At 49.9% G+C, this 112,849-nt stretch overlaps 1 protein-coding gene across 1 annotated transcript; it reads left to right on the top strand.

Moving 5' to 3' along the window:
* Positions 1–13,217: 13,217 nt before the first annotated feature.
* Positions 13,218–93,378, top strand: GALNT16 (polypeptide N-acetylgalactosaminyltransferase 16). Its single transcript, XM_045823839.1, has 15 exons — positions 13,218–13,505; positions 63,041–63,198; positions 66,732–66,830; positions 67,634–67,701; positions 68,274–68,339; positions 70,623–70,744; positions 72,879–72,966; positions 74,677–74,761; positions 75,059–75,162; positions 80,532–80,658; positions 81,572–81,664; positions 83,077–83,160; positions 86,724–86,865; positions 87,546–87,668; positions 91,134–93,378. The coding sequence occupies exons 1-15, from the start codon at positions 13,329–13,331 to the stop codon at positions 91,269–91,271; spliced, it is 1,674 nt and encodes a 557-aa protein (XP_045679795.1). The 5' UTR covers positions 13,218–13,328; the 3' UTR covers positions 91,272–93,378.
* Positions 93,379–112,849: the final 19,471 nt, after the last annotated feature.

Here is a 112,849-nt window from a genome sequence, read left to right on the forward strand (position 1 = left end):
CCTATACGCTGTGCATATGTGTGGCTTTAGGGGACTCACGTTTCTACTCAGATCACTATTCAACAGCACAGAAAGAAGAGAAACCTTTCTTCTGGAAACCTGTGGCGGTTTCCAAAGAGCAAATTTTTGCAAAAAGTCCATCTTTATCCTCAGCCACGTTGCTAGTGCTGTAAGGCTTAATAAGAGATAAGCCCAGAATGGAAATGAGGCGGTTTTGCCAAGTATTGTAGATGGGAGGATATTGAGGGAATAAAGAGTGACTCCTTCTCATTTTAAGGGTAGGAGAAATGAAGACTACTAAATGGAGAGAACTGAAAAGAATTGGATACTTTAAAAGGAAAACATTAAACCAGTAAGTTAAAAATACTCTTCTTTTACATTGTCACGATTGCCTAAGAAAATGCGAGGGGCCCACATGTTAGCACAGTGTTACCCATCTGTGAATCCTGAGACGTGAGGGACTCGCAGGGAGACTGGAAACTGGAAGCTCGGGGGCCTGCGTTTCGTATAACCCTGACTTACCTTGGACTTTGTCCTGCTTCGTTTTGCCAGGCTAGACAAACATGTGCAAAATGTGAAGTGTGTATTTTATAAGCAGCTGAAAGACACTTCTTTCTGTATCCATTCCCGTGACCTGGCAGAAAATACAATTCCCCGTCCATCCCTGTGCTTATTTTCAGTCCCAGAGAGAGAGCAGTGCGCTGGCTTTTTCTCGTGTGGCACAGATTCACAGCACGTCTGCTAAACTGGAAGCTCTGATTACAATAACCACCTAAACATGGACGTGCGTCCCCATTTTCTACCAAGTTGGTGGTTATTCCTGAGAAAGTGACCGGGTAGCCCAAAGGGAAGCTAAATACAGCTCTCTGCTCCTCCCCCCACAAATGGACCCTAACTTTATGTAAAATTCTGCAGCTTTCGTTATACCCCACAAGGCCACCTGGAGCTCCAGTCACCTAGCTTCGTTTCTTTTCAATCAAGACACGCATATTGGGCCCTGGAGGCTTGCTAGGGCTGAGCTGTAGTGCATATGGCTTCCTCTGAGTTCTTGGATACGATGAGTAGGACTCAAGTTGGCTCCGAAAAGGAACAGAAGATGACTCGGGGTTACTTTTTCTGTTTTAAAAGTTATACAAGTGCAGAGCAGTTGGCTGCCATCCCCTCCCAAACCATCAGCAGAGCTTGACCTTGGCCAAGATTTTGCCTCATCCTCTCGGCATTTCAGCAGAGAGTTGCGTTTCAGCCGTGGAATGCTTAACCAAAAGCACATGCTGTAGCGGCGGTTTCCAAAGAGCAAATTTTTGCAAAAAGTCCACATTATGTTGTTTTCCCAAAACAACAGCTTTCTGTGAATCATCAACCCAATAACCCCCCAAATTCTTTGGCTTATTTGTACACAATGGCTGAAATTTTTCTTGTTGTTGTTGTTGTTAATAACACTTTATTGAATTGCACTATAATGAACACACAGTAACATGTACAAATCCTAAGGGTACAGCTCGGTGAAATTTTGACAAATGTCCACACCCCTGTAACCATTAAGGACTATTGGGCTGGGGATTTTTTTTTTTTTTAACATGAAATCTCTCTCCTGATAATGTACAGCTTGGAGTTAGAAGGTCGCACACTCACCCAGCTGAGACAATTACTGTAAGAAAGCACATCCAGGTCAAAGTGCGCTGAAGGCTTGGTGGGCCCCATCCGGGCAGTTCGCCCCTTTGTCACTGGTAAACTCAGTTACTGCAAAGCTTCATGATGTTTGTTTTTAGCAAGTTGCCTTTAAAAGTAGGCAATATGTACACCTAGTACAAAACTTTTAAAAACTTATAGCATGAAAAGGGAATCACTTTGCTAGTCCTTTCCTTCCTCGAAGATAACCCTGTTACTATCACTTGTCCACGGTATCACCTTTAGAGAGCGAAAGACAGAGGGAGGGAGGGAGGGAGGGAGGGAGGTTTTCTTCATTAAGTCCCAGGTTTTTTCTCTGACTATTAACCAGGAATAGGTTTCTCGGCCCTACTCTTCATCCTTTAGGCTCTAGTCCAGGGCACATATGTAGAAACTTGCATTCTGCAGCCTCAGTAGGACTCATCCTATTTGTTCCTGTACAGAAAAGTTTATTCTCTCTGTCATCTGGTTTAAAATCCATGTTTCTCACACAATTTGCCACAAGTTGATAATTGTTGAAGCTGTTTTTTTTAATAAAGATTTTATTTATTTATTTTTAGAGAAGGGAAGGGAGGGAGAAAGAGAAGGAGAGAAACATTAATGTGTGGTTGCCTCTCATGTGCACCCCACTGGGAACCTGGCTCACAGCCCAGGTATGTGCCGTGACTGGGAATCGAACTGGCAACCCTTTGGTTCGAAGGCTAGCACTCAATCTACTGAGCTGCACCAGCCAGGGCATGAAGCTCAGTTTTTTTGGTAATATTAGGTTTGCTACTTTTTAAAGATGGATTTGAAATTTTCCACAGTAACATGTTTTTTATTCCTACTTCTTTAGCAGTAACTCCTGCACACACAAATCTGTCAGGTGTTTTGTTTGTTTTAAAGTAATGCTTGATTATACCCTAAAAGCAGACTACAGGTGGATCGATGAACAGTTGGCCCTCCCCCAACATCCACCCAAATCAGACATTCACAATTCCAAAGCTACGACATGGACTGGGATGATTATTCACCTCCATGAGCCATCCTTCTTTTTAAACATAGGATTGATCTCACATTTATTTTGAAAAGCCCACTTCACTGGCAGGCAAAATTTGATTTGATCACACGCCAATAAATCACTCACGAATCTCATGCAGAGCAGTATTTTACACGACTTACGGGTTCCACAGCCAGGGAAGAAAGAACCTCTCATTCCCAACCCTCTCAGTCAGAGAGAAAAACAAAGCTTGCACAGACAGCTCTCCTTGGCTGCGTGTCCCAGCTCCCATCCTTAGTTTCTGCTCCTCTACGGCAGGTGGGTCGGCAGTCATGTCTTCTCCAGAGTAGAGCTTCCCAAAGACACACACCCCAGGGGAAGGAGTGAGGCCCTCGGTGTTTTCCAATTCCAGGTCCATCTGGCTTCCCTAGGGCCATTTCATTCTTGATGTCCTTTCACGCTCTCTTCTTTGTCTTGCTGTAATCGGATCACGTGAGGCCTCTCCAGTCGCCATCAGGAGTGTTCCCAACTGGTCAGGGAGCTCCCTTTCAGCATCTCTTCAGAGCAGATGTCACGTCTGAGCAGCATCTGCTTTCTGACAAGCTTGAAGACAGAATGAAGATGTTCTTCGAGTCTTCCCCAGTGGAAGTGGGTGACACAAGTGACCTGTAGGACTGTGACCAACATGCTGTGAGTTTAGTGGCCAGGCAGCTTATGGTGGGGGTGGAGAGGAAGGCAATTCTCAGATGGGGCAGGGGTCTTCATGGGCTCAGCCCAGTGGTCCCTGCAGGGTCCTGACGCTGGCATAGTTCCCTAAGCCTTTGGCTCCAGCCCTGTCTGGCCAGGGAAACAGAATGAGGCAAAATGCCTGGTATGTTTTAAATAGATTCTGCTTACTGCAGCCAATAAGCCCAACAGCTTGGGGAGGTGAGTGACTCTTCCTGAGACATTTCTGTTGCGCCATTCCTGCAGCTCCCAGGCCCTCGCGTGCTGACCACCCCCGCCCCCCCCCTTCCCTTTGCTGACCTCACTCCACTGAGCTAGTTGTCCTCTCACCGCTCTCTCGATGGTTCTCCTCCGGCCTTTCTGCTCTTAGTACTGATCACACTTTTATTGGTTTTCACTCTGTGCTTTATCTTTCCCTGCAGCTGTTTTTCCTCATGTGCTGCATCTTTACATCCCTGGGAGTCTGTCTGTGTCCACTCCGCCACGTGCACGTCCTCCATCCGCCCCTCCTTGTCTGCCTCTCTCGTCACTTCTCAATTGTCCCATTGCCCCCACCTTTCCTATGGCCTGTTGGGGAGCAACCTGTCCCCACCTGAGAAGAAGTGGGGTGCAAGGAATGCAAGTGGAGGGTGGCGGAACCTACCTGCCTCAACCAACCCCAGTGGTGGGCGGGGGACAGCTCCTGTCTGGGAGATGGACCTTAAAGATGGCAGCTGTTTGAGGGCAGAGTGGCAGTGCAATAGGTAAGCCACTTAGGGAAGCCAGGGGCGGAGGAATCACAGCAATCAGAGGAGGGGTGGAGGGCAGTGGGGGACTCTGATGTGATGGGCCTGCACCCATCCAATGCGATTGTCAGAAAAGGAGGCAAGAGAGGAAGGCCAGGTGGAAGCTGGATGTGCTGAGGAAAAACTGTGGAGGGTCTGGCTCTGGGGATGGAAACCAGGGGAGCTGGGCCCTGCAGGCGCGCAGCCCAGCCCTGCCAAGTGGAGGTGTGTGGCATGGGGGTGGGGCCAGGAGGAAAGGGAGCCTCCAAGCCCTGTCTTCCTACTCATCTTTGGTCCTCTTGCTCATTTTTCTTTCCTGTTCCTGTCTTCGTGTCATGTTAGCAGAAAACAAAAACAAAACAAAACAAAAGGCAGTCTATCTTTGAAAGGGAATGGCAACATCTGGAGAATTTAAGGCCGCACGCACCTCTGGTTTTGCTGAACTCTGGCTGCTGGGGCCAGGAGAGCCAGCCCCTGATTGGAGTCCTTGAATGGAGTCCCTATACTGGCTTGACAGCCCAGCTGAGTGTCAGCACCAAGAGCAGCCAGGTGTGATGCGCACCCACAGAGCCCTCCAGCTGTGGCGCAGCTGGGGGCGGGGCTTCTAGCCAACCCAGCTGGAGCTGGTCTTAGGCAGGGTCTGGGCTGGGGGGCTTCCAGTGTGTGATGCCGGCCCATCTTGGGCTCCTCTCCCCCAGGAACTGAGCTGCAGAAAGGCCTGTGGTAGAAGAAAGAAAAAGAAAAACTCCTCTTGCTTCAAAAAAAAAGTTAATGGAAGAGGTAATAAATGCATGTGGCAAAAAATTAAAAAGGTACAAAATATACGAGCCTCCCACTCCTGTTCTCAAGTTCCCCTCCTCCGCAGCATCCCTCCCTGGACGGGCCAAGTTCTCGTACATTGTTCTCATTTCTCCTTTTTAGGTATGCTGCACTCCAGAAGTTTTCAGATTGATCCAGTGGAATATTTTAAATTTTGGGGATGTATATGCATGTATGTAATACATTCAGGGGAACCAAATGATAATAAAGAAAATTATGTCTCAGTTCATTGCCAGTAATTCTTGCTAGGGCAGAGAATGGTTGAAAACATTGAAATAAGTCATTAGAATCCTGAAACGCTAGCTTTAGAAAGGACTTTCCATGTCCTTTTATGCCGATGATTTTATCTTAAACATTCGAAAGAGGTCCAGGTGACTTTCCAGGGTCACCACGCTAGCTCATGGCACACCTGGGACTCATACCCAGGTTTCCCACCTCCTGATCATCCCCTGTGCCCAAGAACACACTAAATGCTCCACCTTTAGCTAGCGGCCTTTATAAAATATGTGATTTGGAAATGGAAGGAAAGACAAATGATTGGACATAGACTCAGAAGTTTTTATCATTGGACACAAATACAGGGAAAAAATCAGTAATTTCAGAAAAGAACGTGAAGTCAAATTCCAATTTGAAAATAGTGTGCACATGTGCACTGGCATTGACAGAAGATAAGGTGAAAATTGGTAACACCCACCGTCCGTCTGGACGCCACCCTCAGCTGAGGAACTTGCACCCTTCGCACCCGCTGTCCAGGGCTGGAGGCAGAAACAGGCGTCTGGGTTGCTGGGCTGGGGGGAGAGACACCAGCCTAGACTGGAGGGAGAGGACAAGCTGCGCATGGACACAGGGCCGGGACGCTGGGCGACAGGGGCCAGTGTGCGGGCCCTGCCACCGCAGAGCTCTGCCATTACTGGCCCCACAGCCCTGACAGCCCCAACTGCTTATGCCACTCCCTAGGAGGAGACACCCCAAGATTTACACGCTGACAAAATGGCAGGATGTTTTTTTGAAAAGTTCTCTCTGCTCTGATATCAGCTCCAGACACTGTGAACAGTTTCAGTATCCACGTCAGATTGATGGGCCTTTTGATGGCTTCCGAGGGTGGCTCGGTGAGAGGGGGCACATATGACTGTAAGCACTGGCTGTAAAAACCCTCGACTGCCTGGCAATGGTAAATTGCCAGTGTAGGTCTGATGTTACACGCCTTCTGCATTAACAGCTTTTTCTTCCTGTTCAATTATTTTGGCTGTTAACAGAGTGGAAATTGCACTTCGAAATATATCGACGGGTATGTTCAGCCTTGCTGAGAACTTCAAAATGTACACCATTCCTGGGAACATTCTCTTAATTTCTGCTTCCCAGTTCCTCAAGAAAAATACAAGTATGCTCTGACTGGTGTGGATCAGTGGGTTGGGTGTTGTCCTGAAAACTGAAAGGCTGCTGGTTCGATTCCATGTGCCCTGGTTCAGGGCACATGCCTGGGTCTCAGGCTAGGTCCCAGTTGGATGCATGTGAGAGAGATGACTGATTGATGTTTCTTTCCCTTTTTTTCTCCCTTCTCCTCCCTCTAAAAGTAAATAAAACCTTTAAAAAACAAAAATAAAAATGCAAGTATCAATTATAGGTATCATAGGCTGAAGGAAATAATAGGCCCAAGACCACGGGTCTTAATTCAGAGTCTCTCTGGTCTTATCGTCTGACCTCTCTGTGAGCCAAATTTTGTTCCGGTTCTAGGTATGGGGTCCATCCTAATAAGTACCAGGTGATGAATTCCTTGATAAAAAAATGAGTATCCGCCCTGGCTGGCATAGCTCAGTGGATTGAGTGCGGGCTGCGAACCAAAGTGTCGCAGGTTCCATTCCCAGCCAGGGCACATGCCAGGGTTGCAGGCCACGGCCCCCAGCAACCACACATTGATGTTTCTCTCTCTCTCTCTATCTCCCTCCCTTCCCTCTCTAAAAATAAATAAATAAAAATCTTTAAAAAAAATGAGTATCCTTCAGAGCCTGGAATCAGGGCATCTGATGGAGGCAGAAAAACAAAGTCTGCTTCTCTGCCTCTTCACAGGAGGGATCCAGAAGCCTTCATCTCTGATGTACATGGCACCTTCCCCATGCCTGGGTGCTGGGTACCTGGGCAGCCACCCCACAACGTCTTGCCCCGGTTGTATTCCGGTTTTCCTGTCTCTACCTGACTGGCCTCTTCCACTCCTCTTCCTGAGCACCAGACCTGGGTTTGCAGCTGCCTTGCTGGAAGGACCACAGGAACCTCAAGTTCAGTGGAATGTGCCTCTGGAACCTGCACCTCCCCCTGTATTCCCCATTTCAGTTACTGGTTACCTTACACCAAAGCACTTGTCTCCTAGGCAGGAAATTTTCATGTCATTCTCACATCCTTTTTCTCACCTCCACTGATCACATTTATTGAGTCCACCTTTCTCTCCTCCAATGTTTCTGCACTAATCCAGGCCCACAGAATTGCTTGCTTGGACGACTGCAATGTCATCATGATCCCCTGCCACTAGTCTTCAGCCTCCTCACTAAAATTTACAACTGACCATGTCACTCTCTGCCTCAGACTCTTGGACGGTTCTCCCATGGCTTACCAGAATAAGTCCAGACTTCTTACAAAAGCGTAGAAGACGTTGGTTAACTGGTGCACACCTGCCTCTCTGACCTCGTTACCATCACCACCGAACACCGTACACACCAAGCCACGCATCCTTCCTGAGCTCCCATACACTTCCTCGACTCAGTTCCTTCGTTTGCCTCTCTGTCTTCCAAGAATTCCCTTCCACGTCTTGCCTACCCATTTATCCTTTAAGACTCAGCTCTCAGACAAAATCCTTCCTTGCCAAAAAGCCCTCTTTGGGCTTCTATGAACTCGTATATTCTGGACCATTTACGTAGATTCCATCATTGTCGGAAGCTGGGATCAAGTTTTGTTCATTTTTATATCCCAGGCACCTAGAAGTGTCTGGCATGGTAGGCATTAAAAGAAGGAAAGAAAAGAAAGGGGCTGGAAATACCACCCCAACAGGCAAACAGGCATGGGCTTTACCACCTGAGTGGGCCGTGCGGCATTTTCCTGGGACAGGAGGGGGAAAGCAGCAGCCTGCTGCCTTACGTACTTACTCATCCCTTTGCTCACTGCACAAATATTTAGTGAGCGTTGCCATGATGCCTTATACTGTGCTAGAAACTGGCGCTACACAGGCCCCACTCAGAGGAACTCCCATTCAAGGGAGTTCAGGCATGTGACAGGCACAGGGCTAGCATTTTGGGCCATCTGGGCTGCTCGGAGGACCTCTGCCACTCAGCTCCGCCGAGGCTGTGGAGGAGGGGACCAAGAAGAATGCGGTGGAGATGGGGAGGTCAGGAAGGACGTGGACAGTGTTCTGCCTCTGGGATCAATTCTGCTGGCCAGCTGGCTTTATTTATGCACTTCTCCTTTGTAGGAATTCCTTGCTGTTAACAAAAAAGCATTTGACACATTTCTAATTAGCCCTCAGACTCTGCAATCCTATTATTCCCAAATGCAACAGCTGGGTTATTTCATGATCAGTAAGAACATTTGTAGTTCCCGCAGTTATCCATCAAATCGGGGGCACTGCTTCCCTGACTTCTGATGGGGCTGCAGAGGACTTCTCGCCCCTCATCCTGGGGCAGCAGGGCTTGGCTTCTGGCCCATGGTTGGGGGAGGGAGCCAGCTGCTTCCGAGGAAGCGCTGTTAGGGCACCTGGGTTACTCACTACGCACGCCCACGCTGACCTTAGATGCAGCCCTCCTTCTCCCTGGGTCCTGTTCCTGCACCTGACTCAGAAGTCCTTGACCTAAGAGAAGTGCATGTTTCACAGAGCTACCCTACCTTTTTCCATTTCTGTCTTTCCTCTTTCCCTCCCTTCCTTCCATCAAGGAATACTTAAAAACATATTTATTCAATTAGAGGGAGAGAGATTTGTTGTACCACTTATTGATGCATTCACGGGTTGATTCTTGTATGTGCCCTGACTGGGGGTGTATTGAGACGATGGTCTAACCAATTGAGCTACCCAGCCAGGGCCATCAGCAAATACTTAATGAGCATGTACTATGTGCTGCTGTACTCCAAATGCTGTTCTAAGCACAAGGGAAACAGTGGTGCATAAAGCATATCAGAACCCCTGGCCTTACAGGGCTGACGTTCCTGTGGCAGAAGCTGGTATGCAAAGCCATGGTTATCAGACAAATAGGATGATGACTAAGAAGACTCTTCGAGTTCCTTTCAAAGAGCCAGGTCTTCTCAATCTATCACGGTTTATGTAAACTGAACTTATAAATAACTTTCCCTTAGATGCACTGGTGTATTAAGTGCGGTCACCTGGCAGTGGGTAGCAGACGCGCCACTCCGTGGCTGCCTGACCTCTGCAGGCATCAGTCTCTTGTCTGTGGCATGGAGTGGTCACACCTTCCTCGCAGGGTCATGGGGAGTATTCTGAGATCCTGTATAACCGTAGCGCCTGTTGCATAGTAACATATATTCTATTCACCACCCATGTCTCCTTTCCTGCTTAGAGCAGCCATGGGGGTCAAGCTGTTTCCCTCACCCACCTTCTGGGCCCCCACTGCAGCTGCAGACAGGACAAGAGGCTTCTGAGCTGGCACAGGGTCTCAAGGGCAATGGGTGTGCCGTCAAGAATAGACAGCAGCAGAGGCTGGCGCCTTGCTCTCCGACCCCTCAGCCTTCCTGCTCTGCCTCCCGTCTACTCAGCAGAAACTTGGGAAGAGGCAGCCACCCACCTGTAGGGAAGGCGGTTGTCGTTGTTGGGCCTTGGGTGTGGCTGAGGAGGCCTGCTTGGGGTCTGTACCCTTTCAGCACTGGTCAGCAACGCTGTGTGGGTGCCCTGGGCAGGCCCTTCAGAAGCTCCCCCTCATCCAGCCGCCAGCAGCAGTACCTCCAGGGCACTGAGCCGGTTACTGGGCACTGGATTCTACATGCTTTATTTCATCCTACCTTTCCCAGCTAAGTTAAGGGCTGTTATGCCCCAATTTACATTTGAGGAAATTGATGCTAAGAGGTTAAGAACTTGCCCAGGTCACTCTCTTATATGTGACAGAACCCGCAATTTGAATTCAGGTTGTCAAACTCCAGAGCTAGGATCTTACGCTGAGGTATGCCCTTTTTCTCCCCTGTTATCCACCCACTTCCCAAATCCATCCAGTGCAGGGGCAGGGAGTTCCCTGGGGCCTCTGAAAACGCCAGGAGCTCACAGCCCTTTGCCCAGCTTATCTGAGTGCTGGCTTAAGCAGCGTTGAAAGAGAAGGGGACCATGCCCAAAAGCAATGCCACAAGGGAGAACATGCCCAAGGAACTGGAAGTCCAAAGTAATGCAGTTGGAGGGACCTTGGAGGTCATTTCTCTGGATCCCTCCTTTCACAGAGAAGAAAATGGAGGCCCAGAAGGGCGAGCGAGTTCCCTGTGTACAGAACTTCTGACCACCCTGCAGACTTCCCCGCGGTGTCAGAAACCCTGCACTGGAGCCCAGACACTGCCATGGAAGAAGGACTGAAAACCCAGCCCCACCGCTTACCTGCTGTAGGACTCTCGGCAACTGAGGGCCTCGCTGAGCCTCCAAGACCTCATCCGTGGGTTGTGGGTGTGTTAGAGATAATGTGTGTGAGATGCCGGCACAGCAGCTGGCACCTGCTGTGTACTCAGTGAACTGTAGCTATTATTACCACTCTCGTTGTTTTAGAAGTTCGACAAATGTTAGGCAACACTGGCTCTTAGGTGTCACTCGATTCTGTGGTTCTGCTGGAATCCATTCCCAGGACCAGCGAGGAGACAATGCTCCCTGTCGCCTCTGAACACGGAAATCCATCTCAGAGACGCTGAGGCTCAGCTCTGGGTCTATTTGGCCTTAGACTCTGGAAGAAAGGCTGTGAGCTGCAGTCGAGGTAGCAGCTGTTAGTTCTCATCCCTTCCAGCAGGCCTGTGGCTTCAGGCCCATCACTCACCCCCTGTGTCAAATTTCTGTGGTGAATGAGCATGGCAGTTACCCGCCCCCTTACCCCCACCCCCAGGGAAGTTTATCGCATCCCTCTAAGGAAGCGTTGGCTGTGAAGTCTACCACCATCCAGATAGGCCACTGCTCCTGTGGAGTTTTCTGGTGAGGATTGGGGGAGGATGAGGAAGGCCCCTCTTTGGGACAGAGCTACCAGGGAGTGACAATTTGGTGCAGCTGTGTGGCATCCTCACCGCCGAGCCCTGGGGAATAAGGAGTGAGACTTGCAGAAACTGCTAAATTCCAGCTGTTCCTCCCCTCCCACTCCTCACAGAGCCCTCCTGGTGCCCTCAGAAACTGTGCCAGCCTGGTTTCCGTTTGGTGTGGTCCTAGGACTGAGTCTGGAGTTTTTACTAGGAGTTAATGTAATGAGTTTGGGTCCCACGTGTTCTCACCCGATTCTCTCAAAACCAAAGCCAACTAGATACTCGTGGGCCAGGCTGGAATGAGGGGAACAGCCTATGGCCACCTGGCTGACCTGAGAGCCTGTGTGGAAGTGGGGGCACCAGGAGGGCAGTTCTCTTACGCTTTCTTGTTGTCTGGAGATTCCTGTGGGGCCTGATTCCTAAGGAGCAAGGTCGCCCTGGCCTCCCACAGAGGACATGACCGCTGGGTCTGCCCCATGATTCCTGCATCTGCTATTTGTGTGGTTCAGTCCTGGGTGCTGGAGAAATGGGGGACTGAGTGGTGGTGACAGGAGAGTGGCTGGAGTACGGAGGCACAATCTGTGACACCTCTGTTTGCCTGATTCCTGAGGGGGCTTCATTTAGAGGTCAGGACCCTCTCTGTGGGCCTTCAGATCAGCCACTGTCCAGCCGCACCTGCAGGAAGCAAACTCCCTGACATCCAAGGGCCTCCTGAGCCCAGACTGGCCCAGCCTGGCCAACCTCAACTTCCACCAAGACCTCCGCAGCATCCTGGACCCCAGCAACGCCAGGCAGCTCTTTTCCTTGAAAACACCAACTACTTCCCTCCTTAGAGCCTTTCCTCCTGCTACTTATTCATGCAGCCATGCCCTGCCCTGCCTCCTCCTTCCCTGCCTCTTAGGATTTATTCAAAGATTTATCCACCTTCTGCAAGAAGCCTTACCTAACTTTGCACTGCATTATTTCTTCCTCCGTGCCCCCTACTTGGTTGGTTTATTTAACATCTATTCATTTAGCATCTGCTCTGTGCCCATCAGCCTGTGCTGGCCTTCCAGAATCAATTTAGCCCACCTTGTCCCCTGCCTGAGCAAGCGCAGTTCACATGGGATTCTCAATGCCGCCAGGGACTCGGGCAGAATCTCAATGACTTCTGTGTCTGTGTCCCTCACCACTGTGTTTTGTACTTTGTCCAAAGTGTCAGATGGAGAGGTGGCTTCTGGACTGGGCTCTGCCCACTAATTAGTCGCCTGGCCCTGAGCGAATCTTCCCGCCTCTCTGGGCTCTCTTCTTCCTGATGAAATGGTGATGATGGTACCTCAGTGTTGTCCGGGAACAGTGAGGCAGGATAGAATGAACCCGCACGACAGCTGGGAGCCCCAGGCCAATGGAACGTGTGAGGTGGTTGTACCCCTATTCTCTTTTCACTGTTGTGAAGCGGAGCTCTCTTCGAATGTCAAGTGCACTAGCTTCCAATCTCTCCTCAAGGCGGGCCCTCGGTCGGCTTGGCATCCTAGGCTGGGGAGAATTCCGGTGCAAACTCGACACTTTCCTGTAGCCCAGCCGCCCCTTCCCTTGGGCTCGCCGACCATAACTTAACGCTCCAGAGCGCAGTTCAGGCGCAGCCTAGATCCGCAGCTCCGCGGCGCGGGCCCAGGCCCGGGCCGGGGTCGCGCATCTCCAGACGGTGACTCAGGGCCGCTCGGCCCGGGGGTGGGTGAAGGTAGGCGGGACAGACCAAGGCCGCGCGGGGGCAGCCGCCGGGCGCTCTGTCTCCGAGCGTTGGGAGTCAAGATTGGCTCTAGCCCGTCGCCATTCCGCCGCGGGCGTGTGCCTCTTCTGGCCTTCCTCTCGCACCACTTCGCACCCTGGTGCTTCTCTCCCGGAGCGCAGCAGCCGGGACAGCCGGCGCGGGCTGGAGCTCTGGGCGGGCTCTGCGCGTGAATGAATGGGCCCTCGGGGGACGCGCGCGCGGGGCTGAAGGGCATTAGGACCGTGAGGATCGCTCCGCGCGCCTGTCTCTCCCTATCACCCCCCCGCCCCCTCCACCTCTCTCCTTTTTCTGCTCTGCAGGACTGAGCAGCCGGGCGCGAGCGAAAACAAACAGCTGGGGCTGTGAGTGCCCCCACCCCAGCCCCTAGAGCTTGCCGGCCCCGGCCCTCACTCGGGGCGCCCGCCCGCCCACCATGAGGAAGATCCGTGCCAATGCCATCGCCATCCTGACCGTAGCCTGGATCCTGGGCACTTTCTACTACTTATGGCAGGACAACCGAGCCCACGCAGCATCCTCAAGCGGCCGGGGCGCGCAGAGGGCCGGTGGGAGGCCGGAGCAGCTTCGCGAAGACCGCACCATCCCGCTTATTGTGAGTCCTCCCTGTGCGCCCAAGCAGCCAGCCGGGGAACCGCGGCGCGCGTCCTAGACCCGCGCGGCTGCAGAGGGCGCGGGGCCGGGCCGGGGGCTGCGTGCCCGCCGCGCCCTTTCGGCTTTGTATATGTTGGAGCATTCCTGCACGTTGTTATGGCAACCTCCGTAGGGCCAGCGAGGCCAGGGCGCACGGATGGAGGAAGGGTGACAGCGAGTGGGGGTTGGGAGAAAGTGCTGCAAGTTTGGTGGGCCCCGCGTGCGCGAGCTACTGGGAACGTGGCGGCTCTCTCGGCACTGCGCCGCCGGGCTGGGGCGGGGGGTTGCCGGCGCCTCGCCCGCTCGGGAAGGCGGCTGTACCTTGCGCGCAGCGAACCGACAGTGGGAACCGCGCGCTGCTAAGCGCGTAGGTGGCCATGCGCACCCCCTCTCCAACCTCCTGGGGGCCAAGGACATGGGGTGGGGATGTTAAGTGAGGCAGGGTCGCTGTGGGCTGCGCCCGGCTTTGCGTCACCTTCTTAGCCCGGGCCAACTAGAACCTGCTTCTTTGACACGGAGTACTTCCCACTAACACCTCTGGCGTTCTTTGGGTCGTGGAAAGGTCTCGTTCTGTACGAACCCATTGCCCCATCACGAACAGGTGAGCGTGCAGTGTCTGCGGCCGGGCTCGGAGATTTCCTTTCAAGGGGTCAGCCTCAAGAGGTCAAGGCGAGCGGGGAAACAAAGGCGGCAGAGCACAGCTAGGGCCTCGGCGGAGCTGCCGGCGCCCTAGGCGCTCCAGGGACTTGGGTTGGGGCGTTCGGAGACGCGTTGTCCTGCAGAGGGCGTGCCTGCCACCGCCTCCGCCCGGGCGCAGGGTGACGGCTCTGTGGCAGGGGCACCTGTTGAGGCCGGCGGCTCCAGGACCCGCGGAGAGGCCGCGTTCCGGCGGGTTGCGTTCTTCCGACCCGGCCGGGTGTCGAGCGACATCCATGGGCAGCCGTCGGGACCAACTGCTGGGCGGATGCAGCCTGGCTAGACGTGGACCAGGGGGTGGGAAAGCAAAGTGTGGGGCCGAGGGTGGGGAGTCGACGGGGCGGCCATTCTGACCTGAAGAGACAGGGGCGGGGGGAGGGAGGGGCTGAGGAGCTCCCGGGGAGATACAGGTCAGGAGGGCGAGGGCTTGTGTGGAGAATTTGAGATGTTTTTGCAGAGGCAGCTGAGCCCCAAGAATGTGGCTGTGGCAGTGGTGGGTGTCGGTGTGGAACTCATATTCCCATCCTACTCCAGATTCTGTGTTTTGTTACCCACCCGGGAAGAAGTAGAAATCCCTGCAAAGGAACTGTATTTCCTGGCTTTGCCTGAGATACTTGCCTTGGAGTGTGCTGGTTTTCCTAGCACCCACCCCCCACCCCCACCCCATTCCCAAACCTCTGTCTGGTTGAACTCTATGGGGGTGAGCCTACCTAGCAGGAATTTCCCTTTCTGGTCGAGGGTCCCTGGCACTGACTGGGACACTGGTTCCAAAGCACTTGTGGATGTTTGGATACAACGACTGATGAGGAAAAGCCTCCAGAGTGTTGGGATGGGGTGGACTGACAGGTTGGAGTGGAACTGGCCAAACCAGTAGTGGCCCCAGGTACCCTAGGAGCTGAGCTTCCACACCCAGGACTCCTCCAAGCTGCCCCCTTCTTACATCCAGTCTTGGTCTCAGGGTAGGTGGGCCCAGAGCCACAGGGGACTGGCAGTCTGGCCAGATGTTCTGTCCTCTGCGGAAGGGTGGGGGCAGGGTCTGAGCTAGAAGAGGAGAGGGAGGGGAGAGAGGAGGGAAAATGCGGGGGAAGAGAGCACAGGGAGACTGCTGCTCAGAACCTCAGGCTGGGTCTCATCACGCGTGCCTCTGCTTCAGAATCCTGACCTTGCACGTGGACCTCTCCCCTTCTCCTCCCAGGGCCTGTGGAGATCAGCTGGGAAGGCTAGTCTCCTGGGCCTGAGAGCCCCAGGATGGTGTGTGGGGAGGGGCACTGCTGGAGGCATGCAGCACTCCTTCTGAGGGGTGGAAATTGGAAGTCGTGGAGGGGGTTCCAGAGAACCTCCTCTCGCCCTGTCCTGGTCCCTTGGGGTTTTTGACTTGCTGCAGATTAGAAAGGGCTGTGACCTGGAAGCCAACTTTAAAGTGTGAAGCAGCCAGGGAGTGGAAGTGCCAGAAGAGAGGGAGAGAGGAAGTTCCTGGGGAGTGAGTGGTAGAACCTTCTTTGGCCACATAGGGTAATAGTCAGCCCCCTCCCTGACTCCTTAAGCTTTAGTTCTGGGTGTCTGTTCCATAGTCATCGGTCTCCAGATGCATACCGCCTTGTGTTGTATCCCTGTCTTCCGAGGTAGTCACTTCAGTCATCTGCCCTGTCTCCTCACTGAATGTAAGCTACCACACAGGGACTATGCAGGAAGCTTCTCGTGTCCCCACGTGGATGCACACAGCCAGACGGAAGTAGTAGTTAGGCGAGTGAAGTAAGATTTCTGCCCATCTCCGGGAGCAGTCAACGGTCCTAGCTTCATAGCTCTCTCATACTTCATTCATTCCCAGCCCCAACCTGACCACCTAACTTAGGAGATAGGGGAAAGCCTATCCCACTTCTTTAGGAGTTGAACCCTTTGTTCAACTAACTTAAAAGGTGCAGGAGTAGCTGAGGATTGGCTTTCTCCCTGAAATCTGGTTGACATCTCACTACTCTTCTTGCCATTCCCAAACACGTCTTGCTTTAGTTGGGCCCAGACACTGTGTGGGGATTTTTAGCTTCTTCGAGAATGATGTGGCCAGCTCTGCTGACAGAGGATGTGAAAATTCAGACAGGTGTTGTCATCATCACTCCCCTGGGGAATCAGAGAGCTGGGTCTCGAGAGGGAGGGCCTGCATAGCAGCCAGGCCAGGAGGCAGCTCTGCCTTCACAATGTGGGGGCTATCCGAATCCAGCCAGATTGCTTCTGGACCTCAGAGGCACTTCTTTGACATTGTGGAGTGTCGGCATGGCAACCATAAGGTCCCGATTTCTTGGGGAGGTCCCGATTTTTAATATTCTGTCCTGCTGTCAGCCCATGTGTCACAAATTTCGATGTGAAAAATTGGTCACAGACTCTGTAAAACTGAAGGGAGGCATTGGCTGCATCCCTCGATGGCTGTGTACAATGCTGCACGCAGGGTTTGTGATTTCTCCATGCTGTACTTTATGGGGAAGACGGTGGGTTTGGGGACATCCATTTCAATCTACATTGAGGCACGAGGACACTGGACACGGTGAAAGCAGGAGGCAAAACAGGCATCTCTGGCCTTCCAGCTTCGGACCCCACAGTTGGGAAGGACATTGACGTCGGGTTTGGGACCCAGGTTTTCCGCATGTGAATTCTCTAACAGGTGTGGATGGGGTGCTCAGGCCTTACATGGAAGTGTCACTTTACAGAGCTATTTTAAAAAGACTATCTATCATGGGTATTTGAAAGATAGGTAGACTCTTTTGCAACATCTCCTATTTGGAACCAAGGAAGTTTTAGGCAAGAGTTTTTCTAAACTGGAGTTTCTTATCCAACCATTGGGATACTGCTGAGTGACCATGGATAAAATACTTAACATCTCTGGACCTTGGTTATTCTGTGTGTTAAATTTGGGTTACATGATTTCTGTTGATCCTTAGGTAAGCTTATTCATTTCTTGATGTGACTAAATGGCTCTAAGGGACTTCTCCTGAAGGGCACTGTGAGGTGCATGGCTTGTCACCCCTGAGGCTTCGCAGGGACGCCCCTTCCCCAGCAGGAAGGAACACAGGTGGTGGCTTCCCGGCGCTGTTCCCAGAGAGCAGAGGCTTCAGTTAGATCTGTCTGGGTTTATATTTTATTTATAATGTGTGCGTTTTGGAACCGTGGGAATATGATTTGTTTAAATGGCAAAATGATTTTTTAATTAATTTATCTAGGTGCTGCACACAGAAAAGAGGGCGGGGAGGGAGAAGCACAAACACCCACAATCCCTCCTGCCAAATGTTGAGATTGAAAGGGCCTGGTTTTCCGTCACTGGGGTCCCATCCTGGATCGCATCGGGATCTGCTCCTGGGAATTAGGAACAGACCAGAGGCACCGAGGCTGGTAAGGGCCCTGATGGCTTGAGTCACCTCCCTGGGAGGCCCACAGCGCAGCGGTACGGGATTAGTTGTAGGGTGCTGCTCCTTCCAGTCCCTTATTTCTGTGCTGTGGCTGCTCCAGGGCTTGGGCCTGGCTTTCTTCTCTGGTGGCTGATCGTTGGCTCTGTGAGTGGGGCTCTGAAAGCGCCATCTAAGCCCACGTGGAGGGGCACAGATTGGCAAGGCTGGGCCGAATTCCCTGGGGGACTGTCTTGCCGGAATGGAGGAAACCGCCCTGGGGTTAGAGGTGAGCCTGGAGCTGAACAGTTCATTACAGCCAGAAGATTGAAGATTTATTCCCGTCTGCTTCTCGAGACCTGAAACACCTTCCTGGTGAACAGCTGGGCAAAGACATGGGAGGCTAAACAACCAGTCAACCCAAGGCTTCTAGAAAGGAGCAGGGAGCAGAGCTTTCAGACGTGAGTCAGTGATGGTTACCCTTGGGCAGTAATTCGGTTCACTGAATTGGACACTGTGCTTGGTGTGGTTACAGACAGTGTGCAGCCTGCTCTGGAAACAGTTTCAAGCAGCTTTGCCTCTCTCTGAGCACCTGTAGTCTTTGCTCTGCGACCACCCAGCCTCCATAATTGCTGTCACCTCTGTATTACACTTATGGTGGCTGACTTGCTGGACACTTTGACACAGTGTTAGGTATTTTACAAGCTTTGAATTCCCTCAACAACCTGTGAGGAAGGTGGCGTTATCAGGTCCAGTTAACACCGGTGTAAAGTGAGGCTTAGAGAGGTTCAGTGGCTCACCCGTGACCCAGCAGCTAGTGAGTGCTTCTGAAACTCAGTGTTTCTGCCTTTGAAGGCAATGTAAGTGTCTCATTTCCCTTGTAGCATCGTCAGGGCAAGAGCCAAATCCAATACTTCAGCATGTCTTTCCCGGAGCACCTAGAGCAGCACCCTGCTTTGTATTCATTCCATAAACATTTATAGGAGGAGAAGCTGTGAAACCATTTAGAACAAAATGTTAGCATAGTAAAGTAGGATTATGGGTAATTCCCCTTTCATATTTTGGCTCTTTCCAACAGTGACTATAATAAGCACCTATTAATGTTATAACGATAAAGCCAATGAAGATAATTATTTTAAAAACTATTTGAAGGCTGAATAAAGTAATTCTTGATTCCTGAGCTAACGTGTACACCCCTTAACCATGTCTCCCACTTCTGAATCCCCCGTCAGTGCTTAGCACTGAGCCAGCAGAAAAAGCAGGAGGCTTATTTGAATTGTTCTGTAGAAACAGAACTGAGGCCACTGGGTAAAAGTTGCAGAAAAAGAGATTTCTTTTCACCAGGAGGAAAACTTTCTCACTGAACCTGTCCGTCACCGAACCGTGCAGAGGCCAACCAGGGTTTCCCTTCACGCTCCCTGTCAGCAGGTCAGTGCTTTCTTCCAACAGCAGTGGGGAGGAGGAGGAAAAAGGCTCCTTGTCCTGGCTGTCTCCTGAGATGTCAGGCAGCTCGCTAACCGAGTCTGAAATAGTCCAATTATTGCACTGCAAGAGACTTGGCACCTGGGATGCAGGGCTGGCCCAGCACACAGAGCTCAGGGTGGAGGGCGATGAAAAAAAGCCCATAACTGCTGCTCTGCTGTCCCCTCCCTGTTTGTTTGGAGCTGCCAAGCAGGGAAGGGGAGAGGGCCAAGGCTGGTCAGAGGTGAAGTTGCAGAGTAGGGAGCGCTGGTGCTGGTCGTTAGCATTTTTCCTGCTCCTGGGCACAGAGGCCTGCAAAGGCTTTTCTGCCCCACTGAGGCCCTTGAGTCTGACATTCCCATATTCCACTTGTTTTTTTATGTCCCTCGTCCGACCTGGGGGGAGTTTACGGGTAGCCTGTCCTACCTTCCAGGGCCCTGCCCACTGTTTGTCAGGGCAATCTTGAGTAGCAGCGTACCTGAGCGGTGTGTTTGTGGAGCAAAGTGAAATAAAGCAGGGAAGATGAGAGAAAGGTGGCCAAGAAAGGCCTCTCTGACAAGACGGTGTATGAGCTGAGGTTCAATGGAAAGAGTGAGCCATACAGGGCCCTAGGGAGAGAGCGTTCCAGCCAAAGCCCAGGGCCATCTCTGTGTGGGGCATGCTTGGTGTGCTTGGCTGGGACAGTGTACGCAAAGGGCAGAAGTGGCCCAAGTGGCAGGCCAGATCACTAGGCCTCACAGGCTGTGGTGAAGGCAGGCTCAGGAACGTTCCTGAGTCATCAGGAAGTGATAAATTACATTCAGAGTGTGGGCTTGGGACATCAGGGAACTGTGTCATTCAGTTCAGAACATTTTCCAGCAGTGTGGTCAAATATATTAGTAAGTGTTGGTTCTTTAACAGGTAAACCTAAGTTCTTTGAAAAATGTTCTATGGCTAGAACACTTCATTTCTTTATAATGTGAAAGCAATGAGGTATGTGTGTGTGTGCACACACTCGTGTGTGTGCGTGTGTGTGAAGCTAGTGAGGGGCCATGGAGGGTGCTGGTGGCTGAAGAGGTTTACAAGACAAAAGTTAATGGTACTCGGCCCTGGCTGGGTACTCAGTTGGTTAGAGCATCATCCCAATATGCCAAGGTTGAGGGTTCGATCTCCAGTCAGGGGACACTTGTACAAGAATCAGCCAGTGAATGCGTGAATAAGTGGCCCGTACAGTTGCCACCATCCACATGTGGCTATTGAGCACTTCGAATGTAGTTAGAGCAACAGGAGGAAGTGAATTTTTAATTTTGTTTAATTTAGTTGATTTAATTTAAACCCAGCCGCTCATTTCAGTTATTGGAAAACTTTTAGAAGCATTTATAAGAATGTCAATATATCGAATCTATATCTTCAACTGTAAACTTTATGACAGGTCAATACAGATCCAGTATTTCTGGTGAAAATTTAGTATCTAAGTAGAAATGAGCCATAAGCATAAAATACATACTGGAATTTAAAGACTTAGTACAAAAGAAAAATAATTAAATTACCCCTGATTTTTAAAAAAATATTGTTAATGTGTTGAAATGATAATATCTGAACATATTGGACAAAATAAAATATATTATTAAAATTAATATTACCTCTTTTCTTTTTACTTGTTAAATATGCTTGCAGAAAATTTTTAATTATAGATGAGGCTTGCATTATATTACCTTTGGACAGCTCTCATCCTTATGTGTGTTCATGACCCTTCTCTGAAGTGCTCAGAGGTTGTCAGTGGAAGGTTATGTATAAAGAACGTGGCTACGTTCCCGGTTTACCTTGTCTCCAGGATCATTCTTCCCGGTCCATCTGTTGCTGAGCTCCTAAGTCACCCTCATCTAGGGGCATGGGACCCTTCTCAGCAGGGGCCCTGTCCTCATCCCATCATAAAACCAATGTCAAAGTGTTTTTGCAGTGTCTTCTCTTTTTAAAATCCCTTTGAAGCCCTGGCTGTGGTGACCATGGGTTTTTGAGGAGGGGTAAGAGCAGTGGAGGCAGGGAGCTTTTCACTCCCTTGGGAAGGAGGGAGATTAGTTCTAGTCTGTTGCTTTTCGTGTTCATCTTTGTCCTGTTAGAGCCAGAATGACAAATAGGCTTCAGCTCTGCTTGGCGACTCAGAACCTGTGGAAGTGGCAGTCGGGAGGCTGGTGTGAGTCGGATTCTGAAGCTGCCTCCAGACTGAGTGGGAAAGAAGCGATTGATTAGCCATGTCTGCAAAGGGCAAGGGAGGGGACTGCAGAACATGTGTTTTGTATTTGCTGATCCTGCACTGATGACGTTGACTTCCTGGAGTGATTTTGCTCCACCTTAAAGCTCCGATATTTTTAAAATAATATTTTATTGATTATGTGATTACAATTGTCCCATTTTTTTCTCCTTTTATTCTCCTCACCCTGCAACCCTGCTTGCTCCAGTACTCCCCCTCCCCTTAGTTCATGTCCATGGGTCATACATATAAGTTCTTTGGTTTCTCCATTTTCTATACTGTTCTTAACCTCCCCGTGTCTACTTTACCTGCCCTTTATGCTTCTTATTCTCTGTACCTTTCCCCTCATTTTCCTCCCTTCCCCTCCCTGCTGATAACCCTCCATGTGATCTCCATTTCTGTGATTCTATTCCTGTTCTAGTTGTTTGCTTAGTTTGTTTTTGTTTTTTAGGATTGATTGTTGATCATTGCGAGTCATTTTATTGTTCATAGTTTTGATCTTATTTTTCTTAGATAGGTCCCTTTAACATTTCATATAATAAGGGCTTGGTGATGATGAACCCCTTTTACTTGACCTTATCTGGGAAGCACTTTATGTGCTCTCCCATTCTAAATGATAGCTTTGCTGGATAGAGTAATCTTGGATGTAGGTCCTTGCCTTTCATGACTTGGAATACTTCTTTCCAGCACCTTCTTGCCTGTAAGGTTTCTTTTGAGAAATCAGCTGTAGTCTTATGGAAACTCATTTGTAGGTAACTGTCTCCTTTTGCTGCTTTTAAGATTCTTTCCTTATCTTTAATCTTGGGTGACTTAATTAAGATGTGTCTTGGTGTGTTTCTCCTTGGGTTTCTCCATGCTGGAGAATAAAGACCTGGTATGTTGTAAGATGCTGGCCCATTTGAAGAAGCAGGGATGAGGCTTGTGTTGAATCAGCAGATGTGCAGAGGGGACACTGGTCATCTCCATGGATCAGAACCCTAACTAAGGAGACATGCTAAGAGTTTTAAAACATTGTGCAAACCCTTTAAAAACTCAGTGGAGGTGAGTTGGCTGTGGGGGACCAGCCTACTGGTGGCATGGGAGATGGTTAGAGCTGAAACCCAAGGAGAAGGATAGGAACCTGGAGGATCTGGGGGGAAGAAAATATGTTGGCTTTTTTTTGTTTCTTTCCTTCTCCCCTCCCTTAAAATTGTTCTTGGTGAATTTGAGAACATTTCTTGCTTTTTGGTGTCACCACTCTGGTTATGGTTTTGTTCAAGAATGCAGCATGAGATAGTGGTTATGGGGACAGTGGCTGGAGCCAGAGTGTCACAGTTCATGTTTCAGCTCTGCCACTCACTAGCAAATTATTTAAGCATTCTGTGCCTCAGTTATCTTGCCTATAAAATGGGGATACTAGTAGTTCCCATTTTAGATGGCTGCTATGAAGATTAAATGAATTAATTTTCACAAAGTATTTAGAATAGTGCCTATCCCTGGCCAGATGGCTCAGTTGGTTGGAGTGTCGTCCCATACACCAAAAGGTTATGGGTTCGATTCCTGGTCAGGGCACATACCTAGGTTGCAAGTTTGATCCCCAGTTGTCACATGTTGGGGAGGCAACTGATTGATGTTTCTCTCTCTCTCTCTCTGTCTCTCCCTTTCGCTCTCTCTAAAATCAATGAAAACATATCCTCAGGTGAGGATTAAAAAAAATAATAGAGTAGTGCCTAGCACATATTAAGTGCTATACTAGCACTAGTATACAAAATTGTTTTTTGTAGTATACTAATTTGTTTTTACAAATTAGTGATAACAATACAACTTGTCATTATTTGTTAACTTGTACATTACTTATTTAATGCTGCATAACAAATCACCTTAAAGTTTAATGAAAAACCAGACTTCTGGCCAGTAGGGAGGCATAGGTAGACACACTGTGCCTCCTCGTACAAACAAAAGAAGGACAACAACAAATTCAGAAACAAAAAACAACCAGAACTGACAGAAAATAGAACTCTATTGAGGTCTGACAACCAAGGAGTTAAAGAAGAAACATTCATCCAGACCGGTAGGGGGGCAGAGATGGACAGCTAGGCAGAGAGGACTCGAGGCAAGGTGGTGGCTGGAGGGCTGGGGGTCCCACATTTGTGTGCAGATAAACCAGGAGGAACAACTGGAGAGACAGACTGCACAAGCCAGGGCTCCAGCTCAGGGAAATAAAGCCTCAAAGCCTCTGACTAAAAACACCTGTGGGGGTTGAGGTGCCAAGAGACACTCCCAGCCTCACAGGAGAGTTCACTGGAGAGACCCACAGGGTCCCCCACATGGAAATGAGCACCAGAAGGGCCCAATTTGCTTGTGGGTAGTGGGGGAAGTGACTGAAAACCAGCAGAGACCTGAGCATACTGCCTTGTTCCCACAGTAACATGGGTTGCCCCGCCCCAGTGTGCACCTAAGGCTCCACCCATTACTTCATAACAGGCACAGGGAGACCAAAAAAAAAAAAAAAAGGCCGAAATGAAAGAACAGATCAAAGCTCCAGAAAAAATACAACTAAGTGATGAAGAGATAACCAACCTATCAGATGCACAGTTCAAAACACTGGTTATCAGGATGCTCACAGAATTGGTTGAATATGGTTGCAAAATAGAGGAAAAGGTCAAGGCTATGAAAAGTGAAATAAAGGAAAATGTACAGGGAACCAACAGTGAAGGGATGGAAACTGGGACTCAAATCATTGGTTTGGAGCAGAAGGAAGAAATAAACAGTCAACCAGAACAGAATGAAGAAACAAGAACTCAAAAAAAAAATGAGAAGAGGCTTAGGAACCTCCAGGACAACTTTAAACTTTCCAACATCTGAATCCTAGGGGTGCCAGAAGGAGAAGAGGAAGAGCAAGAAATTGAAAACTTAGTTGAAAAAATAATGAAGGAGAACTTCCCCAATCTGGCAATGGGAATAGACTTCCAGTAAGTCCAGGAAGCTCAGAGAGTCCCAAAGAAGCTGGACTCAAGGAGGCATATACCTAGGCACATCATAATTACATTACCTAAGGTTAAAGATAAGGAGAGAATCTTAAAAGCAGCAAGAGAAAAGGAGACAATTACTCACAAAGGAGTGCCCATATGAATTTCAGTTGATTTCTCAAAAGAAACCTTACAGGCAAGAAGGTGCTGGAAAGAAGTATTCCAAGTCATGAAAGGCAAGGACCTACATCCAAGATTACTCTATCCAGCAAAGCTATCATTTAGAATGGAAGGGCAGATAAAGTGCTTCCCAGATAAGGTCAAATTAAAGGCATTCATCATCACCAAGTCCTTATTATATGAAATGTTAAAGGGACCTATCTAAGAAAAAGAAGATAAAAAATATGAACAGTAAAATGACAACAAACTCACAACTATTAACAACCGAACCATAAGAATACAAACTAAGCAAACAACTAGAACAGGAATAGAATCACAGAAATGGAGATCACATGGAGGGTTATCAGTGGGGGAGTGGGAGGGGGCGAGAGGGGGAAAAGGTGCAGGGAATAAGAAGCATAAATGGTAGGTACAAAGTAGACATGGGGAAGTTAAGAATAGTGTAAGGAATAGAGAAGCCAAAGAACTTATATGTATGACCCATGGACATGAAGAGGTGGGAATGTGGGTGGGAGGGTGTGTGCAGGGTGGAGGGGAATAAAGGGGGAGAAATGGGACAACTGTAATAGCATAATCAATAAAATATATATATTTAAAAAAACAATAATCACTCATTCTCTCTTGTGTCTGTGGGTCACATATTTGGGAGTGGCTTGGCTGGGTGGTCCCGGCTCAGGGCTTCTCAATGTGGTTGCGGTCAGATGTCAGCTGGGGCTGTAGTCATGGACAGTGTGGAAGGTGTCCGTCTCATGTGGCTGGTAAGCTGGTGTTGGCTGTTGTCAGGAGGCCTCAGTTCTTCACACGTGGACTTCTTCGCAGGCCTGGTTGAGTGTCTTCATGCTGTGGTGGCTGGCCTCCTCCAGAGCAAGCACTCCAAGGGAGTGCTAATTCACAGACCAAGGGAGATACTGCAAAGCCTGCTTGACCTAATCTGGGAAGTCACATTAGCAAAGCAGTGATGTGGTCTAATTACATTCTGAGAGACCGCTGTGACTGCAGGTTTGAGACAGAAGGGTAACGACAGCCCTTTTTGACCACCTGATATGTGCCAGGAGATTGCCAGTTGTGTTTTACCTAGTTTTCCTTGAGACTGTCACAGCTGGCTTGTGACCTGAACGTTACTACCCCCATTTCACAGATAAGGGGTCTGACCGAGGGAGGGCAGCTTATCTGCCACAAGAGCCAGAGCTCAGCCAGGTTTTCCTGGCACCAAAGTCTGCAGAGATGCCAACTTCAGGATGCCCACCACCTAATAGGCATGGCTTATGAGGGGAAAACAGACTTTGCGAAGGAGCTGAATTTCCTTATTTCTTGAATTCAGGGTGGAAAACATAAAAAGGCGAAGAAGTATTAGACAGGTTAGATAAAGGCGTGGGGTGGGGATTGGAGCTGGAGGGAAGATCCAGGGGTCAGGGTGGGGATTGGAAGGTTTTATGGACCAGAAGGCTGTGGCGTGTGCAGAGTCCCTGCAGTTGGTGTAGGCTCTCCAAATCAGCAGAACCTCTGAGGTCAGGGGAAGTCTTGGTGTTACCTGAGAGAATCCCACACAAAGGAGTCTGGCCCCCCTACCTGGGCTGAATTGCCTTGCAGAAGTAAAATAAATGAACTAGATCAATATGTATCAGCATGAATGGAGTTTAAAAACGATGTTAGTGGGGGAGAAAAACCCAATTGCAGATCATTTAGTATAATAAATACATTTATGCAAATTAGAATAATACAAAACAGTTGTGTCTATTGTCCCTGGATGCGTGTGTGTCTGCGTGCATATATACATTTCAAAGTATAGCAATGGACCAGAGAGGATGCCCAGCACATGGTGGGCAGTGAACGCTTCTGGAGAGAGATGGGGGAGTGGACCAACAGGGAGTCTGGCTTTATTTGTAACATTTTATTTCAGTTGTTTAAAGGGTAGAGGCGTGAAGCCAATCTGACAAAATGTTAACAAACTGTGAATTCTGATGGCAGTACAGGTGAGTGTTAGTCTTTGTACTTTTTGGAATTAAAAAAATCCTTACATCTAAAAACACTTTAAAAGGAAAGAGAGAGCTGCTGCCCCGAGGTTGCTGGGTCTGCACTGCATGAAGATGGAGCATGAGGGTCGTGGAGGACCGCAGGCAAGGTCCTGCTCCCCCAGCCTTCCGCAGAGCCCGCCTCCCACCTGGCACCGTTTCATTTCCCTGGAGGACAGTAAAGCAATTCTCGGTGCTTGGCGCTCGTGTGTGGAGAGCGGAAATCCATTTTAGCCCCATACCTCATAAGGTTTGTGACTCAAAGCCCCCAGTTGAATCCCTGGAGCAGGAGGGAGGGATAGGATGAGAGGAGAAGCAGGGCAGTTCCAAAGCCCAGGGACCCCAGTGCTCTGTGCATCTGCCCTCCCCACCCTCAGGTGCTCTGTGAGCTCAGCGGTGGGAGTCTGTCTTCCTTGTTCCAGTGGGGCTATGTGGTCGTGACAGCTGACCAGCCTGGCCCTCCATCCTCCTGGGCTCCACGCGTCCGGGTGACCCAGGGAGACATGACTTGCTCAAACACATCGACATCACTCTCCCTTCTCCCAGGACGCAGGCCTGTGGCATTTCCAAGTCCTGATAATTCACAGGTCTGGGCAGCCCTGTGCAGTCCCCTATCACCGCAGACACAGTTCTCTGTCGGAGCAGAGGCATGCTGGGTAGGAGCTGAGCCTGTCCCCAGGGCCTGTCTAAACCCCAAGACATCATGAAGAGCCTTAGAGAAATGATATTCATTCTGAAATTACTTCCTGCTGGTGAGTACCAGCATGCCCAGAGCACTTCAAAAACCAAGTGTTAGGACTATTAATTCCCGTAAGTTACCTGATGGGGTTTGCCCCCAAGGACCTCTGAGAGGTCCTCTCAGAATTGACAAAGATTATATCAGCACCAGCTGATTTTTTTTTTCTTTATATGCAGACAGCTCAAGCGGCATGGTAAGGTTCCATACCCTTCAGAGGGGCTTGGATCCTGGGGCCTCTTACCGTCTAAAGGCAATTCCTTGTGCTGTTGCCTTGCTCACTGCTGCCCAGACACAGGGTTGTGTGTTACAGCACACAGGCCTGGAGGCAGCCGGGCCTGGGTTTGAATCCCCACTCCCGCACCAGATCCTGGGCTCAGGCAGGGGAGGAGCTTGGTTTAACATGCCAGGAAGCTTTTCCAGGAAGCTTTATGGTAGGAAAGGTAGGATGGTGGTTATCACAGGAGGTAAGACCGTGGACTCAGGAGTCTAAATGCTGGGTTCAAATGCAGCTCCACTACTTACAAACTGTGTGACTTTGGGCAAGTTACTTAACCTTTCTGTGCCTCAGTACCTACATCACAAGGTAGTTACAAGGGTTTGATTATTTACTAAAAGTGGTGCTGGTGGCATGGGGCCTGGCACTTAGGAAGTGCTAATTACATTAAATTACATTATCATTATCCCTGTGAATTCTCAGCTTCCCCATGTTGTGTCCCCATTCATTTAAGTTGCTGTATATTTATTAAGTACCTACTGTGCATCAGGAACTCTGCAGGGTGCCATGGAATCGAAGGTGAACAAGACATCCTGGCCTTGTCCTCACAGTGCTTACACTCTGCTGGGGGAATAGATGATGACACAGGCGTGGACTAATACCTGGGAGGATGTACCTACCTAAGAAGGAAGATTCAGCTCTGCCATGCCCCTCCTGCTTTGGAAAAATGGACTCCTTCCTTGGGATGCTCATGCCTGCCCTGCTATACCATCTCTTTGACCCTCTCCTGAGACTAGAATCATCCTAACTTCTCAGAGGTTGCAGGGGCAATGGAGACCCTGAGCTCTTCCTTATTGCTCCTCGAGCTGCGGTTCCTCATGGGAGGGTGGTTGCTCTGCAGCCCAGGGAACAGGGAGCAGAGATGCCGTCTGGGTGCCAGCGCTGGGGCTGTCCTGCCACCGTCCCGCCTCCAGGGGCTCTGGCCATCGCTGTCAGCAAGGACAGGTGAAGGAGCGCACAGGCGTGTCGGGAGCAGGGTTGGAGCAACACGGTTGTTCTGGCAGACGCCTCGGCACCCAGGAGGGTAGAAGAGAGGAGCCCCCAGCCCTGGGTCAGCGAATGTGCCCTGCCTGGCGTATTTTGAGGACCATGATAGTAGGAGCCAGAGTAAGGAGATTCTTTATACGTGGGCTGCTCACGCGTGACAAGTGCTCCAGGGCAGAAAACTTACCACCACATACTGCCTGTGACACTGGGTCCACCCCCGACTCAGCACCTGCTCAGGCATGTCAGCCCCTCATCCAGCAAAACTCTGGGACTTAGTCCCTTAGCACGGTGAGATCTGGTGCCACAGCTTATTGCAAACCTGGGCGATTTCCATCTCTGTTCTGTGTCTGTTTCCTCAACTGCAAAATGGGGACAATGAAAGGAGAGTGTCCGAAGATTGCTGTGGGGCCCAGGTGGGATGAGGCATTAAAGTAGGCTGTATTGGGCTTGGCTTTATGAGGCTGATGTCATTTATTATTGTGTTATTTTCCAGGGACAGTTAGGTCATGCCTAGAGCCCATCCTACATGGAAGCTGGATGGCTCTCATCAAAGAAAGATTCTTTCATTGTCATCTCAACTCTCCTGTGTCCTATCACCTGCATTTCCATTTTAGTGGGGCTGTTGTAGCTGCGCAGAGGAGGGGCCCATCCACGTTACCTCAGACATTCGAGGCCTGGATCTGCTGCTGCTGCAAACGAAGGAAACTGAGGCCCCCTCGCCCATCCCTCCTTCACGGGCCATGCCCCTCTCACAGAGGCTGTGTGTCCCCATTAAACACCCCACGTTCCTCACTAGTTCTGGCTTCCCTGTGCTTTTGTATGTGGCCCTTGATTGTGGTTACCCAGGCCCCAGTCTGTTTCGTGGCCTTCATCTCGACCCTTGCCCAGCTAGGGCAGTCTCTCCATTTCCCACCTCCTGAGAGACTCTGGTTGGCCCAGCTCATCCTGCTGAGCCCAGCCACAGAGGTGAAAGGTCACTAGTGAACAGCTGGATGGACCACTTTTGGATTAGATGCCCATCCGGTTGAACAGTTGTAACAAAATGATCAGAATCACGGGGCACAGAACACAGAGATTAGAACAGCAGGGGCTATGTGGAGGGGGCAGGGGCAGAGTCCCTTAAAAAGGGGTGGACGAGGGAACTCTCTGGAGTAATGTTAATGTTCTATTTCCTGGTAGAGATTTAGATTACACAGATGCATGAATGTGTCAAAATTTATCTAAAGGTACTCTTAAGCTTTGTACATTTTACATCTCCCCACACACAAAACCTTAAGCAAAATTTGAACTTCAGTTAATGATATGCATGTTGAAGTGTTTAGGGGTGAAGTATGCTGAAGTCTACAGCTTCCTTTGAAATACACCAGAAAATTAAGGTGGACTCATTGACAGATGAAAGAGTGGATAGAGGGGTGGGTGTATGATAAATCAAATATAGCAAGACACTAATGGTTAAGTCTAGGTGGCAGATATGTGAGTGTTCATTGTATAATTCTTTCAGCACATTTAAAGATGTTTAAAATAAGGCCTGGCTGGGGTGCCTCAGTGGATTGAGTGCCAGCCTGTGAACCGAAAGGTCACCAGTTCGATTCCCAGTCAGGGCACGTGCCTGAGTTGCAGGCCAGGTCCCCAGTTGGGGGTGTGCGAGAGACAACCAATCGATGTTTCTCTCTCTTTCCCCCTCCTTTCCTTTCTCTCTAAAAGTAAATTCTTTTTTAAAAAATAAAAATGTTTATAATAAAATGTAAAGTTTTAATTAAAAAAGAAAGGCAGGCATTGACTGCCATCTCAACATGGTTTGCTCTTTCTCCAGTCAAAAACCACAGGACGCTAGTGCCCCAGGCTGGCTACAGAATGCTCAGCATCTCTTGACCAGTCCTGAGATGAGTTGATTAATACTTGAGAGAGTCTCCAGGATATGTGAGTCACTCGCCACTCCCAGTTTTCCAGATCAAGTCCCCACATCAAGCCAGGTCCCCGGAAAGTGGCACACCCAGCAGTGATTTGTGGTTTTGCTCTCTGTTGGAAAGTCTTTGTAGAATCACATCTCTGCTGCCAGGCCCTCGCTTGTAGAGAGCCCCTTTCAGCCTCTTGGCACAATCACCATTGGCATTGTTGTCATATTTCCATTGTGTGAGAATCCCCAAGAGAAAATCACCGTCCCCGCGGGGACCTCGGGGCTGGTTGCCGTTGCAGGCCCAGCACAGTGGGCCTCTCCTAGGTGCTCAGCGAGGGTTCACAGTCCTAACACAAGGACGAGCAGGTTGCAGAATCCACTGCGGAAAAGGAGGATCTCTGTCCTGACTGGTGGGTAAGCTTTCGTTTAGCAAACAGTGAGAACTAAGCAGCACACAGTGCTTCCTTTTTGGTGCAGCTAGAAATTCAACAGAGCAATTACACCTGCTCCAGTAGCCCGGGGCCCCTCACTGGCAGTTGGCGGGTATCCAGTCCCTCCCTTCCAACACTCTGAATTTCTTGTCTTCTTGTGTTTAATGATACAGGGACTATACCATAAATAAATGAATAGGAGTCAAGTCCCACTCTTTCATTTTGCCATTGAGGAAAATGACTCAGAGAGGTTGAGTGAATTGCCTGAAGGTGCACAGCAATCTGCCCAGCAGCAGAGTCAATGCAGCTCCTCCCTTTCCTGCTTCCTGGGCCACAGAGCCTCTTGTGTTCATATCTGAGATGATGCAACTGCCTGAGAGTGAGATCCACTAACTGAAAATCTTAACTGCAGGGCCCCAATCCAGTAGAAACTTCTCCATTTGATCTCACCTGGGCATCGAGTGACTAATGCCGAGGACTCAGAGAGAGCTCTCCACAGCAACAGGAACTCTGAATTGTCCCTGAAGACTCCTACATCCTGCAAGACTTTGGTGCTAAGAAACCAAAATGTTTCTTGGAACCAGTGATGCTGCAAGTCCAAAGCAAACTAGTGAAGGTGTCTGCCACTGCCTCTCTCAAGTCCCCACAACCTGCTTCCCAGCAGGCACTGGAAGAAGGGCCCGTAGACTCTGAGGAAATGTAGACACTTGGGAGCCTGACTTACAGGGGAGAAAAGGACAGAGAGAAGGGTCGCTCGTTTAAAGTCACACAGTTTATTTCTTGTTCGGCAGGCGAGGGCTGGGATCCAGGCCTCCTGGCCATAATTCTTCCCACTATACCCTGCTGCCCCTTTGGAAAGCCACAGGACATTTGTTCTTCATTAGGGCAAACCATTACGCCATCAGAATAAGTTGAGAGCCAGCTGCGAAGAAGCCTCAGTGGTGAATGAAGTAAGTGGACAGGCTACCAAATCCAGCCCACACCAACATGTCGGGCCCACGAGACCACAACACTCCTTCCTGCTGGTAACTGCAGGATCTGTGTGCCCCTGAGGCCCAGCGGGGCCAGCACCGCCTGCGTTCCCGCTGCACTGAGTGAGCGTCCAGCCCGGCCGGTGAGTGCTGGCCCCAGACCCGCTAGTTTACCACCTGGAATCACTCGGAGATAAAGAGATGCAGGGGACCTTCATGGGGTACCTCCTCAAGGACCAGGAGGTTCCAGTAGATTTCCATCAACCCAGAAGTCTATGGATTGGAAATCAGTCGGTCCCTATAGCATCGGAAACTGGAAAAAGCCAGCCCAGGGTCTGAAAAGTCAGCCCCCAGAAAATGAGAGCGTGCACCTGTGACCCGTGCTCACATTTGGGTCTGATGTTCCTGCGCACAAAGCCCTGGGCAGCAGTGGATAGAGATCTTCTCACTGTTTTCCCTTTGGGGCCAGCGAGGGTTGCTGTGGTCTAGAGGCTCTGGAAAGGCTGAGAACAGCTGAGCCGGTGTGGAAGTCAGTGCTTTGACGGGGCCACCATTTGGGAGTCTCTGGTTAACATGACCAACTTACGTCTCAGGGGACCGCACTGCTAGGATATCTGGGATGCTAGAAACCAGCTGCTTCAGGTGGTCAAAACCTCTGAAATCTTTACTTTGCTAGAAGGCTTGGGCTCTATAGTTCTCCGTTGCTGTTCTCAAGCCTAAGGCCTGGGAGGGCCTTCTTGGCCCAGCTTAAGTCCTGTGTTTGCCCTTTGGTGGGAAGAAGTGGGATTTCTTCACAGGGGCCTCCAAGGACCCTCTGCTTCTGTGCGATGTTGATGGTGGTGGGGGGAGTCCTTTGATTTACCCTGCAAATGAGGTTGCCCTCAGAGACAAGAGACAATTCCCTAACAGGAAACTAGGGTGCTCTTGGAAGGGAAAATAAATGCTGGGCTTCCCCAGACAGAAGCTGTTGCTTATGCCCTATGTAGAAATTGTTCTGGGACATTTTTACTAATTAATTTAACAAACATATGCTCTGTTGGTCAAAGTCAATGCTCTAATGTGTGAGATTTTTATTTAAAAAATATTTTATTTATTTTTAGATAGAGAGGCAGGGAGAGAAAAAGAGGGAGAGAAACATTAATGTGTGGTTGCCTCTGGTGCTCCCCCTACTGGGGATCTGGCCCACAACCCAGGTATGTGCCTTGGCTGGGAATCGAACCAGCAACCCTTTGGTTTGCAGGCAGGCACTCAATCCACTGAGCCATACCAGCCAGGGCTCTAATGGGTAAGGTTCTTAAAAGTGAGAGACAGTGCCATGGTGCTAGTTACTGTTGCATACCCAGATGTGCATATTTGTCATCAGAACTCAACATTTATAGATGCTCTCAAGTTTGCACTTTGTCCGACCCCAGCTTGCCCAATCTTTGCAAGGTTCCCAGGAGGCAGTCCCACAGAATTCAATGCTCCCTTTGCCTCAAGAAGCCAACATCTTGGATTGCCTTGTAGGCAAATAGGAACGAGGTGGGGATAGACAACTGTCCCCAAACATGGGAATTAAACCCAGGCCGCCGGTACCAGACCAGCTCTGCAGGCGGACTCCACCATCACCCCTCTTTGGGGCCTCCCCGGAGAGGTGAGACAACAAGACCTGCATGTGGGTTCATGCCCTTTGGTTTCACTGTCGATCATTTTAACCTAACAGAAGCGAATGAAAAGGCTGTCAAAAATACGAATGCTCTCATTGACCCCAAGATGCTGTGGTGGAGAGTGATTGGAAGATTCAGATTAAGAATGTGACTCCTGAGAGCACCTTCCGGCCCTCAGACCCATACACTTCACCTCTGGGCTGGAACAAAGTCTCAGCCCAGAGGGTCATGGTCTCAGGAAATGACCAGCTCTTGAAAATGAGGGTGTAGAACAAAAATGCTATTTCAGCCCTATCTGGAAAGAATTAAATGCCGAAACCCCCCATCCCAGTTCTGTTATTTGTGAGAGTTAAGTTGTGTTAGAGCAAGCGGACCGCACCTGCTCTAGACCTCTGGAGCTCCCTCACCACTGTGATCTCAGAGGGGGTGCTGCCCACGGGCCGGAGAGAGGGGCTTGAGGCTTCCAGAGGCGAATTTCCACTGAGGCTCAGCGACCGTCCTTTCCTGTTTAAATTTTCCATTTCGATGCTCTTTACTGTAAAGTTAAAGGATAAGGGAGATTCTTTTTAAATTTTTAAAAAATGTTTATTGATTTGAGAGAGGGAGGAAGAGAAAAAGAGGGAAGCATCGATATGAGAGAAACACCGATCGGTTGTCTCTCATACACACCCCGACCAGGGATTGAACCTGCAATCCAGGTATGCGGCCTGACTGGGAATCGATCTCCCAACATTTTGATGTACAGGTCGATGCTCCAACTCATGGAGCCACACTGGCCAGGGTGGGCGATTCTTTTTGGAGGGCCTTGTCTTTATGATTTTGGTAAGACTTAATATTTTAAATTTTCACATAGAAGTGTTTCAGGTTTGTCCCCACTCCAGGGGGTACTCAACTCTGACTTCCCCACGTCTCTACACTGGATAAGCCCCAGGCAGCCAGCTGTGCAGACAGCTGCCTTGGTGAGGATGCCACCTGGTGAGATCAGGACCCGTCCCCACCTCTCCTGCTCTTGGCCGGGGTAGTGGCAGAGGGCGCACCTTCTACAGACATACGCCAAGCCCTGACTTTGACCCTGGCCTGACCACTGGGCACAGAAGCTGAGGCAGAGGGCCCACCTCTACCAGGAAGGCCTGGAATGATATGGAACAGGAGCCAGATGCCCCGGGTTTCAGTACGCCTTTTCAGCCGTGGAACCCCTTGAGTCTCTTCGTTTTAAAATCTGTACAACAGCTGTTATGATAATACACATAGGCTTATCTAATGAGATGGTGCATGTGAAATTGCTTCACACAATATTCAGTCCCATAAAGTGTAAGGAACCATGGTCATCACTGCAGTGGGGGCCCCAGGACCTGTAACGGGTGTGGCCCCATGGGACTGTTAACTTAGGAGGGGGTGGATGCCCCTCCTGGGCCCAGACTGGATGGTGTCCTGGTGTGTCGCTCTGTAAGACAGAAACCTGGGGTGGGAAAGGATAGCTCTGTCTCAGCCTTAACATTAGTTTAATAGCTGCAGTTTATGGAGTGTTAACTCTATGCCCCGCACCACGCTAAGCATTGTACACACATGATCTCATTTTCTTCTCCCAGCGTCTCGATGGGGTAGGCACAGAGAGATCAAGTAACTTGTCCAACACAACACAGCTAGTAAGTGGCAGAGCTGGGACGCCACCCAGGTTGTCTCCTCCCTAAGTTAATGTTCTTAGCCCAGATGCCAGACCTCTCCATTTGCCATTACGATCTCTGTCCTGAGACAAACATGGCATTGCCTCCTGTTCCTCCTGGGAGACGAGGCCAAAGCCAAGGCTGGCAGGGCAGGGAGTGGGAGCCGCAGCCTAGAGCCCAGGGAGCGTATCTGATTGCTCCTCAGCTCATCCTCTCCTCGCCCCCTAAGACACCAAAGCAGGGCTCCCCCATACCCTTCACCCCACCCTTCACTGATCTTATGGCCCATAGGAAGTCTTCCTTTATACCTAACCCGGCCAGCCTCCCGCCCCAACCTAGACCCAGCAGTGCATCTTCAACACTCTGGGGAGGTGGAGAATTTCTCCAGTAACCCCCCAGCCCACGATAGCACTTCTTCTACCAAACTCAAAGATCCACCTAAAGGCCCTCAACCTTTGCTCTCCATACTGGTGAGGTTGGCTTTCCCTCACCCATCTGGTTTACAGGTGTCCTATAGAAAGGCTGCAGACGCCTCCTGAGGACAGCGGCTGCAGTTCCTGTAGTACCTCCAGGGTGAGGACAGGGCTGGTCCACCAGGCAGCCTAGTCCCAGTGAAGGGAGTTGGATCATAGTACTACCAGTGGAAGTGGGGTTCTTGTGGTATTGCAAGGAGAAGAATTTCCATGGACCCGCATGGGAAGATGGAGCTCTGTGGTATGGCTTACTGATGATGTATAATTAAGGGGGTTTCTCTCCTAACTGTCCCATCTCCGTCCATCTCGCCATGGAAAAAGTCCAATTGTGTCTTCAGTAGGGCCAGGATAAAGGACACTACCCAGAGTTTATGCTCCACATTACAGCCCAGTCCAGCATCCAGCTAGCTTAGCATGTGTTCCCAGCTGTTGTCCACTGCTGTGCTTTGGTATTCAGGCTCCCTCCTGGAGGCTATGGGCTACTTGGCTGCTCAGGCCACGTGGCCATGAAGAGAACAGGTGCGCGCACCGTGCAAGTGCAGGTCACAAGCAGGAGAAAGAACTTCTTTGTTCTCCTGGGTTATAACCAGGAACTTGGGTTTGGGATGGGCCAGGTGCTTTCTCAAAATCACCAATCAACCTCCCAAGTTTTTGTGGGCTTTGGATAGGGTCCATTCCCCAGTTAGAAGGATAAGCCTCTGCACCCCCAACAATCTGGTACAGCAGGGGTGAGGGGAGGAATGTTGTTCCCCTTGGCGGAGCAATGCTGTGATCCCCTAGAGTGTGAAAAGCTGTCGTTTCCTGGTGAAGCAAACAGGCTCCTGCTTCCCAGTTTATTAAACTCAATGTCTAGTCTCTTTTGCTCCCTGTCTCAATACCTAGCGAAACACACCGACAGTAACAATAGTGTTAGGAGCATAAGACATTTGGTTAATCATCCTAAACAAATTGCAGTGCTTCCTTAATGATCTGCAATGAAAAATGTAGGTGATAAGAGAGTTAGATAGAGCCCTGGCTGGTGTGGCTCAGTGGATTGAGCACTGGTTTGTGAATCGAAATGTCACTGGTTTGATTCCCGGTTAGGGCACATGCCTGGGTCATGGGCTGGGTCCCTGGTTGGGGGCATTCAAAAGGCCACCAATTGTAAATCAATGTTTCTCTCCTCTTTCTTCCTCCCTTGCCCTCTCTCTAAAAATAAATAAATAAAATCATTAAAAAAAAAGAAAATTAGATAGAGGACAATTTGTCTATTTATTAAGCCTTAAGTAGATGCTGTGAACCTGTGCTGATCACTCTACACATATTAGAGCATGTAATCCTTACACCCCACAAGCTGGTACCTTTTTTTTTAACCCATTTTACAGGCGGGAAAGCTGAGACTTAACAGAAGTTAAGTATCTTGTCACTGATCAGATGGCCAAATCGGTAGAGGAGTTGGATTCAAACCCCATTTGGGGTTGCCCCAAAACCTGGGCTCTAAACTCCTCAGCATAGTGTCCCTCTGTCTTGCAAAGAAATCCAGACACCTAAGTAAACATGAGGAACTGTGTTGACTTCTCTCTTCTCTCTCCGTCCCTTAAGGTCTGAACCAGATAGAAAAGGGATTTGATTTTTTTTTTAATATTTTATTTATTTATTTTTTAGAGAGGGAAGAGAGGGAGGGAGAGAGAGAGAGAGAGAAACATCAATGTGCGGTTGCTGGGGGTTATGGCCTGCAACCCAGGAATGTACCCTGGCTGGGAATCGAACCTGGGACACTTTGGTTCCCAGCCCGCACTCAATCCACTGAGCTACGCCAGCCAGGGCTAGGGATTTGATTTCTTTACGGCTGCTCTGTAGGTTTGGCACTTCCCTTCCAAACAGACTATTGCTTAAGGAGGCCTGGCTATTTATACTCTCTGAACATTTCAAAATACCATTGGACAAACCCAAGCCATCTGAGTGAATTAGATAGTGGTTTCTTCCCTAACTGGCATTTGCTGAGTACTTAATGTATGCCAAGCACTTTGTATCAATGGTTTTCATTTAGTTCTCATAATAACCTTAGTTAGCTGGTGTCATTGTAAGGCAGGGTTGTGCAGTGGTTAATAAGCACTTGGTTCTTAACACCAGGCTGCCTGCCCTGCTGCTTGCTAGCTGTGTGACCGTGGGCATGTCCCCTAACCTCTCTGTGCCCAGTTTCCTCATTTGTAAAGTGGTGTCAAGTGATCACCATAGAAGAGTCGGGAGGGTTAATATATGCAGACCACTTGGAGTCGTGTCTGGCTATATAGTAAAAATTAGTTACTACAGACCTGCTTTACAGACAAGGATGCTGGGAGGTAACATAACTCGCCTCGCTAAGCTGGGGGAGCTGACATTTGAAGCCAATGAGTCTCATGCTGGGACCCATGCAACGAAGCACCACCACCTGTTAGAAGCCCAGTCCCACGCCGCTTTACTGAGTATATAATTCATACTTGTAAAACTCACTCACTTCAGGTGTGCAATTCAATGACTTTTCCTACACTTACAGTTGGGCAGCCATCACCATAAATCAAGTTTAGAACATTTCTGTTACCCCCCTAAGAGTCACTGTTGCCCATTAGTCACTGCCCCTCCCCACCCCCAGCCCTAGGCAACCACTAATCTCCTTTCTGTTTCTATGGATTTACCATTTCTGGACATTTTCTATGAATGGAATCATGTAGTATGTTAGTGTTTGGCCACAAGTCTGGCTTCTGTCACTTCACGTGATAGTTTTTGAAGTTCTTCCATGTTGTAGTTGTATCAGTAGTTTGTTCCTGCTTATGATAAATAGTATCCCATTGCATGGAGACATCTCATTTTGCTTATTCACTTACCAGTTGATAGACATTCAGATGGTGTTCACCTTTAGACCATTATGAAGACCTTCTAAATATTTAATAACTTGTTGTGAAGAATGTCGAACATACAGTGAGCCCCCACAGACCCATCAACCAGCTTTGACATGTAGCGCTAACGTCCACACTTTGTTCTATCCAGAGCCTGCCCAGACGTCTGTCCTTTTGCTCTTTAACTTCTTCCTTTAAGCTTATAATTTTTAGTTTATTCTTAATAGGTAGTATAGTAATAAGATTCGAAAACCAAATGCGTAGTTAAAAAGATATACAGTGAAAAGTTTCACTCTGGAAACTTCTATCTTCCATCAGCTCAGTTTTCACTCAGTGCTATTCAACTATTCTTATTTTTATTATTATTATTTTTAGTCCTCACCTGAGACTATGTTTATTGATTTTTAGAGAGAGAAGAAGGGGAGAGAGAGAGAGAGAGAGAAACATCCATGTGAGAGGCATCCATTGGCTGCCTCCCATATGCGCCCTGACTGGGGATCGAACCCACAACCTAAGTATGTGCCATGACTGGGAATCAAACCTGCAACCTTTTGGTGTACAGGATGATGCTCAACCAACTGAGCAACCTGGCCAGGGCTCAACTATTTATTTTTATGTATTCTTCCAGAATGCACATGTAAGAAAATATGAATCTATGGTCTTTGCCCACTTTTTACTTAAAAGGTCAGGATATTTATTACATATGTATCGTTTTGTTACTTGATTTTTTTTTCACTTAACCATATAGCTTGGAAATCTTTCCAGTTCAGAAGATGGATAGTTTCCTTATTCTTTTCATTTTTACAGCCTCCTATTGTTCCATTGCATGGATGTACCATAACTTATTTAACAAGCCGCCTACTGGGGGGCACTTGGGCTGCTTCCAGATTTTTACTGTTACAGTCAACGCCACGGTCCATAAACTTGTACATACATCATGTCTCACTTACAACACAGTCCCTATGGGATCCCTTTCCTGAAAAGGAGCTGCTGGGTCAGAGAGCACACGCATCGGGAGCGCTTACAGCTGTCCCTGATTTTCCCTCTCTGGCAGCTGTGCGGAGTCTCACCCGCAGCGGTAGATGCCGGCGCTTGGTGTCCGTGGCCTTGCCCATGCAGTGAGTCATCCAGCTCACTCACTTTTACATAATAGTTCTGTTTTTCAGGCCTTGCCTCCTTTTCTTTCTTTCTCTTCTTATTTTGCTTTAGTGTATACATTTTTATGTAAAGAATTTTTTAATGTTTTTTTTTACCTGCATACCTTGAGTCCTTTTTGAGGCTTTTTTGTTAAGAGCCATTTTGAGATACAATTTATGTACCATAAAAGTCACCTGTTCAAAATACAACCTTCAGTGATTTTTAGTCTGTAGGTCATTTTTAATGCTCATCTCTAACCTTTAAAATTTTTTTTTCTAATTACAGAATACCTTTTCAGCCCCCAAAACTTGGAAAAACAAAACACACCACGAAGAATAACCATTGTGCGATCATCTAAAGATATCTGTTGTTACCATGTCTTTAACCAAAATGATACTAAATGTAGACACAATGCTGAAGTTTGCTTTCATCACTCAGCTCTTTCAAGCCTCTCACTTAGTGTCTTCAGCCTCTAGGTCTGTTAGTCAACACAGTCATCATTAATGGTAATAGTAACAGCAGTAACGGTGGTGATAATCCCTGCTTACAGTGAGCCTGCGTGCCAGGCACTGTGTGTTGCACAATTTACTCAATCTAAGTTATTCCTTGAAGTAATTTGGTGACATTGGTACTATGCTCACTCCGTTTTACAGCGAAAGAAACTGAGGCTCAGAGAGGTACAGTAGTCTGCCTAATGTTGAACAGGCAGCAAGTGAAGGAGCCAAGGCTTGAACTCTTTTGCCTGTGTGACTTCAAAACCCGTGGTCACTAAAATACGCTTCAGATTAAAGACATCCAGGACTGGTTCAAAGAAATTGCCCCTTCCTGGGGAAGAGCCAGGACACAGTGGTCACAGCCCCCCAAGAGCGACCTCGGGGCCCACCAACACCAGCCCCCTCTTGTCTGTGGTAGGTCTGTCTCTGGCCTGTCATCGGCATTTGCAGGATTTTCTGGTGGTGTATGGCCCTCCCTGCCCCTGGGCGGCCCCTCCCTGCCCCTGGGCGGCCCCTCCCTGCATCCGCCTGCAGGAAGGGAGTGAAGAGGGTGAGGGATGTGTTTGCGAAGTGGTTAACATCACAAGAGGCTGTGGGTACCCCTCTGGTGCAAGTCATGTTTCAGCTCTCCCAGCCCCAACCTGTTGTTGAATTATGCAACAATGGCAGAAACACTGAGCTGCGTGCTTAGCGAATGCCCTCCTGTTCCCCTCTCCCACTGCCCACATCCCCCCACCATGTTCCAGCCGCTCAGATGCTCAGACACGTCGGGGTGCCTCCCCCAGCTTTACCCAAGCCAAGTAGCCAGCAGGAGGCTCATGGCTGTTAGCTAGAACAGCAGGCTGGCTGCTTGGTTGCTATGGCAACAGCTGTTGTGAGTAAGTGGTCCTTGTGGCAGGAGACAAATTAATAAACCAAAATTGGGGGGCCCAGTGGGAAGATCTGGTGTAGGCTTTATCGGGTGTGTTCTGTGTTACTGGGGTACAGGCGGGGGGTGTGACTGAGGAGGGCTGGAAGCTTTTGTGCTGCAGAGGTTTGTCTCCTGGGGTGAGAAAGCTGCATCCATGTCCTCAGCGATGCTGAGACTCAGCTCCAGACATCGCCAAGGCCACGGCCTTGCACTTCCGCTCCCAGCTATGATGTGCAAGAGCAGCCCTCCCTCTGAAAACAGCTGGAAGATCTGGACAAAACATTAAAAAGATCTGTGTGAGCTCGAGACTGAGGCAGACAGCACAGGTGTCCATCCCTAGGGACGCATTTTGGTGCATGTGGTGGCCCTGGGGAAGCCATGTGCTGTTTCCTCGTGTGTGCTGGGGCTTCCTCCTCCCTGATGCTTACACTTTGGAGGGCCCGGAGCTCAGGGCTTGATCATCTTTTTGCTCTCTCTTCACTTGCTCCCTAACAGATCGTAACTCGACTCTTAGGTCCCTGGGGAGCAGGCTCTGGGACAGAGACTTGCATGCAGCTGGTTCACTGAGCGGGCCTTGGGGTGAACACCTGCCAGGGAGTAAGGGGTGTGGAGGGAGAGGCAGAACTGTGATGCTCTTGCAGCAAAGGCTTTAGCCAATGGGGCTGGAATCCGGGCAGTGCTAGGCACTGTGCTCTGCAGGAATTAGCTCATCGAATGCTCATAAAGCCCTTGTGGAGGAAGTTCTGTCATTGTCCCCATTTTGTAGGTGCAGAGGTTGAGGCTAGGTGAAGTTATCCAACTTGGCCTCCTTGTAAGGAGTTGTGTGGGACTCAGACCCAGTCTGGCTGCCTCACAGAACCCTCGGCTCATTTTTGCTTTGTAGAGCCTCTAAGAAGCATGTTGAGTCAACTTTTGGGCCAGGTCCCTTGGAGGCCCTGCCAGGGTCTGCAGATCTGCCAGTTACTACCCTCCCCACCGGCACCCTCAGATGCACCCTGCAGGGCTCCTCCAGCCTGTCCCAGGGTCCCCCACCCTACCAAAGAGAAGGAACACATCCCTCCAGAGGTCTGGGGCAGGGGGCCAGAGCCCCACAAAGCTGTGGGGTTCTCTTTTATTTAAAGATGCATGCAAAGTTTGAATCTGCCTCTTGTTTAATGGAAAAATAATGTCCAATCTTCAAACCAAAGGAAGATGCACAGTGATTATCTCATGTCTGCATATCCCTGAGTGGATTACCCCATATTCTTGACGTTCACGGGCTCACCTTTGAGAAGCACAGACCTAGCCCTTTATCTTACAGATTTGGGGACTGAGAATGAGGGCAGGTTGAGCAGATTCTCCCTCCCCACCATGTAGGCCTGAAGCAACTCCTCCCACTGTCCATCCTCCTTTCCTGTCCTCCCTTGTCTCCAGGTGCCCTGGGCTGCCTGCCGGAACTCCAGCCAGCTTCAGTGTACGGGTGCCAGGCTGGGGTCAGGGTGGTGGAAGGTGGTGCCAGAGGGGCCGTCTCTGGATTCCTTCTCTGTCTTCTCTGAAGACACCAAGGTGACCCGGGTTTAGTGTCTGATAGAGCTATTCTCGGTGATAACATAATTCAAACAGCCCCGGAGGCAAGATGAAGGGACGAGAACCCAAAGAGCCAGGCCTCTCTTTTCTCAGTCCCCGAGTGATTGCTTTCAGGGAGGGATATTTCATGTGGTGCTGCCATTTGCCACAAAAAAGTCAATGCCAAAATAAGCAAATCTCCAGTCTTTGGGGTGAACCTCTCTGCCCTCCTGAGGGGCTTTTATATTTAAAGTATATATGCATGTGCCACACACACAAGCACACCTGCACACACACACACATATACATCCCAATACACATAAACATGCCCACGTACATTCATGAGCATACCCATGCTACCTTCGAGCAGGCCCATGCACACACGCAGGTGCAACTACATACTCATTCATACAAGCATGCAGACCCAGAACTGGAAACCCTGACCAGAGTCAGGCCTGGAGTGAAGCAGCCATTCTCACCCTTGCTGTCCCTGGTATAGTGGCAGCTGATGCTGCTTTTACTGCCAGGGCTACCTCCAAGAGCTGCTGTTCCCCCTGGGAGTGAGGTGACATTCTCTGATCTCTGGGAAAACTGTTTGCTTTTGCCTGCCCAGAGCCCTGCATGGTGCCTGAAGCCTGCTGGAGAAGCTTAGCATGCAGATCGGGGGATTTTCACGGCATCCACCGTGGGGCTGGAGGGATGGGGGTGGGTTGGCTTTAGATGTGGCCTTCTGGGTTTCACTGACTTTTCAAGGGGTGGGAGTCAGTTTGGGCCCATGGGAAGAGGGATAAGGGTGGGGCCGTTGGTGGGTGGTGGGAGTTGGAGGTGGGGGAGGAGAACTCGTTCAGTATGGAGTCCCTGAACTGCCCAGTGGCAGAGGCCAAGGGCACTGGTCCACCTCTGACAAGGCCGGCTAACACGAGGGGCAGAACCGAGAATTAAAGCCCATGTTCATTTAAAATGCTTACTAGGTTTTTAAAAATCACAAAAGCAGCACGTGTCTGTTAGAAAAGTGCAATAGTACAGAGAAGTAATTTCTATTTTTTCTTATTTTTTAATTTCTGTTTTCTTTCACAGAGAAATAATCTCCAAAGAAAAAGTGAAATCTCTCTTCCCACCCCTTCTCCCCACCCAACTCCAATCCCATCTCCCTGAGCTAAACATGAACAGCCTGCCGTGGATTTTTGTGTTCTTTTTCTATCATCATAGAAATGCACGTATGCATACATAGCTAGCTCTCTCTATTTTGCCCTCTCTTTACACAGAAAAGGGAATGAGACCCTATAAATGATTCCTCAACTTCTTTTTGCCCTTAAATATTGGGAACATCTCTCCAAGACAGTGTGCTTAGCTCAACCTCCTTCTGTAGAATGGCTCTAGGACGGTTCATTTAAACAGTCCATGCCAATGGACATTCAGGGTGTCTCAGGTCTGGCCCATGCACACCGTGCTATAACAAGCACCCAGATACGGGACTTTACATGCTCATGCTTTCATTCTGTTGTGCAGAGCATCCAAACTGGGATTACTGGTTAAAACTGTCTGTCTTAAATTTAAACCTATCTTGCCAAATTATTTTCCCCAAGGTGGTAGAAATGAACACTTCTACTAGTCCTGTTTCCTGCATCCTCACTAACAGTGGATGTTGTTATTCTATTTTCATTTTTGCCCACGTGATAGATGAAAATAGCATCTTTGTTTTGATTTTCTACCTATCAGTTGTTTGGTATGTTCGTTGGCAATTTGCTTATCCTCTTTAACAAACTGTCCATACACTGTTCCTATTCATTATTTGGATTGTTTGTCTTTTTTATGTCAGTTTGGGGGAGTCTTCGCATATTTCAGGAATTACCTTTTTGTCTGTCACACATGGTATAAATATTGAGTTATTAAATAATAGGATGTTATTTGTCTTTTGAATTTGTTCATAGTGTTTCTTCTGTAGGAAAATTCTTAATTTTTAGATAATTCAGTCTATCTACTTTTTTCTTTTTTTTCTTTTTTATTTTGAGAGTGTGTTTATTAAAGCTGGGGACAGGGAAACAAGAAAGAGCCTAGGACACAAGAAGCAACAGGGCAGAGATTTGACGGGCTGCTTTGGCTCCCTAGAAACGTTACAGGAAAGAAGTGAGCCCAGGCGGGGCTGCTGTCAGCTCCCTGGAGGGTCAGAAAGGGGGGCCTCAGGGATTGGTTCAGGGGGTTAGGCCCGGATGAGCTGCTGCTGCCCATTTCTCCCCTGGTTGCAAGTCTGGTGGGGCCCCTTAGAGTTCAGGAGATTCGTGCCTGTGGGGGACGAGGAGGGGGACTGGAAAGGCGTGTGCATGTTCCCTGGAAAGAGAGCGTGTCATGGAGGGAGAGCGTGTCGTCTACTTTTTTCCTAATGGCTGTGGGCTTTCTGCCGCCTTAAGGGTCTTCTTCACTGTTTGGTTATTTAGCTAAGGTTTATTATAATATTTTTATTGATTTTTACATTTATATTTTAAGTTAATCTGGCATTTACTTTAGTGTCTGTCATGAAGTAAGAGCCTCATTTTGTTCTATTTTATATAAATAGCCATTTATGTCAACACTATGCCAAACCGTCTTTTCCTCAGTGAATTAGAACGCCAATTTGTCATATACCGAGTTCTTATATTATTTCTAGGTTATATTCTGTCCCACGATCTGTTTGTCTTATGCTCAGCCAGTACCATGTTGTTTTTGAGTATAGTGAGAGTTAGCTGTAATAATTAGCAAGGCAAGTCTCTTCCATTGTTCTCTGCTTTCTTTTGGGGGTCGGGGTGTAGAGGGAATAGGCAGAGGCAGGGCTCTTTTTAGATGTTTGTTCTTCTGAATGAACTTTAAAAAATCCACTTTGCGAAGATGAAAGCAGAAAGGGAGAAAATGAGAGTTGTTCCCTGTGGAAGGGCGTTCGCGTTAGTCAGTCCGTGGTGGGTGTGGGAGTGCAGCTCCTGCCTCTACAGGGGCAGTTCAGTTGCTCACCGGCCTTGTGACCCCGTGCGTACCTGGCAGTGAGGTGAAAAAGGCGAAGGCAGCTTTAGTTTGAGCTTAGAACTTTCCCTTTGTAGAATATTGTGGTGGTTTCCCCTTGGAAAAGAGACACAAATTCCTATTAGGTTTATAGGATTTGGTAACGATGTTTTGGTTTAAAACATGCAGTGGATCAGAGATAACTTTGTGTTGACTAACATGCTTCAAAAAACACCACGTACGTGCCTCTTTGGGGATGTAGGTAAGCTTTGCTTGTTTGTTTGTTTGTTTTTAAGAGATACCAAGAGGTAGTGTAGCTGGACAGGAGGGCGTGAACGTTTAACATCTCATGAGCTACCGCCAAACTGCCCAGCCCTCCCTGGGGCCACCCCCCCAGGCTCTCGGCATCGCCTTCGCCCTGTCCATACCCCCTGCATGGTTCTTGGGCAGCGTGAGGGTGGCTCATGGTACCGCTGTTTGCGAGAGCTCTTATAGGGAGGGGGTGGCCAGCGAAGAGTTGACACAGTGCTCCTGCAGCCCACCCCCATACCCTGGCCCCGTTCAGCCATCCCCAAAGCACAGATCATACTAAGTAGGAGGTACCGGCCTCGGATTTCCCTCTAGTTCTCTTTCCTGTTCACAGAAACCTCCCAAGTCTAATGTTTTTCAGCAGTACTTTGTGTGCGAGAAATTCTTCCCTGGCATCATCTTCTCTCTCACACACACTTGCACACTCACACACTCACACACTGCTTTAGAAGTGCATGCCGTGTGGCAGTGCCCTGGGAGTGCAGAGCTGGATTCCAGCCCTGGCTTTGTCCCTTTTTAAGAAATCTATATTTAACCAGTTTGGCCCTAAAGGGAATTAGCTAAGCCAGGGCTCCAGGGAGGGCCAAAGGCTTGGGATTGCACCAGGGGTTCTGAATCTGGAGTCCAAGAGTAGACCCCGGGGAGTGTGTGAACCTCCAAAACTGCCTGGGGCAGCGTGTGGGTTTAGGGGTGCTGCTTTTAACTGGGCCTCAGAGCAGGTGTGTGACCACTGACCACCCCCCCACCCACAAAAAAGTTAAGAACCACTGCCACAAGCACAGAATAAGTAGCTGTTTCAAAAGTAAGCAGAGTAAAGGAATGGCATTCTAGAACCTAGGGAGGGGCTCTTAACAAAAAGGGATGGAGGGAAACTCTATGTGAACTTGTGTGTGACTGCGCCTTCTGAGACTCGGACACAGTGATTGCACTGGGTCTCCCAAGGGTTCACAACTTCCAAATTTAAGAATCACAGATATGGGGACTTAATGATGTTAAGGTATTCATGTCATCTGAGAGGGAAGATATTTCTAATAGTGATTGTTTTTCAGGATATAAATACATTGATTTCATGGTAGAAAGTCTGAAAAAATCTTCTGGAAATCTCCTAAAAATCACCTATAATCCCAACATCCAGAGGTAATAACGTTTTAAAAAAAGTTTTATTCAGGGCGTCTGGTGTCTGTCTGTGTCCCTCATTCTCTCCCCGTATACGTGCGTGTGTGTATGAGCAAACCTGGAGTCATACTGATTTTGAACACGACTTTTCTACTTATTATTTTATGAACACTGTCTCCTGTTGTTTTCTAAAACTGTCTTATGTGATTTCAACCAAATGTCACATAGAAGCCTAAAATATAAAATAGATGAAAGATGAGAAGTTCTAGCTAAAGCACAGGATAGGAGGGCATGCACAGGGAGAGAATAAACAATTTGAAAGCCTCTGCTCTAAAAACATGAGTTTTAATGGCAATGTAGTATTCTATTACATGGATGTGTAGGGTCAGATTTAGCAAATGAAAATATAAGATGTCCAGGTAAATTAGAATTTCAGATGAACAATGAATACTTTTTTTTTTAAAGGTTTTATTTATTTATTTTTAGAGAGGGAAGGGAGGGAGAAAGAGAGAGAGAGAGAGAAACATCAATGTGCAGTTGCTGGGGGCCGTGGCCTGCAACCCAGGCATGTGCCCTGACTGGGAATTGAACCTGTGACACTTTGGTTCGCAGCCCACGCTCAATCCACTGAGCTACGCCAGCCAGGGCTACAATGAATACTTTTTTAATCTGACTATATTCCTATTTGAATTTTAGATAAGCAATGAACAGTTTGTAGAATAAGTGTATTGCCTTCATTATTTGAGACATGCTAAAAGTCATTTGTTGTTTATCTGAAATTCCGACTTAACTGGGCATCCTCTATTTCACGTGGCAATCTTGTGATACTCCATAGTTCACCTAACCAAGCTTTCACTGTTGGACATTTAGATTGTTTTTTCCTATGTTTTACTGGTATGAAAAATATGGAGTGGTATATCTCTGCACCCACATCTTCATATGCTTATTATTTTAAAACACCCTAGAATTATCATTGCTAGACCAAAGGTTAGAAACATTTTAAAGACTTTTGAATTATTTGCCAGTTTGTTTTCCACGGAGGAGTCTACTCTTAAAAGCTGTGTATGTGAGTGCTTGTTTTGGGAGAGGTCAAATAGGCAGTGGTCCATTAGCAGCGGTTTATGATGGCTTGTCTTGCTGCCCTGGTGAGACCCTGAGACATAAAGCTTCAAGGCTGGCAAGTTTGATCCACGGGGTTCAGGGTAGCCAACAGGGCTGGTCAGCCCACCAGCATCGGGGTGCTTGGGGTCAGGGGTCAGGGTGGCCGAGGCAGGGTAGAAATGTGTGAGACCATCAAGGAGAAGAGGCCACAGTGACAGATCTCACCCAGGAGAAGCAAAAAGAAGCTGTGAGGAGCTGGGCTCATTGTGAAGCATTCTTTTTAGTAAGCAGCCTGTGTTCCATAAAGACAACCATTCCAAGCAGAGGAGAGGAAAAGTCTCACAGGGTTTCTTTCTTCCACTTAAAAAAATAAAAATGACATAAACATCGTAATAACCAAAAGGATGGAAAATCACCCATAATCTCTCCATCCTGACAAATCGCTGTTTTTATTTTTCAGTATGCCTTCCTTCCTCGTCGCAGCCCACAATTTTTACATGTCTGCAATCACAGAGTATGTGCAATTTTGATCCTGCTCTTTCCTCCTGTTATTGAGCAAGCATTTTTCTGTGCGGCTACAGAGCTTCCAGAGCTGCTATTGTGAGTTATTTTTTCTCAATTTCACAGGTAGTAATTATTCATTAAGACAAATTAGAACATCCACGTAAACAAAAAATGGAATCACAATGCACATATTAATTTGTAGCCTGCCTTTTTTCACTGAACTGTGTATGGTGAATATCTTTCTTTGTATAACAGAATATATTTCTGCATCTTTAGAAATAATTGCAATGTATTGTATTGAAGGAGTGTACCATAATTCATTGACCTAATTCCCTATGACTGGAAATCTATGAGTTTTTTTCCTCCACAATCTTTTGCTGTTATAAATGGAACCCATTTATAATAATTTCCTTAGGACAGATTTCTGAAATTGAATCATAGGTACACATCTTTTTCAGACTCTTGATACATACTGGTAAATTTGCCTCTAGAAGATTTATACCAGGTTATACTCCCTCTAATGACACATAAGAGTGTACTTATTTCCCCACAGCCTATATCAATTATTGTAAATGGTTGCCAAATATTCTTTTCAGTTGATGGAACATAATTTACTTATTTGTTTCCCGACTGTTGACATTTGGATTGTTTTCAAATGTCCAGTCTTATAAGTAAGACCTTCACCAACATCTTGGTGCCTAATCATTGTCTATAATTAGTTGTATGATTAAAATAGGAATCCTAAACGAGAAGGCATATTTACATGCCACTCCCTCCTTCCAAAGGTTAAATTGAACTCCTCTGGCCCTGACTGGTGTGGCGCAGTGGGCCGGGTGTCATCCTGCAAATGGAAAGGTCACCGGTCCGGCACATGCCTGGGTTGTGGGCCAGGTCCCCTGTTGGGGGCGTGCGAGAGACAGCTGATCAATGTTTCTCTCGCATATCTGTTTCTTTCCCTCTCGTCCTCCCACCCTTCCCCTCTCCCTAAAAATAAATAAATAAAAAATATATTTTTAAAATTTCATTCTTCTTGGTATATGGAAGATTCGGGCCTCAGCTGACACCGTGCCTTGGGTCGGAGAAGGTGATGGACAGAATGAAACAGAAAAGGCCATCTGTCAAAAGATGCAGCACTGGAAATGTACTGCCAGACAGTTTTCCAAAAGGGTACTAATTTAATTACCATTCCAGTGGCTTAAAAATAATTTAATGTAATATTCAAAGGTATTAGTCAAAGAAGAAAAGCACTAGCCACCATTAACCCACGATGATGTCATTCCCCACAAAGAACTGTTCCAATGAAACATTTATGTCTGTCCCTCCCAGACTGAGAGCCAGCGTGCCCATCCGCCCAGCACATATACTTGGTGGGAGCCATCAGTGGGGCTCCCAGGTCACCCTGTTTCTTGCAGTTCCCCCATTCTAGAGATCTTTCATATTCCTACCTCCTGTCCACACCTCAAGACCCAGTGGGAGGAAGTACCATTTTGATGATGATCAGAGCTGTTCCTCCAGTTCCTGTGGAACCGGGGTCTCTGGGGCACAATGTCTGCACCTTGTTGATGTGACAAACACCCCTGCGTACCTACTGTGTGCCAAGCACAATGGTGGGTCACTTAGGAAGAAGCTGTTGGGGGTCCTTCATGATCTGCAATAAATGCATCCTGGAGACTGATGGAGTGAATGGGTGTTGTCACAGATCATTTAATGTTCAAGGTGGAAGAGGCCTCGGAGATCATCCTGCTCAACCTCCTCCTTTTATACAATCATTTAGTGAGGGCTCTCATGGGCCAGATACAATGATTGCATTTAATACGCAACACCCCTGGGCAGTAAGTCTCATTACGTCCTTTCGTAGCTGTGGGAACTGCTGCGCATGGAGGTTAACTCAGGTGCTCCAGAATGGTTTGTGGGCTAGCCTGACAGTCCTCTTCAACATTCCTTGGCCTGCCTGCTCCTGTCAACCAAGTTATTATGTTAAGCACTTGACACCAGGGACTGCAGAAAAGCTTTAAAAAAAAAAGCTTCAAATGATCAAAACGGGGAAAAAATGCACCAAATGCTAGTATGCCTGAGTGCCAGCCTCTTCAGGGTATTCTTCCATGGTCGGTGCCTACAGTCCAGGTGAGGTTAGTGGCCCTTGACCAGGGTTTGCTTCTTAGTCCCGACCCCCCACTCTGTTTTCAATCATCAGGTCTGTGCTTTGGGGAGAAATCACATTGGCATCCAAGCATCACCTAAACAGGATTCGCTTCCAACGGCACTCCCCACCTCCACACTAGGGCTCAGCCCCCGGCACTGCTGCACTCCTCCTCCACTCTGAAGGGGAGCAGAACACGCAGGCCCTGAATACGCCACTTGGTATATTGATTATTTTGAGCTGGAGGCACTGGAACAACAGCAAATGTGGGGACAGCCTTTCTCTGAACTCCCTCATCTGCCTAAAGATAGATCCTCCAAAAGGAACTCACTTGTCATTGAGTCCCCTCCCCAGAGTTTCATCAACCAGGGGAAGAGTGGCCCTTTTCACAGGAGAGGGAACTCGCACCACACCCAGACAGACACGTGGTAACAAACTGTCATCCCGCCCCTCTATTCTTCTCGGAGCCCATCCCTCTTTCCGAAACACCACTTACTCTCCCCCTCGGGACCGGCATTCCTCTCCCCTTCCCCTATTAAGATGGTATGTAATCCTGACTTCTAAGCCACCTCGGGGAATTACTTATTTTTCCACAGTATCTCCCATGTATACATGCAGTATACATATTAATAAACTTCTGTTTTTCTCTTGTTAATCTCTTATTGCAGAGGTCTAAGCCAAGGGCTCAGAAGGGTGAGGGAAAATTATTTTCCTCCCCAGCAACTTCCCTTCCCTTCCTCTCCATCAGAAATAGCCTGCTCCTGGCTGATACTTCTGCCCCCAAATGTTATAGCTGAGAAAGGGCTTACTTTACATCAGTTTATTTATCCCTGAGATTCACTCTGAAGATGACAATATGTAGCTCAACTTCTTTATCTTAGGTAGAGAATTAAGGTTCATCTGTTTTTTTAAAAATAACTTTTATAAAAGATTAATACTTATTTATTAAAAAATCAGACTCGTGTAAAATAAGTTGTAAAATTCTTCAGTCTTCCTGTTCATTCCCATGCCACTTTCTGGAGATGACTACTGTTGAGCAGTTTGCTGTGTATTTTCCCACATATTACCTATGCATTTACATATGCATGTCTTTATGAACTGTTTGTACAAAATGAGTAATGCTATGCATATATAACTATTCCTTCTAACGTTTGTTTAGCATTCTACTGTAAGGATAAACTATAATTTATTTAACTAGACCTCTACTACTAGTTAGTCATTTATTTCCAGCATTTGAATAAATATTAATGTAATTAATATACTTGTACATTTTATGTACTCATGTGAGCTTAATTACAGAGTTAATGCCTAGGAATGTAAGACAATCATATAAGGTGCATACTGGGACCATCCCAGGAAAACCAGGTATGGGTTCACCTAAAAACGGAGCTGCCACTGAGTCAAAAAGAGCATTTAAAACTCTTACGTCATCAGACAGCCTTGGTCGTGCCCATGTATAATCCACCGACATACAGGAACTCTGGTTTCTTCCAACTTTAAAAATACTGAGCGCTATACTCATAATTGTTTTTGAATATGCCAGATAAATTAGCAAGAAATTGTATTTTTTAAAATTTGTATTTATTTAAGAATCAACAAGGTTGAACAGCTTTCATTTATTATTGGTCTTTTGTATTTCATATTTTTACAAATTACTTGTTTATGTCCTTTATGTACATTTAAAAAATTATTGGTACTTTTCCTATTGATTTGTAAGAGCTCTTTGCATATTAAAGAAGTTAGTCTTTGTTGGCGTATATTTGGCTAATATTGTTAACCTAGGGTGATGTTTTTATTTTGAATTTGGGTGTTTTCAGCCTTAAAAAGTTTTAAGTCATTATCTGCAGGTTTTTGACATTACATTTGGATTTTATGTCTAAGATTGTAAAAAAATAACCGATTTTTTCTTTATGCTTTTTAAATTTTTTAAATTTTAATTTTTATTTATTTATTTTAAAGCTTTATTTATTTATTTTTAGAGAGAGGGGAAGGGAGGGAGAAAGAGAGGGAGAGAAATATCAGTGTGTGGTTGCCTCTCATGTGGCCCCCACTGGGGACCTGGCCCACAACCCAGGCATATACCCCAACCAGGAATCAAGCTGGTGACCCTTTGGTTCGCTGCCCGTGCCCAATCTGCTGAGCTACACCAGCCAGGGCAATTTTTTAAATGTTTAAAATTTCGAGCCACCTAAAATTTATTTTGGTTTAAAAAATGAACTCAGCTTTATTCATTTCATGTTAGTCACTTTATAAACGATTTCTATTGATTGATTTTGAAAGAGAGAGAGACTCTCTCTCTTTGTTTCCATTTTGTTTCTCTCTCTTTGTTTCAAATCGAGAGAGAAACATCGATTTGTTGTTCCACTTAATGATGCACTCAATGGTTGCTTCCTGTACATGCCCTAACTGGGGATCGAACCTGCCATCTTGGCATATCAGGAACCACACTGTAACCAACTGAGCTACCTGAACAGGACTCTAGTCACTTTTTGGAACATCATTCATGGAACGTCATTCATGTTTCTCCCATGCCCCTGCCATCTGAAGTACAACTATATCTTATGCCAACTCTCCATTAGTTCTTGTGCCTATTTCTGACCTCTCTCTTCTCTTTGTCACTCTCTTTGGCTGTATACCAGTGGTACCGTGCCGTATAAAGTCTTCAGTCTTTTATATGTCTTAATATCTGGTAAGTCAAGTTCCTTATTTTATTAATTTTTTTTTTCACATTCTTCGCCCCCCCCCCCCCACGATTGTTCACTGGTGTTCAAACTGTTGCAGTGGAACCCTTCCCCACCCCACCCCACCCCCACCACAGTTGTTATTTAATTAGATTGCATTAAATTTATAGATGAGTCAGGGAGGGCTATATGAAGAACATATATAATATTTTGTATATGAAGACCACATATAATAAATGGTTTATTTAGGTTATATTACAAGCATGACATAGTCATTGTGTTGTTGCTCATCAGCAGTTACGGTTCAGTGCACTGTGCAAAAACTGCGGTGGATGTGGTGCATGACACCGCATTTCCACGATGCCAGCACAGCACCTTCCATGCGCCGTGAGTGGGTGATTAGTGTCTCTGATTTCTCATTGAGTAAAACTGCGTGTGTGGCATATCTCAGAAGTAATCAAAAGGCTCTATCCATTGAAAATGTTGGTATTATTCCTGCTTCCAGATTTTATGGCCAATTTTTATGTTGTACCTGGATAAAATGCTGGGCTGCAGGGAGAGGGGCCAGTCCCAGGGGCATGGTCCCTCTTAAGGGGATAAGTTGCACCTGCCCCAGAGGTGGCCCTCGAAGAAAGTTACTTAAGGCCCGTTGCTTTTTTCCAGTTATCCTACCCCTTCTCTCTCTGTCTCTCTTTTTTTTATTAATCTGATTTTAAAAGTTGCCTCTGTTGTGTCCTCTCCTATCAGCGGATCAAACCTGTTTGATTATTAGTCATGAACCACAGGTAAAGTACTTCTGTACTTGGCCCACAATGCCAATAAGGTACCGCATCGGCTACGACTCTGACTTAGCTCTTTGTTTGAAAAGTGTTATAAACTGAGGTGCCCAGCCCACGATCCGGGTCTTGCTGAGTTCTAATGGGTTGAATTGCATCCTGACCCCGCTGGTCCTGACCTCAGTGGGTGAGGCAGGAGGCTGTTGCCACCCTTGAAATAATCAGACTGTATGTGTTCTACATGTTACATGGCCCGTTATTCTTTTTATTTTTCCAGTTAATATCTGACAGGGTCAAGTTCAATAGATTCTGAAATGAAGCACCTGAAGTGCAATGCTAGTGTACAAATGTTGACATACTACAGCCGCGTGACTAGACCAGAGCAGGTAGTGACCTGTACCATGTGTTGGCCAGCAGGGTCGTGCCGGGGCCTGGGGAGCCTTGGGCTCGTCCTGCCTCTGCAGTTTGTCCCGCTGGCTTCCTTTGGCCCAGCTGCCCAGCATGGCAGTGTTGTTTGAGGGGGTGGAACTGACACAAAGACAAGAACTTGAACAGGAATCGGCTTTGTCTCCCCTTTGTTATGATTGCAGCAAAGTCCGTCAGGACCTTGATGGTGTCCCTGGCTGGGGAGACCGAGGAGGGCCCAGGCTGGCCCAAGAAAGGTTGGTTGTGGGCTTTTTTTAGTCTGAGTAACACAAATTCTTGTACTTTTCATTTTTTCCATAGTCTTCCTAGCCATAAGCCGAGTCATGCCCATGTCAGGCCAAGAGATGACAGCACTGGGCAAGTCTCCGCCCGAGGCACGAACAGAGGCTCTGAGGCCTGAGCCCGGGAGGGAGGCGGCCTCCAGGCCGCACTTGTCGGACCTGGTTGTGTTCTGGGTGCCAGAATCCAGCTTCCTTTGGAGCTGAGAGACTCCTTTGGAAGGGGTGGGTGCCCGGCACACGTGGGCCCCGGAGTCATCTGAAGGCACACAGAGGAAGCTTTGTGCTCAGGCTCTGCAGCCAGACAGTCGCAGATCTAGTCCCAGCCCAGCCACCCAGCAGCTGTGCGACCTTAGGCGTGTCGTTTTATCTCTCTGGGCCTCCGTTTCACCTCTGTAAAATGAGAATAAGAGCATCTACTTGGCAGGGCTGCTTGGCGTTAGAAATAAGCATCTAGCCTAGCACCCCACTTCTCGTCAAGCTGGGTGAGGATTGTTGCAGATCCTCTACAAGCAGTCAGCATTGGCTCATTTCTGCAGGAAAGGCCTAATCTTTCCTCATGCTCTGCAGAGGCGTGGTTGGCAGGGCAAGGCAAGGTTCTGGTACCCTTCACAGACTGAGGAATGCTCTACTCCAGCTACATAAGCTGATAAGCAAATAGAAACCGAGCTGCTACACCACATGTCCCCAGCATGGACCAACCTTAGAGTCTCTCTGTCCCTTGATGGCCTCTGGGCTGGGCAGAACGTAGGAACTGAGACCTGGGGAGCTTGATTCAACCTGGAATCCCCCTGGATTGAGCAGAGAGCATCTGGAATGGTGAGGCTGATGCCTTGTCCCAGCCTTGGACAGAGGACCCTATTTGGCTGAGACCCCTAAGGGAATGCGCAGTGCACACAGCTCTTCCTGGTGAGACCAGTAATGCCATGAAACTGTGAAGTCATCAGCACTCCTGGAAGAGTCAGGTCATTGTGGGAAATGTAACTGGAAGCCCACGGTGAGCTTCCCAGGCAGCCCCTACCCTGGACTCCTGAGTGTGTAATTGAACTAGCACCTCCCTGGGCCTGTGGGAATAGGTGGTGCATGGCGGTGGTTTCCATAGCAGCCCTGGAAACTCTAGCTGAGATGCAGTCGGCTCTGCTAATGGTGAAGCTCCCGGTCAGTACAAACAGAGGCCGGACATCAGACTCACAGTGAGGGTCCTTGGGAAGGGAATCAGGGGAGACCAATAACTAAGGCCCCTCCTAGTTCTTGGTCCTGTGATTTCACTGGCCATGGCCAGCAGCTGCTCACCATCCCGCACCTGTACGAAGTAGCGGCTCAGCCTTGGGAACACACTGGAACCTCCTGGAGAGCGTGAAGGACTCCTGGGGCTTGCGTCCCACCTCCAGAGATCTTGATGTAATCGGTCTTGGGAAAAGCCTGGACATCAGGATTTTAAAAGTCTCCCAAGATCATTCTAATGTGTGGCCAAGGTGGAGAACCACTGGTAAAAGGCAGGCGAGCTAATAATAATTAATAATTAAAAGGGGGCAGGGGAGGTAGGAGAGGATAAAGGGGGAATAAATGGTGATGGAAGGAGACTTGACCTGGGGTGGTGAAGACACAATACAATATACAGATGATGTATTATAGAATTGTACACCTGAAACATGTAATGTTATTAACCAATGTCACCCCAATAAATTCAATACATAAGAAAAAAATTAATAATTACAATTTACGTGCCAGATACTGTGCCAAGCACATTAGCTACACTATCTCCTTTAATCTTCCCAAGAATCCCCATTTTTCCAGATGAAGAAGCATGCTCAGGAAGGGCAAGAGAGCAGTGAGCACTGGCATTCAGGCTGTCAGATTTCAAAGCCCAGGCTGGTAACCCTCTAATAACTGGCTCGGAGGCAATGTAAAAAGGAAGATGGGGACATGTCTGGGGCAGACCGCTCAGGCACCCTGGATACCCTCAGTGAGTTTCTCCTGCACCCAAGCTGAGGTTCCGGGCCCTGTGCTGCCCCGGCATGGGGGTAGGAGGAACACTGGCAGGCTGGTGGGGCTGGCTACTTCCCCAGAGCCCACTGACTCATGGGGAGGCCCTGGGAGACCTGCCCGTTCATTTGGGAGAGGTGGAACCTGAGACTTTGTGCTCAGAGAGATGGTGAATTACGTGCTTAGTTTCCCAGCTCTCGTAATGAATGGCAGTCTTTCAACTTGGGACACAGCCTCAGATGAGATTTGGGTCCCAGGGGAGTGGTGGAGACTCACATTTTGTTCAGCAGGTGTTTTGGGTTTAAAGCAGACTCAGAAAAAAAAGTCAGGAGGCTTTTTCCATAAAATAGGACCAGAACCTTTTTATTTGTAGTTCCATTGAAATTTAGCAAAAGGCAAACCCAGCAGGTACCTGTTTTACTGGCAGTAAAAAGAAATTGGACAGCAGTTATTTAAAAGGAGTCTGAGTTGTTTAAACCTAAAATGGAGGGGTACATGTATGTTTTAAAAGGAAGTTTACAAGGCTCGGGGATTTGGGTTGAATGGTTTTTGATGAACATGACATGGAAAATATTTTCCTTTCTCATTTTAAACCTTCCCCTTTGCTGTTTGTTTTCTAAATTTAGAAGTCAGGGAAAAATATGCAAATCTAGCTAGAAAAAAAAAACATCCAGCAAGTCAGGCAAGTTTCAAAGTTTAATTGAAGTGATGGACTGAAAATAAAACTCTCCAAGATGAGCGATAATTCAGTTCTTCCCTTTTATAGAGCAGAGTCATTATTTCAGCTTAAACCGTTTCAGATGTGATTGACCTTATTGCACATGGAAGTGCGGGCTCTGGCACTTCCCAAGAGAACAAAGCCTGGAGAGGAGGCAGCTGCCTAAATGTCAGCCAAGAATGCTCAGCAAGAGGCTGGAGGGCAGTGGGAGTTTCACCAGGTTGTCATTCCTCGTCTCCCCAACCTTGTTCCTGGCCGTGGCAAATCCAGGGCCTCTTAAGCCAGGGTTCAGATGGAAAGCTCCGTCCTCTCCCCAAGCCAAAGCCTGACCACAGACCTGTAGGCTGGGAATGCACCACCTGTCTCTGGGCTCGAGTCACTGGGCCACATGCCAGACACCAGCCTGGTATCTTGGGATGAATGGCTGCCACCTACACCATGTCACTGGGATTGGGAGCTCCTTTTGTTTCTTACTGTTTGAGAATGGTTGTCTGTTCATTGAAAGGACTGAAGGCGGACATTTCTGAACTTTTGGTCATTAGAAAAGAACATTCAAGCTAGTTTAAGAAAATAGAATAGACAGATAGATAGATTTAAAGAAAAAGTAAGTTTGGAATGGGTATGACTGACTCCAGGGACCCAAAACAGTATCATTTGAGCGCTTTCTTTCCATCTCTTGGCTCTGTTTCTTCTTGGTTTCATTCTCCAGATAATATTTTTTTCTTTTTTTCAATTAAGATAGAATAGACCTACAACATTTTGTTAGTTTCAGGTGTACAACATAATGACTTAATATTTATATATGTTGCATAATGATCACCACAGTCTCATTAACATCCACTACCACACATAGTTACAAATTTTTTCCTTGGGATGAGGATTAAGATCTACTCTCTCAGCAACTTTCACATATATTGTACAATACAGTATTGTCAACTATAGTCACCATACTGTACATTACAGGGACAAGCTTTCTCCATGTAATTGGTAAGGAGATTCTTGCCTGTCAAACTCAGCAGTGCTGATAAAAAGAGCTCACCTTATAGGGAAGTCTCAGGGAAGATTCTGATTGGCTCAGAGTGAGTCAAGTGACCATTCCTGAACCAGTCCCTGTGTCAGGGAATGCAGTGATAGGATTGGCCTAGCCCGGGTCTTGTGCCCACCCCTGTGGTAGTGATTGAGGTATTGGTCGAACAGGGAACAGTGATTGACAGCCCTGCCAGGAGCATGTGAGGGGTAAGAAGATCCCTCCTATGGCAGGTAAAACCTGCCTTGCCACCTCTTTGGTCCGTCTCAGTCCCAAGTGTTGCATTAGCCAAGAGTGTATGTGTGAGGAGCTGGGGAGCAGGATGCTTGAGGTCAGGACAGCTCATCATTCATGCACTCATTAGCTGTTGATTTTGAGTCCCACGATCACTCAGTCTCCATTCTGGTCTTCGGGACCCAGCATTCAACAAAACAGACAATTCATGTCCTGGTGAAGCTTATACTCTTAAGGGAAGAAACAGTCAAGAAGACAAATAAGTCAAATACACATAGAATGGCACACAGTGCTCTGTGAGGAAAAATAAAGCAGGGCAGGAGGATAGGGAATTGAGAGTGGGGTTAGGGCCACAGTTTTACAGATGGTGGTGGGAAAGGCTCACAGAGGACACCACATTTGAGCAGCACCCTGCAGGGGTGAAGGAGGGAGTCATGCAGATATCTGGGAGAAGAGCCTTCCAGAAAGAAGGCAGGAGGAACAAAAGGGCTAAGGGGAAGGGTGCCAGCCGGCTCAAGGAACATTAGGAGGTGAGTGTGGCTGGAACAAAACCAGGGAGGGGACAGTGGTACAAGCTGAGTCCAGTTGGGTGACAGGGTATGCACCCACAGTCTCCCGTGCCACTGTGAGCTTGGGGCCCTGTACCCTGAGGGACAGTGAAAACCATGGAACATGAGGTGAAGTGGCAGAGGCTCCATTTGTTTGCTGTTTTCTCCTCAATCCATTATCAGTAACCTGAGAGCCAGAGACAATATTTAGGTATTCAATCATTCATTCATTTACTCACTCATTCGTTCATTCCTTTATTCAGCAAACCCCTCCTCAATACCTACTGTAATGCCAGGTGCTGGGAGCTCAAAAATGAGGAGCCCACCATCTCGTGGAAAAGAAAGAGAAGTAAATACAGATGTCAGCACCATGTAATATAAAAGCTCCACAAAGAGCCTCAAGTGCCCTCACTGCCTGCAGAATGGGCAGCAGTGCAAGCCCCCTCAGTGGCTGCAAGCCCCCCTCAGTGGCTGCAAGCCCAGGATCTTGGGTCTCTTAGGCTGATCCAGATATAGCTCCTCATGGTCCCACAGCCTGAAGCCAAAGGATGCATCTACCCCTCACGTGCTCATATGCTAAGTAAGCATCGGGGTGGCAGAAGAGGGTAGCAGCAACACACTTCCCCTTCAGGATGGGGAGAAGGAGAACAGCGTTCATGGGTACCCAGTCCATGGTGCCCGCACCGTTTCCGTACTCCTGCCCCAGCTGGAGTTGGGGTGGGGTGAGCTTCCATGGCCAGTCCTCCAGCCACCTGTGCTCTAAGGTTGGGGATGAGGGGGTTTCTTCGTGATCCTCCATGGCCTGCCTTGGGGGAGGAAAGGGCCACATTTCTAGATTCCTCTTCTGAGGGTCATGTTGCTTTGTGTTTATCTCTGTCTTCATAGCCTCTTGCACAGTGTCTGCACTTACTGGACTTTCAGTCACTATTTGTTGACTCTAGTGGGATGCCCACAGAATACCACTTGTGGATACCCAGGGTAGGGATCTAAATCACACCGAGGGGCATGGGGAGGGCATCGAGGACACCTGGGTTGGTGGCTTGGAGGACCCAGAGGATGGGACTGCCCATGTCTGCAACGGGCAGTGCAGGAGAAGCAGCTGCTTTGGAGATCAGTGAGGGATTTGTGTTGCGGTGTAGAGTTAGAGGTACCCATGGGACGTCCAAAGGCCTAAGTCTCCAGATCTAAGAGCAGGGCCAAAGGGAAAGGCGAGTTGGAGAGCTGGAAGGAAATGAGCTACAGTATGGGCGTGGGAACAGGGGCTAGATATCCCAGGGAGAAGAGCACTGGGGGGTGCCTGGTGTGAGGCCAGGAAGGCGCTGGATGGAAAGGAAGTAACAGCCCTGAAGAGGTCACATCCCGCCCTTCCTCAGTGTTCCGTCTACTTAGCTGGCACAGGGCCAAGCAGTGTTCCAGCTCCGAACCCCGAGGACTGCTGGGTCAATGTGAATGCAGAGTTGAGACCTCTGGGAGGAGGCGGGCCTAGTGTTCCCATGGCACCCTTCTTCACAAGTTGTCTCCCCAGTGAAGGGTCTAAGCTTGGAGGAGGGTTGGACTGTCATGGACTATGGGTCGGGGGGCGGGAGCAGCAGATGTTTCCTGACAGCATCTTTGGGGTGTCTGGCTCAGTTCTGAGGCCCCGCGAGGAACTTCTGTAGAGAGCACTGGCTGGAGCAGGTGCTCTTGCATGGCATTCGCTGTGGTCCTGAGGAAACTTTGAAAGAAGGTAGCAGGCTTGGGCATCAGGGAACAGTCCCAGAAGTCTTCTTCCCCCTTCCTGACACATGAATGGTGCTCAGCAGAGCTTTGTCAAATGAATGGGTGGATGGATGAATGAGTGAATTCAAGCATTTGTAAGCAAATGGATGAATGCTCCGGTGCGTTGGAACTCCCAGAAGCTTACCCTAATGCCTGGCGATGGGTGATTCTCTGTCAGTGTTTATTGGGTGATGGTAAGTATGAGATCACAGAGTGACCTTAAACCCTAACTAAATCAATGTTCTTTCCCACAGTCAAAGGATAATTAAGTGGGATATTCTCCCTTTGAGAGCTTCTGCAGTTTTTCCTTTATTTTAGCTGCTCAGCCATCAGCTGGCAGCTGCTGTCTATCTCCCTAACCCTGGGCTGGAAGGACGAGGGGAAGAGTTAACACCCATTCTTTTCCTGGATGGGAAAGGCACAACAGATCTCTCGTTCTCACTCTCAAAGCTAGGCAGCGTAGGTCCTCCCGGCTATCCAGGGTTCACGTCAGAACATTCTCCTGCCCTCCTTCCCTCCCTCCCTCAGTCTTTCCTGAAATGGATTTTGAGCCCATGGGAGCTCTGCTACATCTGTCCAGCCCTTGGCATGGTACCCACTTAGAATATCTCAGTGCAGCAGCTGTAGCCGTTGCCACCCCTGAGCACAGAGGCCCTGAGCATCTGAGTCTACCACAGGGCTGGCTGGACCACACGAGGAAATCTCCCTCGCTGGTTCTGACCTCGGGAGCTCAGGGACTGGCTCCTAGGACAGGGTGAAACTGGGAGGTGGGAACACTACAGAATGGCACCCTTTAAGGAGACCAGCGCTCCCAGGAGCCTTCTGCATTCCTGTCTGGTGAGGTTGGGAGCTGAGCCCTCCAGGGACCATGGAGGCCCTGGGCTGTGGTGGATGTTCCCCGTCTCACTCAACACATCAGTTTCTTGTCCCCCAGGCCCAGCTGCCTTCCTGGGACCACCTCTGCAGGGACCAGGCCTGTGACAGAGTCCTCCTGCTGGGGTTCTGTGCATGGACAGTTCTCACCCATCTTCCTGCCACCTCCATGTGCCCACGGCTCTAGCCCAGCCTGCTGATCACGTGGAAGGGTTGGAGTCGGGAGGCACTCGCAGCTGATGACATTTCAAGGCATTCTGGGGAACGTCCGGCCAGCAGTGTGGTTCAAATAATGAGATGTCAGGATCCATCCATTCATCTCAGATGTGTTCTTCCCCAGTGTCTTTTGTGGCGGGACTTGGGGAGCACAAAGTAGGGTGAGGCTAAGAGGGGGGAGGCTGGGCCATGGCATCCGCCATCCATCACTCCCCAGCACTTAGCACAGGTGGACCCGGTAGGGCTGACATGAGGCTGTTTCAGCAGCAAGCACAAGTCCCCGAGAAGATGCATCATTGTCTGTGCACTTGCCTTCTAGTGCTTCTGACAAGCCTGTGAGAACCTGCTTGTCCTCACAGGTAGTCCTCTGCATAGCAGCTTGTCTAACCCCTGGGTGTTTTACTGATCATACCTAGCCCAATGGCAGGCCCAAGCTCACTGCTAAGAGACTGTCAATCTTCTGGTAGCTTGGCAACTTCCAACCTCCTTGGACACTGCATCTTGGGGTCTAGCGCACTGTAGAGCTACCCTCTCATAGCCAGCACACAGAAGTGGTCAAGGGTTTGGATTTCAGAGTTAAAACGACCAGTTTGAATCCAGAACCTGTGACTTACTAGCTCTGACCTTGGTCTTTTTCAGAAAATAGGTTTTACTTTTTTTAGAGCAGTTTCAGGTTTATAAAATCGAGCAGACAGTGCCAAGAGTTCCCATTCCCTGTCCCGCACATGCAGATACTGTTTTTGACTTCTTGAGCCTCAGTCTCCTCATCTGTACAGCGGGGGAAACAATGACTTGCTCACGGAGTCAGGGTCAGGGTCAAATGAGGCCTTGCGGTTGGCTCCCATCTGGTAGTAAGTGCTTACCACACAGTGGCCACTTCATCCTGGGCCCCTCTGATGCTGACCTTTGTCTCAGGTGACAGGAACACCCTCCAGAGGCTTTGATGAGAAGGCGTACTTGGCGGCCAAGCAGCTGAAGGCCGGAGAGGACCCCTACAGGCAGCACGCCTTCAACCAGCTGGAGAGTGACAAGCTGAGCTCAGACCGGCCCATCCGGGACACCCGCCACTACAGGTGCGGCCTCCGTTGTGCCGATGGAGGAGCGGTGGAGGGAAGGGCCAACCCCAGTGGGCTTGGTGTTTTTCTCAGTCACGTGGATTTCAGAAATGAGGGCGATTTCCTCAGAGTCTACTAATGAGACACTCACACCCACACCTTCAGTTGTTTACCTGACTCCTGTTTATTTCACTTGGCCAAACAGAACTTCCCATCTGGGGCCAGGGAGGCCCCTTAGCACCTCAGTCTGGAGTCTCAGTGAGAGGGACCTTCCAGGGACTGCAGGGAGGCCCGAGGGGTGAGCGAGCCTGGCATTCTTGGTGCCCTGCTGGCGGTGCCTGACGTGAAGAGGGGCCGCCAGCCCTGCCCACACTGTGCAGACAGAGGAGTGCTGTGCCCGCCCCACTAACATCCCTTCCCTTCCTCTCTTCCCGCCCCTCTGCCCTCACTTCCTTGAAACCCCCAGAAATGCTTCCCGGCCTTGTCCTGAGTTCTCGCAGGGCGGTAGCTGGGAGAGGCTGAGGACCTGACCAAGGGCGCCTTCCACGCTAATCCCAGCTCTGACTCCACTCAGCGTGAATGCCCGACCTTGGGCAAGTCATCGGCCCCCTCCTGGGTTCAGGCCTTTGTTGTGTCCTGTCTAAATTACACGAGGTGCCACCTTCAGTCTCTCTTCTTCCTGCCCTCGCCCCCAGAACAGCCTGGACTCCTTACCTCGAAGTGGGAGCCTCCCCTCCTCCCCGGGAGCCTCCGCTCTTCTTCACCCCGTACCCAGTGCTCCCCGGTCCTATGCTTCTCCAGCTTCCCTCCTTGTCTTTACACACTGTTTCCTCTCCTGAACCCTCTCCACGCACACCTTCACGGCTCCCCTCAGAGTCCTCCCCTCCAGGAAGGGTCCTTTGCCAACCCAGGCTGGTTAGGGGGCCTTCTCTGCTCTCCGTGCAGACACCCAACAGAACAGCAAGGGGCTGTTGGAGTGGAGCCTCCCATGTGCCGGCAGCTTTGGACGGCCAGCCTGGGCTGTGTTGGGCGCAGCTAATGTTCTCAGAGCCGTGCTGGTCCTGGTGTGAGGGTAGGCGGGCAAGGGGAACTCAGGCCTGCTGTGGACTCAGCTGCTCCACAGAACCAAAGACGTATGTGAGATGAGGGTGCAGAAGGAGACCTGCTTTTAGCACCTTGCCTGTCACTCACCGACGCGTGCTTGAAGTCCGGTGGGCTTGGCGGCCTGTGCGAGGTGAGAAGGGCGTGGAGGTGGGGGAGCCCCGGCCCGTCCTCCCTGTCCTCAACCCCAGCACTGTCGGCCTCCAGAAACAATTCCTGCTCCCCCATAGGGTGATAATCCTGCTCCTCAGGAAGCATCCCACGCAGGTCCAATGGCTAGTTCAGGCCCCGGAAATTCTTTCTCAGCAGTCCTCAAGCAGTCTCACCTCCTGTCTGCCTGTGAAGCAGGGCCTGCAAGCTTATGCTCACACAGATCCACTTGGAAACCTTTATGGGCAGTCCTGACCGTGGCCAACCTAGACCCTAGACCGCAGGGCCTGGAGGGGCCACTGATCCATGTCTGTGAATCGAGAGGACAGCCTGGATCCCCTCTGCCTCCCTCCCACCCCCCACTCTGAGTCTTCTCAGGTGTTCACTAAGGAAATTAAAGGGGGAATTCCTCTTGGGAATCCACACATTTGAAAATGAGACTCCTCAAACCCAAGGCAGTGGTGGGTTGGTGAGTTAGTTAGGCCTCTTCTCCTGCCCCAGAGCTGCTGCATGGCCCTCTCAGAAGCTCACGTGGTTCCGGGGTCTGTGTGTGCGTGTGTGTGCCTCTGTGTGTGGGCGCACATGTGTGTAGAGTGAGCAAAGGAGGTGCTGGCTTGGGTGGCAGGACCTCCCATGGTGGAGCCAAGTGTGCTGACCTGAGCCAGCCTCTTGCCCTTGGCCTTCCAGGCTGCCACTTCTGCTGGACTCCAGGCTGGTTCCCAGTTTAGCCCTCAGTCTAGGGAGCTCCCCCGTGATGGGGGGCAGAGACCTAAACTACGTAAATAGCCCCATAGCTCCAGCTCCTACCAGCTCCATAGCCCCAAACTCAAACACAAGTCTGGGACAAAACTCTTCAGAGGCTCTCGGCTCCTGTGAGCTGCGGGACTAATCCCCATTCCCATAGATACAAATCCCAGAGCAGGGCAGGGTGGAGAAAGTTGGAGGGGGCAGGTGAGAGAGGTCAGTATAGTCTACCCTGCAGATGGGGTCTGGCTCCCTCAGGTGGAGGATGAGCATCACAATCCAGATTCCCTCCCTGGGCACCAGATAGTTGGAGTAAAGGACAGAGACCTGGGGGTCCTAGAGGTCCATGCCGGGGGCGCCGGGTGCCCAGGGTGCAGCTGCTTCTCCCAGCACTCCCCATCTCATCAGACTAAGCCCCCCCAACCCTACCCACAAATCAGCCTGGCTCTGGGAGGACGGGCACTTGGGAAGCCTGGCAGAGGTGAATTTCCCTGCCCCCATCCCCTCTCGAGGAGAATTATTCTGAAGCCTCTTAGGGCTTCTCCCATGGGGGCCCAGTCTGGTGGCCCTCCTGCCTGGCTGACCCAGTGTGCTCTGCAGGGCAAGAAGTGGGCCTGGGAATTCGGCTGTAAGCTGCTGTCAGTGGAATGAATGCTGTAATGAAAAAATGGTCACTGATGGAATAGTCAGAGAGCAATTGTAATAAAGGAGATTGCCATGAGAACCAGCGCGGCGGCTGCCTGCCCGCCGGCCCCAGGAGTGTGAATAACGCCTTCGCGGAAAGACAGATGAAGGCTGGCCCGAGTGGAGTGTTTTCCTTCCCTTTCCTGATACGGGGGGGTGGGGGGCGGTGGTGCGGGGGGGCGCCAAGTGTGGCTGGTGTCTGGAGGTGGTGAGCACAGAGCTGCTGGGGAGAGAGGGGGCTGGCGGGAACTGCCTCTGCTGTCTTCTCAGAGACTAGGGTCCCCCACGAGCTCCTGAGAGGCCGCTCCCCTGTCACCAGCCAGCTGTTAGTGTGGGCAGGAGAGGGAGGAATTCACAGGCCCCAGGATGGGGAGGGGTGACTCCTCTCCAGATCCCACCAGATGTCTTGGGGTGGGGGTGGGGGACGAGAAGGAGAGCTGCAGGGTGTCAGAGACAAAACAGAGGCTGTTCCCTGCCCCCACCACCCCATTTTGTCTCTTGGCTGCTCCATCCAGCAGGGAGTTCTGTGTGTGGGTCCAGGCTGGGGGCCCAGTGCGGTGCCTGCACCTGCTCCGAGCCCTCCTAAACGCCTCAGGGATTGTGGGGACCCCAGTGCTCGAGGTCTTTGGTGAACAGCTTCTTGGCCTGGGAAGGTCTGCCAAACAGTGGTGTCCCTCCAAGGACTCCCAGCTGGGGGGCCTGAGTGGGTGGAGCGTGGGTATGGAGGAGCAAAGCCCACATGCCAGCTTCAGGCTTTATTTCTCTGTCCACAGAAGTGTTCTGGGGGCAGCAGGCTGGACAGAGAGAAGCCTCAAAGCCTGCCCTGAGGACACTCCCACAGCTGCCCTCTGACCTCTCTGCTCCCTTCTCAGCTGTCCATCCTTGTCCTACTCCTCGGACCTGCCGGCCACCAGCGTCATCATCACCTTCCACAACGAAGCCCGATCGACCCTCCTGCGCACGGTGAAGAGGTAAGCTCCGCCTGGGGACCCTCATCTCGATGGGGCTGCTCCCTAAGGCCTTGGGGTGACCTGCTGAGCCCCTGGCTGGGGAGGACATTGAGATCAGGTGCTGTGGCCAGACGGGCACTGGGAGGGGGAGTCCTGCCTTCTGAGAAGCTGCAGCTGGTGAATCAGGCTCAGGGAGACCGCAGAAGTCCACGTGTTAGTGAAATGCACCGTCCAACACAAGGCCACATCCCCAGGAAGAGGGCAGAAATGTGGGGGTCAGGAACCAAGAGAGGCTGGGGTGGACGTGAGGCCTCAGGCGGACGGTGGCAGCTCAGCAGGCACCTGCCAGTGATTCAGACGGAGGCGCCCCTTCTGTCCTCCTAAGCTCGCCCTGTGGTTGAGTTTAACTCCTACTCACCCTGTTTCTTTGATGAACTTAGATGAGAACAGGATTCAGAAAGGAATACCTGGTAGTATTCCAGGGATTAAAGAGGCTTGAGTTTCCTTTTCCAGGGAGTAGAGGAAGACGAGGGATGGTGGGAGATAAAGAGTCGGGGGGCTTCCTGAGAACACCCCTCCTGACTCATGAGGCCCAAACGGGCCTGGCCAGCCTTCTAGGCAACAGGGTCAGCCAGGTCCCTGGCAGAGCCTGAGGAACACAGGGTTCCTCAGCCATGGGTCAGGGCCCAAAGGTTTGCAAGCAGCTGCCCATGGCCAGCATGCTGGCCTCCAAGCGGGGGGGGGGGGGGGAGCCCCACGGCAGGGAGGGGTAAATGGAGGGTGGCCCCTAAATCTGGGCTTCTCTGTCCCCTTCACTGCTCCAGCGTCCTGAACCGAACTCCGGCGAACCTGATCCAGGAGATCATTTTGGTGGATGACTTCAGCTCAGATCGTAAGTGTGCACCGCCTTTTGTTGTGCCCCTCCCAACCCCCACCTCCCCAGGGTGCCGTGGCAAGCGCTTTTGCCAGGTTGTCCTGGCCACCGTCACAGGCTGGCCTCGGCCCCCGACTGGCATCTGCGGTCTTTTCTAGCTGCCTTCCCTGGTGCTGCTTTTTGGTGCCAGAAGAGGAGAAAGAGTGATGTTGCTTTGGTGGGACACCAATGAGATGACATTTTTTAAAATTTGAAACAACATCAGCAGCATGCTTTCTTATTACAGCTGTCATGCGGAGAAGATTGTCCCTTCAATCTAGCTCCACAGATGTTAGACTGGTGACACGCTGGTGCTCTCTGGCGCCCCTGGTGGTAATGCCATAAGTACAGGCATTCCGACGTCTGGCCTAGGCATGGGGACCCAGGGCAATCCTTTGGCCACTAGAGGTGACATGTTCCTCCATGCCTCCCCATCCCCAGGGCTTGTCCTGGGCCTGGTATGGGCCAACTCCTGGACGGTTCTAATGGTGGCCAAACCTCCTGTGGTCTGATGCCCATGTCCGAACGAGTTTCCTTCTTTCCACCCTCAGCTGAAGACTGTTTGCTCCTGACCAGGATCCCCAAGGTCAAGTGCCTGCGCAATGACCGGCGGGAAGGTAAGTTCTAAGGCCTGGGGTGCCACCACAGACCCTTTTTGGCCTAAACCTCCACACCTCCTCACGCTCCTTTGGTGCCATGTCACACACACCTGCTGCGTTCCTGCGGCAAGAACCGAAGTCTGTAGAAAGTCCCTCCTGTTATCCCAGGTCAGCCCCGACCCCAGCGTGACTGCAGGCAAGTTGCCGTGCTGGGAAATGAGGATACTAATAGTCCCTTTCTGCCTTGCACAGTTAATATAAACGTGAAATGAGATGGGCTGTAGGGAAATGCTTTGGGACCATCAAAGGGCAGTATAAAGCAGACGTGACCACTTCCACCTAAGAGGTGTTTGGGGCATCGATGACAGCACAGGATTGTGCTTGGCACTCTAGGGGACACAGAAGAAGTGTAAAGTGTGGCCCCTGCCCTCAGAGAGCTGTGAGGTAGCCGGGGAGTCGCACTCTACCACTGCAACAGGCAGGTTTAATCATGTGGAGGAGTGGAGATCGGAAGACAGGGTGCTGGAGGAGAGCGGCGCGATCAGGGACTGGGCCTCACTGGCACAGGTCGGGGGGAGGCTGTGAGGCGGCAGAGCAGGGAGGGCGTTCCAGGCTCAGGGACTCTGCACGAAGAGGCGCTGGTCAGGCGTGGACGGATATACGGGGACCACTCACAGCCCTCCTCTCGAGCGTGTGTCTTGTATAGCCGGCATTCACTTTTTTAGCTTTCTCATACTCAGTCCTCATAATAGATAAGGAGACTTGGGTTTAAGGGGTTCAGAAATTTCCCAGGGTGCGGATGAGGAAAGGAGCCAAGATTATAACCTGGGAGGGGGCTCACCCCAGAGCCCAGCCTCCCCACCTCCTTTTCACTCTCCTTTCCCAGGAGAATCAGGGCCTGGTCAGCAGGGGGAATGGAGGTAGATGACAGGGGACCTTAAGCCAGAAAAAGACATTTAGACTTGATAAGGCAGATAGCAGGGAGCCACTGAAGGGGTGTGTGTGTGTGTGTGAGAGAGAGAGAGAGATGTATGTGATGGATGGATTTAACAAAGACCAGCCAGGCTGAGGGGACCTTCTTACTGGAATGGAAAAGGCCAGGGAGAAATCTCTAAGTATGGCAGGTCCTCAAATAATGTGGTTTCATTATAACATTGATGAGATGCTGTAGGAACTTAATTCTTGCTTCTATGAATTAGCCTACAGTAAAAACTGACTTTGTTATATGTCATTTCACTTCAAGTCCCAGAAGCTACCCGCGACGTTGAGTGAGGACTTGCTGTGCAGGGTTGCAGGGACCTGTAGGCCTGGAAACATGCTCGTTCCGGGGGTCTTGCCTGCAGATGCACGTTTATGCGGTGAATTTAAGGAGGTTTAAATTCGGTGATTTATAGCTACCTATTGAGTGAAGAGATGGGACAGATGGACTTGTGGAGAGGTGGATGAATAGTCAGATAGAGGCAGGGTGCCAGGCAAGGGGGTGACCAGGGATATCTCTCCAAGAAGGGACTTGTATTTTGAATTCTTAGAGGGAGGCCCTTCTACCCCCACAACTTACAGGGCACCAGTGGCTGCTCTGTCAGGGCCAGTGCCAGGGCCAGCTGGGCCTCCTCTCTCCTAACCAGGTAATTTTCCCAACCCTAACCAGGGAGCTGCCAAAAGCAAGGGCATTTTTTGGCTGTCGGTGCACCGTGGGCGAGTCTGGGGGAAGGGGGCGGAAGCAGAGCAGAACCCAGACAGCGCAGACCCCCTGGGCACCAGGCACTCTCCCCGACAGGCAGGGATTGTTCTGTCTCTGACTCTCAAGGTAAAAATCTGAGGCTCAGAGAGGTTAAATAACATGCTTAGGGTGAGCACAGGGGCTGGCGTGCTTACTCCAGCCTATCTTAGTCCAGAAGATTCTCTCCACGTCACCCATGATGGTGCAGCCGCCGGGAACTGCCCTGAGGTTCCCCCGGGGTCAGGGGAAAGGCTTTTGGTTTCTGGTTCTCCTTTGGTATTAAACCACATTTTATTGGCGATTTCCATTCACTGAACTCTGACTGTTCACCAGTGTGTTCTCAGAGCCCAGAACAGGGTCTGGCACGTGGAGGGCATTCTGAGAATGATCTTGGAGTAATGATGGCTGATGGGTGGATGAGAGAAAGAAAGAGAGGGAGGAAATAAACAAGGACAAAGTAAAGTTCAGTCACAGGTAGTCAGAGGAAACCTCGGCTCCAGAAGGGGCGGAGAGCCCAGAGACTTTGTGGGGATGGCCGGGCAGCAACTTGGCCAGCACCAACCCGTCCACGTCCCCTGCAGGGCTGATCCGGTCCCGAGTTCGCGGGGCAGATGTGGCCTCAGCGGCCGTCCTCACCTTCCTGGACAGCCACTGTGAAGTGAACACCGAGTGGCTGCAGCCCATGCTGCAGCGGGTGAAGGAGGTGAGTCTGTCTGTCTCCGGGGAGCTCCGTCCTCTCCAGATGTGCCCGCCATGTTCTTCCCATGAGGGCCCAGGAACTGTCTTTGAAGTTGGGTGGGCAGAGGAGGAGCCTCAGTGGTCTGCTACCTCCTGAGTGACTTCACCTCACGGAGCCTTCTCTTCTGAAAATGGAGATAATTATATTTGTCCCACCAGCTTGCTGTGAGAATTAAATTGGATGAAAGCCTGGGTGAGCTATAAAGCTGCTACTACGAATGGGTTGTTTTCCTCCTGGGGGAGGCAGGGTCCTGGGCTGGGGTGGGGTGGTTTGACTCAGGCTGGGGAGCCCGGGAAGGAGGGAGGACAGGATGGCGTTCTCCAGGAGAGATGGGGGCAGAGGCCCGCCCGACCGTGTGCCTGCTGTTCTCCAGAAGGGGGAGGACGGGGACAGATGGAGGAAAGGATGAAGCGATTACAACTTACTATAGAAAGGCAAATATCCCAGTTTAAAAATGAGCACAGGATTTGAATGGGCACGTCTTCAAGGAAGATACACCGTGGCCAACACGCACATGAAAAGGTGCTCAGTTTTTTAAGTCAGTGGGGAAGTGAGAGTCCAAACCCCGATGAGACGCCCAATAGGAGGGCTGTCATCAGAAAGGTGGACAGTAAGAGCACAGGAGAGGATGGGGACAAGGAGGAGCCTTCACACATGGCTGGTGGGAATGTCAAACCATGCAGCCCTCTGGGGGCCAGCCTGGCAGGCCCGCAAAAGCTTAAACACAGAGTTAGCCTCTGGCCCAGCACCACCACTGCGGGGCATATCCTAAGAGAAATGAAAACGTACTCCCCATGAAAACTAGTACCCCGGTGTTCAGAACGGAATGAAGTACTGATGCATACTACAACATGGATGAACTTTGAACTTATTCTAGGCAAAAGAAGCCAATCACTAAAGAACACATATTAAATGACTCCATTTACATAAAACGTCCAGAATAAGCAAATCCACAGAAACAGAAAGTACGTTAGCGGCTGCCAGGGGTTGAAGGGCGGGGGTAAGGGGGACTGACTGCTAATGGGCACAGGGTTTCTTCTTGGGTGATGGGAATGTTCTGGAATTAGATGGTGGTTGCACAGCCTTGTGACTGTAATAAAAACCATTGAATCTCACACTTTAAGATGGTGAATTTAATGGTACATCAGTTATACCTAATAAAATTGCTATAAAAGGTGAATCATATCTCAGTACAAAACAGTCTGTAAGAAGGACAAGGCGAGGCCCCCACAGAGAAGCCACGGTGGTCTCCCCTGATCCCTTACCTCCTAGGCTGTGTCATCCCAAGACGGGGTGTGAACCCAGGGGCAGAGCTGGATTCCAAGTCACAGACAAGAGGATTTTGAGGGTCCGTGCAGAGTGTGGGGAGAGGAGAGAAAGAAGAGGCTCTGCCCCATGTCCCTCCACAGAGGGCTGATAGAGGCCAGTTAAGTTTCATGTGTGGTGTATGACATAATTCACCACCACCACTACCCCTCAGTAAAAAACTTTGGTAAAATCAATATTACCCACCAAAGTTCTGGAGGTGGGTTTGTGTCCTGGAGGCGATGAAGGGACTAGTGAGCCTGACTTTGCAGTGGCTGTGGCATGAAAGAAGTGACCCCCAGGTTACACAAGGGAACACAGGGTCCCTGCCTTCACGCTGCTGGTGGCCCAGGTAGGAAGACCCAACCCAAGCATGTGCAAAGGTGGACGACAGTGAATAGAACAGATCAAGCCGGTAACAGAAGGCAGCATATGATTCACTGTCCCAGGAATTGTCTAGATTGTATGTAATTGTGAGAGCATCTTAAAAGAGGAAGAAATCCTCAGCCTAAAGCAATCAGGGAGAGCTTCACTGAGGAGGTGAGATTCTAGCAGGGCTCAATATATGTGAGAGCAAGAGGCTGGGAGAGCATTGTACCCGTGGGACCCAGGTGGGACCTTCCAGGAACTTAGATGTGATGATACAGGACAGCTCCCAGGAGCCTGAATGGCCCTGCAAGGAAAAGCTGGGTGTATGGCCTCGCACCTCGGAGAGACCTTCCTCCCAGAGCAGGCAGCGGGCCCTTCTTTTTGAGTCCCTGGCCTCACACCGTCTCGAATTTTTCTCTCCTAGGACCACACCCGTGTGGTGAGCCCCATCATTGATGTCATCAGTCTGGATAATTTTGCTTACCTTGCTGCATCTGCTGACCTTCGCGGAGGTGGGTCCTGCTACCCAGGGAGGGGCTCTAGACCAGAAAGGAGGCAGGTGAGGGCAGGCAACAGCCCTGGCTTGGGGCCCTTCTTCCCAGCTGTGCTAGAGGGTCTCACAACACCAGAAAATGGAAAGGGATTGGGTAGAGCCCTGGGGCTGAGGGCCAAGGGCCAGAACCAGCAGCTGCAGGCTCCTGGCACAATCAGTGGCAGAGCCAAGCTGGTCTTTCCCTCCCCCCAAACACTGACATGCCCTCCCCAAACATGGCCAGCCCAGGGACCAAGGCCAAGTTCTGGCAGAAAGCTGTTTTGCGGGTGGAGGGGGGAGACCCTCAACCTTGCGTGAATTCCTAACATGGACCCCCTAGAAATGGTCTTAACCTGCTCTGCTGATGTGGCAGCCATAGCCACATTGGGCTATTATACTCTTGAAATATCATGGGCCTGGCCCTGGCTGGTGTGGCTCAGTGGATTGAGCACAGGCCTGTGAACCAAAGGGTCCTGGTTCGATTCCCAGTCTAAGGCACATGCCTGGGTTGCGGGCCCAGTCCCCAGTGGGGGATGTGCAAGAGGCAACCACACACTGGTGTTTCTCTCCCTTCCCCATCCTCTAAAAATAAATAAATAAAATCTTTGAAAAATTAAAGAAAGAAAGACGACTGGTCTGAACTGAGACATGCTGTAGTATAAAACACGCACCAGGTTCTGAAGATTCAGTGTGGAAGAATGTGAGACATCTCATTAGTAATTTTTTATATTGATTATAAGTTGAAATGATAATATTTTTGGATATGCTTTGTTTAAAATGTCTTACTTAAATTAATTGTAGGTGTTCCTGCCACTTTTTGTTATGGCTACTAGAAAGTTTTGAATTACATATGTGGCTTGCATTTCTGGCTTGTATGATGTTTCTTTTGGGCTGCTGCTCTGGTCTAGACTTTGGGGCTGCACTGTCCAATACAGTAGACAAAAGCCACATTTGGCTATTTAAATTTATATTAATTAAAATTAAATGAAACTTAAAATCCAGTTCCTCAGCTGCACTAGTTACTTTCGAGTGCTCGGTAGGTGCGTGTGGCCGGAGTCTGCTACATTGCACGGTGCAGGGAGAGAAATGCCCATCACCGCAGGAAGTTCTGTTAGATGGACTGGCTGCTCTGGAGAATCTCAGGCTGGGAGCTAGCGGGCAGAATGGATTTTGTATTCGGGGTCCAGGTTTTCCATGAGTGAACATAACCATTCATTAGATCTTGGGGCTGAAAAAAATTCTGAGGGGAGCCAGGCATTTCTCCTCTGGGAAGTCACCTCAGGGCCTCTCCATTTCTGTTCCCCTGCCTGGAGTTCCCTTTCCCCAGATATCCGCATAGATCAGTCCTTCATTCAGGTCTCTGTTCAAATGTCACATCATCAGGGAACAACCTCTGACTGCCCTGACGAGAATAGCATAGGTGTCTCTCCTTCATTTGCTTTTCTAAGCACATTTCGCCGGTGTGACATATTACCCGCGCCCGGCCCCCATCCGTCTTGCAGTCTCTGCCTCATCCAGTAGAACAAAACTCCACGAGGGCAGAGACGTATCTCACTCGGGTGAAGGCATGACTTCTCGAATTGCCAGGCCCCCCTGTGAACTGGGCTCAGATCAAGGGAGACCCTGAGTGGGCAACAGCCGCCGGTGGGCTCTGCCCTGAGCCCACTTCTTACCCTGTTCTGTCCCTTAGGGTTTGACTGGAGCCTGCATTTCAAGTGGGAGCAGATCCCTCTCGAGCAGAAGATTGCCCGGACGGACCCCACCAAGCCCATAAGGTCAGGGCTGCTGTGAGCTCCGGGGAGACCCATTCTTTCCCTGGGTCTGGGGTCTGGGAGGCTGCGGGTGGGGCTGTTTCAGTCACCCGGGCTTCTGAAGCTGCCCAGTGTAAGTGCTGACTCTGTTCGGGCCTCCGGGACAGAGAGCACAGAGGCCAGGTGTCTAGCCAGACACCCGGCCCCAGTGACTCTGCAGGCAGGGATTCTGGGGCAAACGGGCTGGGGTGCTGGGGCCACATGGAGGGGCTTCTGGCTTCGTGAGCTCACGTGTTGCCTCTCTCCTCTCCTCGCTCCCAGGACACCTGTCATAGCTGGCGGAATCTTTGTGATCGACAAGTCCTGGTTCAACCACTTGGGGAAGTATGATGCCCAGATGGATATCTGGGGGGGAGAGAACTTTGGTAAGTTGGGAAATATAATAATAGCAACAACAATGTCAATAATGGGTGACTCTGATCAAGCACTTTCTATGTGTAAGGCCCTGTTCTAAGGATTTAATCCTCACAATGACTCCCTGAAGTAAGTACTATTATCTCCATTTTACTGATAAAGACACTGTGGCACAAAGATGTTAAGTAGCTGGTTCAGAGCCACACAGCTAGTAAACAGACAGAATTAGGTGGTTAGGGGGAGCCTGTGGTCACATGGCTACACATATATGTGGGAGAACATACAGGCTATATCATGGACCACAACTTAAACACCCGGTTGTTTCCCTACCAGGCCTGGGAGTGTGTTCAGTAGAGGGTAGTTAAATGTAAGCGATGGGGTCAGAGGGCCTCGTGTAAATCCCGGCCCTCTGATCCCATCACTTAACCAGTACCCTGGGGTTGCTAGTTACTGGGTTACTGGGTGGAGATCCTATCACCTATAAGCTCTTTGGCCCAAGTACTAAGTGACACAATGAGTTAAAATGCATGGCACCGTGCCCATGGCCATGATCATGACTTCTGAGGCTGTCGGAACCCTCTAATGCCAGAAGGAAAGGGAAGAGCCAGTGAATTCCCAGGGTTGCTGGTGAGGTTCAGGTTAGATAAAGGCCGGATACAGGTGGAACATCTGACATGGGTAGTTTAAGGGGGCTTATTAAAGGGACTGTTTACACAGAGTGGGCAAGATAGAGGGAGCCACAGGAACAGCCTTGTGTTGGGTGAGGCTGGTGACGGCTGGAAGGTGTCACTACCCCTGGGTCTGAAAGATGGGGAGGGAGTGCCTCCTGGCAGTAGCTGTGGTCTTGGGTCACCAGCAGCCAGCCCATGGTTCCTAGATGGAGGGGTGGGGGTAGGGCACAGCCACCCCAGTTCTCCCCCCTCTGATCTCCCACTGGTGCCTCTACTGGCTGAACCTGTATCCCGCCGGTAGGAAGCCCAGTGATGCAGCCTACCCAGGCAGCCTCGCAGGCAAGGAGCGGGGTGGGAAGGGTGCCAGGGCATCCTGCAGGTCCCCAGAGGTGGGCGGGTGCTTGGAGGCCTGTAAATACAGAGAGGCGTGTTCTTGTTCCGACAGTGGACCTGGTCCTCTGCAGAGCTCTTTCCCACGGCATCCTTTTTCTTCCTACCCGAGCTTCTTTAGAAGTAAATAGGGCTGGTGGTATCCCACCCGTTTGACAGGTGGGAAAACCAAGGCAGACGCTGCCTTCCAGATTCTAGTCAGGAAACTCCGTGTCTAACGGGTGTGCGGGGCACCTTGACCAGAGCCACTCGGGTGCTGTGAGGTGTGATCTAAGTGAAACCCTGTGTCTCTGAGACGTGGGGAGCAGGGCTTTCTTCTCTCTCCCTGATTGGAGGCAGATGAGCCGTGGAGCTTCCAACAGCCCTGGCCCCTTTCCCAAACCCGCCGGAGTGGAGACAGGCATGGGGCTTTCTCCCCTTGTGGCTTATTCTTGGAACCCTTTCGAGACAGGCATCTGGAGGCCTAAATTTGGGAACAGGGGTGCAATGACCCTCGCATTCTGACATGCATTCATGCGTTTAGGCCTAGTGACCTCCTCTGTGTCCTGGGCCTCAGCCTGAGGGGAGCTTTGGCAGAGCCGGTTTCCTGTGAAGACTTAGGAACTGAGGAACTAACGGTCTCTCTTGCATTCAGAGACCTTTTCTTTCTTCCTTTCTTTCTTTCTTCCTTTCTTTCTTTCTTTCCTTCCCCCCCCGCCCCCCCAGGGTGGGGACTGACAGGGAAACAAGTGAATGATCAAATAGCCGACTTCACTCTCCACCTGCAGCGAGGGCTCGGTGGTTGGGGGAACTGAAAGGCGAGCCGAGGAGTGGTTCTGGAGAGGGTTTGTTTCTCAGAAGAAATTCAGAGGCCCGTCTAGGCTAGCCATAGTGTCGAGCTGGGAGACTCCTGCCCTTGGTGGGTTTGGCTTTTCATTTTGTTCCCTTGTTGAAGGAAGGGAGACGTGTACACCAAGACTCACTCCTCTCCCGGCCTCCCACTCCCCGCCAGCCGAACTGGGGAGCCAGAGGCCACCTTGAGTGGGGGTGGCGCACGTGAAAACCTTGGGAGTCACATTTGGGTTCCTTTCCAGACCTAGTCCAATCCTGTCACTCCACTGCTGAAGACCCTGCCAGGGCTCCTGCAACCCTCAGAGCAACACCCAAAGCCCCGAAGTCTGCCCTTCCCCTGCAAGCACACACCATCAGCCCTGAGCTACTGCACTCCACACTCCGCTCTGGCCACCTGGCCTCCTTGCTGAGCCTTGAACTTGCCAGCCTTGCTCTTGCCTCTAGGTCTTCGCCCTTGCTTATACCATAATGTGGAGCATTATGCAGGAATGCTTGTCCCCTGAGGGACACATGACTCAATTCCTTGCCTCTTTTAGCTCAAATGTCCCCTTTCGGTGACCCTCATCAGCCTAGTTAAAATTGCAGCCCTCCACCCCAATTCTACTCATCCTCTTCCGTGCCCTACTGGCCTCATTTTTCTCCACTGCACTTACTATTATCTAATAGACTGCAGATAGGGTCCGGCACAAATAACGCCCCCTTTTTTTATTACAATTTTTTGTTACAAAATCATAAGCATGTAATTCTGTAACATAACAATATCATACTCAAGCATACCATAGGACGTTTTTGGTGAAATGTTCAAATTAAAGCCATAAATTATTACACCCATATTAAAACCATAACATCCATATTGTTACCCTACCAACCACACTCAAGCAGGTGTTACTTCTGCTGGACCCTGTGTTCTACTCATTTTCTTGTCTATCTATATTTTTGTTTCTTATTTTACTGAGATCTTATCTCACCCCACTAGCATGTAAGGGATTCTAGAATAGCATGTGACATACAATAAATAAGGACTCAGTAAACACTGAATTAACTAAAAAATCCAGTCATACAGTGCAGCTTGCTGGACAAAGTGTGAACTTCATGTTGCAATTCTGCAACTATTTGGGTGACCTTGAAAAGGTTATTTAACCTCTTTGATTTCCACAGTTCTTACTAAAAAATATGGTCGAACACACAATGCAATATACAGATCATGTACTATAGAAATGTACACTTGAAATCTGTTTGATCTTATTAACTAATGTCACTCCGATAAATTTAATTAAAAAATAAGACAGGCGGGTGTTTAACATGGAGTGGGTGTCAAACTGAGGACCTACTAATTTGACTTTGGGATTTTGATTTTGGTTTTATTGACCCCATCTGTCACAAAGGGCTCTTGTCTGTCATTAAATTAATGGGCAAAATAAAACTATCTATGCTTCAAAAGTATATACATGGGGATAATAGTGCTGACTTCACATGGTTGCTGTGAGATTTAGATATCAGCTATAAAGAGGATGGCACATAGTACATGCTTAGTAAGTGGATGATGGTTGCTGCTACTGTTAATAGCATTGTTGCTAATAATGACAACACTTGATAGTAGTATTCACAATATGGGCTGAGTGGGATAAAATGACAACTAACATAAGAAAGCTACTCAGGCAGAAATGGAACCAGGTGCTGCCCTCTGTCCCCAGGTCTGTCCCCAGTTTCAAATCTCCCTTGCTGAGCCAGCTGCAGAGCTCTGGCTAGGAGAAGGGACAGAGGCTTGCCCGTTTGCATTCCGACCTAGGGGAGCCCAGTAATGTAGCCAACCCTGTGTGTGGGTCCAGATATGCCGAACACCCAGTCCTGGCTGCTGGACCACACCTGGAAGTCCTTGGTGCACACAGGCCAGCCAGAAGGCAGGCGTTAGTCCTGCTGCCTGCACTCCCCACTCTGCTGGCCACTGGGAGGCCTGGGCCCACTGCACCAGGTGAAGGCCCTCAGGCCTGGCCAGAGACCAGGAGTGTCCTTATAGCCAACTGGAGAGTGGAAAGAGAGACCAAGGGACTGAAAGAACTCATGACAGGATGCTCTTGCTTTAAAAATAAATTTTTTAAAGTGTTTTGGGCCTGGCTGGTGTGGCTCAGTGGACTGAGCATGGTCTGGAACCAAAGGGTTGCTGGTTCCATTCCCAGTCAGGGCACATGCCTGGGTTGCGGGCCAGGTCCCTAGTATGAAGTGTGCAAGAGGCAACCACACGTTGATATTTCTCTTCTTCTCTTTCTCCTTCTCTTTCCCTCTCCCTAAGAGTGAATGAATGGCATCTTAAAAAAAAAGTGCTATGCTTATGGGTTTTCTGGGACATGAAGGAGGGTGTCCAACTGTAGAGCTAATACGAAAGAAAGTAGGAAATCGACCCCTGGCTGGCATAGCTCAGTGGATTGAGTGCAGGCTGCGAACCAAAGTGTCCCAGGTTCGATTCTCAGCCAGGGAACATGCTTTGGTTGCAGGCCATGACCCCCAGCAACCGCACATTGATGTTTCTCTCTCTCTCTCTCCCCTCCCCTCTCTCTTTCTCCCTCCCTTCCCTCTCTAAAAAATAAATAAATAAAATCTTAAAAAAAATAAGAAAGAAAGTAGGAAACCTAAAGAGATTATGTAAGGTTCCACCAATTGCTAGGGTGGGTCTTGCAAAGTGACAGTTGCTGAGTGGAGGATGCACTGGGTGACTTGTGATGTCCCTCCCATTCTGGGCGGTGGAATGGGCACTTCTTTTATCCCCAACACTGCTAAGTACCACAGTCATCTGCAAAAGCTTGTTCAGCTTCACTGCCCCCATCAGAAGGAAGCCTGGCTTGAGAGGGCCAGCAGCAGCTTGTAAATGGGAACCCCCGGACAAGAGGAAGGTCAGGGCCAGCCAGCTGCAGCAGCCGTGGCTTGGTTGGTGGCTGCCTTTCTAACCTCCCAGGTACCCAGCATGGGCTGCTGAGCAGATGTGTTCTTTCTTAGCTCCTGTCTGGATGGGGCTTTCTGGCCAGAGGTGGAAAATGATGCTGCTGTTTGATTCCGTTTTCCTTCTACCTGTGGTCTTGGTGTTCCTTCAAAGCTTTCCCCACTGCTCTTCCAGAGCTCAGAGTATGTGTGTTGGTGGTGTGTGTAAAGGGTGTTTGTGTGCAGAATGTGTGGAAGGTGTTTGTGTAGAGGGTGTATGTAGTGTGTGTGAGGGTGTGTGCGTTGGTGGTGTGTGTGGAGGGTGTGTGTGGTGATGGTGTTTGTGTGGAAGGCATTGGTGTGGAGAGTGTGGAGGGTGGGTGTGTGTGAGCAGTCAGAGCACACACAAACTGTCAGGAGTGGGTGCGCCCATGCAAACAGGCCCAGGAGCTCCAACCCCCACATGTGCCTCCAAGGAGACACTGAAGGGAAGGGAAGCCAGCCCCTTCCCTTCTTCACTCAGTGGGACTCGCCAAGGGGATCTTCCTCCCCCTGACGGATGCTGTCTCCTGCAGAGCTCTCCTTCAGGGTGTGGATGTGCGGCGGGAGCTTGGAAATCGTGCCTTGCAGCCGGGTGGGCCACGTCTTCCGGAAGCGGCATCCCTACAACTTCCCTGAGGGCAACGCCCTCACTTACATTAGGTAGGTCACAGAACCAAGAGCCCTGAACTCGGAACCAGGACACCAGGGTTCTAGACCCAGCCCTGTCAACTGACTGTGGGCAGACACGCACCTCTCTGGGCCTCGGTGTCCCTGTTGGCTCCTGCCAGGTCTTCCATTCAGGGTTCCAGGCACTTTCAGCAGTGGAAGGATGGAGGTGGGGGTGTTGCCGCCAGGTTTCTCTTGCCTTTACTCTCTTTGTCCTTGAGGGTGTTGGAAAACTGGCCGAATGACCAACTAGGAACTACCCTCCACTCACATGGCATGGATAACTCTGACTTGGTCAGTGTCTGCCCATCCATGTCCCCAGCCACAGGCCTTTTAATATATACATTTTCATACATACAGTTTATGGGGAGAGAGAGGGAGAGAGATGCACACACACCAGGGACTTGTGCTTGTGTTTTTATATCAGTGGGACCCTGCTCTGTGTGTTTTCTGCAGCTACTTTCCTGCCACTCAGCGCTAAATTATAGACGTCCTTCCCTGGCAGTGGGTGCTGACCGTGGCATTGCCGTTCAAGCTTGCCCAGTACTCCATCGTATGGAAGTAGTTCATTATCCTCCATCGATGGGCATGTAGGCTGTTACCAGTGTTTCATTAAACAAATATTCTCGTGCATGTCCTTATTGCCTATGTGCTGGTCTATTGGTGGAACGGACTCCTGGAAGTAGAGCGTCAGAGGGCTACGTACTTACAAAGTTGATGGATACTGACAGATTGTTCTCCAAAAAGACTGTGCTCATGTATGCCACCCCAATCAGTCTCGTTTTGCATACACTCCTGAGATTTCCATCTCTCCGTGTTCTCGTCAATGCACAGAGCTGATCTTAATCCTACCGCTACCTCTGTTGCGGCCTTGGTGACTTTCTTTTGCTCCTTCCTCTCCTTTTAGGAATACAAAGCGCACTGCAGAGGTTTGGATGGACGAATATAAGCAATATTACTACGAAGCCCGTCCCTCGGCCATTGGGAAGGCCTTCGGCAGGTGAGCCCCTCCCCCAGCCCTCTTTGCCTCCCTCCACCCACTTAGCACTGCCTTAGCCAGAATATGAAATGGGCTTGCACGCACTCACGGTCTCCTTAGTAACTGAGCCCTACCTGCTGGGCTCTTGGGGCCCATTCCGTATGCAGTGCAGAGACAGACACTGGTCCTTGAAGGGGGTGCAACCCCATGGGGAGAAATAACCAGAGAGGGCTCGTTTATGGAAAAGAGCTTCTGCTCACAAGCTGCCTGCAGGGAGAGGGACCTCTGTGGGAGGACTTAGGGAGGAACTGTCTGCAGAAAACACTTAGGGTCTTGCCTCCACCCCCAGTTGTTCCCAATCTGTGTACTGTTAGGCTATTTTCCTATCTCTCACTGTTATGACTACAGTGTAGTTAAGCATTTCCAAAATTCAGATTGGTTGCAAAGTCAATTTAGTGGGTTGCAACCAGCATTTTTTTTAAATGATGGGGAATGAGAACACTAGAGATTAGTACAGAACAGGATAGAAAATAGCAGCTGATTGCTGTGAAGGGTAATACTGTTTTTGCAAAACTCTCATTTTAGTTATATGTGTATGTGTGTCTACCTAAGTGTGTGCCTGGGTAAACTCGACCACAATGTAAGGTGTATTTATCTCCTATTCAAGGTTGTGGTCAGGAAAGTTTAAAATCATTATTAGTGATCATCAGTGAATCTTCCTCCCTCTATTTACTTACATCTATCCCTTAAAATAAAAAGAATTTTAACACTGACTATTTGTTTCAGTGGGGAGCTAAAATTTGCTGGGCACTTATGTCCCTTAGTTTATTTGAGCCTCACAAAAACCTCCTGAGGTAGGTGGTTATGTCTTCAGTTTACTGGGGGAGAAACTGAGGCTCAGAGAGGAGGTGAGGGCACCTGTCAGTGGCCATTACGGTCAGTGTAGCTGAGGCAGGTGAGGAGACCAAACTGTGTCATCTGCTGACACGTCAGAGGTACACTGATTCGCTAAGATTCCTGAAAGACCTTAAAGCCTGTTCCTCTTGTTGTTAGACTCTGTCTGCTAAACCACAGTGCACAAAAGGAAAACTTGAGTTCATTAAGGCTCTGTTCTCTGTGGAAACAAGGACCTAGGCTAACTGAGGGTTTGTGTGAGGCTAGCTGAGGGCGCCAGGGGTGAGGAGAGTGAAACAGCGCCCCCTGCAGGCTGGGCTGATCCTGAAAAGTGAGCAGGAATTAGAGGAGAGGAATGGCCAGAAGGCTTGGATGAACTTGCAGGTCTGAGAGCGACTCCTAGAGGTGGCTAAGGCTGGAGGGCAGGCTGGGAACCAGCCTCCTGATTCTGGCCTGCTCAGGTGGGGCCTCTGCCCGTACTCCCTGGGGCTCCCTCCCAAACCCACTGGCCAGAGCCTGAATCAGGCCTCCTCTTTCAGCGTGGCCACAAGGGTCGAGCAGAGGAAGAAGATGAACTGCAAGTCCTTCCGCTGGTACTTGGAAAACGTCTACCCAGAGCTCACGTGAGTACAGCCCTCCGCCTGTGCATCTGGCCTGGGAGGGGGCTGGCAGCCTGGGAGGGGGCTGGCAGCCTGGGGGACCCCTTACCCCAAGATCTCTCCATCCCAGGAAGCCTGGCTCTTCCTAGCTGTCAGTGTGTATCTTCTTGTCACAGCTTTGAGGAAAGCAGGAGGACATTACCAGGAGTTAAGCATGATCTGTGGTAGGAACCAAATTTTTAACAGGCTGGGTCTTCGTGCCAGAAATAGACATTGTCCCCTTAGGAAAACAACGCCGCACTTTGTAGCTACAGCCACAGAAGTCATCATCCCCTTTGACTCTGTTCTCTCCCTTCTGGGAGTTTATTAAGGAAATGAAGCAACTGAAGCAAAACACTGTTGACAAACAAGTAGATGTTCACTGTAGGCTCGGCTGCTGGGAGAAAACCAAGAAACCACCAATGGTGTGGGCTGGGTTTCACGAATCATGATGCACCGTTCTAAACAAACGTTCTGTGCCCATTCATATTGTCATCGTAAAGGCTGTGGAAGAACATGGGGGCATTTGCTGTCACAAATGCAGAAGTAACCTGCAGATGGCGGTGTGTGCGAGTGTGTGTGTGTGCTGAAGGGGACTGCGTGTGACCGGCTATGATGGCTGGGAGGGCTGGAGAGGATTCTTCCTTCTTTTGAAATCCTTTTGAGGGTCTTGGCTACATGCACAGGGCTCACTTCCTCACCTCCTTCAGGTCTTTCTCAAAGGTGCCCTTCTCAGGGTGACCTGAGGACACTGATCCGCAGACCACCCTACCCCCAGCATCCTGACTTTGGGTTTTCCCGTTGCCCTTATTATCACCTAGTGTACACCCGGCAGGTTAGTTTGGGGGCCATCTCCCTGTACTTGAGAGTAAGCTCCGTGAGGGTAGAGGTGTTCATCTGTTTTGTTCGCCGTTTTTTCTCCAGCTCCAAACATAGTGCCTATCACAAAATGAGCTCTCAATAAATATTTCTGACTGAATAAATTGCACAGTCAATAAGCCTCAGTAATAACTTTGCAATTAGCATTCTTCCTTCTCTGGCTGTCACTCTGGGGAGCGGGCTATCCCGCTGTGGCCAGTTTTCTCCCGCAGATGATGCTGTGACTTTCCAGAACACTCCACCCCTTAGAGCTTGCCTGTCTTTGAGCAGCAGATTTGGTTTTTGGAAAACATCAGTAGTTGCATTATAGCCAAGACCAGGGGACAAACTAGACTAGCCCGGATAACATAACGCCGGGTCTCAACTTCAGTACGATAAGACTGAAGCAAGTCACGAACATAAACTGATTCTTGGAGCAGTTCCTGAGGAATTCCAGAACAGTTTGAGCAATGGCAGCATCCTCAGAGGGAAGTTGGCAGCCTGGGTAACCCCAGGCTCCCTGGATGACAGCTGTGAAGAGGAGAACACTGACTTATGGGAGTATAATAAATGAACAGCTTCCTCAAGTGACCGCTGCTAAGGGGATGCTGTCATTCCGATGTGTCATCTCTGAGGGAAAAGTTCATTTCCTTACATTCTGTCCAAGTTCACACAACATTTGTATGGAGCCATAGACTCTAGGCCTTGGGCAGGAGCTGGAAAGCCTGGGGGAGGTGTTGGGAGAGGGGGGACAGAGAATGTGCCCTTCCTGTCCTTCCCAGTCCCCACGCAGAGTGTCCCACGTCATCCCCTGAGGACCAGAAAGTATGTCATAACTGTCAGAAACCTGGATTGATTGATCCGAAGGCAGGAGAGTGGATGAAACCAGCGATGATAAGTGAGGAACATAAGTCAACTTCCATTTGTTCTGTCACTGTGTGGAAGTTTATTTACTGATTTTTAAAGATTTTTATGTATTTATTTTTAGAGGGAGGGGGAGGGACTTGGCTCGCAACCCAGGCCTGTGCCCTGACTGGGGTTCGAACCAGTTACCTTTTGGTCCATGCGGCAATGCCCAACCCACTGAGCCACACCAGTCAAGGCAACTGTGTGAAAGTTAAAAAAAAAGTAGTTTATTGCTGTTAAGAGAAGCCACACACCTCATTTATACCCAGTTGACTCCTTCCCAGTCCACTCATTCATGGTCTGCCTCAGTTCTCAGGGTGAGGGCCAGGGGTTAGAAAGGAGATACGTTGGCCCAAATGATACCAACTGTCTTCCAAACAGGGGATCCCAATAGCTGGCCCACCCTACTGCTTGAGGCTCTGTGAGAACGGGCCGGTTCTGGGGTTCTGGGGGCTTCCAACCAGCTCTGAGGAAGGAAGACCTGGTTTGGCTAAGATCCCGTGGCATGTCTACATCGAAGAATGCCAGAAGTGTTCTGATTCCCCCGCCCCTGCCCAAGTTCTCTTGCTGACCGAGGGAGCAGGAAACAGAGGTTAGGCACACAGCCAGACTGGTTCCCCATCCCCCCCGCCGTGGGGCCACAGTCCCTGAGCGCATATAACCTCCCAAGCCCAAGCATACAAACCTGCGTCTGCTGAGGCTGGCCGCCTCCTTGGGTTTATTGCCCATGGGGTCAGACGCTGTGTCTTACATCAGTGTGTGTGTGTGTTCACACACATTTTGCTGTGCATGCCAAGTGATTTCATGTGATATTTTGACACGCCTGTTTGACTTAACGGCGTGTTCTGAACGCTTTCCCACATTTCCAGCTGGTCTTTCACAGTCACGTGTAACGGCTACGGGGCTTCCGCCCGACAGATGAATCACAGCGCGCTTCGCCCACCCTGTCGGATGTCTAGGAATTTCCAATGTTCTCATATCATCAACAACCCTGAGATGAATATTTTTAGACTAAATCTCTGCACACATATGTAATTATTGCCGTAGGATATTAAGCTCCCTGAAGTGGGATGGTGAAGTCAAAGGTGTGCACATTTTAAGGCCTTTGCTACCTAGTAATAATAGTAACACATTGCCTTCCAGAAAAGTTAGGCTAATTTATGCTTTCATCATAGGATATGATGCTAAACATATATATTTGTGTGCATACATTAAATATATATTCTTTTGTATATAAAGTATATTTTGTATGTAAATAAATATGTAAATATACAACATATACATATATAGTAAACAAACAGTGCTAACCCTCTAATATGTTTCTTTAATTGTTAGGGAGTTTGAACACATTTTCATATTTGTGCATTTTAAATTTTCCTCTTCCAAGTGACCCCTCCCCGTCATTCTGAGCTTGCTCATTGAGCCCACATTCAGGTGCCAGCCGCTCCCCAGGCTCTCCTCTTTCTGTGCTGGGGAGTCCTGGGTTTCTGGCCCAGGCTCTCTCCCCACCAGAGGCCTCTCAGACCCAGCCTCCAGGCTAGGCCCTGGGGCTCCTGGAGCTGCTCAGAACCCACTGGGGCCCAGGTCTGTCTTCCCAGAGGAATCCCTAGTCCCTTTCCCCTCTTCTCCCCCGCCTTGCTAGCTGCACCTGCCCCCCAGTGTTCCTCCCCACTCCCCACTGCCGAGACCTTGGTGCCCAGGGAGCTGCCTGCCGCTGCCCTCTGGGTGAGCGGGGTAAGGCTGAGATGGGCAGAACACAAGCCTGTCCCCACCTTTCCTCCCAGGGTCCCCGTGAAGGAAGCGCTCCCCGGCATCATTAAGCAGGGGGTTAACTGCTTAGAGTCCCAAGGCCAGGACACTGCTGGTAACTTCCTGCTCGGAGTGGGGATCTGCCGAGGGTCTGCCAAGAACCCCCCAGCGCCCCAGGTAAGCTGCTCAGGTCCTGGAGTGGGGTGTGGGGCTTTCCTCTGCTCCCCTCCTCCTCTCTCCGCCTACACTCTCCACAGACTCACTTTCCCAGGAGCCCTGCCGGCTGTACCCTCCCACCCTGCTCCTTGGGTCTGCTCCTGTCACATTCCCATCTCCCTTCCAGCCTGTGCCACAGCTGCCCTCTGTGCACACCTGCTTTCTGCTTAATGAGGGAGAGGTGATGCCCAACAGCGCCCAGCTCTCTCCTGGGATGCAGCTGTGGTCAGCGGATATGACGGGTACAGGGCATCCAGGACTCTTGTACGTGCATGCGTGTGCAAAACATGAGTGTCAATGCACCACATCAAGACGGGAGCCAGTCATGGAGCCCGTGTCACGGACAGGCTTGCTGCCTGCCCTGGTCCGTGTCCTGTCTTTCACCCCCACCCCAGCATCCCTCAGTACATTCTCCATCTCCCTCTAGCCAGCTCCAGCCAAACTCTCCCAATATTTTATTATGAAAAATTTCAAATATATAGAAAAATTGAAAGAATTGTACAGTGAATACCCATGCACCCACCCCTATTGGTAGAAAATGTTACCAAAATACACAATATATTTGCCTTATCACCTGTCCACCCATGTGTCCATCCATGGCTGTGCTTTTGGACTCAGCCTCTCTGATTCCTGCCCTGCAGGCGTGGCTGTTCAGTGACCATCTCATCCAGCAGCAGGGGAAGTGCTTGACCGCCACCTCTACCTCCGTCTCCCCTGGGTCCCCAGTCGCACTACAGGCATGCAACCCGAGAGAAGGCAGGCAGGTAAGCCTCCTTGTCCCTGGGCACCAGATGGCCAGTAGCCCCAGGAGGACAGAGTGTGGATGGCAACCCCTGGCAGGGGAGCCACAGGCTGAGACATACAGACTCAAGCCCTCCAGCATGAGGAGCTGTGCGGGCCTAAGTCATTATCAAGGTCAAGTGTATGGTTTTACTCCTGAGGAAGTCCTTCGGGTACATATTTGCTAAGTGTCTGTCCTGCCAACCTGTGAGGCGAGTGAGGGCAACAGCTATTTGTCTTGTTAACGCTGTCCCTGCCTGCGACAGCCACCACAGCCAAAACGAGTGTTAGTTTCACCGGGAGCCCGCACTAGGACTTTCACATGGGTCATCTCATCTACTCCTCCCAGCGACCCTGTGACACAGGCTCTAGTACTAGCCCCCTTTTGAAGGTCATAAGACCGAGGCTCCCTAAATTTAAGAGACGTATGTTAGATCACACAGCTGGGATGGGGTGGGACTGGGATTAAAGGCTAGGTAAGTGTGATCCCGGACCCACAGTCCTATCCCAGCACATAGTAGACTCTCAGTAAGTATTTCTTGACTGCTGGCTGGCTGGGGAAACCGAAATCCAGATACAGTGACTTCCAAGCTGTCATGCCAGCCTCATGTGACCACTGCCTTTTCCACTTGTCAAACACACTCTCTCTCCCTGTCTCCACTAATCCGGGGGTTCAGGTCAGGCCCACTTGTTGAGGAAGAAGCTGATGGTCCTAGCGAAGAAATTACTTGCTTAGAGGACATAGGAGCCAGGGACATAGCCTGGCTCCCTCGTCTATCACTCCCTACGTGGCTGGGCGGGCCACCCCTCTGCTTGGGAACTGGGACACAAAGGCCAGAGGTCTGCTCCAGCTCTTCCTCTGGGTAGCCTGTGTCTGACTCCTGCCAGCCTGTGGGGCAGTGCACGGGGCAAGGGGCCAGCTGCCTGGCTGTCTGATTTAGCCTGCAGGGTTCTCCTCTCGCCCTGTTCTGTTTGGCTGGGCCAGCTCTTTAGGGATGACTGGCAGTTTGCTATTCCACCTGGAAAAGCAGCCCAATCCCCTCCTTGCTGGGTCTAAGAGATCTGTGTGCCGTGGCCTGCTTGCTGGGCCCACCAGACATTTCTGAAGCAGTCTCAGACTGGAGGGTGCAGCTGGTCCTGTTCCCTGCCAAGGCTGCCTGCCCCTTACCCTGCAGTGAGCGGGTCCTGAGGCCCCCTTCCTGGAGCATGGAACTCTCTGAGTGTCAAGTCCTAAGCCCATTCCCACACCCTCCTTGTCTTTTATTTTTTAACTGATTTTTAGAGAGAGAGAGAGAAACATCTATTTGTTGTTCCACTTATTCATGCATTCATTGGTTGCCTCCTATATGTGCCCTGACTGGGGATTGAACCCGCAATCTTGGTGTATTGGGATGACACTCCAAATCAATTGAGTTATCCAGTCAGGGCCTCCCTCCTTGTTGAGGCTGGAGCTGGGAAGTAGCTCCCAGGGCAGCCACTATGCGAATACTTCCCTGGGGCTAAAGCATCCGTATTCCCCTTTGTGCTGACCCAGCCTTGCCTTCACTCATTCTGCTCCTGCAGGTTCTGCCAGGCCCCCAGTAGCACCCTGGGCAGCTGGGCCCCCTCCCCCAGGAGGACAGGAGGACAGTCTCTCCTACTGCCAGCATCTTCTCCAACCTTGGCCTTCCTTCTTGGTTCCCTTTGTTCCCTTGGTGTCCAAGGTCACCTGGGGGTCAGATACCCAAGAGGTCCCCTGTGCATTCAAGCCGGTGTGATGGAGTCAGCAAGTCCCAGCTTGGTCACCCCCCTCACCTCTCTAAACCTCAGTACTCTCATTGTAAAATGAGTGCCTTCCTCCCCTGCCTGCCTCACAAGGAGTCTGCAAGAACTAAGACTGTGGAGATGGGACAGTCCTGTGAGAGGACTCTGTTTCTCTGGCCAGGCCCAGAACTGAGTGGCCAGGGCTTCGGGGAGGCCCTGAGACTGTACCTAATGGTACTGGTAGGAAGTGGGAATCCTGTGATTGGGGGAGCTCCTCCTAATGATTAGGTCATTCATTCACTCATCCGTGCATTCATTATTCATAAAACAAAACTGCATTGGGTGCCTACTCATGCCAGGGAATGTGCAAATCACATTGGCTGCAGGGATGAAAGGACATGATCCAGCAAGGCTCAGCTGGGGAGAGTATGGCCAGCCCTTCCCAGGAGGTCAGACCAGAAAACCACAGGCAATAGGATGCTGTGAGTTTCAGAGGGACCAAAGGCCCTGTCCCACCCACTACCCCTGACCTTTAGGCCAGGGACTGCCCCCGCTGTGCTGGGGCCACATGGACCAGAGGGGCTGGTTCTCAACCCCAAGCCCCATAGCACTGTGTTCCCAAGGGGGATCCAGACTCTGACACCCCGTCTTGCACCCTGTATGCACATCTCAAGTTGGTTCCCTTCTCAGCCCACCCCATGGCCCCCTGCAGCCCTGGACCCGGAGCTGCATACGGCTCACCTCCCTTCTAGCTGCTCCAAAAAAACACGGCCCCTACCCATCTGAGCCCTCCGAGCCCTCTGGGCCCCATCCACATGGTCACGAGCGCTCCCCACTCCTAAGGGAAGACGAGGTGGATATGGGAAGAGGGGAGGTGGATGCACAGGAGGGAAATAGGAAAGAAGCCAGAAATAGACTAAGCATCCAAACCACACTTCATCCTCCATCCAGGCATTTCTACAATGTTCTACCGGAACAACTCTCCTTCCCCTTGTCACGCCTGGGGAAGGGGAGGCGCCAGGAGGTGAAGGCACTGACCTGGGCACCCCTTCATGACTTATAGGGGACTCGAGCACCCCCACCAGCCCACTGGCCTCACTCTTCCTCTCCGCCGAGATGGCGGCCGGTTCCCACTAAGGGGTGTAGGTAACTGGCTGCACAGCGATAGGCCAGGGATGTGGCTTTGAGCTGCAGGAAGAACCCTTGTCCGAAGGGGTCAAAGATGCACCACCTGTCCAGAAATCCAACTCTAGTGTCTCCAGAAAGCCAGTGGGGAAGCCCAGGCAGGACTCAGGTGAACTGAGATAAAAGTCCACTTACAGTGGAGAACGGCCCCTTGGCCAGCTGATGCCACAAAAGACACCGAGCCCTTCTGAATGGAAGCTGGAAATGCATTTTTATGTGATGATGAAGCCAAATTTTAAGTTAACACTGTGCAGGCCAAATGCATTTCTGCATTCAATCTAGACAGTAACTTCATGCCAAACTACAGAACGGGAGTGCGCTGGGGAGCACTGGCCTAGAGTGTGTGTCCTGGGGGGTGGGTGTGGCTCTTATCTAAGGGACACACAGATTGTTTAAATGGGGGTGGGCGGGGGCGTCCTAGGTGTATGCAGGGCCACTTACACACATGTGCAATTAAGGTACGAATATTATTATTTTTAATCAGTTTCCTCATTTGCTTCCTTCCCTGCTTCTCCCCACAGAGATGGAGGAGAAAAGCCTCCTTCATCCAGCATTCAGTCAGCGGCCTCTGCCTGGAGGCCAAGCCCGCCCAGCTGCTGACCAGCAAGTGCCAGGCTGACGCCCCGGCCCAGCAGTGGCAGCTGCTGCCGCACACATGACGGTGGCCCTGGGTCCTCTGCTACCTTTTGCATGAGACTTTGGGACTGGAAGGGGGCTAGGGTGGGGGAGTGTAAAGCGGGCCGTTTCCATCTCCTCACATTTCTGCCAGAACCATCTGCAAACACCCCTGCCGTGAGACACCATTCTCCAAAGCTTGTACAGCGGGGCGCGGGGGCATGCCTGATGCCCTGGCTGCTGACCCGCCCTCACCCCGGGACAGAAGAAGCCCAGAATGCTGGACTGCTGCTGGGCAGGGACTGGGCAAGTGCCCTCGCCTTTGGTCCCATCCCTTCTGCCTCCTGGGGACCCTCCCCTTGTTGTTTGGGGAGAACAAGGACAAAAGCCCACACAGGGTCCCCACTGTGTCACAGGGCCTGCTTCTGGGATCAGGCATGGGGGAAGAACACAGGCGGTGTGGAGGGAGAGCCTGAAGCTGGGAGGAGAGGGGCAGCCTTTGGGGCGGACAGAGAACCAGGAGGGGGTGAGAAGCTTGGTGGCCTGTCCCAGGCAGGTGCTGGGTTGGGTGTGGGAGGGATGGGATCTGGGGGGAAGGATGGGTGATTTGTAGAAGGACATGGACGGGAAACCAGCACATCACCCAAAGAGTGGGTCTCTTCCCAGGGACCTAATGTTCCCGCACTGCACCAGCCCTGGGGCACTGTGCCTCTAGTCCTATGCTCTGGCTTTCTTAGCAAGAGGCTGCAGGGCGATCTTCAGGACCAGCCTTGGGACACAGTTTACTACACAGACCCCACTTCTGTTCGGCCATGTGTCAGGACAAAACCTCTCCCTCGGGCCTTAGTGACCTGCAGGTGCCCTGTCCCCCTGCCTGGACCCACCACGAGGACGGTGTAAGGACAGGTGGCCGCCATGCACCACTGACATGCCCTGTCCTCATGCGTGGTTTTTGACAACTGCTTTCTCAAAAGCCCTTGCCTCTGTAAATACCGCCTTATGGAACCGGGTGGCCCGTAAGAACAGGACCACCTTTCTGGAGCATCGGCATTCCCTCAGTCCCTGGGGAGTAAGTCGTCCCGGCTAAGCCTCCTCCTCACCCCTCCCCGCTACAGGAGGGAGGCCCTCAGGGGTCAGTCAGTGCAGTGGGAGGGAGGCTGGCTGGTGGCTCCCGGTTATGTAGAGACGTCCCAGTTGCTTCTCACAGCCACTGGGCCTTCCCTCCCCCTCGGCCCCCATGACCTGGTCTTGGAGCCACTTCTGTTATTCCCTGTGTTCCTCTTCTCTCACTGCCCCGGCTCAGGCAGTGTGATCTCGGGCAAAAGACTGCTGGTACAAAGACCCCTAGTGGGTCCCCCTCCCAAAGAAAACCAGCCTGAGACCTCTCAGGAATTTATGGATTCTGGAGGGCCTAGGAATCTCCTGAAATTGTCCCCGCAAATAGTGCATGAGGGTGCATATATGCATTTTCTTGGAGAGAAGGTCTGTGGATTTTCCCCGCTGCCTGCAGAGGTCCTTGATCCCCAGAGGGTCTGGACCCCTGCTCTGGATTGGACCACCCACCTGAGCTGCTATGCCCTGTCTCCCTCCCTGGTGTGCCTAAACTGCTGTTGCCTGCTCCCTCCATGAAGCCCTTGGGGCCAGGAGCAAAGGGTCCCTGGACCGCAACACCCCACCTGGAGGGTCCTCAGAGATACCCTCTCACCTCCTGGCTCTCACTGGTGTCCTCTTGGCAGTGCCCCTGTGTCCCAGCGTGCACCCTGCTGCCGACCCGGCACCCCGCGTGCCCTCTGTGTGCACCCTGTGGGCTCACCGGCATGGGGGCCACACTTCTCCCATTCTCTTGTGATGTTTCATCTACCGCCACCTCCGAGGTGCATGTCCACCCTGGTTGGCAGTGTGGACTTTGGGGATGGGGGGCGGGGACTTCGCTTGAATGTAAGAGGACTGCTGCTCAGAGAGCCTTAGAGAGGCCCCTCCCTCCCTGTGGTCAGACCAGGTGCGGCCCTTGTCAGCTGTCCTCCGTGGGACTCAGCCCTATTCTGTCTTTGCTTTTCCTCTTCTTGACCAAAGCATGTGCCACTAGCTGTCCTCGAGGACCTCATCTTTATGAAACACACACCTGAAATAAAACCACTTCTCACACACACACCTGCACCAGCGCCTTCCTTTCTGACTCCAGAATCGAGCCCTTCAGCACCATCCTCCCGGCCTCGCGGGGAAGGTGGGGCCTCTATTCTGCAAAAGTGAAACTGAACATGCTCACGTCTAACCCCCTCCTGCACCTGAGAGCTTGCTCCTTGACCTACGTGCCCCACAGTACCCTGGGGATCCGACAGGCTGGCTGTGCTGGGGAGAGCCAGCAGGTGGCCCTGCCGCTGAGGCTGGCTGGAACCAGAGCCCAGGCTCCTGTGGCTTCACTGAGGGATGCTGCCTGGGGTTTTGAAATGGAAACAAGGGGGCTTCTCCAAATGCTCACCTTTGGCGACACTCTCCCCGGCCCCGCTGAACTACTCTTCGCCTCCACCACACAAGAAGGCGGTGGTAAAATGCAAGTGGGACCATCTTCCTGGGTAGAAACAGTAAAGTAGTTGCAGAAAGAGTCCCACCAGCCTCGCTTTGTTTGATGGGGTAGCAGGTACTCTGCCTAATGTTTCCATGGAAACCAATGGAAAGCCCCTACATTTCTGTAATTGGAAGTTGAACCTACCCAGGTAGAAATAAACACTTTGGTGCACTTAGGAACTGTAGTGGGCAGACCAGTGCAAGACTAAACCTCTCCTGAACACAGCCGTTTCTGTCTCTGTGCCCACCTTGTCTCAGGGCTGCTCGCCTGGATTCCCGAGCATTCAGGACCCCAGGCTGGAGGGGCCTGGAGCAAAGTGCTGGCGGGTGACGGTTCCAAACACGCAGCATGGCTGCGGAGCCCAGCTTGGGCCAAGCTGAGCAAAGGGGGCAGTTTGCTGCCGGACACATTGGTGCAGTCCCTGTGCATCCATCTGTCCTCTTGAGGAGTGCAGACCACCACTGCCACCGTCTTGGGCCCCCTCCTGGCTAGGCTGGGCCATCTGTCCAATTTTCATCTATTTTCCCTCTGACCTTGAAGGGCTCTGGTGCTGCTTCTCCTGAGGCACACTCTTGCCCTCCAAACCTACCTCTCCAAGGCCCATTTTCTCTCCCCTTAGCCCTCTGCCTTTTTTTCCTGGAAACTAAGGCTGTTAGCCTTCCACCAGCTCCTGGAGGAATCGGCAAACGCCCTTGGGCTGGCCAGTGACAATGGGCCTTACGTAACCCAACTGAAGAGCGAGCCTCCCAGGGCACCCTGGGGTGGAGTGGGTGGGAGGGACACTGTTATGGGGCCAGCCCCCGTTGGTCCGGCAGTGAGGGCTTGCTCCATCCCTGGGCCCCGTGACTTTCACAAAGGCTCTTCCCTCGCCCCTCGGCCTCCTCCTTTGCTGTTGGGAGAAATGACCCTGGCAGCAGGACCATGCTCCGAGGGGCCTGCCCCTCCCAGGCCTGTGGAGTGTCTTCCAGCACCGAGTTGGGTGTGGCCCTCTCCCACCAAGCGAACGGGAAAGGAAACCTGGAAGGGAAAGGTTGGTCTTCCTAATGTCCTCAGCTTCATTCCTGACAATGTGCTCAGCATCTGGTATTTCTGTGTGTCCCCTGTGATGCTCTGAGGCAGTTCGCTCTGGGAGGGAGGGCACCCAGGCAGCTTCTCTCCTCTGAAGAGGTCTCCACTGCCAGGCACTCAGCACAGACTTCGAGGCAGAAGAGTGAGGGGCCTTCTTCCCTCCCAGGCCAGGGTAGCCCAGCGGGGGTGAGGCCCAGAGCCACCTGAGGACAGTCCTCTGTTGTGGAATTCAACTCTGTGGAGTTCGCAAAGAGGGTCTTAGGAGTATGGACTCCAGAGACCTCATCGGCAGGGGTGGATCCATCCCACTCTGTCACTTACTAGCTCCGAGGCCTTAAATAAGTTATGTCTTCTCTTAGCCTTGGTTTCCTCACCTGTAAGAAGGGGGTACTCACAGCCTGAGAGGAGTTTTCTGAGGACGGATTTACCGTACAGTAAGCAAGTGTCATCGCTATTGTTAGCAAATGTTTTCTGAGGGCCTGTTCCATACTCAGCACTTTGCTGGGGCAATGACACAAACGTAAACAAAACAGAAAGTGTCCTTGCCCTAAGAACTAACACTCTAGCAGGGGAGATGGACCAATGAGCCAGCAGCCATAATGACACAAGATAGAAGCCACAGGAAGGCGGAAGCTAGGGGAGCAGCAAGGTGGGGTCCTCCCATAGCCTGGGGGCTACCTGACACCCTGGCTGGGTGAAGGCTGGGCAGAGTGAGGACTGGTGAGGTCAGTTGGTCCTAGTAGCCCAGCTGGCAGCTCAGAGGGCCAGTGCTGAGTGGACCAGGCTTTCCACCCCAGTGTCCGCCACATCATGGTGATGCAGACCAATTGTCATCTTGCTCTGGGAGTTGTTCAAACCCAGACAGATGTGCCTTCTGCTTCTTAAGCCAGTGCCCACTCCTCCAGGGCCCAGCTCTCTGTGTGGAGGACAAGAGACAGGGTGGGGCCACATGGCCTGGAAAACTGAGTGATTCTATCCAGAGGGAATGAATTCAAATGACCAGAGGTGTCCCAGAAGAACTTGTTCTCTCCTTCCTCCCTGGCTCAAGTATCTCTGACCCCCTCAAACTACTTGGAAACTAAGCTTGTCTTTCAAATAAGTGTCTCTCAGGGTACATTCAGATAACTTGCTGGGATCACTTGATGTGCTTGTAAGCACTTAAGTACCTGGGCTCTGACCATAGCTGCTACCTCCGAATTCCCATATGTGTGAGGAGTGGCCTGGGTTACTCTGACGTGCACTGAGTCTGCGTCCTCCTGGAGACAGAGGGAAAGGAAGCCTTGCAGAACGCAGAGTCAGGTGGGCCCAGGCTCCAGGTTGGGTGCAGGGCACTGGATCTCACTGCAGAAGGACAAGCCAAGGGCAAGGAAGGCCACCCCGTGCTCCTCATTACACTCACCCCAGAAGCCAGACGAATATGGGGGCCAGATCCAGGAGACAGAGGTCTGAGCCGGAACCAGCACCCAAGGACAGCAGTGAGGGAGAAATTTCCCTAGCTGGACAGGAACCCGGGGCTGGCAGGAGTCCTTGCTTCTGGCTCCAGAACCAGGGCGTGGCTGCTTAGAGCCTACCTAACAGGGCCTCTGGGTTCGAGGCAGCTCCCAGCCCTGCAGGTGGCTTGCTGAAGCGTGGTGGCCCGCAGGCTCTGCAGGCCCCACAGACCTCTTGGGCAGCTGCAGAGCTCCGGGTGTCTCTGTTCACCAGGGCAAGAGGGCTGCCCTTCCTGGGGTGCCGCTGATCTCCAGGGCTGTTCTCCATGGCAGTGGGAGAATGGAGGTTGTTAAAGTTAAATCAGGTCACAGAAAGTGGAGGGGCAGCAGGTAGGCCAGCAGAGTGGCATGGGTATGTGTGACCTCCGCCCTGTGCTTGCATCCTGCAGGACTTCCCTTTCATTCTGATGGAAGCTGGGAAGGTGAGCAGGCTCTGGGCAGCGAGTGGGGGTCCTCAGAGATGCCCTCATGCATCATGCAGACCCTTAAACTCATCACCATGAACACTACCAAGCCCACCATGATGTGCTGAGCACCCACCACACAGAGGACATGGAGTGGGCTCAGAGGACCCCTTTTAGCCGCCCACGGTCAGGACTGCCCGGCACCGGACGCAGACAGCCGGGCCAGCCTCCGTTCTTCACCTGCAGTCCAGCCAAATTGACCTGCGTCCTGCTTCTGGAAGTTGTTTTCCACCTTCTCTTGTTTGTGCTTTTGTTGTTCCTTCTGCCCTCTTCCATGTCATCTCTGTGGGCCATATACTACCCATTCGTTCAGACAAATGCTGCTTCCATAAGGGACCCTTCCCTGATCTCCCACCTGTGTGAAAGCATCTCTTGATTATTTCTTCGTCTTCGATGTTCCTCTCCAGCTGCGGTGAGCACCTTCCTTCTCATGCAGTGATGAGGACTTATCCTCTCCAGTCCTCCTCCTTCTTCTCTTTCCTGTCTTCTGTTGGACTGAGGCTCCTTGGCAGCGTGACCTATGTTTGCTCCGGCTTCATGCCTCCCACAGCCACAGCACAGAACCTGGTTCTCAAGACTCCCAGTAAGTGCTAGCTTGCCGAATAAATGAAATAACAGATTCTAGCTGGGATTTATCTAGCTGATAAACCATTTATCACACACAGTGCATTGCATAAAGCACTCAATTTATATTTGTTCATCTTTCTTCTCACTTGTTTTTAAAAGCTTGGTATCTTCACAACTCCACCCTTCCTACTTATTTGTGGTCTCTGAGCAACCGTGTGTTGGTGATGCTAAGGGCCGACGTGGACTGAGCATTTCCTGAGTGCCCAGCACTTGATACCATGTGCATTCTCACAGGCCAGCAGCATCAGCATCACCTGGGAACTTAGTAGAAACACACGCTTTTAGGCTCCACCCACACCAGTTGAATTAGAAACTGGGGGTGCGGCTCAGCCCTCTGCATTTGCAAAGGACCCAGGGATTCTGATGCACACTGGAGTTTGAAAGCCTCTGGTTTGGTGGCTGAGATGGGTCCTGGTCCCCTGACTGGAGGGCAAAGAAGACTCAGAGCAGAGGCTGTGTGCTGCAGGCCATGCCTCTGCTAAGCAGGCTGCCTCCGTGCTCCGCTCCTCTGCACTGAGCTGTGACGCTGAGACTCTCTCCGGGTGGAGGATAGCAGGCAGGAGGCTGGGCCAAGGTTCCCCACTGAGCTAGATGCCACATGCCAACCTTGCTTTGTGTGATTTATGAGTTTCTTCCCAACACCAGCCACATACCGCTGATTTCATTATAGAAACGCTTCCACGCCAGAAGAGTCATTAATCAAGGGATCGTTGCTACCTCGCCACCCTCCGGATGGGCACACAAAACCGTGGGTTCCGTGGCCACGTCCTTCCTCTGCATCACCCAACTGATGACATTCACAGCCAGTACTGGCCCTTGTGTACCAGTCACTGAGGTTCACACATTTCAGCTTCTTTAATCTTTACAACTTTATCAGGTAGGGAGTTTCATTGTCACCCATTTACAAACTAGGAAATTGAAACCCAGAGAAGTTAACGCACTTGCCCAAGACTACCGGGCTGGTAAGGGGTAGAGCCCATCTTGCACTTGAGGAAATGCGGCCCCATGCAAAGGTCTAGGTCTCTCCCTGGAGCCCGAGGCTTGTCCTCCTATGCCCCACATCCTTTCATGAGTGTGATTCTTTGAAGCCTGCGAGGTGGGGTGGACCGGAGTCAGCTCTGCCAATGTGGAAAGAGCCTGAGAGGCTGATATACTTAAAGCCACAGAGCAGGAATTCACGGGTACTGGGACTCGGCAGAACCGAGAGCGTGACGCAGTGAGAGGTCAGTTGCTGATGACGCTGCCTGGTGCCAGGTGTCTTCTCTGGAGCTCAGGGTGAGCACCCCTCCATGATGATCTTGCCCGACAGGCTGGGGCTGCTTTGCTCCGATGTCTGCTTTCTCCTGCATCCTCTTGAGGAATCTTATTTTCCAAATGTGTTCCTGACCTTAAGTTTCTCTGTCCTGCATTATTTCTCTTCTGATGCCAGTTGTGTGCTTGTGCAGGGGGACTGTCCTTCTGCACACCTGCCCCTGTGACGTTGTCAGCCTTAGGTGGGGACTTGAGGGTGCCTAGTGGAGCCTGGTAGGGCTCACCTACAGTGTTCCCCAGGCACCTGGAGGGTTACAGGCTCTGCAACTAGCTGGGCTCACGTGAAGTTTACTAACCCACATGTGTCCACCCCAGTTATGTCTTGGCTGCTTTACTGTGTGAGAGCAGGGGCAAAGAGCTCCAGCCTCACAGTGAGAGGGCCGTTGCTCCCGGCCCAGCCGCTGAGGAAGTCACTTCAGCAAGTCACTCAAGCTTCCTGGACCTCAGTGTGCTCAGCTGTGAAAGGGGGGTGCAATGTGGGGGAAGATCAAATGAGAAAGTGCTGTGGTCCGGCCTTGTGGCCCGGGGACACCCGGGACTACTTCTCTGGCCCTGGAGCAGGCCAGAGCCATTAGACCCAAGGCTGGGACTTTCCAGCAGATACAGACATTTTCCAACCATCAGGTCAAGGCCTTGAAGGTCAGACGTGGGGGTCCAAGAGGGCGGAAGGCCAACCAGAAAAGAAGAGCACGGGAGTCCAGGCACCCACTTTGCTCCTGAGCTGGAGATGGCTGATCTGACTATGAAACCATTTTTGGTGGCACTTGCTATTACCTTTGAGGAGCAAGGAAAGTAGATTCAGCTGGGGTCTTGATGTGCTAATAGGCTGTGAAAATGTTCAGGCTCCTGGGGAGGGCTGGGATGGGAACCCGGAGGGAGGGTTATGAGGCAGCAAGAATGGTTCGTTCAGGTCTTCAGAGCTGAACTGCTCCTCCCTCACCCGCACCCCCTGCCTGACATGGGTTAGGGCTCTTTGGGCCTGACTCACAGAACAGAGGACATGGGGCTGTGCTGACTGTCCCAGGCAGGTGGCCTCTGTCCGTGGAGGTCCCGCAGGGCATGGCCTTGCTGCTCTCAGGAGGAGAGCACCCTCTGGGGGAGGGTGACAAAGCCACATCGGTGAAAAGGCCCCACAAATATTTGTCAATGGCACAGAGAGCTGTGGCTGGCCAGGAGGCTCCCTCTCAGCGGGAGCTCACTCTGCCTAGCAGGGGAGCAAGGGCGGAGGCTGCGGAGCGGACCTAGAGCTGAAGCCTGGCTGTTTTCCCTTACCAGCAGGGCAACGCGTGTCAAGTTACTTCACTTGACCTCCAGCTACTCACCAATAAAACAGAGACAATACTACATACTGCTTAGGGATGTTGTGAGATTTGAATGTTTGTGAATGGGCTGGAAGTAAGAAAAGGGGAGACAGTACCCAATGGATGCCCAGACTCTCTGCGGAGGTAGTTTTCCTGTTGGGGCTGGAGTGCCTGTGCTTGACACAAAGGAAGCATCAGCAAGCATTTGTGAAGGAGTGAGTGAGTGAATGAAGGAATGAATGAATGAGTGGAGTAGCTCCACTCGAGGCAAGGAGCCTCTCTGCAGCAGCTTTGACTCCAGCCCCAGCCCAGGGTCCCCAGGACTCCCGAAGTGGACATATGCTCAAGATTGGTTTGTTAACTTTGCAGAGAGAGGAGTCCTGTCGGGCATGGGGCTGAGAGTTGGACAAACGGATATAATTCATGGGCAAGAATTACAACCTGAAGCTTCCCTGAGATTCCCGGCCTCCATCTCTAGCTGCTGGGTGAATGGCCTTCCTACGGGCTCCCTGATGTCCATTCATCTCCCCTCTACCTCAAACGAAGGTCGTATGGGGCTGGCCTGTACTTGTCTACACTCCCATTAGATCGCAGCCTGCATGAAAAGGAAGGTCTTGTCCACATCGACAAATACAGTGGCCGGTGCACGGCAGGGACTCAATAAACATGCGGTGAGTGACTGAGTAAGATACAACTGCTGTTCCCTCTCCATTCTGAGAGTCCGCTCTTGGACCACAGGGCTTGGGATGCCTGTCAGTTTTGTTCTTTGCTTCTAATGTTTGTTCTCTCCTAATCTGGCTCTGATTTGGGTTTTCCAAGAATCAGCTGAAGTTTGACCATGAAAATTCCTTTTCCCTCGGCACAGGAGACCCAGCATTTGCAAGTTAATGCCGAATCAGTTCCTGATTAAACAGGCAACAAATGTGAAAATAAAAATCACACAGCAGAGATGATGCAGCAAATACAGGTAGCCTTCTCACCTACCTGTGAGAAGACTACATACTAATGAATTCGTTACAGTTAGGCTAAGGCAGTGAAAATGGCAGCATTGCGTTTATCTATGGTTTTTGTTTAAACTGGCAGCAGAAAGGAAGCAGTGAAGGCTCCTCTGAGCTCCAAGCCCCCTCGGCTTCTTGAGGTTTTGGTCCCCTGCCATGGGCCATGTCTCTGCTCAGGATATAAGTCTTTGGTTTATTTGCATACAAATTGCAAACATCTACAAAAATCTTCAGTTCAAGCAATTTTTAAGTAAAATGTTATTGCTTCCCTGAAGGCTATAATTCCTTGGTTTTTCTCAATATTCTTCTCATTTAGCAGCCACAAAAGTTGACCCAGATTTTCCACCCAGGAGTGTCTACCACAGGGAGTGGAAGGAGCCAAAGTGAGGGAAAGCAGAGAAGGGAGAAGGTAGCTGGGAGATTGAGCCCACTTTTTCAGGACACCTAGAACCTGCCCTAAGCATTTTAAGTATTATTTCAATTCTGAAGCTAACTCTGTGGGGTAGACACTATTACTGTCTTCATTTGTAGTGAGGAAATCAAGGTTAGGAGATGTTATGTGAGTTGCTCAAGGTCAGACAGCTAGGAAATCGTAGGGCCTGAACTCTAAGGGTGTCTGGTGCCTGGAATTTTACACACACACATAAATTATAAATTTATATTATATAATTATAATTTCAATATTGTACACAAACATACTTATTAAAAATCATAGTGCATATTTTAGAATATAAATAATTCAATATTGATTTAGTTAACATAAATATTTTATAATTTTAATATTATATGATTGCAATTATACTTACATACTTATAAATATGTGTGTATATATTTATATTTATATATTTTTTGCCCTGCCTAAAGCTTTATTGTTTCCATTTGATCCACGGCATGGGAGAGGGCTCCAGGGTAGTTAAAAGGCTGATTAGCAGCTGTAGGGAGAGGCTCAGGCAGAAGCCAGACACCAGGGGAAGGCAGAGGGGCCCATCAAAGGCCTCTGGGCTCCAAAGGCTCAAGTGAGGGTGAGCCTTTCCAGGAGCTGCTTGCCCCGCCCAGCCTGGGGGTGACCAGCCTATAGAGCTTAGTCAGGCGGTCTCCCATCCTCTTGATGAGTTTCACCTCCTCGTCCAGGAAGTGGTTTCCAGGAAGTCACAGAGATGAGGGTCTGTGCAGGCAGGACCCAGGCATGGATATGCAAAAGGGCCTGGTCCAGGTTCTTCTCCACAACCATGGTGACTTCCCTGGTGCCCTGAGTTTCACCTCACTCATTTAGGAAGAGAACGTGGACACCATACTGGTTTTGCATCTTTAAGGGATGCTCGGGGCCCTCACGGAAGTGGCCCATGCCCTCCAGAGCCACATCATTGCAGTCGAGATAGAAGCCCAGAGAAAGGTCGGTGTAGGAGGCCGGCAGAGGCAGGTCGACGAGGCGGCCTCTGCCTCAGTGGAATAATTTTGAGGAATTTGGGAGCTCGTGGTTGCTTGGCAATAAGGAGGTAAGCTCAAAAAATGGTGTTGGCTGCTCTCAGAGGATGGCTGAGGTGTTTCTGGAGATGGTGACTGGAAAAGAGGCTGGAGGGTGCTTGGAGCTGGAGGAAGGGGCGTCCCTGGGTCTGTTCTGTCTAAACACTGTTGAAGCAAGAGGCAGACCTGGGGGCCTACACAGGGCGTCGTCCCGGAATTCTATGTTTAAGCTCTGCTATCTGTGTAAATCACTTACTCTTTACATAGTTTTAAATATGTAAGGCAGCTTGTTAACTTATTAACAGTAGTGTGCATGGTCTATTGACTTGTCCCTACACTGTTTTCAAATCTGAATGTGCTAAGGATTCTGGAGTTACTGTCAGGATAGGGTTGGCTACGTACTTTGTGGGGTTTATTGCAGAATAAAATTATGGGTCACCTAATTCATACACTATTAAGACTTTCAAAAATGATGACAGCAGCGTAGGGCCCTTTGGAGCGCAGGGCCTTGTACAGCGGCACTGACTGTAGGCCCATGAAGCTGCCTGAGTGAGTTGGGATTCTCAGAGGAAACATGTCCATTTTTTCTGGGTGTCTGGCCTGGGTCTGGCACATGATAGGCAGTAAAAAACTGTTGGCTAACTGAATGAACCAATGCAACAAATACTTGTATTCATCTACTACTGTCTACCAGGCAGTGTTCTAGGCACAGGGCATAATAGCAGTAAGCAATACACACAGGGTCCCAGATCCTATGGAGCATAGATTCTGAAGGGATGAAAAAATGCTAGGGCACTGGCCCTGGTCGGGTAGCTCAGTTGGTTAGAGTCGTCCTAATACATCAAGGTTGTGGGTTCAATGCCCAGTCAGGGCATATATTACACAAGAATCAGCCAATGAATGTATAAGTGGACCGACAAATCAATGCTTCTCTCTCTCAAAAAACCGATAAATAAAAAGAAAAACATCAAGGGCACTACTACCAGGCACATACATTACCAGGTGGTAGGGATTAATGGGGGAGAGGTCATTTTACAGGCTTCCTATGGAGATAGGATAGTGAGAAGCTAGGAAGATTCCTTGGCAAGTGGAATAGGGAAACTGAGACAGCTGAACACAATTTACAGCCAGGTTCGTTTGGTCACCACGGCAGAAGACCAGAGTCCCTGACAGGGGGCAAAACTGGGAAAACAAGGACCTCACCCTCAGAGTAACGTTTCCTCCCTGGAGCGAACATCTAGGCCTCAGGTGTATTTCAGCTCCAGGCCCAGAAAAGCAGCAAAACCAGGTGGGAGACACCAGAACCAATTGCCACGACTAAAGACCCTGCCCTGTCACTGACCTATCAGAGGAGACCACGATCCCAAAAGGATGTTCCTGGATTACTGATGAATATTCTGCTGAAACCCTCCCCTGAGACCTCCCCTAAGGTTTCCTTCTGCAAGAGAGAGAGAAAAAAATCTCAAGACAAAGGCCCCAGAGTGTCCTCTCCCTCTGGGGAGCAGCCTGCACCATTCCCTTCTTCTTCCCCCACTTCTTTCTTCACAGGCACGTGTCTCCTGAACTCAAAGGCAATGAGAAGTGGCAGCTTGTCCCAGGCTAATCCCCTGAATGTGTCCCCCAAGCCCCCTTTTCTCTGACTTCCCGGCGAGCTAAGGCAGCCCAGCCCAGGCTCTCCTGTTGCTTCTTCTGTGCTAGGCCCATCCTTGTTTCACTGTCCCCAGCTTTAATAAATGTACCTTCACAGTCACCTGGACTAGTGCTGTGACATCTTTCCCACTTGAAGTCAAGAGCCCACACACTACAGCCGGCCCGAGGCAGACCCGTTCAGGGCCAGGTCCCCTGTCCTGGAACACTACCACGCAGGCCCCACCTCTTTCTTAGGTCAGGCGACCCAAGGAAACATTTCCAACTAGAACATTTCTTCAGGATTTGTGAACTCAGCTAGAAAAAAGGAGTCTTTGTAAAAAGGTGAAGCTTGGAGACCCTGTGGACAGCCACGCTCCGCCCTGAGTGGAAGAAACTGGTCAGCGGGAAGAACGGAGCTGACACCCGAAGAGAAACAGGGACCGGCAGCCGTGGGCCTCCTGACTGCCCGCGCTCCCCCTTCCCTCCGCCGACCCTGAGACTCACCCGTGCTCTGGCCAGTCCTGTAGTTTGGCTGTCAGTCAGCTACACCACCTCTGTTGCCGTCACCTGAGCTAAGTCAAGGAGGATTTTGTCATTTTAACAAGGGAATGACAACCAGTTAACTGATCTCTGAGGCAGGAGGTCAGTGAGGAAACCATTGCTGTACTTCAGGGGGGAACTAACTGGTGAGGCCTCAAGTAAGGCCCTGGGGACGGTGATGAGGGCCCAGGAGGCCACGTAAGAAGTGACAGGCAGGGATCCTGTAGCACTATCCTGTTCCCTGGTGTGTATCCCCAGAGGCAACCCTGTGCCTGGCACCTGGAAAAGTGCTCAGTAAATATTCGTGGAAATGAATGACTGAATGAATGAAGGCAGGAAAAGTAAAAGCCAGACTTGCTGACCAGCCCTGAGCAGTGTGGCTCAGTTGGTTGGGCACTGTATTGCAGAGCAAAGGGTCACCATTTCGATTCTGGTCGGGACACGTGCTGGGGTTCAGTGTTCGGTCCCCGGTGGGGGCATGTACGAGAGGCAATGGATCAGTGTTTTTCACCCCCTTTCTCTTTCACTTCCCCCCTTTCTAAAAATAAATAAAATCTTAAAAGGCTTGCTGACCAACAGGAAATAGAAGATGAGCAAGAGGGAGAAATGCAGCCTTACTGGCTGGCTGGCAGCCCTGTTCAAGACGGGAGGGGTTGCTCTGGATGGGGTCATTGGGCGAGAGTCCTGCACCTTGGGTAATGAGTTGTTTCGAACTACTGGCATGCATTTTCAAGATGAGTGGCTGGTCTTAGGAAACAGAAGAGTTAACCCATCTAACACAAGGACCAACCCTGTCCTCAGCCTCCTTAGCTCTGGCCACGTAACCAACTGAGTGACTCCGGTGTGTGCACTCAAAGCATTTTTACTCCAGAGAAAGACCTAATTTCACAAATAGACAATGATCCTAACTGCCTCAGGGACCGGTAGTCCTTGATTAGGAGCAGTCTAAAGTTAGCATGACAAAACCAGCTGTCGAGTGTCAGCCTAATGAGCCCTCCTGTCTCCCAGCACAGTTCTCCAGGGTCCCCTGTATGACAACTCACTTCCCAGCCAGACTGCGGAAGATTATACAGATGAGTTGAGAAGCTTGAAATTGGGTATTCAGAAAACACACTTGCTTTTCTCCTGTGGGGATGCCTGCACGGAGGCTGGGCATAAATGGCAGCTTTAAAATAAAACTGGCATTATAATCTCCTTGGTAGCTCAGACACAGAGCATTCAAGAACTGGCATTATAAAGCTGTCAGAGGTGAGCAAGGCCTCTTTTATTTTGGCTTTCTGTGTCCAGTCAGAAGCAGTCCAGGGAGATGGTTAAGCAAAGGTTGTTAAACTTCACCAGAATTTAGTTTGAAGTGTGGTGTTTGCATCCCTGGGCGAAGCTCATTAGCATGTGTCAGGAAGGCGGCTTCAGCGGCTCCACACGTCCCCTGCTGCTCCGGGCTCGCAGAACGCCTGCCTCACTACAAGCTCCGCTTCTCTAAGTTCTTCCAAGTTCCTCCTGCCTGAGCAAAGTCTTCTCTTGTGACCCAAATACGTCCTGCTTTGAGAATGCCTCCTTCTCTCTTCTGAGCTCAGGATGCAGGGAGGGAGCTGAGCAGAGTATCCAGGGTGAATGGAGTAATGAACGTGAGATGCTGCAGATACACGGCAAAGCACCAAGAGGGGCAAAGGACAGGTGCTCCTCACCAGCCTCTGAAATGATCGACTTGGCTTCAGCACTATGCAGCAGTCAAGACAGGCATAACTGCATTAGCAATCCCTTTTTTAAAAAATCTTTTCATTATGGAAAATTTTAAGCATATAAAAAAATAGAGATTAATACCCACCACCCAGTTTCAACAACTATCAATGTATGGCTTATCTTGTTTCATTTGAAACAAATCAGTTATTGTATCATTTTATCTGTAAATATTTCGGCACATACTCTTTAAAAATGACAATACCATCATCAAACCTAAAACACCTAATACTGACAGAATTGTATACTGGAGAGTGAAGGTTCCTGCACCTTACCCTTGACCTCTAACAAGAACAATGTATCAAACAAAAGCCTTGAAAAAGACAAAGGACTAAGGCAAGGCAAGGTTATGCCCACACTCAGATGCACTGATATACATATGTTTGAAACATTTCTTGAAGCAGCCTAATAGAGAAGTTAAAAAAAAAAGGAAAAGAAACAAGAAACAAAAAAACAGCCCTGGCTGGTGAGGCTCAGTGGATTGAGCACCAGCCTGCAAACTGAAAGGTTGCTGGATCAATTCCCAGTCAGGGCATATGCCTGGGTTGTGGGCCAGGTCCCCAGTAGGGGGCGTGCGAGAGGCAACCACATATTGATATTTCCCTTTCTTTCTCCCTCCCTTCCCCTCTCTCTAAAAATGAGTAAATAAAATCTTAAAAAACAGCAACCCTCCTTTTTTTAACCATTTGGCATTTCCCAGTGCTGCAAGGATTACCCATTAGAGAACAGAGAAGTGGGGGGAGGAGAACAAGATTCCTCCTCTGATCAGCAGGCCGCCAGGCTGCCGTAGGGTCCTAGGCCTCCACCAAGGTACAGGGACAATTTCATGGTAACGTGAATTTTTAGACTTCTTTCTGGTAGGGTTGTTTTTAACAACAGTATTAGATATTTCTGGGAAATAAGTTTTATTAAAGCATACATTTATAGGAAAGTGCACAAAACTCAAAAACTCACTTATTTTATAATAACAATGATCGCTGACTGAGCTCTATGTTTGTCCCAAGGATTACAGTTCAACACTGAAAGTGAGATGTAAATAGAACAACTGCTGTTAGGGCAGTCGGTCACATGAACGGTTTCCATGTGAAGTCATCTCTGTGGGTGAGCAGGATGGGAGGGCATCCCCATGTGGAGGGGCCTGGAGCGGGAGTCAGAGGAGCAGGTAGGGGAGATGTCTATGCAGAGGGTGGTCAGGTGCAGGATCGCAGAGCCCAGGTGGGGTGGGGAAGCTGCCCATGTGGGGGACCCCGAGTGATCATGGACTCTCAGGACAGCACGCTCCGTGCTGAGCACCAACACTAACTCACTGCTGGGCGGTGTGTTGAAATGGTGATACAGCATCTTTTAGAAAAACTATATAATCCCAGAATGTAGCCTGGTCAGTTGCAGAAACTGCTGGTCAGTATTAGAGACCACTGTTCACATACAGGTCACACAGGCCTCAAAAACTCTGTTGTTTAGGTTAGTGGTCATTAGTCTTTTAAGAAAAAAAGATTTAACTTATTTTTAGAGAGAGGGGAAGGGAAGGAGAAAGAGAGGGAGAGAAACATCAATGTGTGGTTGCCTCTCACGTATCCCCTATTGGGGACCTGGCTTGCAACCCAGGCATGTGCCCTGACTGGGAATTGAACCGGTGACCCTTTGGTTCGTAGGATGGCACCTAATCCACTGAGCCACACCAAAGAGGGCTCATTAGCCTTTTATACAGAAGAGGGAGTGAGGCATTCTCAGTCCAAGCATTGACTAAATCCTCGAGAGCCTGGCTCAGAGAAGCCATCAAGTGGGGTGTTGAGGCCTTCCACTTTAAATTCTGAGAGCTGCATCAGGACCTCTTGTTAACGTGCATTCACCCTCAAATAGCCTTTCAGTACCTGTGCCTTCAAGTCCTCTCCTAACACTTGTCTGAAAGGAGTGTGAAGCAATCCCCTCTCGTGCCCAACTGCCACCTCTTGCTGGGATTTAATAAGTGGGAAAAGCATTATGATAATGCTTCCTTGAATTGCTTTGTTGGTGGAAGTAGGGTGACCTTGCCTCTAACAGGCATCTGGCCTCACAGTGTCACGGACAAAGCTATCTCTGGAAGGGCCAGGGCTACTGGGAAGAAGAGGCCCAGCATTGCTGGGTTTATCCTGGAGCAGGTACTGAAAGACTCAACCATCTTTTCCCCCAAGACTAGAGGGGCAACGTAGTTGGCCAGGCCTGAGGGGTCCTGGAACAGAGCAGGTACTCCCCAACAAATGCTGTAGGTGAAGGTAGGAGACAGCATTACCATGGCAACCCCTCCAACCTCAGGTTTTCAAGGAAGACACCATGATCGATCCCATTTCTCCTAAATTACAGTCCGCAGGTCTTAAATTCAAACATCTGTTGACAAGGATACAGGGCCTGTCTCAGTTAAGTGATATAATCTGTCCTCATTAGCCTTCTCCCTACTCTCTTGAAAAGCATAAAGAAAATTACCTTTGGCACAGCAGAGGCTTTTAAACTAAGCTCTTCACAGTATGTCTCAAATTGAACATCCAGTTGAAACACATAATTACCAAATAGAAAAGAGTGCGCTAGATAAGTTGACACAGGATCTCTAAATGTAGCTGAAGAGATCACTATTGCCTTTGAAGTTAAAATGTCTTAGTTCAGGCCTGCAAGTCAAACAGTGCAATGGAGGGGGCAGTGAATCAGTAAGAAATTACGCCCCTCTAAGGTTTCTGTTGCTGAAATACCCCTTAGTCCACCATCTGGCTTCTTCCAACTTCTCCCGTCTCCCACACGTCCCCATCCCCATGACTTCGGTCTCTCAGCCCCTCTGTATCTCTTCGCCACCTGTCGTCCAACTTCAGAAAAAGTCCCTTCATTTAGTTTGTTCTTTTCCAGTTTCAAGTCTGTTCCTCACTCTATTATGGATAGAAAAGAGGTCCTGGGGCACTTATAAAAAGTTCTCATTTTCCCAGGTCCTAATCCAGATGGACTAAATTAGATCCTCTAGAGCAGGAGTCGGCAGACTACAGCCCGCAGTCCCAATCCAGCCTGTAGTCTATTTTTGTATGTGTGGCAGGCTAAGAGTGGTTTTTACATCTTTGAAGGGTTATAAAAAACACAAAGGATTTTGACAGAGACCATGTGTGGCCTGCAGGCTAAAATACTTATTATTGCCCCTTTACAGAATATGTTTGCTGATCTCTAATCCAAAGGAAGGGTCCGGGAAATCTGATTTTTTAAAAGCTTCCAAAGTGACTGTGGGCTAGCAGCTGGCAGAGCAATAGTTGGAATACAGCAATACTGTGGTGGCAGGAATGACCTCTGGAGCCAGAGACTCGGGTAAGTACTTTGAACTCACTATTTCTATAGTCCTAACAACTGATGTGCAGGAATTAGTGCAAAACATAAGGCATTTAGGCAAAGTACCTCTGTATAGTATAGCACAGGTCACCATCAAGTGGTTATTTTATCAGTACTTTTACCAAGTAAGAAGCACTCATTGACTAAGGGTGTCTGGGGAAAAGTCACAAGATGTGCTGATTAATTCCACTAATATGTTAACCTCCCCACATTTGTTCCAAGTGTTTCCCACCATCATCAAAGCCCCTGATAAAGCTACTTCCTCCTTTCTTTCTCAAAGATGGTGACCTGTTTTACCCACTTAATGGATTGAGACCATTTAACACAAACTCTCTCAACTTTCCATTTCTCTTGAGTTTCATTATTCCATCAGTACACTAAACATTTTCCCTCTTCAACTGGCACTGCAATTTTTCACCATTAGTTACCCAATTACATTTTAAAATCTTAGATCCTTCCTCTGCTTACATATATGAACATTGTCTTTATTAAAAAAACCCATCCAACCTACCGCTCCATTATTACCACTCTTTTTTTCTCTCTGGGTTTCCAGTGAACTTGGCCTTCCTTGCCTATACTTTCATTTCCCTTACTCTTTACCTACAAACTGCCTTTTTATAGTTCCTCATCTTACCTGTCACATTTGACTTGGCTTCTGGGACATTATAGTCTGTTTCTAACCTAATATACACAGAGCAGTGAGTTTCATCCTTTTGAAATTAAACTTTGGAACTTCATGTTCAAGGCCCCACCTCTCCTAAATACTCCCTGTACTCCAGCCACCACCTCTCCTAAATACTCCCTGTACTCTCGCCATGACGGCTTCCTCGCTGTTCCCCAAGCACTTTACCACCCCCCATCACTCCTGTCCTCAAATTTTAGCCATTCTTAGAGGCCCAGCTCAAATATTTCCTCTTTCATGAAGCCAGCTAGTTTGACATCTCCCTCTCTAAGCCAGCGTAGCTCTTGAACTTACCTGCCTCACCTCTTGCACCTGAGCTATCATTTCTAGCGCACGCAGAGAAGCATCTTGGGGGGCTGTGTAAACTGCCCCGAGGACGCTCACTCCCATGGGACAGAACCGCTCGATGCTGGTTGGTGGGCTGTCTTGTGTGTCTACATGCTTTGCGTCCACCGGTGACAAACATCACTTACTCAGGTATTGTGAATCAAAATCTGTGAGTCTGAAGTTTCCTCTGGTAGGCGTCAAGAGATTCATTAGTCACCTCACCACTAATTTTGTGGGGCTCCCAACACCCCTCAAGTTCATTTAGCAGTTTTTGTGGTACTGTTGTGTGATCTGGGTGGATCACTTGAATCTGAACTTATCTTTTTCACCATTATTAAAGGAATAATTATTTTCTACCTCAAAGGGTTGCTGTGATGATTAATTATGTAAAAATGTTTAAGCAGTTAAACACTGTGTCTAAGTGGTAATGCCAGTATAATTATGCTTATAAATTAATATTCCCTCTTCTAGGGTTATCTCTACAAAAACAGTATTTATTAAACAGTCGATATATTAACCCTGATTTTCATTCCGAACCTCAGAAACCATCTGACAGAGAATGTGCCATGCTGACGTGAAGCTGACGGCGTAGTAACTGCCGCACTTCCCTCCAGCCCCAAGCATGGCCTGCTCTCAGGACAGTACAAAGCAGTCTGCTCATCCCTCCCTGGAAGTGAACCAGTGCACCACCACTTGCACCCAAAGGACAGGAGTAAGATATAGAACTTGTCCAAACAATGCCAAAACATTTAGTGAGTTGCTAAAATATTTTAAGCCAGAGAACTGCAAGTGAAGTGAGATAGTTAAAATCCCCCTTTTATACTCCCAGGACCTCTTAGATGGAGTGCATAAACAAGCAGCACCATAGCACTATCAGGACACGTTTTAGAAATTTCCAGGTATACAAAACCAAGTGAATTAGAGACTCAGAAATTTTGTAATTTGTCTGGTAGGTTTGATCTTTTTTTTTAAAGATTTTATTTATTTATTTTTAGGGAGGGGAAGGGAGGGAGAGAGAGAGAGAGAGAAAATCAATGTGTGGTTGCCTCTCACATGGCCCCTACTGAGGACCTGGCCTGCAACCCAGGCATGTGCCCTGACTGGGAATCAAACCTGTGATGCTTTGTTTTGCAGCCCGTGCTCAATTCTCTGAGCTACACCAGCCAGGGCTATGGTAGGTCTGATCTTTACAGAGCAGCATAAAATGTCACTCTATAAACAGAAAACAAACCTGTTTTACCTGTGGGTGGGGAAACCATGAAATCAATTTCGCGACTGACATGAGAACAGTGGCTGGAGCATGGCCAAACCACTGAGTTTCATCAGACTTCACCTTAACAATGAAAAGGCTACTCCTCTTCTGTGTAATACCAGACAGTTAAATGTGTACTTCTCCATACTTAGCCCAGTCATATTCTTCCTTAAGCCTTACACAGTTATGATTCAAAATACTGCTCCCCTCCTTTTTGCTCTCATCACCCAACATCTAGCACCCAGATGTTTTCTCAAATTCCACAGAAAATTCTGTTTTCCTGTGAGCCCAATGCCAGAAACTGGACTGTACCTAAGAATCAAGGCATCCCATTCCCTCTAGATTTGCTCTAGAGCAGGAATGTCAAACTCATTTTCACCGGGGACCAAATGAGCCTCACAGTTGCCTTAAAAAGGCTGAAATAATTTTAGGACTGAATAAATGTAACTGCTCCTTAAATACTGAGGAGTTAAAATTACATTCAGCCCTCTGAATGTAAAGGGCCATTGAATGTAACTGCGAGGCTGATGATGTGGCCACTGGTGAAAATGTGTTTGACACCCCTGCTCTAGACCATTAAAAAAAAAAAAAAAAGCAAAGATCTGATCTGTTAGACAAATAAAACTATTAATAGGACAGGCCTAGTGAAAAGTAGGACTTTCTGGTTTTAAATCTATTTTAAAAAAAAGGCTTTACTTACTTTTAGAGAGGGGAAGAGAGGAAGAGAAACATTGGTTTGTTCCCTTTCACCCATGCCCTGACCAGGAATCAAACCCACAACGTTTTGGTTTATGGGACAACTCTCCAACTAAGTGAGCCACACCAGCCTG

Source organism: Phyllostomus hastatus, unplaced genomic scaffold (assembly GCF_019186645.2).
Source record: "Phyllostomus hastatus isolate PE091 unplaced genomic scaffold, TTU_PhHast_1.1 phas_scaffold_501, whole genome shotgun sequence".
Lineage (NCBI taxonomy): Eukaryota > Metazoa > Chordata > Mammalia > Chiroptera > Phyllostomidae > Phyllostomus > Phyllostomus hastatus.

What these genes read in the sequence shown, in the direction of transcription:
- GALNT16 (XM_045823839.1), top strand. Translation starts at nt 13,329, where the DNA reads ATGAGGAAGATCCGTGCCAATGCCATCGCCATCCTGACCGTAGCCTGG. An exon ending in CTCCTGCGCACGGTGAAGAG is followed by an intron (nt 66,831 to 67,633) that starts GTAAGCTCCGCC and finishes TCACTGCTCCAG; the next exon opens with CGTCCTGAACCGAACTCCGG. An exon ending in GACCCCACCAAGCCCATAAG is followed by an intron (nt 74,762 to 75,058) that starts GTCAGGGCTGCT and finishes CCTCGCTCCCAG; the next exon opens with GACACCTGTCATAGCTGGCG.